This window comes from Ylistrum balloti, unplaced genomic scaffold (genome assembly GCF_031769215.1).
Source record: "Ylistrum balloti isolate Yb309-2 unplaced genomic scaffold, AGI_CSIRO_Ybal_v1 Utg370076, whole genome shotgun sequence".
NCBI classification, from domain to species: Eukaryota; Metazoa; Mollusca; class Bivalvia; order Pectinida; family Pectinidae; genus Ylistrum; species Ylistrum balloti.
The window spans coordinates 1,574,075-1,718,253 of record NW_026782115.1 but is presented as its reverse complement, the minus strand read 5'-3'; the positions used below and the strand labels follow the sequence as shown (position 1 = coordinate 1,718,253).

Here is a 144,179-nt window from a genome sequence, read left to right as displayed (position 1 = left end):
CCGATATTGATCTGACCAATTTTTTACAAGTAGTGATCATCGTCATGTAAGCACAAGTTATACCAGCCACATTCGACATTGAACATGTCTCAAACTGCCACAATGCCTTCACAACTTTGTCTGCAAACTTGTCTTTTAAATCTATTTATAGAAAACCTAGACAAACATATGCCACGTTTTTCCTATTTAAATCCATTAAACATATACATAATAAGGTCTAGTATTTCCAATGACTAAAAACACTTCTCTTTTTTAATCTACCGGTCTATTAAAACTCTAATATGTATTTCATATATTCTGAATAATCTACAAGACTGTGAATTATTACGTAATATCTACTTTGATCAGCTGAAATTACATTCTTACATAAATTAGGTTCTAGACAGATATATCTTATATACCAAAGTTAATTAACTTCTATGAAAAAACATTAAGAACTAAAAACAGGAGAAAAAAAATGGTATGAAGTGTCAGTGATGTTAGTTTGTATGATTTATATCTAAAAATACATCTACTGAAAAAAAAAAAAAAAAATCCATCAGGCTGAAATCAGATCTGTAAACTTGTAAACAAATACAATATTAAAGGTTTGTCACACAAAGTATTGTGAACCAGATAAAAATCAACAGAAGGCTAAGAACAGTTACTTTGTACTTGTGCCCCAGTTGATACCAATGTGTCCCACTCCATCCCCAATATCTCCCTTGCAGGTGATTACCAGTTTTGTTAAAAACGGGTGCTACCCTGACCCACGTAAACCTAATTACCAGTACTCCTCGAGAGGAAGATAATCTGCCCAGTAACAATACCTAACCTATTGGAGAAGCAGTTCAACTTGTTTACAAACAACACACCTGAATAGATATCAAAAGACTGAAACACTACTTACAGATTTCTGAGTGATCCGATTTCAAATTTTGAGACAAAAGCTAGTCCGATGTTGATCTGTGTATTAGTGTACAAGGTGTCCGTATCACATCCAACATAGTTATCCCGATGGTCCTGTGATCCAGTGTTATGGGTCGCCAATACTAAGTAGCTAAGGTTGACTCACGATGATAACAAAAATAACGTGACCTAGTATAAAGATCGAACCACTATATATAAACACATACTAGAAATCTACGTAGTATTTAACTTTATTGACGCATATATAATACCGTACAAAAATCTATCAACTCATTATGCGCATGATGTGATCTTTAAAAAACGGGCACATACAACCAGGTATAGCATGTATATTATCGTCCCACACTTGTATTAGTTAATATGGTGAAATATCTCCCATAATTCCAATAGACACTAATACCATTTACTATATTAAGGTTCAATAACTCTGGCCCATTCTTTGAATAAATATGTATCATTTTACACTTGTCTACCACGGTTTTATAATAGGGTCTTTGTACAATGACTGGAGTGATCAAATGTTATTATGATCGAATTAAGTACATGATAAAGTATCTTGATATCCTTTTTCACAAAGGTAATTTTGAACACCTGTACCTAACGAACATCTGGACTTATACATAATTTTATTAATATATGGCACAGATATGAAACCTTTGTTGATAACAGTTTTTTATAATTAGTCATCAATTCTTCAGTTCTACACCAAAATAAAATTACATGCATCATCATGCATGACACTTCAAAATAATGACTGCATTCAAAAAATAAAAATTACAATAACTCTGATCAGGATTACTGAGGCAGAAGATAAATAAGTGATTAGAAATAATTCAAATCTAATTATATATCTTATAGCTAAAATTCTTTGTTCAAATTATAAACAATTTTCTGTTTTCAATGAGTGCCTGAATGCACTCAAAGGATAACTTTAGCGAAATTATAGTTGTTGTAGATGTTTATCAATACAAAAAATTAACAACTAATTTTCACTCTGTCTTCGTTTTTTCTGTAATTTGACACCATCTATGATTTACTCTCTGATTCCTTTCTTAGTCAACCAGCAGATTTTGACCCTCTTCTTTGATAAGCACTATAGACCCATAAATTCGAAGGTTTCTTTTTTTTTTTTTTTTTAAAGCCCTTTCAAAATTGGACAAAAATGAAATAGTCATATTGATGGTAACCCTAGCCCTTTAAATGTTATATGATCTATAAACAAAAACTGCACTGTATTATAACATAATAAACAAGAACACATTAAAATATATGATCACATTATAAGTGACATCACATTTTACCTTCAGGTCAACATCAAATGCAGCATTGACATTAGAAATTCCATTTCTTTCTACAAAAGCAATGACATCAAATATGACGTCACTTTTTTTTTTAACTGCGATATCAACATCAGCGATGACATCACATTTTACAATGGTATCATCAACAGATATGACATCAAAATTTACTGTAGTGTCAACATAAAAAATTTAATCTCTTTTTACTAGAGCATTGATGTCATATATGACATGAGATTTTTACAGTCTTATCAACATCAGCGATGAGATGACATCACATTTTACTGTGGTATCAACAACAGATATGACATCACCATTGATTATGTTAAAATTCTGTATGATGAGGTAACAAAACTTCTACATCTGAATTACATTCCCTCAGCATGAGGTTTCTGAATGAAATTTATCTGAGGAAGGAAGGAGAATAATGTCACACAAGTACTTGTGTGTCACGGATCGCAAAAGTACTTGTGTGTCACGGATCGCACAAGTGCTTGTTTGTCACGGATCGCACAAGTGCTTGTGTGTCACGGATCGCACAAGTGCTTGTGTGTCACGGATCGCACAAGTGCTTGTGTGTCACGGATCGCACAAAAGCTTGTGTGCCATGGATCGCACATGTACTTGTATGTCATGGATCACACAAGCAGGAAAAGAAACAGAATACATTTAAGGTCACTGTAAACAAGTTATCAATATCTGCACTATATTACACATATTGTATAATTAGGTCAGTAAAACTATTTATATCATGGTATTACTAGTAATTAGGTCAGCATATCAGTGTCCATACTACTATAGAATTTTTGTCATTAAGAGTAATAAGGTCAGCAGAATTTTCACTTCCTTGACTGACCATTCCTTCACTGACCATCCTGTTTTTAATCTGGTGCAAATAACACAGGTCATACCAAGCCTTCTTTGGACTTATTCCAGACCAGAATACTCATGCAACACAACAAGATTGTATTAAGAAAAAGCACTCACTCTACATAAACATATATAAGATGAATGTAAAATTAAGATAAAGGTTACTGTATAGATGATCTTCAGTTCATATGATGTAAATTTGGATAATTCCACATTATGTGGCCAGAGTACAACAATGTTAGCAGATTTTGATCTTCACAGACTCTACCTTATATAACTGATGTAGTAATACTAGCAAGCAGAGAGGACTTGACAAAAAGTACAGGAACTCTGATCCTTGATTTACCACACCTAAAAACAGACAAGATTGGGATTTTGGTCCTCGAATTAGTTTAATAGACAGATGATACCAGACAGGACACAGACCAAGATCCTCGGTTTAGTTCACCAAGGCAATACTGGGACCCAGATCCTTGGTTTAATTCACCTAACAGGACAGGGGCCTGATCCCTTGTTTAATTCACCTGACAGGACAGGGACCTGATCCCTTGTTTAGGTCACCTGACAGGACAGGGACCTGATCCCTTGTTTAGGTCACCTGACAGGACAGGGGCCTGATCCCTTGTTTAGTTCACCCGGCAGGACAGGGGCCTGATCCTTGGTTTAGTTCACCTGACAGGACAGGGACCTGATCCCTTGTTTAGTTCATCTGACAGGACAGGGACCTGATCCTTTGTTTAGTTCACCTGACAGGACAGGGACCTGATCCCACGTTTAATTCACCTAACAGGACAGGGGCCTGATCCCGTTTTTAGTTACTCTGACAGGACAGGGGCCTGATCCCTTTTTTAGTTCACCTGACAGGACAGGGACCTGATCCCTTGTTTAGGTCACCTGACAGGACAAGGGCCTGATCCCTTGTTTAGTTCACCCGGCAGGACAGGGGCCTGATCCTTGGTTTAGTTCACCTGACAGGACAGGGACCTGATCCCTTGTTTAGTTCATCTGACAGGACAGGGGCCTGATCCCTTCTTTAGTTCACCAGACAGGACAGGGACCTGATCCCACGTTTAATTCACCTAACAGGACAGGGGCCTGATCCCGTTTTTAGTTCACCTGACAGGACAGGGGCCTGATCCCTTTTTTAGTTCACCTGACAGGACAGGGACCTGATCCCTTGCTTAGTTCACCTGACAGGACAGGGGCCTGATCCTTGGTTTAGTTCACCTGACAGGACAGGGGCCTGATCCCTTGTTTAGGTCACCTGACAGGACAGGGGCCTGATCCCTTGTTTAGTTCACCTGACAGGACAGGGGCCTGATCCTTGGTTTAGTTCACCTGACAGGACAGGGGCCTGATCCCTTGTTTAGTTCACCTGACAGGACAGGGACTCCTTGGTTAAATTGGTCACATTTGGTTTAGAGGTTAGATATGACTGGCACTAACCCATAGTTGATTCCCTCATTGTGTCCTAGTACAGGACATCAACCTCAATTATATCTACAATAACCTTATTAACTTGTTGACCAGATACACATTCTAAACTCTATACATATTTAATCACATGTGGAGATGACCATTACTGTATACCAAGGTTTAAAGAGAAACGTGACCTAGAGAGACAGCTGGCAGCAAAAGCCTTCTATGATGTATACAATTCCAGCATGATATCAGGCACAGATAAACTGACACTCCAATTAATACATTTTATGATTAAATAAATACTATCCAGTTTTATTATAGAACACTTACAATGACAGACAAAATCTCCAACAATAACAAAATCCCTTAATCAATGATAGATCATCAATTGAAATCCTACATACGTATGTAGATGTAAATTTTTGATAGATTTTTTCGCTATTATGATAAAAGGCAAAGTCATCAGTTTCCTGTGCAATTGATAGTAGAACGTCATTTCACCAGACCAGGGGAGTTGCTGAAGATCCAGCATGGTGCCAGTAGAAAGACATATAATGTTCACCTGAAGCAAACAAAGAACTTACCTGTAATCAATACACAGTACTTCCAAACGCTCCATAATGTATGTAAAAAGTAATTAAATCCAGGTAAAAATTATCAACTTCCAATTTATGTCTTTATAATTGGAGCACAAATACGTTGACGAGATAAACCTAGAATCATGTCCATGAAGTTCAATGTTTTGGTTTACCTTGGTCTAGGCTAGCTCAACACTGACAATGCAATACTCCAACCTGTATGTATATTTTGTGTGTATATATATATATACATATACACTGTTATTATTGCCTCTCTTTCATAGAGCTGATTGACTCCTTCCAAAGCTGGCAGACTGCCCACTAAGGTCACATGACTGATTCAATACACCCCAAGGAGCAGCCACCATTATGCCACTCTGTACAGCTGATGCTGTCATAGCAACCAGGTGTAAACAAACTGTTTATTTTATGCAAGACTACCTGAGCCGCCACAAGGTGATGTCAGCCGGTAGAAATGTAGGCCACAATAACTCACTTACGAGGTTAGACTGGGGTGGAGCAGAGGGCTGGGTCTCCTCTGCAATATATCATAATTTGGGATTTTTACATTCAAGGGGAATCCCCATTTTTCCCTTTCACACAAATCTGGGACATGTTTCATCTTGCACTTTAAGAAATCATTAAAAAAATATCATTGATTCAGTCTTTTCTTCTGTTGTCTAAAATAATAAGTTACAGCTTTTTTTTCAGCACATGTATCCTCACATTGATGTTTTTTTTTAAATAGTGGTCTACTGAGAAAAGCCGCTACACACATGGAATATGTACAAATTTTGCTAACCCTGTTTCTGTTTACAAATTTCTCCTATAGTTGATCTCACAATAACAAAAATAAACACATCCCAGGTAATGGTTATAATAAATACTCGGTATATGTGACAATAATGACAATTCATACCATTTTTACTACATGTACAGCTATAATATGTCTACCTTCAGTCATCAGCTCATTGATTTGCGATAGTCTGCGTGCAACGACCCGAGAACCTCTACGTCACTTTCTTTGTTAGTATAGGTGAGCATATATACCTAAATATGGCAAAATGCCAAACATTTCATTTGAAAAATTGGAGCGGTTTTATTTTTCCTTTTATTAGGGAACATCAAGCACATCATAAGACACGCTCCTCATCCTCAGAATCATAAGACAGGCTCCTCATCCTCAGAATCATAAGACACGCTCCTCATCCTCAGAATCATAAGACACGCTCCTCATCCTCAGAATCATAAGACAGGCTCCTCATCCTCAGAATCATAAGAGAATCATATGTCCATATTATCTCGTTGATGTGCTATTCATTCTAAGACATTAAATCCTGATACAGGGAAAGTCTGAACATAACAAATATCTATACTTGTTCTTCAAAATTTTTAATTTTTCTTGATAATTTATCTGTGACCTAACAATCCACAGATTTATAACTTTAATCCCTGACTATTCATCCATCATAAAAAGAGACCGTAAAGATCATTTTAATTTTATATCATATTATGTATTAAGTTCATATTTTGTGAAAAAGATAAAGGAACCGTAGTAGTAGCATATAATGGCTTGTCGCAAACAGGCAAAGGTCAAAACGGTGAACCCTTGATTACAAGACATGTTCACCTTTAAACATATACATTATGTATATTCATTAGCTAGATTACAGTCTGAAAATATCTATTTAAACAAGAATATTTCATTTTAATTTTCAAGATATGCCGCTTAATTTTTTAACAGGAAAAGAGCAGTATAGCTAAATCCTTCATTTTTCATTTCAAGTCATTTTGATCTGACAGTTTTAACAAATGAAATGGTTCTTTACTAGCTTCCTAAACTATGATGCTGACCACACAGCTATGAAAGTGATGCTGGAAGAACTGATGACAAAGACTAAATATTGCGTCACTGTTAGAGAAGCTCACAGGCATTTTAAGTTAGGTAAACTACCAGCAATCGATCTTTTAAAAAATAAGCTCTTAAGTTATATTAACTAAATGTTAATTCATGTCATTACAGTTTTTTATGAGATATAATCTTAACAAGAGCACAAAGTCAAGCAGACACTTGATAATAAAATCAATTTCAGGTCTGTTTTGTTTGTCAGAGTGACGCAATTGAATGTTTAAAAAATCTAGAGGAAATGTTTTGACAAGAAACCTTTTTCTGTTTCAACATGCATGATTTCAATGCAGCTATCCTTAAGAGATTTTCTGATACTTTTAAAATGTAATTTGAACAAGTGAAATAAATGCAAGTAAAGCTAATATGGCCTTGAAGTGTGTCTATAATACATACTAAATTTAAAAATACCTTGATCAAATATTGTCTGACAAAGCCTGGTCAGCACTATATAGACAGCTGATTATAGTCCTCACACCAGGCTTGTAGAAATTAGAACGGAAATTTGTAAAGGTGTTATTTAACCTGTCAATACAATACCATACTGGTTAACCATGTTCTCGCAAATAATCAGTACTTGACAAAAATAATCTGTTGAATTGAATCGGCTTTAATTTTAAAAAATTAAAACAAACTTACTGGAGAGGTAAACGATACATTTGCACTACTGATGTTTCACATTTAAAACAAACTTATTCAAGAGGGAGGAATTAATTTCTTGCTACCAGTTACTGCCAAGCAAAATGTGACAACTGAGACTTCATTTCAGAATGTTAGCTGTGTTTATTGCCCTGTGAACATCAGAGTGATTTTGAGGCGGGGTCTCCTTGTAGTAGCTGGTGGCTTTGTCACTGAACAACATATGGGATGCCTGTTACATGCCATCCAGAGCAATCAGGGGTAAAAGACACAACCCCGACAACACTGATCAGTCTATTTCCTTCCTGTGAAACACAATACCACTGGTAGCGTGTCAAACCATGAACCTCAAATCTTCATCTGAGATCACGCATGCCATCTCTCTAACAAACTCAGCTATCAAGGCCTCCTATTTCAGAATGAATGACATCCACTTAGCAAGATATATATAAATCAAGCAAACAAAAAATATTAAGATTACAAAAATCTCGTAGATTCATAATGATAACTCTGACCATAAACACTGGTAAAAAACTTTGTTTAGAAGAATGAAAAAGCAGAATAATTCTGCAATATCCCATAGGACCTCTAACACTTTGCGATATGTGAGAAATACCTGACACATCTGACAACTGAAAACTAAGGACAGATTAAACACTGAAAAAAGGTAAATTAAGGGCAATAACTCCGACAAATGGTAAACTGAAAGCAATAAGTTTGACAAATGGTAAACTAAGGCAATAAATCTGACAAATGGTAAACTAAGGACAATAACTCTGACAAATGGTAAACTAAAGGCAATAAGTCTGACAAATGGTAAACTAAAGACAATAACTCTGACAAATGGTAAACTAAAGACAATAACCCTGACAAATGGTAAACTAAAGACAATAAGTCTGACAAATGGTAAACTAAAGGCAATAAGTCTGACAAATGGTAAACTAAGGGCAATAACTCTGACAAATGGTAATGAATAAGTAGAAATAGATTGAAATAGTAGTATTTGATACTCATCTATCCGAATCATGACAACAATTTCACAACTGCAGGTGACAGATATTATATATAATCTGGACAATGCAAAAAGTGCAAACTGTAGTAAATGTCAAACTAAGAGGAATCTAAATACAAAATGTGACAGTGTTGTATACATAAAATAGACCATCTCTGTACTTTATAGTTCAGGGTATAAGACAAATTACAAAACTGAAAATTGCTGTGTGTAGTGCCAGTGGAGGACAATTTAAATCCTATTCTTATTACAGCAAAATCAACCCTAGCTCACAGGTCAATACCACAGCTCCAACCTAATAACACTGGTGTATTCTACCAAGCTAATCACAGAAATATAAAGTGATTATGCATGAAAACACGTTGCTATAGAAACATAAACAGCATTGTGTCAGGTTCAAAAGGATTCCACAGCTTACAAATTTTTTTAAAGAATACATAATTTGTTCCTAAATGATATCAGAGATGTGACATGTTGCGTCCTGCCTCGTTATCAGATACTCGGGTGGACAAATTGTGTGACGTTTGATTGGTTCTATTCATTAAGTACTTTCATGATGTATAAACACTAGTCACAGGAATCGATACTTGCGTCCTCAAAATCTTTGAACAGATGGACGACCTTGAGTGGAAATAATGTAACAAAGAAACCAAACAGTCGGGTTTAAAATCCACTATTTCAGGAATAGACACGCTCAAAATGTTGACCATTGTCACCTTCTCTCCATCAATCAGCCTGTAAAGTCATATCTTCTAAATGTTTGTCGAGTCAAGAGTAGCTAGCTCTTTATCATGTTTTCCTTATAGTGAGCAGTATTATTGACAAGATCTCCTGACCGAAATTTTACTGACAAGCTATTTGTTTAAAATGAGAGCCCAGAGAGATGTTTCGACTTGCTCTTCAAATACACAGGTTTAAGGCTACCTGAGGTAAAATATAGGCCAACAATATGCATGTGAACAAATGTAAAGTAATTTTCTTAAATCATGCTGAGAGCTGAAAAAGAACCAAACAAAGAAAAATGGTGAGAACAAATTTGTCTCAAAAAAAAAAGCAACATTTAAATCTCCTCAATTTCATAACAATCTAATCTTAATCATATTTAACTCAATTAACAAACAACTAAAAACAAAAATGTAAATAACACAATATAGGAAACTGATTCTCTCAATACCAATATTACATATGATAGTAAATTCCAAAAACTAACTCTTTATTTCACAACTGAAACACGAACTCATTTGCCCTCGATACAGAAAAGTGACATGCTGTCATGATCCTGTTTTTATTGCAATATAAGCAAGGAAGAATTGAACATCTGAAAGTGAATGGAAAACATGAAAACACATTTAAGTATAATACTTAAATATCTCTCTTACACCTTAATGAGAAAAATTGCCAGAAATAGCTCTATTTCAAAAGAAATAAGAGTTTCAGTGCTATAAACACCCTGTTGTGCACTTCATGACAGTTATCAGATCAGCCGTATGATATAACACATTTATTTAAGTATAGATTCCCATAAACTAAAACATTCCAGTGCTGAACTGACCCCTGAGGTATGATACTAATAAAAGAAGATAAAATTCCCTTCTCTGACCTAGGTGGAAATACCATGAAGTATATGCTGGAGTGCGGGTTGGTATTTCATGACATGATACATTGACAAACTGCCCAATATTGCATTCTATTAAATACCCACGTAGACTGTACGGTTGTATACGATACTAAATATATTTGTTATCTTATCAATGAATCCCCAGACAACTTATCTACAGGGAAGAAAGACATTCATTGATAAAATTTTTAGGGAAACACAAATCAGAATTATATTAACTTCCTATTGGCAGGGTATGTGCTCCTTAACTCAAAAGTATTCAGTTCCATTCAGCATTAGAAGACAAATATCCAACTTTCCTGTGCATACATGGTGTAAATTAGGCTATTTAAAATGTATCATAATCATACCTGTCACAATAAAACAACTCCTACAGACTCAACACATCGAGTACCTAGCCGTTACTGAGCAGCAAGGGCAACATTGACATTTATTGCCACGAAAAATCTATTTTCCAAATTACGAATTTCCCATCATATAAATTTTCATATATCTACCATTTCATAATCATAATTCTGTTTGTTTTCAAAATTTACTCTACAGTTCTAAATCCTATGGTTCCCAGATCTTCTCTGTTTTACTGAAACTGCAAGCAAAAAGATTTAATTTTTCTCTCTGTATTTCGTATTGACATTACATCAAAAAGATGAGGAAACCAGTTTTTTTAAAACTTATTAAACCCTCTCCAAACTTTTAACACCAAAAGCAAAGGTAGCATGTGATGAAAAAACTTTCTCTCTAAACAGAACCTTTATAATACTTCCAAACACTGCAGTGATTCTAACTGCACAGAACTTCAAGATGCAGTCAATTAAAAGTGCAACATGAATTCATTTTATTAACAGAATTTAAAGTCCCGCAAAGAGAAATTAAATTAATCGATATCTATCATTAGCCTGGAAACAAAGGACGTTCTACTTCAGATAAGTCAGTGATTACAATGATAAACCCGTGTACAGCATGGTAACACAAACCAATCAACATATCCAAGTATTTGTTCAGCTATGGTTGTTTGAGCAATGAAACTGATGGCACAAACATTCTCTCTAAAAATCAGCACCTGGGGACTTACATATTGACATAGATTTTGAAATACCGCATTTTCATATGTTGGTGTGTTTGAGCTACTGTTTACATACTGTCTAAACCACATCTGATCTTTTGTGTACTGATATTCCAAAGCGTTTAATGTTTCATCATCAGATAATTCATGTTAAATATATCAACACAGTATCAGGAAGGATTATTTCAGACAGAAGGAATGTCACCAACTAACTTAATATATAATTCTAATTGGCTGAAATATGTGATTTACTCTAAAACCAATCATCGTTTAAGCCTAAACAGAAATAAATAGTTAAATTATGTTTCAATTAGAGGACCTTATATCATAGTTTAAAGAAAAAAAAAAAAAAAAAAGTGAGACAGAGAGAACTCACTATTTTTCACAACTTTGTTTACAAACAAACTTTCAAACATCAACTTAAACTGACCATATAAAAATAGACTTTGAATAGTATCTCCTTCCTGGCAAATTTTCAATACACAAATGACAAGTCTGAGGAGAAATAGGTAGCATTTAGTATGTTGTGTATACATAAGTAACAATATATATTAGATTATTGACAACAGAGTGAACTTGGAAATACTCCAACTGTCCTGGCACATATTGCCAAACCATGACATAAGCTCTTCAAAATAAAACAAGGTTCACAAGTCAACTGAAATGACCGTTACAAAAACGGACAACGACAGAGAGAAAATAGTGGTCAATTCTTCTACAGGTCATTTTGGTTCTAATAATCCAAAAGTTGATTAAAGGTATTAAGAGTTTTTGCCAAACCATGACATAAGCTCATCAAAATAAAACGGGGTTCACAAGTCAACTGAAATGACCGTTACAAAAACGGACAATGACAGAGAGAAAATAGCGGTCAATTCTTCTACAGGTCATTTTGGTTCTAATAATCCAAAAGTTGATTAAAGAAATATATTGGTATCTAGTGTTCGCATTAGACACATCAGGTCATCTACTGGGGGGAAATATGTCATTCCTAAACATAAAACAGAAAATTTTAGAAATTCATTTCTATTTACTGGACCAACACCTTGGAATGGTTTACCAGACAATGTTAGGCAGTGCCAAAACCTGAAATGTTATAAATTTGAATGCAAAAAATATATGTCCAACTTTTAAACATAAAATTCCACTGTCTGGAAGTTATGGATCTTACCATTGTAACTGTATCTCATTGTATTTTATGTAACTCTGAATCCCTACCGTGTGTGTCACATATTTTATACACATTCATAACCCATCTTTTATGATAACTTATTTTATTTGAATGTTTTCTTAAACGTATGTTATTGTGATGTTTACATTTTACCGATTATAAATATTGTATATTTCTGATGTCAACCACTTGTAAGAAAAATACTGTGTCATCAACCATAAAAAAATCTTTTATAATTATCATTATTATTACTATTATTATCATTATTATTATTATTATTATTATTATTATAACACATTTTAAAACATTGACAACAACAAAAATGTATCGAGATAAATTAACAAATACAATTTTTTTATACCAGAGAAGGTAAAACAGTTTATAAACAAATTTTTCCAACAACATAGGTACATTTTCTTATATGTTTAATACCTTAAAAGGTAGGCTGGAAGAATTCATGGAGCAAGTCAAAATAAAATTTGAAAATGAATACCTGTAAAAAGGTTGGCAAACACTCTAGAACCTTCAGTATGGCCTCTTTGACAGGTCTAAAAATATCTATCCTCCAATAAGGTCTAAAAATATCTATCCTCCAATAAGTCTATGCCTGGTAAGAAACCTTATTTTATGTCCATTTCAAGTTAAAGATGCTAATAAATCCTGATTTCTTGTCCAGCAATAAGCCCATCCCCTACTTTATGTAAAAGTATTAGTGTAGAACCACTGGCTTAGTAACTCCCTAATACAACATTAAGTCCTAGACACCACTATTTGATAGGGTCTTTATACATCGTGTATATGACTTAACGTCTCTAGAAAGATTTCTCATGATTTTAAGGACCGGTATAAATTATGGTTTGGAGATCTTGGGGTCCTGTTTAAATTTGGAATCAATAAGGCAGGCACTTTTATGACGCTATGAACAAATTATATAAAAATCAAGTGCCTTTGGTGTGATGTTTTCAAAGCTTGGGGTACACTTTCAGAGTAATATATTATCTGTCCCAATTTGGTATAACAATAAAATAAAGATAGGAGGTAAAACAGTGTTTTATGAGAGTTGGTTTAAGAAGAATATAACTATTATAGCTAATTTAATCAAAGATACCAACAGATGTGTTTTCTATGGAAGGGAAGAATTTATTCGAAAATATCAAATAAATACAAATTTTTTACAATACCAGGGTCTCGTCTCTGCAGTCAAAAAATTTATTGCATCAGATACTATCTCTAACCCCTCTATAATCTATCCTTGCATACCAATCACCTTACGTATCTTTCTTCAAGACAAAAAAGGGGCAAAAAGGTTTTATAATACTCTAATTAAATGTAACTTGTTACCATCGGGTACCAAAAAATGGAATAGTATATTTGATAATATAGATAAACAAACTTGGGATAAGTACTATTTAATGACATTCCATGTAACAAAAAATACAAAGTTCCAGTGGTTCCAGTATAGGGTAATCCACCATGCATTAGCAACAAACTGCCTTCTTTTTAAAATTAGATTAGTTATCTCCCCTCTTTGTGTGTTGTGTAACTCCGAGCGCGAAACAATCATTCATCTGCTGTGGGAATGTCAGGAAGTACAAAGACTATTACAGAGTCTTGATATTTTGTTAGAAGCTCTATTTATCCCTTTCTCAGTAAACAAGCAAACTTTCATTTTTGGTCTCCTACATCAAAACTTCCTTCCGAGTAACAGAGTAGACAATGAGATTATAATTATTATTAAACAGTATATTTATAAAATGAGATGCTTACACCGTTCACTAAACTTGCATGCACTAATTAATACAATCAAAGATAATTATATGATACAAAAATATATAGCTAATGGTAAGAATGATAAAGTAAAACGTACATTTGAGTATTGAATGGAAAAAATGGGAAAAATTAATACAGTTTTGATCTACACACTTTGATCTATTACCAATCGCATTACTAGTTTTTCTTTTTTTCATTTTTTTTTTATAATTTTTTATAATTATATACATAACAGTCCTTGACCATACCGAGTAATGAGATATAAAGAAAGAAAAACATTAAAAGATTAAATTACTCTAACCTATTTTACCATCTCACCCAACAATCCACTTTACTATTTCTTCATTTTCTTCAATTTCTTTCTCTTTAAATTTCTTATCCCTAATAAAGTTCTATTTCATTTCTTCATTTCTGTATGTTGATGTCAATTTATGGTTGTGTGTGTGTTTATGCATGTGTGCATGGGTGCATTTCAAACAAAAGTTTACTGTGATATTTATGAATCATAAGGTTTCATAATGGTTATGAAAGTATGAATCTTGATTTGATGATGATGATGCATTATTTAGTATGTACAATAATCATGATAGTAATATTGATTGTGATATATATGTTGAAATGGATGATGAGGAAGATTATCATGTTTTTGAGGATGATGATGATGATGATGATGATGATGATGATGATGATGATGATGATGCATTATTTAGTGTGTAACATAACAATATTGATTGTGATATATGAGGATTATCATGTATGGTGATATAATAATAATAATAATGATCACATGCATTGTTGAATGTTGATGATGATGTTGATGATTCTTTTGAATGGAGTGTTCTTGTTTGACACGCAATGACTATATGTGCACCTGTGTTTGGATGTGTGAGAGGGTGTGAGTGTATTTGTCCTGTTCAACATGTAAAATCTTGAAAAATAAAAAAATTATAAAAAAAATCAAGTGCCTGACTTTACACTGACAACGAGTAAAGTACTTGCAAAATAATTCTCAAACATTTGAAAAAAACAATTTTCGTCATAAAATACTTACAACATATCTCCAAAAAATATGATTGGTCAATTTCATTTCAACAAATTTTATTACACAAAAGGATTAAACAAAAGTTATAGCCTATATTTTGTGTCTTCCTAGGATCCAGTTACGATTGGTTAATGCTAGGTTAGCCCTCTCAGCTGGTAACCAAGTCCATCTTTAGCTAAGTGGCCGAGAGATAACAAATCTTAAAATGATTTAAAAAATAGTATTTTTCAATTCTAGCTGTGCAGTAAAATTGACTGCCATCAATTCTGTTGTTACTGAGGTACACCAATAACTCTGGATTCTGTAATACTGATTTCCTCCCATCACAGGGCTATGTTTCTGCCACTGTTACAAAACAATACGCTGTAAAATGTTCAGTGTGTCATATATATGTATAATGGCTAGAAATTTTTTTTTTTTTTGCAACATTATTGAATGATGATGAAACTTTCTTTTTGCAAGATTCTGTTCAGTTAAAGAAATAACTTTTTCTGTGAGATTCATATCAGATGGAAAACTCTGATGTTGTCATAATGATACCAAATACAGTAAACCTCCTGTCAGTTTAAAAATTAGTAATACTTCTAACACATGATTTTTCAATAAAATCAATCATTTTCCGTCCAGTAATGGTTGGAACTACAGTAAAACACGTTTATAACGAACCTCTAGGGACCAAGAAATTTAGTTCATTATAAATATAGTTCGTTATACACATATAACGAATTTTGACAAACAGTCCGGCATAATTCATTATAGGAATGGTATGTAATGCATTGAATGCATATTCTGAAATATCTGACTGACATTCTATAAAACGATGCAGTTTTGTCAGACATTACTGTGCGTCCGCTACACTGGAGAGGGAGTCTTTATCAATGTCTATAGTTATGTCATCATCATCATCATTTTCCACGTCCCCTACATCATTGAGTACCGAATCAACTACGTCAGAATCAGACATTTCTGCTGAATTCATAATGTTAGCATCAACATTTACGTAGTCTGCCATTGTCACATTGTGCTCCGGTCCAGAATCACCATTTTCTCTTTCAGTTTAGTAATTAGATTCTGAAGAGGGATGTCATCGTCTTTGTCACCAGCAATTAAAGATAGGGGCAACTCATCGTCTTTGTCGAATCTTGTATTGTCTATTCTATATTGATATATTAATACAAACTTCCACTAATATACAAACAGAGATTTTTCGGGCTTACAGGATTTCTTAAAAGCAGTATCCAACATGACGAGAACAAAATGAAACCTGTGGCTATCTTTACAATAGATTAACAGGTAGGTGATTCAAAAGATAATCATATAAGGAATAAACATATTTGGTAGTATTCCTTACAGAGCAAATAATGTCTTTACCCATTGGACAAGTACATGCTAATTGCTAGCACATTTTTAAACTCTTTGTCATGACTTTGACTGATGCCGACTCTGATACTTAAGTTTATTTTCACAAGGGTAATATTATTGCTTCTAATTCCATCTGGTTCAACAATATTTAATTTTCTTTGGAAGGAACACAAAAGTATGACATTTTATGAGGGGTCTTATATCCCACCATTTTAAAGAATGAAATTGAATTATGAAAAGTTTACATGTTGAAACAAAAACAATACAGAAATTTAGAGTCTGTTGATTTTTTCAATAATGCATCAATTTGATTTAAGCTTTTGGTACAATTAGGAAAATTTCCACCATTCAAAAACATTGTCTTTACAGCGAATTAAAATACAGTGACATCTTGAAGAAGCATAATCTGTGATGGGCTGGCGTCCCATTAAAGTATATCCTAACACATTGAGATTTTTCCTACTCACTGTGATCAATACCAATTCCGTGTTAGTATGCTTGCTGATTAACAGGTAAACATGTCTATTAAGTGTGTACAGAAATGTCTCGGTGTCAGGGAAGAATATATCACAGATCGCCACTGAAGTACTATACCTACATGTGTCTGATAATTCACAATGGTATTGATTCTTAAATGGATAATTAAACAAACATAGACAGTTCAGGTGAACAAAGGTCATCCAGCTGCCAATGACTGACCGCACACAACATTTGGCTAGTACCTAAAAATATTGAACCTTAAATGGGAAAATTTAAAATTCAATGACCACTGGTCAATCCTGACTTTAGTACTGCCTGGCTTATTTTATAAGGTCATCGTCTGATCATTGATAGATTATTATGGATTTGAGTGTAATGGCCTACAAGCCAATGTGAGCAGTTTAAACCTACAGGGTAAATGACACCCCTTCAATTACCGATCACTTACATTATACATAGATACATATATACCAACTATAAAAAGCTACTTCTACTGTCACTGCTCCAGACTTTTAGATCAATAGATGCTATAAACATCAAGTTATTATCACTTAATATCACGCTTTTTATTTAAACATATTTAAACGTAAAAAAGGAATTAAAATTTCTGGACCATTAACCTAATATTGAAATATTCAGTACTTAATATTGACTCAATATAAAATGTTGTGTGCTATTGACTCAATATCAAAATATGTGCTGCTGGCACAATATTGAAATGTTCAATACTTAATATTGATCTGTGCTCATTGACTCAATATTTAAATGTTCTATATTATAATGAAATATTCGTACTACTGACTAATCAATGAAATATTCTGTGCTATTGACTCAATATCAAAATGTTGTGTGCTATTGACTCAATATCAAAATGTGTGGCTATTGACTCAATAATTAATTACTCTATTTATATGATACCACCTATTGACCCAATATCAAAATGTTCTGTATCTAGCACATTCTCTGCTACTTAAGTAATATGGGAACATTTTCTACTTCTGACCAAATATAAAAATTCAGTGATATAAACATGATATTACTACTGAAAATCAACTACACGTTTTGAACAAGAACACCAAATTGCTCCACAGTTTTAAACTTTGTATGCACAAGACAGCTCGACCAGCTAATGCATAACCCGTTCAGGTATCATCGATGTTCCACTTTAAGTTGTCAGTTTAGGTGCAGTTGGAGGTGTGTGTACCCTTAGAAGCCAAGAGGATAAGAGCATTGTTGACGACCCCCTACTGCTGGCTAAAAACTGTGTACACACAAAAAGCTCACGGTGGATCATAGACGCCAACTTAAATATGATATAATGTATATATAGACCTACAATGTATATAAATAACCCATACTTATACCTTTATACCTACATGTTAAATCAATTTCCTAATAAAAGGGCACCAGAGCTCCCATTGCCTTTGTCCTGTCGGTTTTATCAGCATCAGATAGGTTTCTCAACACAACAAAGCTTAAAGTTCGATTTAGGGTCACATAGGTCATCACCATGTATCAGGATATCAGAAATTTGAACTACATGTTCTTCAGCTCAAGTGGAAATTTCAAGTTCAACTTACCACCCGTTAAGGCCTGCCTATTGAATTTGACAGGATCGGTTAGTTTTCTGATGTTAAACATCCAGAATATTATCAAGTTACATTAGAAATTCTTTTGTGAAGGTATTGTAGTCTACAGCTTGTGAGAGTATTGGTTAACACAATATGCAAATATCCTACAAAACAAATAATGATATTGTGATAAAAAATATCCTGCTAATTAAATTTTCAGAGAATGATATTGGATTTAATTAAACTCTGCAAAAGTTGTTCATGCTTATCACAACGCTACAACTGATGGACTTAGATATTTTTTTCTCATAACTGAGAAATATCAAATATATATTACCATGCAGATGGTAGAATTCTATACAAAGACCAGGTACGTGAATTTATAGATATTTTTTCTTAAATTACAGATTTCAATGAAAGTTTATTGGATTTATCTCCCCCTGAATAGCCAGGGGGTCCCCTTGTAGTAGTTGGAGTCTATCTCACTGAACAACATACAAGAGGCCCATGATATATCATCAAAAGCAAATAGGGTTAAGTGTCTTGCCAAAGGACACGCCCACATCAGAAAAGACGGGTCTGTTTCTCAGTTTCCCGAGAATCACAAACCAGTGCATGTTTCTTCTCTTATAAACAGAATACATATATCTTGCATTTTTTTTCAAAGATATTGATCATGAGTGTACTATTTACAAGATTGTGAAGGGACACAGTATATATCCCTCAAAAAATAGACACTTCAATAATATGCAGAGAAAGAACAAAAAATTTCATGGCAACAGTGACTGGCAGTGGTCACTGTTTCTATAACTTGACCAGTACATAAAGTTTGACACACAAGATGACCGTCCTTGAATTACAAATTATATCCTACAATATGCAGATCTCTACAGTAAAATAACTCATCTTTGTAACATTTTTCAGTACATGGTCTTATATATATATATATTTACCAACATGACATAATCTGTTTCTTACATCATAAGTTAATGAACTTTAGAAATAAAAAAAATAAATAAAATGGACAACTCACCAAATGTAAGTAATTTTTTTGACTCCTTCTGAATGAAGGACAACTCTTCAATACTTCTCACAGCAGTTGGGTCAACTCATTAATATTTCTCACTACATAAGGGACAACTTAACAGTATTTTCTACAAGATGTGTGACAACTCCCGGGTCTCCTAAAAACATGTGACGGCAACTCATTTAAATCAGTAATGCAAAAAGACACTCTACATATACATATATTTTCATAGGCCACTGTTGATGTCATTAGGTATATGAAATACTCACATAAGAGCTGTCCTTCTTCACACCTTTAGACAATGGATATACTGAGAGGTCGCTACCAGACATTCCCCAGTGACTTATCTCCCTTAGATAGTCTCTTTTGCATTAAGTCAATGATGCAATAGTCTTGGTTAACTTGTCACATTAAGACATACTTAGACAATATATGACCTATTCCTGATCAGATCAGGTACTTAACAGTGGAGAAGATTTTACAGGTATTTAAATTTTTAACCTGTCCAGATCAGGCTTAAGCCTTAAACAAACAAATGATTACTGGTTTGACCTCCAGGTCATGGATAAAACCAATATACCCTTACAGTTATACCTACAATATGCCTTGACCTTTGAACTAGGTACATAAACACTTAATATTAAAAGTACAAAGAACCTCCTGATGCCTCTGAGAAGTATAGAATGCTCCTTAAAACATTGAAAAAGTATTTTTTTTAAATATCTAGATGAAACTTTATCATTGGAAATACAATATCATAGGTTTGTGACAAACATCTGGTTTAATTTTCAATTTAAAAGATTATTACTGGTATACCAAACATTAACATGTAGGCAATTTCTTATTTACACTGTTTATTCATACTGTCTTGTTACTTCATTCCATTGATGACACACTGCTGAACTGCTGCTCCAGAAGAACTTACACGCTGTTCAACACATCTCTTTTTTTTTTTTAGTATTTTCTGGTTTCTGCGATTATGTTCATTTATTGCATTTAGTAAAAGACAAATACTAATAAAAATTCAAAATTTTTCAATTTTGTATTTACTTTGCCATTAGTCTAACTATATAAAACTGAAATAGGGTAAACTACTGTGGTTCTATCTACACTGAAGGTTGATAAATTAGTGTGAGGTACATGGTAAATGGAGTGCTACTTAACTGTACATCCACACTATTGTCGGCTTCACGAGATGACCTACCCACAATAAATAAATTCAATGATGATTACATTGGGACAAATCCATTCTTCCAAAGATTATTTCACAGACACAATCATATATCTCCTTAGTTTTACTATCTTGTTTTTTATTTATTTAACAGTTATACTTAGTAGGTGAGACTGAATTTCCTGGAAATATTATATCTGGGAAAATACTTTGGCCGTTTGCCAGCAGGATGAAAATTTAGTTTGCTCAAACATATGTCATATTCATGTTTGGACAAATTCAAGGGGGTGAGGGGATGATAACTTCACACGGACATTCAGGAATTTTTTAATACCATTATGTAACCTATCTTATAAAATTTTATATTGTGTCATGATTAAACAAAACATTATGGCCATAGCCGAGGGTCTACATATTCTAGGAACAGCCATTCAACCACTAACAAATCTGTCTTTTACAGCCACATAATTGTTGCATGACTGGGAGACTTCACCTGCCTGAAAAAGGTTCTGTTGAGAAAACGGACATTTCAGAGCTACAATGGAAATCATTAAACGAAATAATACATTTCTCTGATCATTAACAGACGAGATAACAGAAAAAGACTCCTTTCATGTAAAACAAAACAAAAAAAAAACTGTAATAATCACATATATATCAAGGCATCCATCCCAATTACTGTTCACAATATTGATTTTCCATTACTGTTCAAAATCGCCATTTACTATGTAAATAATAAATATCTTGATTTTATTCTCTGAACATTTACTGGCTATCTAGAAAGATGATGAAATTTAAGGCTATATGCTACCTACAAGTGACATTTACCTCCATTTATTTCAACTTCACAAAAACTTCAAAATTATTATTTAATTCTTCAAATTCAATTTGATGGGTAAATTGATTCCAATTTTTAAATTAGTAACACACTGCTAAATATGAATCAGATAATACAAGGCATGGAATTTCAAGGGAGATAACTCAAACTCTGGACTACTCTGAAAAAGTGTATTATAACAAATATATCCCTAAGATGTTTTGAAGTTAAATAGGTATAGTGCTTAAAGTCATCTCACTTTTAAAAGATTTTTTAAAATATTTAAGAAAATGGAAGATAATTGTAAGAACAATAAGCACCTCACCATTAAATTCCCAACTAACACCCATCTCAATGAAATCCAAAATTTAACAACATCTAGTCCTGTCAATAACCATAATCATTTAATTTTTTATTTCTTTTATCATTTTAATTATTTGTAAAATATAAGTAGCTGATTTGCTGGGTATCAGTTTTAATCTGAGGCTGTGTCATAATCATTGTGAAATACAAAAATGTGAATTTTACCTCACACCATCATTGAAATGACTGTGACTGACTGAGACCAACGCAGCATCTGGCCACTCCTGTGTCTGATGACACAATACACTAATATCCAGAAATGGTTAGACACTTCCGTATTCCACACACAAACGAGCAGCCATTATACTTAAAAAAAAAAAACCTTCAGCAAAGGACAGATTAAATAGAAACTGTGTCGAGTTTCTTTTGATCCTGTCTTCAATCAAAGCACGTCATTTATTATTATTGCAGCTTTGGTAAATAAATAAAAAACCAAAGGGAAACCATTTCTGTGCGGAATTAAATAAAATATCTCTCTGCTCTTTAAGGCATTACAAATGGTTACATTCAAATGATGCTGTTTTCACTCCGTGTGAAGGATAATTGCAAACTTTCGATTACCGACACACATTTTTCTACCAATAGTATACTACCACTTTCTTGTCAGCAAAGGAGAAACGTATGAAGGTCTTTTAAGTCGAAATTCTTGCTATTAAAAGAGTATTTCAATCTGAAAAATTATCATTGGTAGCTTTGCTCTATAACACTCAATCCCTATCTGTTTTCATTTTATAAACAGCAGATATAGTCTTGTTAAGAAAAATAATCTCACAAAACAATTCCAAAAATTGAAAAAAATTGAAATCAAAGCCTCAAAGAATATTGTAATATGCATTTTGGTAATTTGGGTAATAGTTAAATTCAAATGCAGTATGTTTCAAATCCTCATGTTATATTACAAGTCAATCAAAATCTAATGAACACAATTAAGAGAATTATAACATACTTTGTGTATCTTTGATATCATGGAGAGTAACACCCTTCCAAATCCCCACAGGGCAATTCTGGCTACAAAATTTCATACCTACAGGGCAAGGTACAGATCTCAAACCCCACAGGGCAAGGTACAGATCCCAATCCCCACAGGGCAAGGTACAGATCCCAAACCCCACAGGGCAAAGCACAGATCCCAATCCCCACAAGGCAATTCTGGGTACAAAATTTCATACCCAGAAGGCAAGGTACAGATCCCAAACCCCACATGGCAAGGCACAGATCCCAATCCCCACAGGGCAAGTTACAGATCCCAATCCCCACAGGGCAAGGTACAGATCCCAATCCCCACAGGGCAAGGTACAGATCCCAATTCCCACAGGGCAAGGTACAGATCCCAAACCCCACAGGGCAAGGTACAGATCCCAACCTCCACACGACAAAGAATAGATCCCAATCCCCTCAAGACAAGGAAGAGGTCTAAATCCCCACAGGGCAAGGTACAGATCTCAATCCCCACAGGGCAAGGTACAGATCCCAACCTCCACAGGGCAAGGTACAGATCCCAATCCAAAGAGAGCAAGGTACAGATCCCAATACCCACAAGGGGTTAACAGATCCCAATTCTTACAAGGCCAGACACAGATAACAAACCCTGAAGTGCAAAGCACAAATCCCAATCCCTGTAGGTGGCCACACAAATCCTAATTTCTACAGAGCAAGATACATAGCTGCATTCCAGCAGAATGCAGCACTTATTTTCACCTCACAATCCAAGTATACTGAGCTACAGATTGATATTTTCATCACTTCGATTGATGCCACTTTCCTCCAAGATGGATGAGATTTATAAATACGATTAGAGTGCTGACTCATGACAATTATACCTCAATGTCAGCCGATATGATAGCTGTTGTCTCCATCTAGCGCTTGACAACAGGCAGATTAATCTGCAGGTGCCTACAGACAATAGTTTCCTGTGTAAGTTATATACAAATTTTACATGGAGGACACAAACCCAGGAGTGTAACTTGTCTGTGGATATTTACAATATCAATAACATTAGTGACAACTTTTATGACCGAACTCTCAATGATTAAGTATTCCTTTGAGACTGATGTTGATTATCTGAGTTACATTCACATCCATACCTTTGTAATGTACAATAAACTAGATGAGAAGTTGAATCCTGCTATATTCAATATAGTCTACTGTTTGTAAAGCTGCTGTTTGTCTGTCAGATGACTGATAAGTGCCCTCAAAAACATAGAACATAGTGCCCTCAAAAACATAGAACATAGTGCCCTCAAAAACATAGAACATAGTGCCCTCAAAAACATAGAACATAGTGCCCTCAAAAACATAGAGCATAGTGCCCTCAAAAACATAGAAATTAGTGCCCTCAAAAACATAGAAATTAGTGCCCTCAAAAACATAGAGCATAGTGCCCTCAAAAACATAGAGCATAGTGCCATCAAAAACATAGAACATAGTGCCCTCAAAAACATAGAGCATAGTGCCCTCAAAAACATAGAACATAGTGCCCTCAAAAACATAGAACATAGTGCCCTCAAAAACATAGAGCATAGTGCCCTCAAAAACATAGAGCAGTGATGAGATAAAAGTTTTAATCCATTCTGTCACCATAGTGATCCCATCTTTAAAGATGATTACCTTTTATAGCATGCATAATAATTCATAAAAAAATCCTTTCTAATAAATCAGCTTTTCGGATCAGATCTGATCACATAAAATGAACAAAGTGACGTTTTTAAATGCACATTTCATTTGGACATCGACAAATCAAACAGATTTTTGTGATGTCATGTGATCAGCCTTGCCATCTCATTTTTGTCTGTGCAAACTTGATCCACTTCTTTAAAACAATACAATATGTCATTGACTCAATCCTTCCACTGTTCCTATTCTGAAATCCTGCAAGATACAATTCACCTGAAGAACCTGTTCTATCCCTTTAGATCCAAAACGCTCGCCTACCCCTTCAACGTCAATAAGCCCACTCCATCATTCTCTTGCCGAAGAACATGCATGATCAATCCAGTCCAAGAGATTTTGAACCCATCACTTCTCCGCGCCAAAATCTTTCCCCATCCAATCACTGCCAAAGAACTTTCCACCCATTCCATGTCATATAGGTTCCTAAATCTCTTCATTGTGAAAGAAATGCTACATCCATTTCAGTTCCAAAGGACTTTTCCTGTTCCTTAATTCCGGAGACCTGGCTCTAACTCCCTTCAATACTCATGAACTTGTCAATACCAAAACTTGCCTATTCCTTCGATGACAAAGAACCTCTCCCATCCTGTCAGACCACAAAACCTTCCCAATCCTTTCATTCAAAAGAACTTTACCATCTCTTGATGGCTAATCTCATTCTTTCAATGCACAGAAACTTGTGCATACATTCGACAATAAAAAACTTGTACTATTCCTTTGGTGACTAAACCTTGTATATACTTTCAGTAACAGAGAGTTTGTCCAGTTAATACAGTACCATAGAATTTTGCCCGTCCAGGGCATCATGGCAGTGTGGAAAAAAAAAAAAAAAAAAATAAAAAAAAAATGGTGTTTTACTCAAACACTTTCAGTTGTTTTATTGAAAAAGTTGTATGGCATGTGATCACTTTCAAACCCGTAAGAGACTATTTATCATTGATGTACTTTAAGACAATGCTTTAAAAATTATCTTTACCTCGGGTGACATCCACATTGTAATCTATTAAGCCTTTTAGTGTAGGTTTCAGCACTGATTCATCCATATTTCTCACGATTGACAGTTTTGCATTATCTCAGAGCAAGCCGTGAACCTGTCACAGTTCACTCAGTGGTATTTTCTATTAATATGCAGATTTGTGAGTCGACAATCCATACTGATGACCGAACTTCTAGCCATTTTACATCCGATAGTGTAGATTTATGGATTATCTCCCTGGATACAGGGTGTGACTAATGCCAGGCATATACACAATGGGGAAAATGACATCATTTCGACACAAAATTTACTTTTGAAACATTCAAAAGATGTTTAATACTTTGGACTTTTAAGGCTCTAGAAGGAAATTCATTTACTTTCAAGACCCAAATTCAATTTCCAGTGCTTTTAAGACCCCTTTCCCTCCCTAAGTTCAAGGACTTATCATGGCTGCGTGAACCATGGTGATAGCAACTGATCAGGGTTCCAAAACCTGAACAGGACAAAAAACAATCAGCGGGTGGCACAGTGGTAACGCACTTGCCTTTCACCTAGCCGACCGGGGTTTGATTCCTGGAACGGACGTGAAAAGGTAAGGGGTCACCTGCCCAACCACGTGGGTTTTCCCCAGGCACTCCGATTTCCTCCCACAATAAGACCCCTCGCGCGCTTACATCCGGGCCAACAAGAGTGATTAGTATAAGTTGACATAACTTGTATTACAATTGTTGTAAAATAAATAAAGTTTATATTTTATTAACCATCAGCGAGTTTAAGCAAGAATGGAGAGTCTAGATGTCTTAGATAGGTAAAGACTGACCTCAGCAGAGTTAGTGAGTGGACAAACACTCGCCAGGTATTCCACAACCTCTACATGTTGTCCGGGTTTGAAGTGACGACCTTTGCCCTGACAGTAAATCCACTCAGCCTTCAGTCTGAAAACAATATGATCATATTACTTATTTTTTTCAAATTTTACTTTGATGATGATAAAACACTTCAAACAATACACTACAACATTCTAATACACTGTTGGAATTAGCGTGTATATACATTCTAATACACTGTTGGAATTAAATGTGTATATACATTCTAATACACTGTTGGAATTAAATGTGTATATACATTCTATTTTGCAATCTACTACAAAACCTAGAAACTAATAGAAGTGAATAACAAAATGCCTAATAACCACAAACCAGAACTGGAAAGTGTGAGATTTTCATGAAACTTGTTCCATACTTTGTGATATCAGAAACTTTCTCATACATCTGACGAGGAAATGTCACATACATGATATTTCGCACCAAGTGATGGTGGTCACATCCAAACATCTCCCGATGTATAACCTAACAGAACTGAAGAGTTCAGAAATGACAATAGATAACATATTTTATATGCATTTATTTCGGTATTTACATTCTCAAGATAACATTCTGTAACATTTTATTGTCAGCTTTGCCTCGATTGAGATTTTTCAACAGAATGTCTGCCCTTGACTAAAATAAATCATTCCCATCACCTACAGCTAACAGACTCAATCATCCTCTGAAAACTAACGCTCACTTTAATGTTTAGACAAACCAATGATAACAGAAATTCAAGATTCAAGTACCTGCCTTTCAAAAACAAATACATCAAAACTATCTGTACTGCTCACTGATGTATGCTGTTAAATGAAACAGAACTGTCTGGTGTGAGACGGGCCAAGGAGTTATGTTCTTAGTGCAGGGATACAACTATCTGCATAAGAAATTGATTTTTAGAAATAATGACAGCTGTGCTCTCTCTATTTCATGTAGTTCAATCAAGCTATGTGTTCAATATCTACAAGAAGTTTGCATGCAAAAAAGTGTAAAAAGGCTACATATCTATATGCCTATTGCATATATGTAATATATTCAAGGGAAAACTTTGAAGATGATTCTAGGCAAGATATCGAGTATAATGTTGAATAAGTAAGAATGTAGATTAATCCGTACAGAACAAACTGCAAAATTAACGATTTGTATCTGGTAAGTGATTTAGGAGTGATTGAAGGGAATTGTAAGAGAACTCTGTAATCAGTAAGTGAAATGGACTGATTGTGAGAGCTGGCTAGTCAATACTGAGTATGTCCCCGATTCACTGTCCCCACAGCCCTGATTCTCCTTGGCATGGAGTTCTTGGGTGAGTTTATTATCCTCATTGGGATGTTTGGTCCATTCTTCCAAATGGGCTGCTCTCAGTTGGGCCAGAGTAAGAGAGGGAGACCGGCATCGTTGAACCTGTTTATCCAGCTGGTCCCACAAGTGTTCTTTGAAATACCTCTTTGAAACACCTATGTGGAACACCCATGTGGAATAACTCTTTTTTGGACATAAAACAGGAAATCCCTAAAGCCTCAGATCTGACTCAAATTCTATACAGTTGGGTAGAATATCCATATCCCCTACACTGTCATATGATTGACTTAATACTTCCTACATTGATATTTGTAACACTTGCCTTTCTTTCTCCGTTATGAGGTATCCATCCAGTACCTTGAGGGAGTTTATCCAGTTGAGAATAAAAGGCCGGCTATCAAAGCCATTGGAAACGGTTAAGGAGGGAAATTAAACAGTATTCATCTCAACAAACAGTACTAATTTCAATTCCTGTCTATGTGGTACAATCAATTGTTTTTAAGTACATGTAAGTAACAAAATCTTCATTTGAACACGAGACTTAAAGATCAGATATTCTAACAAAACGATTAAGAGATGCTGTTGTTAAGGAAACACTGGAGGGATTTGGAAAGTTTGAATTATCAAAATTTAAAGAAAAAAAAACCTTATTTCAAATCGTACATGATATTTCATATTGGAATTCTTATGAAAAATAATATCATATATGTATATTTTTTCGTCCAGTAAGCCTAAGGGGGCTAAAAATTTTATGGATTCAAATGTAGAGTGGTGGGCTTATTACAGGACAATGATATTTTAAATATTTCTACTGAAACTAAAATAAATAGGAATGGGCTTATTACCAGACAGGCTTATTGTCAGATAAATAATCAACACAGAAAAGGATATGGAGTTGAGGCAGTCATCAATACACAGGGGTTGTTGGTCAGTGATAGCTGCTCCAGGTATGGCAAACAAGACAGATACATCACCTGTAAATACAAAATCTTACCTGTAATTATCAAAATAAAATATCACTTGTAGGTGTATAAATATTTATTAAAGACATTATCATAAGTAGCTACAAAACATATTTTAATTTCACATACATGAGACAGGAAAAACTCTATACTTGGCCAGTGCTAGACTTTTCTGTCTTGTGCAAATCTGATTGGTACCTTAAACATTCTGTAACAAAATCTCTTTTGCAGTAAAACCAACAATGAAATGTAACAAAATGTCAGCCCAAGACTCAGATAGTTGATCTCAAACATGCATGAATAATAGATTCTATTTCTCGTACATTATTTTGTCAGAATTAAACAAAACCTTCTCTAATATATTTACATTTTCAAATAATTCTTAAATTGAGTTCTCTTCTTTTGTGGTTCTATATCAGGAAAATAATTGAACATGGCGTTATTAAAATCGTGTTGTCACCTGGTCGCAAATATTGCATTAAAATACCAGACAAATCAGATGAGACAGAAGGTACTATGCCCTAGAGATTTCCATGTTTAAGTTGTAAGGAGAAAAATCAATTTCGAACACAGGTAACAGATTCTATCAATCTCATCTATATTTACAACTCATTTGCTTCAACACATGACATAAGCAGAAAAAAAAAAAAATCCCCTGAAAGCACAAGCTAAGGTTGATATCTGGTGTAAACAGAATTATTATCCTTTTTCAGCAAAAGTACATTACCTGGGTACTTTGAAATTCCTGTATTTTTTATTGTAATTTATCTGTTATCGTATTGAGTGTATGATATGGTATATTCCACCCAATGCTAATAAGCCTTAATTGGCTGGGTAACAAGCAATTTTACACACACTACCAAGATTACTGATGACAGAAGGTAGTTTGTATATTAGCAATTGTTTTGTATTCCAGAAACTCATAAAATGTGATTTTTCATATTGGAATTCTTATGAAAAGTAACATCATACATGTGCTCTCATATTTTCCCTCCAGTAAGCCTAAGGGGGTGAACACGTTTTTGGATTCAAATATTGAGTGGTGGGCTTATTACAGGACAATGATATTTTAGATATTTCTACTGATTGATAACCAGCCACAGACATGTCCTATACCCCACATGTTTCACATGATTGTAGCATTAATGTATAAACTTTTTACTTATGTAAATATATGACAGACATACTTGTCATATATATTTCTAAATATTTGCTCTTGAACTTATCCATATATTGTACAATTTTCCATTGTCATTTCTTATTTGTGTAGGGCCATTACATGAGTCACTCAGTATACTAGTATTTTATCAATGTTAAATACCTATGGAATGTTTTAAAGGATATACATTTTACAAGCCCAATAACAGTTCAGTATTTGTTCACATATTTGTGATAATATAAACAACTGACACAACAAGGTCACTACATGACTAACTGTACAGTTTTGATTACCTTAAAAAAATAATTTTCAATGACGTTCTTTATTTACATATTATGAGATTACTACAGTTGTAAATATGATCGCATGCAATATTAATGCCTTAAAATGATGCATTACTTAATACTTTCAAACCTGTCTTTTCAAACCATTTGTAATGTTATATATCATAGCAATGCTATGAAATGGTAAATATGAGATGTCACAATTACGTCATCAACACCAGGGTGGTATTTTACTGTTATCATCAGGTATCTGATGAACCCAAAATTATCATTTTTCGTGTTTCTAGGAAACGTAAAACCTTTAATTAAGTCTCAATGAAAAAGAAAAAACAAAAAAAAAAAAAAAAACCCAAAAAATCAGGTGAAGATGTAAAGACAGAATCTTGCATCTTTCTGAATCATCGTTTTGTAAACCAAAATATAATTTAAAATGAATTCAACTTGTATAATAAAAACTGACTTATCTATTGTCATTAATGTTTAGTTTGAACATAGTACATGTTCAGTTCAGACAGGTGACATTAGTGAAAATAGTCAAAATGACCTGCTTGTGGTCTGAATGTCAGTTTACATCTTCAACAAGACTTCTTTCCATTGAAAACCTAGGTTCTTCTTTTAATTACTATCCCTGAATCTCAGGATTTTGAAAAATTTCCATAACTTTTTTCTATCAAATTGCAACGATGATTTATAAATCATGTTTTTGATTTGATCACCAGACTTAATGGAGGGAAATGTAAACGAGTTCCAGCTCCATACTGATCGTATTCAATACAAATATATTCACTGCCAAGGACATGCCACCTAAAGTCGTTCATATCCGACGGTACTTGGTTCTTTTAACTCCGCAAAATAACATTTGCAAAGGAACATTTGTATCATGCAATTCCTAGACCGATAATTATTTAATCAAACAATTTCTGTTGCCATCAATTCTTAATTATTTATCAAGAAAAAATCCTGGCCGCACAATCTGATATATATGTCTATCGCGAAGCCTGACACAGCGGTCTCCAACTTCCGTTCTAAGTCCTCTTTATCAGATACTCAGTCAATGACTACCGAAGGCACTTTATTTTGTATTTACATATAAATAAGTACAATAGATGGAAATCTCTCCCCTGAGAAATAATTTCTAGGAAAGTGTCATTATCAAAAAGACTATGTGTCCTTAGTGTCATAATCAATCGCACGATACCGACCGTTTTTGTACTCTGTTTACAGGTGACACACATTCATGGCACCTGAGGCAACTAGGGAACTGAATGGTGCCTTGGGGTCAATGATACTGATTGTACAAAGAAACAATCCATAGAATGAATTGATAACACAGTTATGACATCTCCCTGTGTACTGTTAATCTAATTTGTCATTAGGACAGTTAAAAAAAAAATTAATTTCATGACTAATATTTTCAAAATCATAATACATGTATGTAACTTGAACTCAAATTGGAAGTTGAAATGCTTTTACGAACATTAAACCATCATGGCCAAATGGAACTTTAGATATTATATTTCTTACTGACATGACAGGCAACAGCAACAACACTTAGTGTAGAATCAATCAATTACAGTGTGTCTGTGTTACCTGGCAATGAATCAGCTGATAGCAGGCAATCAACCATGACAGCAAATTGATGAGAAATATGACAAATTCCAAACACATTCTTTTTGTATTTGTTTCAAATTTGTCAGAATATACCTCACAGAAATTGCTGGCTTTAAACATTTCCATTGAGCATGCAGAGGTCAATGAAACCATCCTAGATTTCAAATCACTGAAAATATCATAACTGGCCAGGACTTTAAAAATATATTTTCACCATTCTTTTAATCATATCTGCCCATTGAAACTGGAGAGGTGAACAATATTAATGCCCGTATTAAACCTATTTCAGCTGCTGCTACCAGCCAATGTCAGCAGATCTTCCTGAAATCTTTGCCAGGTATGCTCTGCTTCAAAAGGTTCAGACACTTTCATCAGTACTAGAGGAAGAGCTTTTACAATAAATGAAATTTTATTACCCCAACTAGACCAAATCTGACATTGTTTTAAGGACCACAAAAGTTATTTCAACATTTTTGCCACAGTCCAGGAATACAACATACAGAAATATAGAGGATATTTTTTCTGATTAACTTTGAATAATAGAGAGTACCACATTAAAAGCAAAATTGATGACAGAATCTTCAAATCACTTTTTGGACTATACCCTTCCCTTCCTATCACTGGCAATGTGATGGGACCTCCTGTATGCTGTTCAGTGAGGTACCCTGGATGTTCATGGGGCGATAACAAAAAAACAATAACATATCTGGTTCACTTGCTTTTATTGTAGATTAACACTAGTGAAAGTAAGGAGCATCACAATGAAATACTGTAACTAGAGTCCGAAATCGTCCACAATGTTATGTTGACAGATTAGATCGTAAACAAAATCTGGAATCTCCCACAGGACTTTATGGATGAATAGTATACAAAGCATCCTTTTTTATTGGTTTACTTTCAATTTATGCAATGAAATAAAAATCCCTGATATCAATGCAGAAATCAATCCTGAAATTTTTTCTGGACCCCTTGCCGAGATACGGCTTTGTCAGGCAATGCAGCAGTGTTTTTGTCACAGATAAAATATGATTTGTCTGCACAAAATTAATGGAGTGTATAGGTGTTTATGAGTCTGTCGAGAAAGTAACGACTGTTTTAATTGATCGTTTTTCACGTTTATCAGCCTGATATCAGAAACCATATAATTCGTGATTTTCTCCGAGTGGAGCTCATGTTCCTAAAGAGGTCACTTATGTCTATAGTCAGATGGAACTTCAGATTTTACCTGGCTTTTAAGTCCTATACGATCAATATTTAGTTTGCCTACAGAAATGTAATACTTGCAAATGTATTGATCTGACATTTACTGAAATTTTTTTTGCTGATTAAGCAGATCATAAAATTACACTACTAAAGCTATTTAAATATGTATATCACTGAAAATGTGCCAGAAACTAGGTCTTCCCAAGAATTTTGTTATGTTCAGCTTTTAATATGATCCCGGCCCAACTTGTATAAAACATCTCAACTTGAGATTTCCTCAAGTCAAGATTTTCCTCAGCTAATATCTCCTTGAAAATATCTTGTATGAAAATTCCTCAAGGAATTTCAGGACATCCTAGCCGATGACTTCCTCCTGTTCCTTGAGAAATTTTATACAAGCCGTTTTTGAGGAGATATCAGCTGAGGAAAATCTCGACTTGAGGAAATCTCAAGTTGAAATGTTTTATACAAGTGGGGCCTGGTCTCCCTCAAGTTTGATCACACTATTTCAACCAGTCAAATATCAGATGCCTTTCACGTCTTTGAATACACCAGTTTTAAAGTTGGATAATGATCTACTAATCAAAAGCCTCTGTTCAGCTGCTACAGACGCCATCTTGGAGGATGTCAAATATATTCTACTGTGCATTTCAGCACACCCACAGAAATATTTGTGCAAAGTTAAAAGAAAACATGTGAGAAACTCTAATTCTGTGCTTAGTAAGTGATCAACTGCCTGCAGACCAAAGGAAAGCACTTCCATTCAGCTTCTCCTCACAAGCAACCTGTACACCAAATATGGGCATGAATGGTCCAGAGACCAATATACTATATTGATAAAGATTCTCTGACCTTTGACCTACTTCACTGAAAAGTACTACTGTTTGTCACTTCCAAACAAGCCACATGTATATCAAATGTGGGCATGATCAACCATGAAAAAAGTTTTGCATTGAAACTTAATCGTAACTATAATTTTATTTTTAGCACCAGGTCACATGACCATTGAGTTGAAGTGCTATCACTTGCAATGGCTTCACGTAAACAATGCACATACCAAATACTGTGTTATTGTGTAACCTTTTACCAAAAAAGACTAAAAGTCAATGTCACCTTTCCCTTTCACAAAAGTATCATGTGTAAAGTATATAATCATTACAGACCTAGAGGAACAGAAACCAAACTTATAGTTTTATTGTAACAACTTTTGCAAAATATCAGGTGAGATTTTATTTTCCTTCTTGGTATAAATTGATATTTTCCAGGTAAAAATGTCATATTTAAGTGACTTTTGAGAATTAAAGAATTCACAAAATTTTCATTTAATGTTTTACAATACATCATTAATTAGATGTGATAAGCGCTTATCTATTTCTTATATATCCCGATTAAAATCAAATTATAAATTTTTATATTTTTGATGAAAAAAAAAATCATTGTATTTTGTTACTGCTCAAAAATCACCATAGTTTTTAGTTCAAAACCATTTAAGCTTAACATCTTTTGATGCTTGTGTGAAATTTTCAGCAGTTTCATACAAAACTGTGTAAACGTGTTACCCCTATAATAACTGAGCACACAGGAGTATGTACATTGTACTATTGGTGAAGACCTTATTTAGATGGTTGATATGATCTGACAAAGCAATTTTCAATGTATATGACTCTGTTCTAGTACAAGTGTGTGAATGTGTGTCAAAGGAAGGGAGATAATTCACTCAAATTATGATTAATTGCCTACTGCCTTATATTAAGATTGATGACACACTCACTTCATTGATGTCTCCAATTTCATTTTCGGCCAATGACAGAATGACTACAGACTTTGGGAAATGCTGCGGGACTGTTCTCAGTGATGTCAGGATGTTGCCATGGAGAAGAAGTGTCTGTAATATAAAAAACAACATCAATAATAGAACGCTGAGATCAGACTTTATCAGCAAATAAAATATCACAAATGTTAATAGAAGAATTTTAATGTTAGTGTACTTAACCAATAAAACAGTTGTATCATTGCATCAGGATTTTAAGTAAAACAATGTTGTCCATTAGTTATTCAGAAATCAAGTTTGAGCGTTCGGAATAAATCCTTGTAGCAACTTTATTTTGTTTTCCTCTTTCGTGATCGCAGTAAATATATGAACTTACTTGATCTGATACCATAAACAACAAAAGCTTTATAGTTCAAAATTACTTCAGAGGTCTGAGATGATTAATTTCTTAAGACTCAGAAATGAGTTTGGCTTGAGGGATACAATGAGTTGTTTGGCTATGGGAGCAAGGATGGAGAAAGAAGATATTCAGAGCAAAGGGAATAGGTGAGACTTAGAGGTTGACCAAGATGTATTTTTCAGAATTCTAATAGGGCTGGGGAGGGAGGAGATTGTAACAGCCTTACTAGATACTTCTCACGTATGTAACGTCAGACGCAGACGACACTTGGGTGTAGAAGGTGGAGAGGAGGGGTGATGGAAAATCCTAACATAGAAACCACTCACATATGTACTGTCAGACATAGGAGACATTAAGGTGTGTGTGAAGGGGGTGGGGTTGATGATATAACAACCTAACGTGGAGACACCTCAGGTGTATAATGTCAAACACCAAAGACATTGGGATGTGTGTGGAGGGAGTGGGGAGGGGAATGCAACAGCCATACCAGGAGACCCTTCAGGTACAAAATGCAAGTGAAAGAAGACATAAGAGTGTGTGTTGAGGGGGTGGGATGGAGAAATGTAACAGCTTTACTGTGTTGAAGGGGTGGGATGGAGAAATGTAACAGCTTTACTGTGTTGAAGGGGTGGGATGGAGAAATGTAACAGCTTTACTGTGTTGAGGGGGTGGGATGGAGAAATGTAACAGCTTTACTGTGTTGAAGGGGTGGGATGGAGAAATGTAACAGCTTTACTGTGTTAAGGGGGTGGGATGGATAAATGTAACAGCTTTACTGTGTGGAGGGGGTAGGATGAAGAAATGTAACAGCTTTACTGTGTGGAGGGAGTGGGATGGAGAAATGTAACAGCTTTACTGTGTGGAGGGGGTAGGATGAAGAAATGTAACAGCTTTACTGTGTGGAGGGAGTGGGATGGAGAAATGTAACAGCTTTACTGTAAGACTCCTCTGATGTGTTACATCATGAAACAAAAGATACCAAGGTGTGTGTGGAGGGGGTGGGATGGAGAAATGTAACAGCTTTACTGTGTGGAGGGGGTAGGATGGAGAAATGTAACAGCTTTACTGTGTGAAGGGGGTAGGATGGAGGATGTACAGCTTTTAACAGATACTTCCCAGGTGTGTTATGTCATGAAAGAATAGACGTCAGAATGTGTGTGGAGGGGTTGGGGTAGAGAATGTATTAGACTTACCCGAAGACTCCTCAGGTGTGTTATATCCGACAGTGATGATATACTGTTGTCAGACAGATCCAGGTGACCCAGAGTAATATTTGAGTTCAGGTTCTCAATCGCCTGTTAACACCACAAAAAAACACATACAAATCTTTACCAATACCAGACACGTTTTTTTAAATAACATCTTAATCTGAAAATAAACAATTCCTTGTAACACTTTCACTCCTCATTTCTGTAATAAGCTCACCTCCTGACTTTGAATCAGATATGTATTGGTTTTCTGATCATATCAAGAGAAATTCAGTACACGAGAGTAAAATTTGACCTGTGTTGGTGATAGTTGACTCTATTGGTATGTTGCATGATGCCAACATTTATCCTCAATCAAATCTCATCCTCAATTATGAAAATTTCATTGTAACTTCAGAAACATTGTATCTATAATTTGCTTGTGTCTGTTTAAATTTCTTCTGTTAAATGAATCTTCACAAATGAGACATTTGCAGCACAGATATAGTGATCTACAGTACTTGAGGGTAAGAACTATTTTGTTTCTACAGTATTTGAGGGTAAGGACTATTTTGTTTCCACAGTATTTGAGGGTAAGGACTATTTTGTTTCCACAGTATTTGAGGGTAAGAACTATTTTGTTTCTATAGTATTTGAGGGTAAGAACTATTTTGTTTCTACAGTATTTGAGGGTAAGAACTATTTTGTTTCTATAGTATTTGAGGGTAAGAACTATTTTGTTTCTACAGTATTTGAGGGTAAGAACTATTTTGTTTCTACAGTATTTGAGGGTAAGAACTATTTTGTTTCTACAGTATTTGAGGGTAAGAACTATTTTGTTTCTATAGTATTTGAGGGTAAGGACTATTTTGTTTCCACAGTATTTGAGGGTAAGAACTATTTTGTTTCTACAGTATGTGAGGGTAAGAACTATTTTGTTTCTACAGTATTTGAGGGTAAGAACTATTTTGTTTCCACAGTATTTGAGGGTAAGAACTATTTTGTTTCCACAGTATTTGAGGGTAAGAACTTTTTTGTTTCCACAGTATTTGAGGGTAAGAACTATTTTGTTTCTACAGTATGTGAGGTAAGAACTATTTTGTTTCTACAGTATGTGAGGGTAAGAACTATTTTGTTTCTACAGTATTTGAGGGTAAGGACTATTTTGTTTCCACAGTATTTGAGGGTAAGAACTATTTTGTTTCTACAGTATGTGAGGGTAAGGACTATTTTGTTTCCACAGTATTTGAGGGTAAGAACTATTTTGTTTCTTCAGTATTTGAGGGTAAGGACTATTTTGTTTCCACAGTATTTGAGGGTAAGGACTATTTTGTTTCCACAGTATTTGAGGGTAAGAACTATTTTGTTTCATAGTATTTGAGGGTTATTTTGTTTCTACAGTATTTGAGGGTAAGAACTTTTTTGTTTCCACAGTATTTGAGGGTAAGAACTATTTTGTTTCTACAGTATGTGAGGGTAAGAACCATTTTGTTTCCACAGTATTTGAGGGTAAGAACTATTTTGTTTCTACAGTATGTGAGGGTAAGAACTATTTTGTTTCTACAGTATGTGAGGGTAAGAACCATTTTGTTTCCACAGTATTTGTTTTTTTGTTTCAGTATTTGAGGGTAAGAACTATTTTGTTTTCACAGTATTTGAGGGTAACAACTATTTTGTTTCCACAGTATTTGAGGGTAAGGACTATTTAGTGTCAGCCTGGTAATTTCGCCTCACCTTGATGCTATTTCCTGACAAGTTTAACCATTCAAGCTGCACAAGTTCTTTCAGACCTGGAATAAAAAGACAAAACTTACATCAAATTTGCAATGCTATAGCAACATTAATGATGATTATGAACTGATAAGAAAAGAGGGGCCAAAGTCATGTACCTGCCTGCAGTGTACAAGAAATATTTCGCCATATTATAACTCTCACCTGTTTCATTCTCAAATCACCAAGGTAAAAAAAGGAGGTTTAAGGTTTAACATTCCATGTATATTTTATATGTAATTTAAATCTGTTGAAAATGAAATACATGAACATTTTTATGTACTTTAGTGTGAATTTGAATTGAGGCCAAACTTTATAATCCTGATGGAAGGTGAAAGAGCCTTCTATCCAGTTTAATATCACAATAAATCTGTTTACTTACCTTCGACTGCTACAATACTGTTGTTTGGTAGATTGAGAACAGTCAAGTTTGTAAGCTTCCCTACTCCAGTCATTCTCACCAGTCTGTTCCCAGACAGGGACAACTGTAAAGTTATCAAATAAATCGAAAGTCAGAAATTAATCTATCAAATATTATTATTCTACACAGACTGTACCTATGATTTATCTTAACTTTATCAATCACTCTTGTTAAACTGGATGGAAGTATTTATAGAGACGTACAAAAGAATGAGAAGATGATCACATAACATTACTTCTATAAGTAATAACCATATTTCAGCACTTTTTGTGTTAAAAAAGGTTTTTTCACAAAAATGTTTTGTTTCTGTCATTAATATAGCAATTATTGCGAATGTGTGAATACATCATTTTGTTTATTTGTTCAAAGCTGATTACACGCTAAAATATGATTATGCCAAAAGGAGTACATTAACAGCAACTTTTCATGTAAGATTGAAAGAGTGAAAGATAAATGTGTGTGTGTTATTCCTTTGTGCCGCCCATATCAATCTCATTTATCTACTCTACACAGAAAAGTCTATTCATTGGTTTTGAAAACATCAAATGTATACATGGATTTCTACTCTTTTTGTCAAAATTGTGCAACAAAAATACTAGGGTTGCATAACTATGGTATCAGTGCCATTACAGTTGTGTAAACAAATTCATCCTTTGCAAAAAATCTTTGTGACAAAATAAAAGACAGGTAAATATTTGAACTGATTTATAACACACCTGTTTGAGGTTGTGGCATCGTTCCAGATTTTCTATCTTAGATACATTGTTTTTGTCGCATATGATGGTGGCTGGATCTAGTCCTGGTGGCACCTCAATCTTGTGTAACCTTCGACCCGTCAGGTCAAGGACATCCGACTCAGCATCTGTGAAATAAAATGGCAGAGTTAACTGGTTGGTGACTGCAGCTAGTAAATATTTTATGCTGCCAACAAATAAACAAAAATGGACAGCAAACCAAAAGCTATAGGGTACACATATTTTTCATTTACACCTCTACCAATCAACACTTAAATCCTATTCCTACTATGAGGCCCCACAGAAAATGAACCTGGATCTTCAGTGTGATATTCCATTTGTCTCATGTGCAAAGTGACAGAGAACATACCAAACTCATTTTATTTCTCAATATTGGCACTAGTTAAATCAAGATGGCTGTCACTTAAAAAGATATTGTAAGGTTATTTCAGAATTTTTTTAAATAAAGAAAAATATTGAATTAATGATGATAATAATTTAAACCAATTTTTTGTTACATTTTTTTTTTTATTTTATTTTTTATTAACCAAATAGCAATTTAAGTTAAAGTGAATGATAATCCATGTACAGGCACCAAATTCAGAACATCAACGTTCTCCTGCAACATGACACAGTCTATAAGTATCCTGTCATATTTATATACCTCAAATGTCCCCAGTTATTTGGACATATTGACTGTTGGTTTATGAAAACTGACATATCAAGATCAAGAGTTTGTATATGTGAGCGTAATATACATGAATAATCCAGTGATGGGTTATAATCAGAAAATACGCCCGAGGCTGTTTATAAAAAGCAATGGAAAACGGTGTTATTTTAAATGATTTTTTTCTTTTTTTCTAAGTCTGCCAACTTAACACGAAACAACATGTTTTCGGTGACAGAAACCATGATACAATGTATCACTAATTCCCTATTCATTCTTCAATGATATGGAAAATTTTAGAAGGAGAAGAATTCTTTAAAAGCTTTTTAAAAACCAAGCCATTTATTCATTTTAAATGCGTTCAAGCATTGTATGATAGTCAAATATTTATTTTCTTGAAGTCTTATCCACAAAACTTAAATTTGTAAGAAGTCAGAAACGATATTTATCATATAATATATTAAACACAGAACAAAGTACACATGTACTGATATTTAATGCATTGTACAAAAAAAACGAAATATGACTGTGCTAATTGTCACTTCAGTATATGTTAAATATAAATCACTGATTCACTGATTCATCAATGCTCTAACTTACCAAAATGAGATAATGCGCTAAAATTGATGGCGGTAGACTAGTATGTTTACAGTATGTATATCTATTTGATGTCTATATAATGATTTTTTTTTTATTATTATCAAGAATGCTGAAGTACATATATATTGCTGTTTTGACTTTTACATCAGGAATATAATACATCGATATCACACAGATGGAACTGAAATTTATGTGTTACACTTTCAAACCAATTACAAATTTATCCTTATTAAAAATGAGAAGGAAGATTCCATATTACGATCTCTTCGGCTAAATTTGTATACTTAATCTATATATTCCGGTCTAACTGATTTGGTCTCACTGATAACCAAGCTGAGATTATGACACAACAGTACACAAATATTTCTGTTGTATATCTTCTTTACTCATAATATATATATATACAGTAGCCTGAGGGGGGTATTACTTATATTTACACAACAATGGTTGGACTGTTCCTGACAAACAATACCAACTTTATCCATTACACCAATTCTGAACCGTTTTGTTGTTTACTGATGGATAAGTAACATACCTGACCTACATAAGGACTGGTTCAGAATGGATTTTAAACCATCTCTCGATGTCTTTAGGCAACATGTTTGTTGAGAACATTGATTGACACATTCCTGTTAAAGTTATCCCTCCTCCAATTAGGGACCAATTAGAAACAAAATATGTCATCCGAAAATATTCATGTGGTAAATGGACAGGGAAATATAGCATTGAGGGACACAAGAATAATGAACATTGTGTATAGAGAGTCACAAGAATCATGAATACTGTGTATAGAGAGTCACAAGAATCATGAACATTGTGTATAGAGAGTCACAAGAATCATGAATACTGTGTATAGAGAGTCACAAGAATCATGAACATTGTGTATAGAGAGTCACAAGAATCATGAATACTGTGTATAGAGAGTCACAAGAATCATGAACATTGTGTATAGAGAGTCACAAGAATCCTGAATACTGTGTATAGAGAGTCACAAGAATCCTGAACACTGTGTATAGAGGGTCACAAGAATCCTGAATACTGTGTATAGAGAGTCACAAGAATAATGAACACTGTGTATAGAGGGTCACAAGAATAATGAACAGTGTGTATAGAGTCACAAGAATCATGAACACTGTGTATAGAGGGTCACAAGAATCCTGAACACTGTACAGCGTCACAAGAATCCTGAACACTGTACAGCGTCACAAGAATCCTGAACACTGTACAGCGTCATAAGAATAATGAACTCTGTGTATAGAGGGTCACAAGAATAATGAACACTGTGTATAGAGTCACAAGAATCATGAACACTGTATAGAGTCACAAGAATCATGAACACTGTATAGCGTCACAAGAATCCTGAACACTGTACAGCGTCACAAGAATAATGAACACTGTGTATAGAGGGTCACAAGAATAATGAACACTGTGTATAGAGGGTCACAAGAATAATGAACAGTGTGTATAGAGGGTCACAAGAATAATGAACACTGTGTATAGAGGGTCACAAGAATAATGAACACTGTGTATAGAGGGTCACAAGAATAATGAACAGTGTGTATAGAGGGTCACAAGAATCATGAGCACTGTGTGTAGCGTCACAAGAATTATGAACACTGTGTATAGACACGGGAGCTGCCCCTCGACACAGGTTCGCCTCCTAGAAACAGCAGTGCCCCCTAGACACAGCAGCAGCACCCTCTAGACAGAGGAGCGTCCCCTCAACTCAGCAGCGTCCCCTAGACACAGCAGCAACCCCTAGACACAGGAGCTTCCCCTCGACACAGCAGAACCCCGTACACACAGCAGCGTCCCCTTGACACAGATGAATCCCCTAGACACAGCAGCATCCTCTCGACACAGCAACATCCCTTAGACACAGCAGCGTCCCCTTGACACAGCAGAATCCCGTACACACAGCAGCGTCCCCTCGACACAGGAGCGTCCCCTCGACTCAGCAGTGTCACCCTAGACACAGCAGCACCCCTTGACAGAGGAGCGCCCTCAAGACACAGCAGCGTCCCCTCAACACAGCAACGTCCCCTTGACACAGATGAGTCCCCTTGACACAGATGAGTCCCCTAGACACAGCAGCATCCTCTCGACACAGCAACATCCCTTAGACACAGCAGCTTCCCCTTGACACAGCAGAATCTCGTACACACAGCAGCCTCCCCTTGACACAGGAGCGCCCCCTAGACACAGCAGTGTCCCCTAGACACAGCAGCAACCCCTGGACACAGGAGCTTCCCCTCGACACAGCAGAACCCCGTACACACAGCAGCATCCCCTCGACACAGCGTCCCCTAGACACAGCAGAACCCCGTAGACACAGCAGCGTCCCCTAAACACAACAGCGTTCCCTAAACACAGCAGCGTCCCCTTGACACAGCAGTGTCATCAGATTGTGTCATTAACAATAAAATACTCTTGAAGAAATGGTAACATCATTTTGACCATTCAGTTTTCTAGTGAATTCCTTTAGACCAAAAACAATAATCAGTATTTATTAGTGAAAGAATTAACGAACATATTATTTCAATAATACAGGTGAAATTGTCATTGTTTTATTTTTCAGAATTCACCATGTAGATCTCCTCCAAACACAATTTTGGACCTTCTAACACTGATGCATACAAATCCAGTATGATTTATCAGTGGTATATCTTACTGGTAAATAATTGTAAATAACATGTATGATAAAACGTTTGCTTTGGTTGGAAAGATTCGCTAAGTTGTATAGTGCATGATTCATGGGAATGTGATAATATTTTGAGAAAACAATTCATTTTTTTAAAAATTTCATCTGAAGGAGGACTATAAATAATCCAATGTATACACTTATTTTTATTGTCTATTAAAATGGAATAACAATGTAAAAATTACAGAGATGTGCTTTTTCATACTTACATTTTTTCTGTCTCATTATTTTAAAACAACTTGTATCCAAGCTGTCTCCAACAATTCACTCTTGTGTTGTTCTAGTAAATGATGCCAATTTATGTAAAAACACTCGATGAGAAACTCCAATTACATGAGGTAAGAATCAACATTGATCCCATCAACAAATAGATGAGAAGCCCATCACATTGATCTGTAAGTTATCTGATCCTAGAGGCAGACGATTCTCTCAAACCACAGCAACATCAAATTTCAAAGCACCATATAAACTGATTACTAGTCCTGTCTCTGTAATATACGATTTTTGTTCTTCAAATTAAAACCATTTCACTTGTTCATAGACATCACAGTGTCCTACTTCCTCTCTGATCAGCGGAACTATTTTACGGACGGAACTTCTGACACTTCATGGCCATCAGTGTACAGAGCGGTAGTAAATCCATACCCAAGAGTACTTCACCAGTCTTTTATACACATACAGGTATATATACATATGTATACACAGCGTCTCTTTTACAGATCATGAGTACCTATAGACCTATATGTAAGTATATATATATATGTGTATGTATCCAAAATGTTAACCCTTTTGTACTATTAAATTGACCTAAACAAGGAAACATTGAGTCTATTGTGATGTTCGAACATGCCACATCCTGAATAAAAATCAACGGGAGAGTACACGCCCTTTGTAGATAACAAGTTTGTGAAAACATCTTAATACACAAAAATATGTTAATACACAAACTGTTACCCATCAAGATGGGAAGAACTTACAACCAAACATCAGAATATCTATATTCTTAACACTATCCATCCATTTGAAATCATCATTTGTTGGCGTTTTTTTCTTTAAATGTTTTAGACAAGTATGATGCAAAGGTAGTTCAGGTTATTTCGTCTATTTACTTGTCTACCTGTAATTTTGTTACCTGTACAGTCAGGTGAACCAGTCTACCTGACCTCTGATCAATATTGTTTATTACAACTCTGTATGAGGACCCAATTAAGCAGACCTGGAGAACAATACACATTCTCTGCTCTAGGCCAGCTGAAAACAAGCTTGGCCATACGCCAACTTCAACCTTGAGGTATACCATTGTTAATGCATCCTTTTCTTCCATATAATTTCAAGGCTCTCACACCCCATTTTGGGACTGGGGCCCGGGGCCCTTAGAATTGGGAAAAATAGTGGCGTTTTCCTTAGAATTGGGAAAACTTGGGGTCTAAATTGGGAAAAAAAGATACTATTTTGCATTGGGAATGGGGCCGAATATCCGCACCAAATCTGGCAGATCGAGAGCCCTGAATTTATATGGGTAAATGAACCTGATATTTCAATTTCTGACTTATACTGTCAGAAAACTAAATGGCAGTAGACATAGATGGATTAGTTATCCAAATGTTTGATTGATGGCAACACTAATTCTTTGGCATATGTCATATATTTTTGACAGGACACAACTTTGATATCTTTATACAGATATTATGGAAGAACCACAATTGGTTTGACCAAGATTTACAAGGCAGGTGCTGTCGATGGTGGAGATGCTTACTCTTCTGGGACATCTGGTCTTATTCTCCTTGTACTTTTTCAGATTTCTACATGTAAATCTTTCTTTTCATCATATTTTGCCCTAATTTTATCTAATTTGAGTTTGGATTACGATAGTCCACATGTTGGTATTTTTTTTCTTTTTATGTCCTTAGGTGTGGTAATGCAGGTACTCCAATTTCCTCCTATAGTAATATTCCTTTTTGTTTCACAAATAATTGTTGGAAGTACATCAAAATCTCAAAATGCAAAAACAAAAACAAAACAAACAAAACACAAATTGTACACTGGACAGCTAGCCAGCTCCCTTCAGATTTTTTTGACAATTGTTTAAACTATCATTATTTTGGAAGATTAAATGGTTGAATGAGGACAAAATAAGGTTTTGCCATAGCATCTATATTTGGCCCATAATCCTGCAAGAAAGAAAATAAATAAATAAAAAAAAAGCTGCCTTGTGTTTGCTATTGAAGAAACATTTTGCTTTGATGGCTTTGAACTATAAACTTCCAATATTTCACAATATTTACAAAGCTAGTTATTCATTTGATCTAAAGTCACTCTTGTTTGCCGAGACTGAAATGCACCAGGAGTCTAAATATGAATACCCAGGAAAATCTCATGTGGTCAGTAAGGTGACCTCATAGCTTTTAACGTTGATCTATTATGATCATATTATACTGTAACAGAAGTCATCATTCATTTCAAATTATATAAAACACACTACAAGCAAAACTTATATGCCACATTGTCATAAAATAATACTAAGAATGTTTTCAATCGTTAACAGTGATTTACTTAATATTGATGAGAGCGTGATGTAAAAACTAATTACACTACCATGTAAACCTTTCAAATTTGTGTATTCATTTGCATTATCAATCCACGGACAAGTTTTTGTTAGCAATCACCTTCCAAATGTAACTGACTGGAAAATATTAATGGCTCAAATAAAAGTCAACAAGTGCTTTTATTTGCAGTTGCAGCACCATTGTGCATCCAGAGAACTTGTTTCTTTATTATCAATTCATATTGTCTCTGTAAATCTTCTCCTTAAATTGCCCTGAGCTCTGAATAATCCACTCTGTTGGGCAGGCAATATTTTACTGGAAAGATTAATTGTGAGTGTGGCACAAATGAGTAATGTGGGATTCATGAAAAGTCACATTCTCATTAAATTGTGCAACATAGCGAGAGCATGATTTCCAGTAACTATGTTAATTTCACATTTTAAAATCAGGGCTCTTGATCTGCCAGATTTGGGGCCGGTATTCGGCCCCATTCCCAATGCAAAATAGTATCTTTTTTTTCCCGATTTAGACCCCAAGTTTTCCCAATTCTAAGGAAAACGCGGCTATTTTTCCTAATTCTAAAGGCCCCGGGCCCCAGTCCCAAAATGGGGTGTGAGAGCCCTGAAAAGTATTAGTTACTAAAAAATATATATCATTACTCTGGCTTACTTGTTAAATAAATATATCCATGGCACACTAGTTTCTGACCCCTTAAGAACCACTTCATGCTAGCTTCACTATGTCAATGAATTGCCACCAAACAACATTAATCAATTCAAATATTCATATCATAAAATTCATTTTTAAAAAAACTGATCAGTGAAACACCAGTATTTTTCTAAAAAGTATCCACAGATCTGACCTCAAATTTGCTCACCTGAAAAGATTGACATGTGTATCTGACATGTAATTGCACTTTCATTTCTGATAACATCACTAAATCTCAGAGACATTTTAGATAGCTTAAAGTGACCCAGAAGTACACATGTATTACATAAAATAAAATCATCATGTGAACAGAAATGACATTCTGGTGACAGAAAAAAATTATATTAAATCATGGTGCGAAAATGGTGTATACCTGTGTTAATGTGTGCACCCTTTTCTGAATGGTAAGATTTTGGTGTTTTTCTCAAATAAACCATATTTCTCGGCAAACTTCTTTTTTTATAACACAAGCTATTTGAATAATGTAAATTTTTCATCTGTCAGTCTACAAATCGCCAGTTAACTAAAATCAGAAATGAGTCATCAAAAGTAATAATTAAAATAACACCACTTTTCCAAAATAAGACATGCATGTTTGAACTTTTTGCAAGAAGGCGTGGCCTATTTATTATTCATGATCGATTTTTATTCACTTTGCAGACGACAACAAAACACTAGCATACTAGTATGGATTGATTGGATATTTCATCATATCTTGGAGGATGCTTGATGTGAAAATATGTAACAAAAAAAATAATAAATAAACAAATTTGCCAACGAAATATTAACACAGAATATTTTATGATGAATAATTTAATAATTATTTGTTATTCTTTCTGGAAGCGTGACATGTAACAGCAACCAAAATTATCCTGGTGCGAGGTCACGCTTGTCAAAAGTACATGTGATATGCCTCGACAAAATGGCCGTTCCGAAATACATAACGGTCCGGAACCGATGTCCAGACGATATTATATCTACACAATCATCGTCAATCCTCTGTACACCTTGTTATTTGATAATGCATTCAGAATTGATTTGCATCTAAAAATTGAAATTCAAGTGACCTTTTCCGTTCAATGTCAGTGATAACTATTCATCTCACGTCAAATGACGCGGTTGATACTTCTATTTGCGGATATCTGCATTTAGTGATGCTACCGTCAAAACCCAGAATCTGCGTCAGCCATCAGTTTACATTAGCAACATCACACCACACGGCTGAAGTATTGCTTATCGTGACCAGTTCAAACTTAAATCAGCATTAAGGGCACTATTCTTCAATGTTGATCATGTATTATGTGCATATAGTATAAAAATTAGAAAGCAAAACCTTTTCTAAATAGTCTATACTGTTCCAAACTTACCCGACTCAGTCATGTTTGATTCCCGCTTCCTATTGAAGTCTTGTAACGAGATTCCTGATTGGTCGTTTCTTGAAGAATGCCAATCTCGCAGTAAATGATTTATTAAATTTGCGAAATCAATATTTTTAAACATCGAAACACCAGGCAATTATCTATCTAAAGTTTATTCTGATAACCACTGAATACTGATGATTGTTAATATTTTTGTCATATTAAATGTGATCTATGAACAAGCATTCTGTACTTTGCCAATAATCCCATTAAACTTGAACCTCTGGCTTTGAGCACTTTCCAGAGTAGAATGTATGGTGTTTAGCGTTAGTATTGTTTCAATTCTGTGATGAATAAGTCTTAAATAATTTAACAAACAAGAGAAAATATAATTATACTTCATTTCATATATTCTGAGGGATTGAAATTCTTGTAAATGGATATCGGATTATACTTTCACTACCCTGTGAGAAAACGACAACCCGTGTAATTTGGAAATGATGAAAGAAACACCACCAAGTTATGAAGGTAATTCCTGTCAAAATATTAGCAATCGGATATAACAGAATAAAAGAAATATATTTGTTGTTCAGAGTCATATATTCAGCCATTTTAACTATTCTCTCAATTCCAAGAGATTTTTTTTTTTGATAAATCAATCATTTTTGGTTACTTCCAAATATTGTCACCGCGAAATATTTCTGTTAAAAGTAATGTTCACAGAAATGAACGAAAGTTCAAAGAAAGTCTTGTCTTTCAGTGTTATTAATGAATTAACTTGCGTAAGTTTGGATTCATTTTTTTTTTTTTTTTGTTGAAATAATGCTAATGAAGTTCCACCATGGGCCAACTACGACATCCTGAAAATTATTCTTTTTTTCTTCAAACGCAATAGTTCCCCGGCTCAGCATTTTTTCAAATGCACTTGCATTGCATGCTTAATGCGTTTCCACACCTGCTTACGTCACGCCTCTTCTGGCTTTCAGTCTCTCCAGTATACTTTTCGGTTAATCTGTATTGTATTTTTTCCTGTATTGCTAATTTCTCGTACACAGTGGAACTGTGGAAGAACTGTAATCCTAACCACTGCACGCATATGGTCTTACCCATCTGTTACTGTCCAAAGTTAGATCAGTCAAATATTTAGGGAAAAAATTCTGCTGTTGCATCGGCTGCCATCACAGAAACCGTGATGATAGGAAGAAGACGGGGCTACATGTATAGATGCTACCAGGAACATATATGACATATGTCATATACGTTCCTGATGCTACCGAAAATCATATCATCTCCGACAAGTAAATAATACAGGTAAATTCGGGTTGGGGAAGCTGAGTTGTTACTATCTAGAGATGGAAAAGATAGCTGGGGAAGGGGACACATTTTCACTGAGTGGCTCTCTATTGTAACAGGGACGTATATGTCATATACGTCCCTGATTGTAAGTAGAATCTATGTGATGTGATTTCAAGAATATAGTTGTCATCTGTTCAGATAAACTTTTAAGAACATTTTTTGACCCCTTGTGGAAACAAAACACACAATCGAATTATATTATTGAGCATACTCTCTTAAAAATGCCCAAAGTGTACGATATACTTAATAAATCATTCCGCTGACGTTAGGGTGGTTTACAGGGAGATAATGGAATGGGTGTGTGCTACCTATATTTTGTTTCGTATGATAAAAATAAAATAACTTTTGATGATGAAATAAAATAAACAATAATAACAATTAACATTAATTTAGGGTATTTTAAATAAAGTATGTTAGTGAAATAGCATTCAGAATTGTTTGTACATTTTCTTATTTTTGAAATATTCACTGCGTATCTATTGTTGATCTTTCTCTTTCCGGTCGTCACCATGAAGTAATGGCAATTTCTGTTACCCCTTGTTTAAAATCGCTCTATTATTGCGACATCAATAATCTTAGGAAGAAATTAAGATGATTCACTTAATAAATGATAGTTACTCGTAGATAATATGTTTTAATTTTGCGTTTCAGGGTCGAACTTTGTGCGTTCAGCGGCTACAAAATCTACCCAGGCCATGGGAAAAGAATGGTCAAAATTGACGGGAGGGTAAGCATTTCCCGTTAAACTCCATTAGCAAGTAAAACCCGTCTTGTTTTGTGATCATATCGATGTTGTATTGATATTTATAGAACTGCATACAACGCCACGAATTAAAATCAGATGTGAGTTTTGGTTGAGATTGCCAAGTGCCTGAGGTCTGTCGATGTTGACGTTTAGTGTGTCTACTGATACACGTAAAGATCTACGCAACGAAAACTTATTTTGCAACAGTTAATTTGCACTTTGTGAAAACATTAACAAACAGATTATGATAAAAATGTGTTGTGCAGTAATGGCGAATCTGGCATATATACAGGGTTAAACATGGAGGGGTCTAACGTTCCCCGAACCCCTTAAGACTGAAAACTTTCTTCCCCATTACCACATTTTCGGAATGATGTGAGCCACCTTACCTTTGACATTGATGAAAACTTGTTGAAATTGTCACATTGTTCTAGGATCCCAGGATTTCACCATGTATTTGTTGAATATGTAAAAGTTTAGTAGTACATTAGACCGGTGTTATGCTACTGAATAACAGGCATCCGAGTGGATTTTTATTTTTATTTTTTTAAATAAATATGTATTCATAATTCACATGATAAACGTCCAATTATTGTTATAAAAAGCTGAACATGTGCTTGCTTAGATAATGAAAATGTATCGAGATTGAACTTACTTTATTGAAATCAAGCATTTTGCATGGCACATATAGAGCCTGGTACATGGACCCGTTCCCAATTGACGGAAAATGGAAAAATATCATATAGATATATGTATGAGAAAAAGAGTCTTTCATGGGAGAAACAAACTTATTGTGATAAAAATGTAGTAAAAAGAGGAAAGAAACTTGTGTTGCTGCCAGAATGATATTTTATATTGTACAGTCAAACTGATTTTATTCAGCTTCCATGCATTTCTGCTTTTTGGCTATTATTTCTGCCAGCTTCATCTTGTGGCTTTTTTTGAGACACCATATGGGTGGATGTGCTCAGATATGATTGTTTATTGCCAAAGAAAGCATTTTAAACAATGTTTTATTTTCTTTAATCAGTTTTGTGTAAACTTGTCATTTTAAAAACAAAAAAATGTTTTCAGGTCTTCAATTTTGTAAATGCAAAATGTGAACGCTCCCACTTGATGAAGAGGAACCCTCGTAAGATCAATTGGACAGTGTTATACAGAAGGAAACACAAGAAGGGCCAGACTGAGGAGGTGTCTAAGAAGAGAACCCGCCGTACCACAAAGTACCAGCGTGCCATCACAGGGGCAACCCTTACAGACATCATGGCAAAGAGGAACCAGAAGCCCGAAGTCCGCAAGGCCCAGAGGGAACAGGCCATCAGGTATGTTGTATGTTAGAAGTAATTCATATGTAGTCATTATAAAATATCAGGATTGAAGTTGTACGGAATGTTTTATTCTGTTTATGCTTCTGCAAATTGGAAGTGTTTTACTGTAGGTACAACAGAACTATCCCTGCTCTTTGGAAATTTTCAGTTTATTGGGTTACAAGCTGGTGTGCAAGCAAACAATATTTGGATATTTGCTGTGTATTGTGGATGGATTAGAGTACTTTTCTTGAAGTAAAAAACTAGATTCTTACCTCATTATGAAGAAAAAATATTCATTTTAGAGAAATCAATGGCCAAGTTTTGTATTTTTGGGTTGAAAATATGACGAAAATTTTGGAAGTGTTTGCCCAGTTTATTTTTTTAAAATGAAATTCATGGTCCAACAATGTGCACCAAAAATATTTGAAATCTATAAACAGGTTATTCTGGCAGGTTATCAAAAATTTTCACATGTCCAAAATGTATTTTACAGATTCACAAAATCTTAAATAAATACCACAGTTTTATGTGGATTCTCAATAATTATCAAAAAAGCAGTCAGGGATGCTCTTTTTCTGTTTCAAAGACCAGTTCTGAGATTCCTCCAGACAAACTCAGCATGTGCAACAAGATTGTCTGGACCATATTAATTAGCATAAAAGTTTATCTACAAAACAGTTAGTTATGCTGACCAGTAGACCTGTGTGTTCAGTGAATTTGTGCATTAAACTTGCCTGTTCAGAAGGGCAAAGGACATTGCAATATCAATTATATGTTATCGTTTGGTCCAAGCAGAATCAACAAAACTGAAATATTCTTTACATTCAGTACTGTAATGATCAGCAGATATAGACTTGGTTAGAACTCTCCTGTTGTTTGGACTTTAATCTTCTCTTGCACGTTTTGTAACGGCGTTTCGGATTTTTCTTGGTGTGAATTGTAATTAAGGTATTACTTTGTAACACCCTACATTCGTGATACTTCAGTTTAGAAAACATTGGTAAACGAAAAAAAGAAAAGCACTAAATATTATACACGTGACAGCGATATCACTAAATGACTATATGTGTTTACAATGCCATGAGCACAAAACTATATATAGACTGTCCATAGAATGCACTACAGGCTTGAATAGTCGATAAAGATAATTAAGAAGAAAGTGTTTAATTGCTAGCTAAAAGATGTTGTCTTCCATTGACTGAAAGTGAATGTTGTCTATGAAATTCTATGCTGCTTAAAAATAATTTCTAGCATTACCGCACATTCGGTCCATTACTACATAATTTACTGTATTGACTAAAATTTTGCTAAACATGTCTGGCGGTCCGAAGTTTGGCAAAATCTTTTTCAAGTAGTGAAATAACCCATCTTGCTTCCATCTCAGTCAAGTATTCTATATATATTTGCATTGGAAGAATTTTCTCAGTTTTTAAGGGGGTAGGGCAGTTTTTGAAACTGTTCTTTATTCATATATTTTTTTTACATACCGAGTTGAAGTACTGTAAGTTTATTTGTTTCTAAAGCATTTTCTTTTTCTCATGTACTACAGAGCTGCTAAAGAGAAGAACAAGGCAAAAGAGGCTGTCAAAAAGGCTACAAAGGTAACTTAGGTGACCGGGCAGTGCTTCTCCAGGTCACAACAATTTCTTACATATTCATGTTAGAGGAATGTAGTATAGCAAATCTTCTCACCAAGTTATCACAAAGGTAACCAAAGTGATACAAGAACAGGACTCGGAAGTCGCATGTAGATTTTATCTGCTCCATATCCTCCCGTATTTTCACCCAATTGTCATTTCATCAGCGAGGTAGCTGTTTTACTTAGATGAAAATAACAAGGATTATTGAAATGAGTTGTCCGTCTTGTCCAGTCATTGGGATATTGTGCACTACATGTGTAATACTTGCATGAATGATGCAACTAGTTAGGGTTTGACAGCATGAATGTTTAGATGCCGAATTTGTCCTACATTTTATTCTTCTGTCCCTGAAGTTGAAAATCAAGTTTAAATATGGTTATTACACAGAACTAAGCCACCATTACCAAATATTGTAAATCGTTGGAATAGGCTGCAATGTAATGTGAAGTGTCACACAATTCTGTTATCAATCTCGTCAATTTATCACTCGTGCATAAAAGATGTTGAAGTGATATTAACAGTCAATAGTTACAGATTAATACATTGATATTAATTCTTGTATAGATGCTTATGTTTATGGTAGCGGGGATGTCTGTCAATTCAAACCAGAATAATTTCCTGACCATAAATTGATTCCAGTCGTAAGTGTCTGAAGATAGCAATTATCATGTGCTGCCTCTTTATCATTACAGGCTGCGGCTCCCAAACAGACACAGAAGGCAAAAGCTGCAAGGAGCGCACCAGCAAGCAAGCCACGTGTTGGTGGAAAGCGATAGATTCCTCTGTATAAATTATTGTAATAAATCTGCCTTCTGGTGAGCTCATATGGTCATTTCTTGTGTTGTTCTACAGCTATTAGTACCTGGTATATGTTCTCTAGAATGACACTAAAGGATAGAAGGCAGGGCTCTCGATTTGGCAGATTTGGGGCTGAATATTCCCAATGCAAAATAGTATCTTTTTTTCCCAATTTAGACCCCGTTCTCCCAATTCTATGGAAAACATCATTATTTTTCCCAATTCTAAGGGCCCTGGGCCCCAGTCCCAAAATGGGGTGTGAGAGCCCTGGAAGGTACCAGGAAATTAAAACTCTGGTGTGCTAGATAGGAATGGTTATTACTAAATGGCAGTCAGGAGATGAAATACTCCTTGCCTTCAAGAAGATTAAATGACAAAGCAAATAATAGAATGCCCAAATATGTGGAATTTTTCAAAACAACTCCAAATAGTATGAGAATTTTCAGTGACAATTAAAGATGTTCAGCACATTGTTTTATACAGACCCCTGCCACCCCACCCCATTTTGAACTTAACGTTAATGAGTTGACATTGGATGTTTTTCAGGCTCTGATTTTGTCAGTTTACTTTAATAGGTTCATTTCCTGTTTTGACATTAACTTGGAACTTGGAAAAAATTGTTTACTTTTGGTTGCCAAATTCAAATTTCTTTTAAATTCAACTGGTGCTGACTTTTTGATTATGTAAACAAGAGACTCGCATCCCTACTTCGTAATATCAGACCACAAAGACTTGATTATCACTTTAACTTTCATACTATTTCTAGCTAAATCCCACTGAAAATCTATTTTCCAAGATGGCAGTTATGATCAGTAGTCATAATGTTGTGATCATGGGTCTGAAGTAACTTCTTAATCAGCTTCATTTATATAAGAGATGATTTCCTCAAGTGGTGTTTTGGACCAAATCTGACTGAAATCAAATGGAAAACTCGCAAGGTTATCCCTATATCAGACGATCGGACATAGCAAAAGGTTATTCCTGTATCAGATGATTGAACATTATGCAAGGTCATCCCTGTATCGTACTACTACACTAAACACAAGGTCATCCCTGTATCGTACTACTACACTAAACACAAGGTCATCCCTGTATCCTACTACTACACTAAACACAAGGTCATTCCTGTATCCTACTACTACACTAAACACAAGGTCATTCCTGTATCCTACTACTACACTAAACACAAGGTCATCCCTGTATCCTACTACTACACTAAACACAAGGTCATCCCTGTATCCTACTACTACACTAAACACAAGGTCATCCCTGTATCCTACTACTACACTAAACACAAGGTCATCCCTGTATCCTACTACTACACTAAACACAAGGTCATCCCTGTATCCTACTACTACACTAAACACAAGGTCATTCCTGTATCCTACTACTACACTAAACACAAGGTCATCCCTGTATCGTACTACTACACTAAACACAAGGTCATCCCTGTATCCTACTACTACACTAACACAAGGTCATTCCTGTATCCTACTACTACACTAAACACAAGGTCATCCCTGTATCCTACTACTACACTAAACACAAGGTCATCCCTGTATCCTACTACTACACTAAACACAAGGTCATCTCTGTATCCTACTACTACACTAAACACAAGGTCATCCCTGTATCGTACTACAACACTAAACACAAGGTCATCCCTGTATCCTACTACTACACTAAACACAAGGTCATCCCTGTATCACACTACAACACTAAACAAGGTCATTCCTGTATCCTACTACTACACTAAACACAAGGTCATCCCTGTATCCTACTACTACACTAAACACAAGGTCATTCCTGTATCCTACTACTACACTAAACACAAGGTCATCCCTGTATCGTACTACAACACTAAACACAAGGTCATCCCTGTATCGTACTACAACACTAAACACAAGGTCATCCCTGTATCGTACTACAACACTAAACACAAGGTCATCCCTGTATCGTACTACAACACTAAACACAAGGTCATCCCTGTATCCTACTACTACACTAAACACAAGGTCATCCCTGTATCCTACTACTACACTAAACACAAGGTCATCCCTGTATCGTACTACTACACTAAACAAGGTCATTCCTGTATCGCACTACAACACTAAACAAGGTCATTCCTGTATCGCACTACAACACTAAACAAGGTCATTCCTGTATCGTACTACTACACTAAACACAAGGTCATCCCTGTATCATACTACTACACTAAACACAAGGTCATTCCTGTATCGTACTACTACACTAAACACAAGGTCATTCCTGTATCACACTACTACACTAAACAAGGTCATTCCTGTATCACACTACAACACTAAACAAGGTCATTCCTGTATCATACTACCGAACATTACACAATATAATCTCAGAATGAGTCTACTGGACAGAAGGTCATCCCTGTATCAAATTACTGGGCACAAAGTCATACCTGTATTGGACACCCAGGTGCCACACAAGGTCATCCCTGTATTAGACACCCAGGTGCCACACAAAGTCATCCCTGTATTAGACACTCAGGTGCCACACAAGGTCATCCCTGTATTGGACACCAAGGTGCCACACAAGATCATCCTTGTATTATGGACATGAGTATCTACTGGACAGAATGAGACTACTGGACACGTGGTCATCCCTGTATTAGACTTCTGGACACATGGTCATCCCTCTATCTTACAACCAGACAACATATGAGATATTCCCTGTATTGGAATACTGGACACATGTTCATCCCTCTATCTTGCAACCAGACAACACACAAGGTAATCCCTGTATTAGAATACTGGACATCAAATAAGATTATAATGAAGTATCTTAGTATAACCCAGTTACTACTCTCTAGAAAGTAATGAAAGTAGTGAAAAAGAGCAGTTGTTGACAAAGAAGACAAACAATAGACTGTTCTTTATCATATTTAATAGGTTGATATGATGGTTATTCATTGGTGATACAATGATGAATTAATGCTTCAACAACTTGCTTAACTTAGTCACATTATCAACAGTGGGACACAGGGTATCTGATAAATAGCCTCCGGCCAATGAAAGAATACTCTGGAACACTCGCAGCACCTGTATAAGGGAGGCAACTCATTGATGTGCTAATGTATAACTTTACTCTTTGCATTATTTAGAACACTAGTAACCAGCACATTTTTTTTCAACTGCAAGATCAACTGACAGTTTTAAGGACATTCATGTATAAAAAGTGGTTTTTACATGGGATATTTTGTGATTTTAAAATCAGATTTTGAAATATCAGAAATAAGGGACAAAGATTTAGGATCATGGAAAAAAAGTGCTTCCTGTTTTCACTTTTGCAATAGCATTTGACAATCGATTGATAAAAAACATAACAAGTAGAGCTTTTCTCTCAAAATTTTTTTAGTTCCAGAATATAAAAGCAAATTAAACATTAAATTAACATTAAAAATTAAAAATTAAAGAAATCTAGAATTATTTTTCCTTCATGAATGATGACATTTTTTGTCAAACAATTATTAGGTACCAGATACTTGTGATACAGAGAAAATTTATTGGGCAATTCTTAGCTGATAATTTGCTATGTTTACATAAGTACAGCACTAACACTAACAACTATTACTATGATTACAGTTAAAATAAGTGATTTCCTAACTTTCTTCCTTGTCATCATTTCAATGTATTGGTTTGGGATTATTTTTGTACATATCATTTTATCTACATCACAATATATATTTATATATATATATATATATTTACCTAACTGCACATTATGACATCAGATATCAGATTCTTGTAGAACATTTTAATAATTGGAATTGCACAAAAATGTCAAGAAAAACATTTTTGTAAAATATATACTAAATATTTCCTATAATGTCTACCAACCAGTGCCATTTACTGAGCTATCACATGTAGACTTCAATAACCTGAGCTGAAATGTCTTCACAATCAAAAAGGAAACTTACAACTGTACATGTTGTAAGAGAGAATCTTTCCGAGTTTAGACTATTCCAGCTTGGATACCAAAAATGTTAACAATAACAAACTAATCATGGTTTTTATGACAGAATATTGGGCAACCAGTACCCCAAATTATGATGACCTTAACTAACTAATGTCTATGTTCTAGCGCATACACACTAAGGAATATGAGGCAACATTCGTCAAAGGGAGGTAATCCCTTTCAATTTACAAGTTGGGCCTATGGCAACACATACAATTCACTTCCCATATACACTGTAAATACATTGGCTGCACCAAGTTTTTACATTTTACATAACTTCAACATGTTACAAAACATTATATGTTTTCAACTTTCTTTTAGTGAGGGATAAAAAATATTGATGAAAGTGTTCTTGATTGAAAAAAAAAATACAGGGACAAAAAAATACACAAAATAAAAACATTAAATAGTCCCACAGCTGACTCAGTAACAATGTGAGATTTGAACACATTTTTGCTCTTGGGTTGTTGCTAGTTATCTAATATTTCTTTCATCCTGAGTTTTTCTAATTACATGTACACATAAAATATCAATATAAGCATTAATCTTATTTTCGGCATTTAACAAAAAAGAGAGACAAATTACATATGATTTAAAAAAAAAATGATTCAAACTGACAGAAATTAAGACTTTAAAATCACTTTATCCAGTTTAAATCTAAATCCATTTACAATTTCCAGACATGGGTATAATACATAGAAAGCAAAACTCAATGTAAGAAATTAGATACTGAACAACATCATTAAAACTAAAACAACTGCTTAAAGATTCAGAGTGTGATATGTACATTAAATAAATTATCAACTTACAACCTAACAATTGGAACATGAACTTTTCAAATGGATGAGAAAATGGAAAAATTGATAAAAAGTAAAATTCAGATATACACGTGAATGTGAGAATTTACACAGAAAAAGGACGGAAAGTGATTTCAGATTGTTCAAATGTATTAAACTATATGTAAATTGAATGTTAAAGTATTATTAAAATATGATTGAATTTCTATTTACCCAATTAATTTCACCAATTTAATGGGTGAATATTTTAACTGGACGGAAATTAGTTGTTTACGGCCTGATGACATCTGATATGATTTATCAATATTTAGGGGACGGCCATCAATGTTACGATCTGTGTTTATTCACTCCAACACTCAAAAGAAGGGACCAGTCACATAAAAATGAATGCACCGAGACTGGGATGATGATCTAATCCAAATAGACAGGAAAGCCTTCCTTTTTCATTCAGGATTACTACCAAATCTTACATATGATATGCAGCATACAATACCTAAGTATTTTTTTATTTATATATTCATTTACTTATCTGGATATAACTATCTCACTATCCCAGGCCCAGAATTCTCTCTGATCTCAACAGCCCTATTTTTATTTATATACATCTTGGGCGAAATCGTACATTGCAAAGAACATTTGAACTGTCAACGTAAAAAATAAAAAAATACATGATATTATAATGTCAATGAACTTACAACATAGAAAGTGTAGATATTTTCTTAAAAGTGAAAATTGATATATTCACCTTAGTGAAAAATGCACAGACACATTATATATCTATATTTGATGACTTCAGAATTCAGTACAATATCAATAAATGGAAAAATATATATAATCCTTATTGTCTTGGACACATAAAACAGAAATAACAAAGTTACCTTGCTGACAGATTAAAACAACAATTTTCGGAAATCAACATTCAGTAACAAAGTTAGATTTGTAGTCTATATGCATTCACACTTGGCACACACCTGGTAACAACAATATGTTTTATCATAGACTTAGGGAGGAAACAAATTACGTGTATATACAGCATTTGTCATCATTACTTTGGGTCAGAAGTATGTAAAAAAAAAATAAGATATTGATAGTTGTATATCCTGTAAATAGTAATATTTTGTTTATTTAATTTTCAAGCTTCTTCAAAACCCAAATTCCAATCAGTTATAACAGTTTTGATAGATATTAATATTTAAAATGAAATTTTTAGTTCAATACCTAGCTTTGCCTTGAAATTGATATTTTTTCTTTAAATAAGGATCTGCAATCCTATGTAATTATCTTATAAATAGTGGCATTACATTCAAAAACTAGAGTGAATGGTCACAACAATAATCCATATAAAAAAAAACAAAAAACAAAAAAAACCCCACTGACTTCAAGTAGCTACACAAAAAATAAGCAGACAATACATCATTAAATAGACTTTGAATATCAAACAACATAAAATATATTCTGCAAGATTCCTGTATAAAATTTATAAATACGCCAATGACTACGATGACAAAACTTAACAACACAAGGTTAAAAGATATAAATGATTCTCTGCTGCTAAAGTATGACTTCCTCAATGTCATCATCAAAGTTATTATCAACTGCGTTGACCACTGGCCGCGTCTGAAATGTGGTTGTTGTATGGCGTTGTCGCCTTGGCAACAACTTTGTAGAGTCTTTCGTTGTAGTAGTATCATCATCAAGCAGTGCACTCCCACCTCCGAACAGAGATAAAGAGTTTTCTCTTTTTGTTGTAGTTTGTTTTGGTTCGTCATCAAAAAGCGACAACTTTGCTGTGTTAGTTTTCTTTGAATCAAATTTTGAGCTACTGAAAATATCGTCATCATTGAAAGAATTACTGGTTTTTGTAGTTGTCTGATTGCCAAACAAGTCCGCCATGAGATCTTTCTTCTTCGTGTCCTTTGGTTTTGGTGGTTTTCCAAAATCATCATTGAAAACTACATCACCTCCAGATTTCTTGCCAGTTGTTTTCTTTGGTTCTCCCCGACGTCCAAATGATGGCTGGTAACCTCCAACATCATCCTCTTTATCTTTTTTCTTTTTCTGTTTCTCCAGATAAGGTATGGAAACATCCTCATGTGACCACTTTCCATGATGAAGGTTTTCCACTGGCTTTGTGAACTGGTAACTCTTTTTACTGGAAGAAGTAGATGCCACATCACTATCTGCCTTGTTTGTAAGGAAGAATGGATCGTGGCTTTTATCTCTCTCTGTTTTCTTGCCTTCATCAATGTCACGCAGCTTTGCCAATAATAAATCCTTTTTACGCCGTTCCTCGTCCATTTGTTTTTCTCTTTGTACACGTTCCCTCTCCTCCTCAGCTCGCCGTTCCTGTTCTTTTCTCTCTCGTTCTCTTCTTTGTCTTTCATCCTGTTCTCGCCTCAGTTCTTCAGCTTCACGTTTCATTTTCTCACGTTCTAATTTCAAATTCCATTCTTCAGCTTCACGTCTGTCCTTCTCCTCTCTATCGTGTCGTTCCCTTTCCTCCTGATCTCGACGTCGTCGTTCCCTTTCCTCTCGATCGTCCCTTTCCCTTTCCTCCTGTTCCAGACGAACACGTTCCATATGTTCCCATCGTTCCTTCCTTTCTGCTTCTTCCTCCTGTTCTTGCCGAAATTTGCGCTCCCGTTCACGGGCCTCTCGCTCTTCCTGTGCTTTCTGTTGTTGCTGAGAAAGAGAAACACAACATCTCATTCATATTGAAAAGTTATTATTGTTGGACTCTGCATCAAGATTTACATTATCTGATGTTTCAGCAAGGATGGCTATTATAATAGGAAGTTCTATTGAAATGCATGTTTGTTATATCATAAACATTATCACTTCTACCCGCCAAATTTTATGAAGTTACATATATATTGTTTTAATAAGAGAAAAAATGCAAGAAAATTTAAAGATTCCTTAACTAATGCCTGTATACAACAATTATCCCTGTAAAATATCAACACGATATTTGCATGAAGAGAAAGTTATCAGTTAAAAAAAATACAGAATTCGTCTTCATTTATTTACTAATATTTTTTTCTTTTTGTTTTTTTTTTTAGATGAAAACGAAAAGAAACTTACACTGCCAATAACAATTTTTTTTAGCAATATACGTATGTATATATGTATTAATATTTCTATCTATATATAAATTTAGTTAGAATTAGTGACTGCAACATTGTGAAGTTGAATTCTATATAAACCAAATCGTGATCATCACTCACAAAAATAAACACAGCTCTATTTCAGTTACTGGATCAAAAATCTTATACTTTGAAGATAAATCTTTACTTAAGAAGCATTCACATCCGTAAGAAACTGACAGTGACAATGTGACACACGACAGACCTCTAACAACAAGCTATTTACACACAGAATTCTTTAACACAGAAACATGGCTACTGTCAGAGAGTAGATTTCCAATATTCCTCAACTTTCAAGTACTATACATATCTGAGAGGATTACAATCATAAACATCTACAGGAAACGGAGAATTGAGAAAAGCAAGGACATTCACTCAAACAGAAAATTCTAATTTTTCACTTTTCTATTCATTCAACACTATATGCTTTACATGTAAAAAGGTACAACATTGTAGAGTTGAGAAACCCGGCAACACTGACAGGAGGAAACAGGACAAAATACAAAGTTTTCCAGTATAAATGACTCCGACTTGAAAAATGTGACTTTAATTTGTTTTTAACTTTTGAATAAGGAAAGAATGTCATTTTCCTTTAAAAAAAAAAAACCAGTCTGCTCTATTTTTGCACCGATGAACAATATACCTAACCCTAGAGCCCAACATCATCTCCCCAACCCACAAATTTCTACCATCTCATTGTTAGATTAATATCTCTGCAAGCTCCTGTGGATAAGATATGGATTATTAGTTGCATTAATAAATTAATCAAAGGTATACATGTGAATACATTTCAAATTCAAACGTACATGTTTATATTAATACAAATCTGGCACATCAGGCATTAAATAAGACAAAATCTGGTTATATACAGTAATACACAGCAGGATCACTCAGAGAACGCTGAAGAAAAACTATCATCTGTAGAAGAAAGGTTTGATTATAAACAATTAATCACGAGGTTCAATTTTCAAATGCATACAATGCCAATTCCTTCAGCAAAAAATTCTTTCTCTGGTTCTCAATAATAACAAAAAAAAAAAAAAAAAAACCAGGAAATGAAATCAAATTCATTATGATTATTGACAAGTTTGACAGCTGTATTGTCAAAATTTGTTACGGTATGAAAATGAGTCTGAACCTCAAAGAAAGAAATGTCAGGAAAATTTCTGGCATGTTTTAAAGGTATCTAATATTGTTACAAACACAAGTAGAATTCTTTAATCTTTTCCTTTTATAAGATTGAAGAAAACTCTTGCTGCAATCATAAAACACTACTTTTAAACTTCAAGCAAGCTGGGAAGTCAATGGGTAGAAAGGGTTAAGTTCACTTAAGGAATTTATCATTGAAAGTTTAAAAGTTTATATAACAAAAAAGTAATTAATACTTCCAAGATACCTGTCTTTAAAGAACTCTCGTGACATGAAGCAGATATGGTCCTAATACATCAGTGGTTTTGAGAATTTTTTTTTATTAAATATATTATGTATATACACAGTTTATTACATTGAACATCCCGTCCAGCTTGTCAAACAACATCTAAACAAAAGTGTAACAAAATTTTTCAGAGGTTTAGTTGTAACAGAATTCACTACAAAGTTTCGTTAACAATACCCGCCACACAAAAAGAGAACACCCCATCACCTGCAGGGTTTTGCCAGCAGTATAAGTTGGAGTGGAAGCAATAGTAGATTTTTTGCCGACAGAGTTGTATCTACTTTTACCACTAGGTGGCGATGCGTAAACACGGGTACTTCCCACGGGAGGCTTCTTGCTTACATTAGTTGTGTTTTCACTTGAGGTCTCCCACGGCCATTTTTTCCCTGTGGATGTGAAAGTGGATTTTTCATGTCGCGGGGATTTCTTTGATGATATCAGGTCCTGTTTGTGGTACGGCTTTGAGTACGAATCATCGGTATCCTCCTCAATTCTCTCCCATTCCTTGGACCCTGCGCTTGGTGCTCGATCAAAATCATCATTGTAATCTCTGGATGAAGGGGTCTTGTTGCCACTATAGCTATCATCTGCTCGCCACGACAACTTACTGGGTTTGTCATCTGCCTTGTTTTTCTTGTCATTGTATAGGAAAGGTCTTTGTCTATCTGACCCCCTGGGTTTCTCAGACTGAACCTGTCGACTTGACCGCCATGGTTTACTAGGATAATCGTCTCTTTTAGATGGTATAGGTTCTGTAGAAACTGGTTTCCGAGGTGATAAAGAGCCACCATGATATCCCGTAGAGGGTTTGGGCCTGGTTGCTTTCTTCTGTCAGTCAAAAATATCATTGGTCAATTATAAAAGAGAGAAAAAAAACTAAAAAATCGATAGAACTGGACAATTCACCAAGAACCACACCATTTCTAACCCTAGAATCACCAATATTAACTTCTCTCCATGTGCTTAATGCTCAGGGTTATAATATCATCCATACATATATCGTAATTTAAATTACTCTATAGAATAACAAATGATACTTTATGTATGCATTATGTGTGAGTAGAATTTATCTATTTATTTTTGTAAATATATTCAGAAATGATGACCAAACATTTTCACTAAGTTTCATATCCCTGAACATAATTCTTTATGTGTTTACCAAATTCCCATCAATTAATCAACTTCAACCAGGTAACAGTAAGTTCTACTGACAGAACTTCAAAAAGAATAATGATAGTATGGATGAGTAAGAGAAATACTGAAGACTACTATCGTTATGTTTAACAATTCCGTCAGTAGATCTATCTACAAGAATCATTGTTAGTAAAATTATTGCTTTCTGAAAAAGACATGTCAATTCTGTTATGATACTTTTTTTGATTACAAACTATCTGAAAAATGAAAATCAAGATTAAAATTCACTTTATGTCGATTTACAGCATTTGAAAAGAGAATGAGGATAATTTCTGATTTCGTAAATTGAGAGAATGAAATATATCTGATGATTATTGTATAGACCTGAAACTAATTTGGAGGTAACTTCCTGTAGTAAGAGTATAAGTCAACCTAATTAGCAGCTTTCTTACTATGTATCATTATCTGACTGGTGAGAGATACAGTATATCATTATCAATTTAAAACATGTTATAAACAAACCATCAATGTTATGTGACATAATTACATTATAACGGGGTTACAGAATGATACCATGTTTAAACAGAAGATGGTCAATGGCTGTAGCGATAACACTGTTGTTTTCTTTTTTCTCTCACTCTTGGAATATTTTGTTTCTTTTCTTGAAAAATTTTTTTTTTTTTTTTTTTTGAAGATGTTACACTTCCCTTCGTAAGATTGTTTAACGCTATTGCCAGTCATTGGGAAATAGAATCTTTTGCCAAACTTAGCAATGCCAGGCCAAGGAAATATAATCTTTGGGTTAATCTGTGTATCATCCTCAATGGAGGTTAATTTAATGACCTCCTTTGACACAGTGTTCCTCTCTTATCCATATAAAGTACAGATATTTTCTCTTGTCTGAAACAGGTATTAACCATCATATCTTGTCAATCCATTCACAAATCTGAAAATATCTCACTGTTACAACATGCATTTGCCTGATATTCTCGGACTATCCATTCAGCAACATACAAAGTGCTCCCAAGACATATAGTAACTAATTATTACACAATTGGTCCAGTGTTTCTTTCCATGGGTGTAATATACAAGGGGGAAAAACAATGCTGTTTTGACAGGGAGGTGAAATTTTATGATCTGTGGTGTAACTGATTAACAACAGTGGGATGTCGGACAAAAGCCAAGATATAGAAGACGATTGCGTGCCCGGCAGGTTATTGAGTACTCCAAGAAACACTGGACGATAGTTTCTCAAGGCATTATTATCATTATGGTGATCCTGCTAGTGACATGATCAAATTTACATGGAAATCGTTTTGAATTTTTGATAATCCCTGCCTCAGCAGCTTTGTCTTCATTTCCTATCGGATAGTGTCAATGGATTGTAGACAGGCAGGTATATAACCCTCGGTAAAACCTCTAGTCTACACAAGGTCTGATCCTATTTTCTGTTATCACTTTTCTTGTCAAGGAAATGTGTGGATTTTAAAACTTTCTTAGTACAACTGTTAAAAATTTGTTTCAGCATAAAAAGTTATTTTTAATCTTATCATCTTAGGGAGAAAAATCTGTATCTGACCTTGTGTAGCTTCAGTTTCATAAAACATTCAAATTTGTAACATAAAATTAATTTAATTTAAAATCTATAAATACAAACAGAAAAAACTGTATGATTGTATTTACTCACGAAATGAAATAAAATTAGATTTTGGATAAACATAGGTAAAACAGAATAGTGTTAGCAGCAACATGCTGGACAAAATACTTAATTTTTTTTTTTAGCGAAAATTCATACAAAGTGTTAATGTTTTCTAAAACAAGCATTAGCTCTTATAGATTACTTGATAATGGTGAAAAATTAATGATATTTGTATTCCTTGAAATATCCAAAACATCATGACTCATCATCAAATTATTGAAAAAGCATTCACTTTCAAACTACATAATAAATATACATAGTAACCTATTTGCTAGCATTTTTTGAGAAAAAAGTTTATATATACGACAATTATTTTTTTAAATCTGCAGACCAGCTGAAGTTTTTTCAGCTTCAACACTTGGGAACAACAAAACTGAATAATACAAGAATTTAAACATGTGGCAGGTTCGCCAACAATAAGTGTCAACAGCATGCTTGGCTATAAAGTTACATCAACATCCAATCTGAACGTTACATATTTGTGGGAACCAGCAAACATTAGTTGAGAAGGTACTGAGATGAACGATGACAGTACCTGAAAGGATGAGGAGTCATCTTCCTAGTAAGTCAAAAATATATTAGCCATCAGAATGAATAAATTATGTACAGACAATTGAAAATTACCATAGCAAAGAAATTCTTGAACATGGCAACTTTCATTATGAATTTTAAAAACAAACGCAAATAAAAATTTTCGAGTAATATTTCAGTTTCAAAAAAATAGTACTAAATCAGCTTATGGCTGATAAATGTTTTTTTGCAAAAGAGGAAAAATTGATAAAAATCATGATTTCTTTGTCAAACTATTATGTTAGTGTAAAGCAAACGGGCTCAGCAAAATTGTCCATGGTAAACTGATTGCTGGTTTCCATAGTAACAATCAACGACAGGTAATACCTTCTCGTAATCCTTGCTTTCCTGAGAAAACTGTAGTCTTGGAATTGGTGATGTACTCTAAGTGGTTCAAATTTCAACAAACAACATTACTATTTCATGGATTTTTAATTCAATTTGTAGATTCTCCTTAACTTTATTAATGATGCTAGGCCACACTTTTGCATAATAATAAATTTATTCAAAGAATCAACTGGAAGTAATGAAAGTATTGGCAACACCAGTGTACTCATTAGTGAGTCTGTATTTCAATCAATATTGAAAGTACTTGAAATATTGGTTAGTGTAGAGATACATATATGATAATAGAATTTGTATGATATTTAGTCAGCATAAAGGATGAATTCTTTTAAAACTACAAGCCTGGAATCTAAATATATAAATATAAGTCAAGAAAATCTGTACAGATAGCATGGGCCAATGTTATTCTTTTTTAATCAAAATAGAATGTAGAAAGAAAATGAAAACTAATGAAGCAATATTCCTTAAAAAGTGACCTCGTTTTGCAGGCAGACAACGCTTAAAACTTGAAGGAATATGTTAGTTGTTCGTGAAATGCATGCCCGGGATCACAATAAAGAAAATGAAAGCCAGAGGATTCACTAGCATGTGGCATCTCCTATGCTTTCATTTGAGATAGAGGACCACAGCAGCCAGCATTTAAGACTGGTACACACAGTTAATTGGTCAAAAAAATATATAAATATCACAACCATGCCCTTAACCAAATTTTATTTTTATACGATAATTTTAGCTGGGAGACATTAAACATTATTGAAAACCAAGGAGTTTTTTGGGTGAATATGGAATTCCAGATACCAGTTTATGGTAACTAATAAGGATTGGTAAGTTTTAGATAGCGACTATTAACCTATTGATAAAGACCCTAACTAAATGTCAACCTGGTAAAAAAAAATTCCTCTAAACCTCCACCTATATACATCTTGGCACTATACACACCTCTCGCTGCTTTCTCTCTTCTTCTTTGCGTCTCTCCTCATATAATTTGACCTTTTCCCTAGGGTTAAGGTCATGGACAGATGGTGGGCGTCGCCGTCGTGGTGAGCTTGGACTCTGCTGTCTCATGGGTGTTCCACTGTATGAGTTGGGCATCATACGGCTGCCTGGTTTCGACATTCGATTAGCGTAAATGTTTTTCATCTCTAATTCCTTCATTTTTTCCTGAAATTTTGATTGTTTAGTATAAATTACACCAGGATGATAATGAAATAGAAAATCAATGAAAACAATCTCATCTGAATCCTGTTGAAATAGTGAAACTAAGACAGTTTTTAAAAGATATTTTGAAATGATCAAGAGATCTACAGTTATACCTATGTTCCTTTTATAAGCTGAGCTCATCATACAAACAGGAATAATATACTATCATCATAAGAGCACTAATGAAAGTGGTCAGTGGTATTATGCACTGATTTGAACTTTGACCTTCTGTGTTGATATATGTGTATTTGACCTAGAGTTGGAGATTATGTTTCTGTAAGTGTCATGTTAAAGAGACAAGACAAATGTTACTGATCTTAGACCTTGTCTTGGGATCTCAACATGAGGCAACAAATTTAGTGTCCATGCTCAGGAATTTTGTATCGTGGAATTTAATATTCGAACAAAAACCAAACTCTAATGAGGACAGGTGCCAAGAGGGACACAGGAGGAAAACAAAGAATGTAAAGACAGAGTGCTAAGAACTATGTTATCTAGTCATTATATAACTGAATTTTCTTTCCATGCCATTGCAAATTTTTGACCTTTGATCTCCTGTTTTAACTTTGACCTTTGGATACTAACCTTGAGGGTTATAATACACAAATAATTTGCAATATCAATTATCATTACAGAAATCTTGAGGCAATCATAGTCTATGGTCTGGTCAGTTTTTAAATACCTTTAGTTGCCTTTCCAATCTTTCATTTTCTTCTCTAAGAATATCCATCTGTTTCTTTGTGTCTCGAGTCCTTGCCATCTCAATGCCAATTTCATGACGGTGGTTTTTTGATAAATTGTTGACGTGTCTTTCTAAATCCTGAAGAATAAAAAATTAAATGAATAAAATACAAAAATTAAAGAGTCATCTCTGATTTATTTGAACGAAGAAAATTGCCATTTCAGTTCCAGATACACCTCAGCCTGTAAGTCAAATGATTCGGTGTATCAGGATATTTTATGGGATATTTTCATAAAGTGATTCAAAGATATTTACATTCTAGATCTCCCAAACAGTAGACAAAGCATGCTAAAAGAATGTGACTCTAGTGAAGAACCAGAATGAAGCTCTTTAATGGTACATGTAGGTCAAAATGAAGAGGCTAAAGAGAATTGCTTCCCTTCCCATATGTTGCACTTAATAATTGAAGCAGGAAATATTTCATTTGATTCACTGAAGCAAAACAAGTTTTGGAGCATATATACATATATTTCATATATTTTACCCTAATTTATCCTTTCTCAACCCCCCCCCCACCCCCCCCCAACCAAAATATTGAAAAAAGTTTTGAAAATATTGTACTTGGAATGATTAAACACAAAACAGGAAACAAATCCTTGACCCGAACAACGGCACAGCACTTCGCGACCCAAACAATGGCCAGGGCACAGCATGTCGTGACCCAAACAATGGCACGGCGAGTCGTGACCCAAACAACGGCACACGCATCATGACCCAAACAACGGCACAGCGTGTTGTGACCCAAACAACGCCACAGCGTGTCATGACCCAAACAACGGCACAGCGTGTCGGTTTTCAATTGTTCATTTAAAAAAAGGCATGAAACAAAGCAGAAAATCTCAGATGTTAAACACAAATATGTAAAAGATAAATAATCTACAGTGGTAGGTCAGTCAGAGGATGCAGTGGTAACTCACTGATCTTTTACCAAGTCCTTTACGGTTTGGTTTCCCAAACAGAAGTGTAAAGCTACGGGGTCACTTTCCTGGCCATGTAGGTATTCTCTAGGTACTTTCTCCTTCAGTAAGCCCCCTCCCACAATCCCCCTCCCACAATCCCATCGAAGTCATCAACACCGAATCCCATAAAACTGTTTTCAAGTTTTTGTCTTTTTTTTTCAGTAACATCTTGCCAGTTAATTCAACCTATTCCTTTTCCATCTGTACATCTATACATAGTGTTATTTATATAAACATTTTTGTCATGGACCATCACACTTCACTGCACAAGTACTGACATTGTAACAGTACACAAAGCTTCCTGACAGCATCCTACCCACATTTTTGTATCATCTATACTAAAATGTTAGGAGACTTTCTCAGAATATTCATAATGATCCTGCTGAATCATACCTGTCCCAGTAAGAGAGTTGAGTTAGGTTGTCAATACATGAATGAGAGAGACGGCATAATTATTGGGTCAAGAAAAAGATTCATTTGTCCACTAAATCCCTGACTGGTCAGTGGGACGACTGGTCAGCGGGATGACTGGATCAGTGAAAGTGTTCATCATTACGACTATAAAGTATATATATTTGAGTGGTGATCTTATTTTCCATGCCAAAAGCACATAGTGCTAAAACATGATTGCTTCTGCGTGTTGTTGATAAAACAATTACATGTAATAATTCATCAAAAAGTAATATTGTGCTAAAATTTTGTTACACCAAATTTAGACTGTTTGCAGTAAGTACTTTCACTTTCCCTTTCTTACATGCCAGTGATTACTTCCAACAAATTCTGATTCAGTTCTACTTGAAATGAATATTTCATATATTGCTAATACCATTAATGTATATATGATGACATTCAATATTGCCACTTCTGTACATTACTTTATTGACCAACACCATCTTCTTCTTCAACATTCTACCCCATCAGCTCCGTATCTTACATATAGACAGCTGGTATGACCTACACCTATTTATCAGGACAGATCTCTGCCGACATTAATTTATGTATAACATACAGAGCATTATAGGTGTCTATAGATTTTCCTGACTGGGAACATCTCAGATCCCAAGAGGATGGCTGTTTGTTACAACAACATTAATAAACCCGGGTAACCAACAGATTATATCTGTATATTGGGATTGCCTACCATAAACTACCTTTCTATTAAGTATTAGATGAATGTTACACCGAGAATTCCTTTGTTAATTGGCATTAAATTTATGACACCTGACTTGAAAGAGAATGTGCAATACGTTAGAAAGAAGTTCATACATTTTTTTAATCTTATAATTTTCTGCTGATTATATTAGATGATGTTCTGAGCAATTTTCAACATGACCATAAAATTATCCATCACCCAAATAATAATCACTCCTAAATATGGCTTGTGTTACCTTCTTTACTTTTCTGACAAATAAACAATTACTTATCTTCAATTAGAAATTAAGATATTTTTTGAAAAATTCTTTAGGATAAAAAAAAAGAATTACTTGATTTGTTGATGGCGATGCCAAAAACGAGGTCCATTTCTGAACCGATGGAAAGATTTCAACCTTGGCTCACGTTTGGTGTTTCATTAAGACAAGACAAAAACTAAAGGAACATTACAAGATATTATAAAACAATAATAAAAAAAGTTCTTACAATAATTACACAATCAGAAAGAGAAACAAGAGGCCAAAGGGCCTTAACATTCACCTGAGTTCTATAAAAGCATTTGTTTTTTTATTGCTGAAACATGTAATTAAGAATGACTTTAACTACACTCTACATGCAAATGTAAAATGTGCATAACACCAAAACATCAACTCAAGTTATTAATTCTAACCAAGTTTGAGCTATTTCAAATTATGTCAGTAATTTTCCTAGATAGTCTGCAGTAACTGTTATCCCTTCCTATGTAGAGAAATGTGAGACCTTGGGTCTTGGAATAGATAAGCACCCCAAGATCCTTCAATCATTAAGTATTCTATTCTACCATATCTATGTCTTGAGACGACTTTTGAAATTTTAGTCAATTTTTCCCCTTTCGGCAATCCTCATGTTCCTGGACGTGAGCCAGGTTCAATGTGTTTATAGCTGACCTAAAAACAGAAAAACTACGAAGAAATATTCAGGAAATATAGAAAGAGAACAGAATATCTCATTACCTTGATTTTTACTTCTTTTTCTTCCAGGTCAATCTCTACTTTCTTCACTTTGTTTTGAAGTTCATCCCTTTCCAATAAATCATTTTCATCTACTAATCTTTTATATTTTTTCATTTTATTTTTCACTTTTTCAAGTTCGTCCTCAGCATCTCGAAGGTATCTGTCTGTTCTATCGTATTTCTCTTTTGTTTTCTTTAATTGTTCTCGCATTGTTCGTGTCTCATTGTTGTGTCTTTGCATAATCTGAGGCAAATCACTCTCTCGATCCTCGAATCTGTTCAACGCCTTTTCCTGTCGATACTGTGTCTTCTTCAACAATTTATTTTCCTCTTTTAAGTCTTCAATCTGTTTAACAAGGTCCTCCATATTATTTCTAAGTTCATTAATTCGGAGTTTGCGTGCAGACAAAACTCGCTGTATGACAGGGTCAACCCTTGGTGTGGCCTGACTGGTTGACCGCTGTTTGCCACGCCCCTTCCCTCGGCCTTTACCACGACTGTCATCTTTCCTTGGGGCTGTCAAAGAAATAAAGTCATTAGTTATCAAGACCTTGAAATACTCCATGTGTTAAAGGTACTGATGTAAAAATAAAACTTTAATTAAAGGATAACATAATCATCGAAACCTGATATCAAGCAATGTGTAAAAGCTGATATGTTGTTTGTAAGGGTTAGACTTTTCATTCCTACCAAAAGTAGGATTTTGGTATAGATAAACAGTTGAAGAAAACAGAGTTGTTATCTCACCCTACCCCCAGGTATCTGTAGCACTATTTAACAGATTTTGACATCAAAAAGTTTCTTAGCAATACAGTGCTTGCAAAGTTTAAAGATTTTGCTTGAAAGCTTCATCACAATGTACTTCAATATTATTGTAATTTTCTTGTTTTAGGCAGTGCCTCCTAGTAGTAACTATATATCAATGGTGGCTCTCACACTGAACACCATGCAAGAGGCCGGTCACATGCAATCAAAAGCATTTCGGGTAATGTGTCTTGCCCTAGGCCAGTAGCAAAAGACAGTACCTGATTTCAGCTTCTAAAGAAACACAAACTGCTTCGAAAGTGATCAAACCGCACACCTCAGATTTTCAACTGTAGTTGCTTAGTATGATGCTTTAATGATGAGCTGTCACAGCCGCCCCAAATAAGACAAGACTTACATTATACCCATAATACTACAACCAAGCTGTATACAGTGACAAGAGATTCAATAATGTTTCTTAATATCTAAATATATCTTTCTTTTCGTTATTTGTTTCTTTCTTTCTATTGCGTTGCTGATTCAACAAAATTAACATTTACAGAAGAAAATAAATCAATTCTGATTTTCTGTTTTTTTTTTCCTTCCATTAACAATGATTAAATTATCAGCTACACTGTATATCTTTTCAGCAATGATCCAATCAATAACAACTGACTATCAGCCAGTAGTTTCTCCAGCAAATTCTCAGCCACATTAATACTGATATAAAACAATCCTTATTGAATTGGATTCAGTCTTATTGGTTTTACATTCCTATATATATATATATATTTTACATTCCTATATATATATATACAATATCAATTAAGAATAGAACTTGTGAAATCCAGTACTGATTACAACCAACTTGGATCATGTGTGACTTCCTACTTTTATTGCGTGTACTGAGATTTTGTTGTAAAATCTAGAAAAATTCTTATTTAAAACCTTCATGATAGACATTTATCAATCACAAAGGTCAAATAAATATTCAATGAAAGAGGGCAATGTGCTTAATTTGGGTCCAATTAAGTTTCACAACTGGTTAAGACAAATTTGACCCTACATTAAACATTACATGACCTTGAACTTTCACCCCGGAGCATGCAAAAATGATATCATAAATGTGCAATTATAAATATAAACTGAGTATGGAAGTAAATCTTTGTGACCTTGAATTTTGATCTCGAACATGTAAGTAATTACATGGAATTATGGGATCAAAGGAAATCCCAAAATGCCTGTACTGAGGCCATCTTTTCCAATCCAAAAATATTTTACCCTACTAAAAATAAAATTTAACTAATGAGGACAATATTTGAAACAGATTTTAAAGGACTAAACAAACATTTTACACTGAAACTCGGGAAGTAGAAATGGTGGTTATAATTTTTCTTTGTATTCGCAAACTAAAATATATTTGCATAACGAACACAGAAGAGAAACTTATAAGCAATCTTTCTAAGAAATATCTGGATAGCACTTTTTCAGGTATATGATGACAAATTAATCACGATGCTCGGGTCATGAAGATCTTCATATCTGTCAGCTAATAGGATGTTGTACAACATTGAATCATAGAAGAATCTGTGTCTAGGATTTAACAAGTATTCAGTGAAAGCTATAGTTCACAAGAAGAAAAGCTGGACTTCAAATAAGTCATGCATGTCAATTTTAAAATTCTGTCATGCTGATGACAGGTGAAGCTACCAGTAACTCTTTGGAGTTTCCCTTCATAGCATATGGATTATTATTGGCAAACATCTCAAGCTAACCTATGTAGAACGTATTTGTGTCTTTACTAACCCTCTTCAGGTAAACTGATACACAGGTGTATCAATCTTGTGTTATGTTTCCCTATTTATTAACCAATAGATCTAGTCAACTTCTTTACATTCTGATAGTCTACTAGAACCCTAGTATTCCTTACACAACAGTACACTTAGTTTATCACTCTCTAATTAGATATAAATGATGATGAAGCATTTCCATCACTAGTAGAATACTTCAATGATAGATGATAAACAAGGGTTGTTGTATGTTAATAGAACTTACAAATCAAACCATGAAATATCTAGTAGGAAAATCTATATACAGACACTAAACAGCTTTATGTCATGCCAGAAAAATCCATACATTTTCTGTAACTGATTAAAAATGACATTTTCAGCAGCTCATATCTTCAACTTAACCATGTTTATGTTCAAAATACCAAATTAATAATGGATTTTTTTTTAGATAGTTCACAACCGTGTTTCTAAAACTATTGTTACACTTATGTTGATCTCTCCAATACTACAGTGCAACTTGTTTTACTTTGCCTGTCACTATAGTGACACTTGTGTTGGTCTCCTGGACACTAAAAAGACACTTGTGTTGGTCTCCCTGTCACTTTAGTGACACTTGTGTTGGTCTCCCTGACACTATAGAGACACTTGTGTTGGTCTCCCTGTCACTATAGTGACACTTGTGTTGGTCTCCCTGTCCTTGTAGTGACACTTGTGTTGGTCTCCTGGACACTAAAGAGACACTTGTGTTGATCTCCTGGACATTAAAGAGACACTTGTTTTGGTCTCCCTGACACTATAGTGACACTTGTGTTGGTCTCCCTGTCCATGTATTGACAAATGTGTTGGTCTCCTGGACACTAAAGAGACACTTGTGTTGGTCTCCCTGTCACTATAGTGACACTTGTGTTGGCCTCACAGACACTAAAGAGACACTTGTGTTGGTCTCCTGGACACTAAAGAGACACTTGTTTTGGTCTCCCTGACACTATAGTGACACTTGTGTTGGTCTCCCTGTCCATGTATTGACAAATGTGTTGGTATCCTAGACACTATAGAGACATTTGTGTTGGTCTCCCTGTCACTATAGAGACACTTGTGTTGGTCTCCCGGACACTATAGAGACACTTGTGTTGGTCTCCCTGTTACTATAGTGACACTTGTGTTGGTCTCCCTGTCACTATAGTGACACTTGTGTTGGTCTCCCTGTCCTTGTAGTGACAAATGTGTTGGTCTCCTGGACAATAAAGAGACACTTGTGTTGGTCTCCCTGTCACTATAGTGACATTGGTGTTGGTCTCCCTGGCACTATAGTGACACTTGTGTTGGTCTCCCTGTCACTTTAGAGACACTTGTGTTGGTCTCCCTGTCACTATAGAGATACTTGTGTTGGTCTCCGGGACACTATAGAGACACTTGTGTTGGTCTCCCTGTCACTATAGAGATACTTTTGTTGGTCTCCGGGACACTATAGAGACATTTGTGTTGGTCTCTCCAACACTATAGTGACACTTGTGGTGGTCTCTCCAACACTATAGTACATTTTGTCTTGATTTCCCTGACACTACTGACACATGTGTTGGTCTCCCTGACAATATAGTGACACCTTTGTTTGTCTCCATAGCTACACGTTGGTCTAACACTGTAGTGACACCAGTGTTGGCCTCTGAGTCTGTCTCAATTGCACAATATTGACAATTATGTTAAAATTGTCGTTATTTTACAGACAGATTGACAGAAATATACATGTCATCCTAAATTCCTTCGCAAGAAATGTTCTTTAAAATTCATCCTATTCAAAATTGCTGTACGTTTTTTGTATTCATCTGAATATTACTCTAAATAAAACAAGTTTTTTTATCACTACAGATTAAAGACATGCAACAGAAAGTTTTACCAATCATGTAAACTCCCTCAATCAATGAAAAGTTAAAAACTTTTTTAAAAATGCACAATGTTTCTGGTACATAGCAGCAATACATTTATACATATTTATAATGGTAAGCCAAATTTAATGAAAATCACAACTTCAACCACTGGTATACATAAGTTCATAGAAAGAAAACAGTATGTTTTCCTCTTTGTGGTGATACACATTTCTGAAAAGTTTCCAAGACTAAAATAAAACTGAACTATACTGTGTATAAGTATCGACAGGATTTGGATGACCTTTAAAGTTGAATGTGTTTAGCTTGTTAAAACTCCACAGGGCTCACTGTTTGATACAAAATCTGAAATGTAGGCTGTGGTTTGTATACAAGCTCAATACAAATGATGGCTTGTCAGACACTGGCTTAAAACCTATGAGATACCCTTCCGTTAAAAAGATCAATGTCACCTGTATGAAAAAGGATTATACATACACAAGACGATGTGGTTCAACAAAAAGGGTTTGTTCTCATGTCCTACACACAGTTATAAGAATACAGGACACAGATAATACATTTAAGGCACATTTAAAAGTCCTTATGTTCATAAAGGTTGATTAATCTTATAAAAGTTTGGTCCTGATCATTCTAGTGGTCACCTTAAAAGGAATTACAAACATGTGTCCAATATAGCTGTTTATCTCTGTTGTAATTCAGCACACCTTCCAATGTTTACCAGGCAGCAATATACCTAGATATACCCGCTTCATTCACCTATTTGTAAATCAACATGAAGTATGTTTTCTTTGTAATTTCAGATAAGTAAGTGTCCAAGAAACATTTAAATCATATTCAGTAATGTAAAACTCAGCATCTAAACCTTTCTACAATTATCTTTGACCTTAGAAAGATTACCTACAAGAAACTGTTTTTTTCTCTAAATGTTTGTTGCCCTGTTGGTAGAGCATACTTGCTATCCCCAATGCATGATCATTTATATGTGATTAAATTTGGAATATTTTCCTTAATTATTTTATTTTTTAACTCTGATTGCCTCACTTGGCATTTAAACCTCTGTTTTGGCTTTAGTGTTGAGTGTTTCCGAATAGAGGAAGGTTTGGGTTCTGTTACCAAACAACTCCTGATATCTATAGAACTGGTACATTTAGTCTGCAGCTTTGTGGTTGATTTTCAGCTAAAAGATGAGTTAGTGGTAAGGACTGGTTAGCAAGTGGTCAGTATAACATGCCCACAGGATGTGCCATGCTACCATATCTAGGCTATAACTTTCCAGTTTATGGACGCTGTAAAGCACCCTGAAGTGGTCCAATAACTTTATGTATGATATGGACATACAGGCTCTAAGCCTGCGTCCATTATTAATCCTATTAAATATCATCATTGAATGCTGTCTTCATGTGACCTTCTAAGTTCATGTCACTAACTAGTACATACCTGTTATTTATGAACATGTAGGTGCAGTTACCCTTAAAACTGTTCAAGAAGAAAATGCAAATCTTTATTAGACTTCAATTATTGCTATTCTTAGGATACCATTCAGAATCTCCTCATCATCCAGAATATTGTTTACTATATCAGTCCATCCTCCAACAGCACATCATGTCTAACTAAAGGCCAATGTGTCTCCCAGAACTTTTCAGTGTTCAGCAGTAAATGGTTACGATCATGCTTTAGCTATTACGACCATATTGTATTGTGAAGCTATTTTAGTACACAGTAGTAGCTACAACCATGCAATAATGAACACCAGACACAGCTAAAACAGTACATAGTGTGTATTAAGTATCTCTTGATAATTACCTATTTAAGTCTATTGCTTTAAATATTTGATGTGTGTAGTTGCCATACAGGGCTGAGACCAGCAAATAGAGCTGTTTTTTGTTTTTTAAATGATAATTCACCTGTTTACATATCTAATGAGGCAATCTATGAAAATTAATTTTCTGATCCTGAAATCAACGTTACCTTAACCCATTATTTTATTTTTTGGAATCTAATTAAGTTTAAAAGCTTTTTTGTTTAAAGCAAGAAATACCTTGGTTGACAGAAATAACCAAAAAGCTCTTTGATCAACAATTTTTAGGTGAGTGGCAGTCTCAATTTTTTTTTTTTATGTATAATTCTGCGCTTGGAAATTATGAGGTAAAATGACTCTATATATATGTATGCAAATTACAATTGTTCAGTGTTGTTGTTAACATAATTTACCAGTTATGATTTGAATACATACATTGTATTAATAGTTTAATTAACATACATGTAATACATCAGGCAATATGTATGTCTATTGAATCCAAACGCCTTCATATCAAATGTAAATACACATTTCAACTTCATCACAAGTATGATATTTATTATCAGAAATGTTAATGAATGGGATTTAACTGTTCAAGGTGTTACCTGTAATGTAATTTTCTTTCAGTGATTATACCGTACTACACATGCAATCAACACAGCAAAAAGTATACCCATTTCTCTTGTAATATAATGCCATATACATGTACACATAGTGGGTTTCATTCAAACTTTTACATGCAAGTAAAAAAGCATGCTGGATTATTCCAAAAAATAAAGCTTAATAATACATGTAGCTTGTAATGGATATAGGCCAATGTAAACCCTACCATCCAATAACTGGCAAAAATTCTGTAATTTGTTTGGTGTAAAACACAAAAGCAATGGTAAAAATCAATGATATGTAAGCGTAGTAATAAGTAACAGTACATTTTTTATTGGTCGTACACAGGAACATGGACCAAGATTGGTCAAATCTGAGTAAGTCTGCCTTAGCACAACAGTACAAAGTTTATTGCTCAAAAACACCATACCATGTGATTGAATATTTAGATCTGTCTCTAGTCTGTGTGATTAAAACTTAAGTAATATCAGTGCAAGTGACAGATTTGGACTTCATAGCACCATAACAACATCCCCATAGTTCTAGTCCAATCATACCTACAGATGCAACCAAAGGTCAATCTAATTAAAATTAGACCTGTCATTTCATTCTTCTACGATACAATACAATACAAATATTGGTTAACTCTCATTGGTGTTCGTATTTCAAACGAAAGGTCACTCTGAGATGACCTGAGACAGCCGGTTGCTAGATCTTGTAGTGTAAAATACAGGAATCATATCACAAGTCTAATTTTGATTAGATTGAACTGAAGGTAGGCTAAACTTTCTATCTAAATTGCAAGGAGAAATATTTTGTTTATATTTCTTATCTTAAAATAAAACCTGTTCTATATCATCAACGATTACAGTATACTATGTACCTCCTGGTCTCAAGTTCACACCTATCATCCTATATCAAATGATTTTAAAACATATGTAACTATATGAATTGTTTTAGTCAGTGTTATTATATTTATACAAAGAAGTTTTAGGATAAAAAAAAATACCTTTAAAGTGAAAAACAATATAAAATGAGAAGACAACCACCATTCAATTCAAAAGTTTAAGCAGAAATTCCGAGGAGTGCTGAATAAGAAAATTTATAAAGTAGGTAGAAAAGAAGTTCAAACCGAAATCATTATTAATGTACAGCATTGATTGTTTAGTATAAGTCCCTCCCCAGCTAGATACCTAGGAAACTATTTCAGATCAAATTTGTGCTTTTCCTTGTTTCTTTGAATGCTACAATTAACAAAGTCTGAATAAAAACCAACATATGATAGATTGTGTCAGATTTAATAGTAAACCATTAGACTACTCTACAGTTTTAAACAGTGATGGCCTATTCTTGATTGTGTTAAATATTAGTACCTTACATAGATGACAATGTAAAATGATGCAGATTCAAGCATATGCACATGCTTTAATTTGTTCCAACCTTCACAGTTAGAAACATATCCCATATAAATTACAATTAACAATGTACACATACCCAGGTAAGTCATTACATTTGAAGCAAGTGATTTGGAAAACAGCACAACCCCCTAATATACTTACAAGCTTTTTTCCCTAAATAAACTTCTTCTGAAAATTTCAATTGCAACAAAAATTCAGGAAAAAGACAAAACCAAAAAGACATTCAAAATTGAAAAAGGTATGAAACAAAAATAAATATAAATAAGCATATGTAAGCGTCACTACATAGTAACAATTTCTATGCAATAAGATTAAATTCAAGATGTGAAAACTAACAAAATTAAACTGCCAATACATTACATATATATATGGTATATATAACTTAACAAAGGAGAAAAAGTCGAGACCAGTCAGGTTTATCCAAAAGCAAGAACAACTGAGTATATGTAATATCTTATCTAAAACAATACCTGTTGTCTTTCGATTGCGAGTCAAAGACTGAGTGCGTCTAGTTGGTTTTTCGTCTTCACTGATAAATGAATCATCACTGTAATCATAGTCATCGTCATCCTCTGTCGCCCGATAACTCATCTTTTCGATAATACACAAATTTCACTTTGACTTGTAATTTTTGTTCACAATTTGAGTAACACCTTTCACATATCCTGTATTGAAAGTATCTGAAAAGGATAAAAGTTTAAAATGTAAACATTGCAATTGTTTTATTAAATGATACATTTATAGATTTCAATAGCATTTAAAAAGTTAGCAATGTCAAACATACTTTTTTTTAAAAAGCCACAGATGATAACTGCAAATAGAATTTTGCTATGACACAAATGTACCACAAAAATTTGGAAGGAGCCTTAAACAAGTAGAACTTGAAAGTTTTATATAGATTAGTGATAAGTAATTGACATAGTAAATTGATGTCAAAGTAAATGTGAATTAACAGAAATTTTACATTATAAAGTGAAAAAAAAATCCAAAAGACAAATTAAGTAAAATTTTTCTAAACAAATCATCCTATAACCTCAGGTACACTTTAAATAGAGGACCTTTTCAAATATGATAATTTGACAAATTACTCCTGAAATGTGACAACTGAATATCTGATGGGTGTACATAAACCAGTGGATTTAAATGCTAACCAATGAAATTCCATCACTTTCAACATTTTCAATGCATACTACATAAGTTAAACAATACACACTACAGTGCAGATTCACAAGAAAACAGTGTTTCTTAATGAAGAAATCACATATATTACATGAGATTCATACTGAATATCTGTACTACATAAGTTTCTGTCACCAACATGTGTCCTCACTAAAATTCTAAAACAAGTGAATCACAAGTAAAACATAACTGCAGTGATCGTGTGTCATACTGCCATAGGTTACAAACAAATAACTTCTATTTTCTGTTTACTTATAAAGTACAGTACATGTAATTTGTGAGTATGCCCAAGGATGGAACAAACATGCATGCTCCTATTTCACATTCTTAATCTTAATTACACAGCAACCCCACTGCTCAAATGACAAAAGGAATATATATTTTAAGTTATCTTTAATGGCTGTATTGTCCTTGCTGAAAAAATTAACATACATGTCTTGTATGATTGTCATTTGTAAAGTAAAACATGCAATCAGATTTGTAAACCTCTGAGAAAAAATGTTATTCAATTCAGTGTTTAACTGATATTTAATCCACAGTTTGTACATGAATGAGTTTCCGTATACATACCCAAAGTTTCTAAGTTGTCAAAACTTCATCACTGAACATATCGTATATCCATCTATTGACGTTTACGTCCATGCTTTATGGAAATATGTACCCGGTGAAGATTTGTTTACCTGCCCAGCAACAAGAGAACGGATGTGTAAGAAAGTATGACGTAGCCAAAAGGTGAGCAATTTGAGAGTAACCGGAAATAGCAATTTCATGTGTAGAACGTAATTGTTTCATGTGTAGAACTGAAAATCCGGAAGGGGAAAATACAACCAGCTAGCATCCATTTAAAATCTGCAGCATCCTCAACTTAATTTTGCATCTGTGCAAATTTGCACATTCGTTGATTTTATTGTGATTGTAATTTGCATCCATTTCATTGCAAGATGGTGCTACGAGTGTTCTACACATCAACACCGACCACTAAAGCGGTAAGGAATATTTGTTTACATTATTTGACAGTTCTAGAATGCCACACCCACTTCTGTCAGATGAGGTACATTAATTCGAATTTCTTGGATTAATATTTTTTTTGTATGCACTTATGTTGAAGAGTGTTGTCTCAAATGAATGCATATTGGCCTTTAGCAGAAATAAATGCTGACATATCATGAAACATGATACCTGTGTACATCATGTCAACTTTCATTTTGTTTTCACGATATTGACCATCATTTCTTTGCCATTACACGTAACGAATGGATCTGTGTAGCCTTTTTTCATAACTTCGTTATAAAACTCTCATTACCCGATCTAAGATTTAACTTTACAGTATTACTATGGTAAAGTGTTTTGACACCGTTTTAGTTGGTATTGATCTATTACGGAAAATAATGGATGCAGGCTGTACGCCTCTAAATCCATATCCATGAAATATATATATATTACTATATATATTACATTTTTATACATAATCTCTCATATATAATATATTTTTGACAGTTGTGTGTGACTTGTGAGTGATTGTCAGGTTACAATATTAAGGATAATTTCCTTGTTTTTATTTGTAAAGACAGCAATATTACACCCAAATCTTTTCCAAATATACCCAAATAAAGGCAAATCATAACCAAATATACCCAAATCTTAACCAAATATACCATTTTCTCACCAAAATATACAAAAATCTTGCACAATTACCACCAATATTAACAATTTAATCTACTGGTTATCATTTTTCAGGTCAATAACGGTTCTCAATTGCGATTTTCTCTCTTGAAAAGTGAAATACTAAGCTTATCCTAATCGACCGACCATTTTTCTGGACAATTTAATGTTCATTACCATAGATACTTCATTCCCTACGCGATTCTTAATTATGCCGCAATTATGATATTTCATGATTTATTTAGTATATAGTCAAAACGGCCTCACTTCAATAACGGCCCTAGTTGAAACAGCCATACATATATATAGTGTAATGTTCTGTTAGTACTGTGGTGATAGTATCGCATTAAGATGTTAATGATTAAAACAGATTTTGATAATTTAAAACATTGTATATCATCAATAAAATGCTGATATCTAAAAAAAATATACTAACAATTTTAAAGAATGATGTGTGGTGTTTGTCTTCAATTAATCCTTTACTATTCTCAGTAATGAGAAGCAACTGGGAAAATAAATATTTCAAAATCTTACAGCAAGATAATGCTAGTATTTTTACATTTTTATTTAAACATACATTGTAACCTAATCAAACTTATTCCCAAAATTTCTTTATCACCAAAGCAAAAGATTTTCAGAAATTTGTCATGTGAAATGTCCCTTACCATTGTATTGTTAATACTAAACCAGTTGTCACTCAGTTAAACTCAAGTTTAACACGCGATTTGGTACACGCTCGCTGCTGTGTGTAGTACACATTACGACGCTTAAACATCTTGTTCCATCGCCGATGTCCAGTTATGGTTTTACATGGGGACCTATTGCCATCATGATTTGTCCGTCGTCGTGCGTCGTTAACTTTCCACATATTCGACTTCATTTCAAGAACCACTCAATGGATTTTGACCAAACTTGGCACAAAGCATCCCCATGGGAAGCTGCTTCAAGTTTGCGAAGAAAAAGGGCGTTGCCCCAATATGGGCCCCAGGAGGGGGGGAAAAAGGGAAACTTATACGAATGTTCTACACTAGGTCCTGGCAAGTGTTTTAACTTTTTGGGGCGATTCAAAATCCAAGATGGCCACTCTGGCCTCTGTTTGGCTAAGACATTATGGACTTCCTCTCAAGAACCATTGGGTGGGTCATGTTCAAACTTGGTACAGATGATTTACGCATGGTTCTGCACAAATGTTGTTACATTTTTGCAACATTTTAAAATCCCTAGATTATTGACATATATTCCTCAGGTGACCGTTAAGGCCCCATGGGCCTCTTGTTTAACTTAGACCTGACCTCCACGCAGGTTGATGAAACCTTACCTTCATCAAGGAATAAACAAGTCAGAATCGTACAAGGCGTCATCCAATCGCCACCAACTGATAACAAGGAAGGTTGCATGTTTTATTGTAATGTGATTAACCCGGCTATTGTTGAGTGGGGTCTGCCACAGCATCCCCCTTTGGTAACAGGTAATGCTGTCAACATGGTAGTTGCTGCTAGAGAAGTTGGTTGTAAACCCCACCTGCCATGTTTTGCCCATACCTTAAACATAGCTGTCCAAAAGAGTCGTAAGATCAGTGCAGTTGCTAGGTTGTTAGCAAGGGTTCGCAGAGTAGTTTTCTTTTTCCATAGGAGTACAGCTGCTGCTGCTTTGTTGAAAGAAAAAGCAAAACTTTTCGGTGTACGCGAGGTCAAACTAATCATTGACGTGTGTGCTAGTTGGAATTCAGCGGTGGATATGCTTGAAAGGTTCCAAGAACTACAGCCTGCAGTCTATGCTGTCCTCATCAGCAAAGATCTAAAAACCAAAGACACTGATGTGTCAACATTGAGTGAAGATGATGTAAAGATTGCTGAACAAATAACAGCATTACTCATACCCATACGAACAATATCTGTGGCTCTTTGTAAGGAAACAGCACCTACATTGTCAATCATCTTGCGTGTCCAAAGAAAGCTTGAAAAGAAGCTTATACCAAACCACTTGGACCTACCAATGATCAAACAGATGAAATCTGCCATTGCTGAGGATCTGAAACCCAGGTATATATAAATAATCATAGTCATAATATTTCCAATGTTTAATCCAGTCAATAGAAAAATAATGTTAAATACATGAATGCAGTTTATAATTTAGCTCAGACAGTTTCAAACTATGTTCTAAGTAATGATAAAGATGTTTCAAGTACATGTATTACTTCATTTCAGGTCTAGTGATCCTGACTTTAAGGATTTCTTGGAAGACACCACTCTGATTGATCCTAGATTTAAAGCTTCTCTCCTCCCAGAAGAAAACGTTATTTCGGTCAAAGCCAGGATGTTTTCGGCAGCAGCATCCCTGTGTCAAATGATGGTCAAACAGGAGCCACTACTTTAGAAACCCAGCAATCTCATTTGGAGCATTGTAAGTGTTTTAAGAAACTTTTACATGGAAAGACAGTTTAAATGTGTATAAAACAACATATTTGACCCAAGGTGTATTAAAAGTATTGCATAAAAATGAAAATGCAGACTACATTGTTTATAAATATTTTGTGTCCTTTGATTCTAAAACCTCTGATGTTACTCGTCTCAAGTGTTTCAATTATTTTGGACATGGCTATGGAACCTAATCATAATGACGTCTTTACCTCGTCAACTTTTTTGAGATTTGTTTATTTCATGTTGATTGTTGATGGAAATTGGAAACAGTGTCCTTCTGTAACATATTTATTACCTATTTCATCAACAGTTGACGAAGACATAAAACCAACTGGAGGTTTAGCTAGTATCCTGGGTGATGTGGTGATTGTCAAAACAGAGCCAGCATCCAAATCTATTTTCCAAATAATCCAAGAGGAACTAAACACCTATCTTCTGAGTGATCCTCTTCCAGTTAATGGAGATCCCTTGCTCTGGTGGAAGGAGGGTGCCTGGAAACACCCTCACCTTTCTGTCCTGGCAAAACAGTTGCTGTGTATCCCTGCTACCAGTGTCTCTTCGGAAAGAGTTTTCAGCAAAGTTTGGGATATTGTTTCAGCCCAAAGGGCCTCTCTGGGCTGTGACAAAGTTGACATGCTTATGTTCTTAACTTCACATGTTGAAACTTTCCAGATCTGGTGTTTAATTTAATCACAGCACCGTCACCTCGTCAGGTGCACTTTTTTATAAGTGAGATCAGCGTCTTTCACTCTTAAATTTAATCATTCTAATTTTACATTATAGCATATAAATTTGAATAGATAAATAAAAAAATAAAATGGAGCTTAAGAAAGCAGGGTCCGCGTTCCCAAGCCTTGGGTGCACGCATTGTGTAGCTAATGCTTCCAAAATACACATTTTTATTTATATGCGCATTATTTTTAAAAATAAAAATGAAATAATTATTTACACGTATTTGCATTTTCATATAGATAATATATTGTGTTTGGTTTATTTTATATGAACGTATCTTATTGATACAAAAATTGTTTTCACGTGATGTATTTAAATTTTTGATATGAATTTTATTTTTTTTAACTTTATTGTTTATATATCAAACGTTCTTTTGTAATTATATTTATATAATAATTATTTCCGCATGATTTGATTTCAATATACAAATGTAAGTTGTTTATTTTTTAATATTAAAACATTGGATTTTTTATTGTTCTCGTTGTGTTCTTTTTATCCTTGACACAATCAACTTTCACAATCTTTTTGGGGAACATTGAGAATATGCCTTGCATACTTTTTCTGAGAATTCAGAATTTTGAGAAAGTTTCGTGCAAATGGAACCAGGATTCTGCTTTAGAAAAAAATGTATGTAAATTGATACAGTAAATAATTAAACACAGAATAGGATTTGCGTTTGTCATTTGATTAAAACGAAAGATGCATATAACCAATATAATTTCATGTTATATATCAACAATTTATATACCGTAATTCTATAGCAAAGTGTAGAAGTGTATTTCACGGTTTATAACGGAGCGTCCGTTTCTGCATGTTCCCGCTTCATTTTTGTCCGTTTTTGCCCGTTAGCCTATATGGTATTACAGAATTTATATGAATTGCCTTAGTAAATGGAAGCTGAAATTAGACAAAGATAATCCATTTGATCATGTGTATATCGTTTATTAGTAATAAAATATAATACCAGGAACTTATATAACAGATATACAGAGCCCGTTACGGTCCGTTCCTGTAAATCGTCGGGCCGTTTTCTTTCCCGTGATGACAATCGTAACTGAGATAAGTGGACGGTATTCGGTAGATTTGATATTTGATGTAGATTTGGGTATGTTTGGGTAAGAATTGGTTTTATTTGGGTATATTTGGGTGTATTTGGGTAAATCGTCGTGCCCATATTTTAAGTATAATATACTGCATAGATCAAATGTTTACAGGTCACTAAAATCAGGATATAATTATACATGCAGCTACACTAGGTTGGTTGTCAGTATATTTGTTCATGACTTATCATTTAAGAGGGCCATGTGGCAGATTAATAGACTTGTACTTGCTACTTTCTGAAAACTAATTACTATTTTATCTGATAATGGAATTTCTTTGGCTTTCCTTTATTGTGCATTTGGCAAGACCGAGATTCTAACAGATTTTGAAATTTAAGACAAAAACAATATTCAGACATTTGCAATGAAGAGTCTAAGAAGGACATGGTTATTGTTTCAACTGTATCCATTCTTTGACGAATTAAAGTAGAACAAATTATCATTCCTTAGGAATGGCATACTGTTCATTGTAACTCAATCTTCATCAAAGATTCAATTCTGAAATACAAGCGAAATTGTTTAGTATCTGATGCATGGAGAGGAAAAATGGACTTTCTTGGATGTTTGATTCAATACTTGCCTTTGAAGTGGATTATGGCCTCCTTATTGGTCTATATTCAATAGTGAAAGTGACATGTAATAGTTATAAAAAAATATATTTTACATGTGTACACAAATGCATAATACACATATTTATGAAAAGGACAAACCCTGTGGCCATGTTTTTCTGAAGGAGATTTCCTGTTGGAGACTAGATATATGTCGTTTGCAAGTATACAGATGTGGTTGTCAAAGTAGTGAGTCATACTCTAGTTGGATGATTTTGCTTTGCTTGTTTAAAAGTTTAGTCTTTGACATGAAAGATTGATATTTCCTAATGCACCTTAAGGCAAATTATTGTAGAGTTTTCTTTAATCTATTTGCACATTGCGACCTTTAAATTTTTCAGAGATTTTTAACTTTCTGAGTACTGTATTTGACAGCACCACCCACATTTATGAGAGTTTATTAAACTACCATTCTGTATGGAATTTTAATGCTTGGGCTGGGAAGTTGGGAATGTATATAAGGTTGTGCAATCTGGATTGTGGTCCATATTTAGGCCAAAATCCTTATCATCTTTGATAGGTGTCTTATTGTTGCGAAGGGGTTGAAACAAATGTCATCGATGGAGATGCTATAGTCTTAAGTTTGTTGAATCATTGAAATTTTATTTTATTATTTTTTTTTTTTTTCCAGCTTAAAGCCAAACAAGAATACATCCAGCGGACACTGACAAGTTTAAAATTTGACTTCGATTTGATTGACATCAGTGCACAAGAAAATGAGGAAGATCGGAAATTTATGCGGGCAAATGCACAGTCGAACAAAAGTGGCGCTGTTCCCCTTCCCCCTCAGATATTTAATGACGATATCTATTGTGGGGTAAGTCTTGTATATTTACATATGATATTATTCATTTTCAAGGAATGTCAGATTTTCCGTAGTTATTATTTTTTTTCCAACTCAAAAAGATGGCAAAGTCAAAGGAAAAAAAAAACAAATATCCTGTATATTGTATGTGTGTTATCTACATATGGTGTGATGTAAAATTGCTGAAAGTCTTTATTAGGAGTATTATCTAGATAAAAATGTATACCAAACTTTTGGTTGTCTGCTTACAGGATTTTGAAGCTTTTGAAGCAGCAATAGAAGGAGAAGGTGTAGCAGCCATGCTGAAGATGGAAACTCAAGTGTCACAAAAAGAAATTAACCTCTCAGTAAGTGTGACCTCTTCAGGCATTTGGACGATTGTTGTAGACTTGTATTATTGTACAATACTAATTTCATCAATTACAGGAGACTTTTTAACATGACATTGAAATAGGTATATTTCTTTCAGCTTTTATTTCATAAAATGAACGCCTGTTTCGTTTGCGAACAGTCTTCACAAATTCTTGTTTGCCTGATTGTATACATGAATTGTCGAACGAATCACCTGTATGTTGTTTATTAATTTGTGATTTCTGTTTACTTGTCTGAGGATTTGGTGTATCAACCTTCTTAAGTTTTATGATGTATTGCAAGTTGTGCTGCAGAAGTAGAAGAAAGCAAAAAATGAAAAATGACTTATTCTTTTTCAGGCCGTTCAGTTGATTGCGCAATTGCATTGAACTATTTGACACCATATCTGTGTTCTTGTGATATAGATATATGGCACTTTCTTTTATTGGATGTGTATGCTGATAGTAACATTTTGATATATAACATACTGGTATGTTTTATGCCACGTTGTTTTTGACATGATTTGCAATCGTCATGCATATTTCATCAAAATGATGTAATTTAGAAAATACTACTGGTTCTATTTGTAGAACAATTTTCATTATAACAAACATGACTTGGCGATCACTGTTTGTAATTTTGGTAACAAGTTACTGTGATGTTTTGAATTCATTGGCGCTACTATTTGCTGAAGCATTTATATAACACAGATGTTTCCTTCCTTTCTGTTTGAATTAATTGAATTCTGTCCATGTTACATATTAGGACGACGAAGAGGAAAAGAAAGACGAGGTAAAAGCATGGACATGGTGTTATTCCAACATGGGTTGTCATGAAGTTTTCCAATATCAGAGATTTGAAACCAATTGTTTAAATTTGTTACATCCTTCCTGGATCTAAGATCCGCACTATAATTCACCTTTTACACTTGAAATTTTAACTCACGTTGATTTCATTTGGGTATTTTTCGATAATGTGTATTGTTTTAAACACAATTTATGCCGACAAATGATGTCATAAAATTTGATGTAAGCAGCCATGTGTGACTAGATATGGATGACAGCTTAAATGTACAGTGTTAATTTCTAACATTGAAGCATACCTATAGTCATTAATTACTTATACTGAATGACGTGGTGAAGCTACAGTTACTAATACATGTATATCCTATACTTTAAAAAGTGTAAATTGTATATTTATGTTAACTGTCATAGGTCTCGGACTTATCTAGATCAGCACCAGTTATTGTTAGTCTGTCCGAATGCATGATAAGTACTGCTATGTTAACTGACATTTAAGTCCAGAAGTCCAATCGTTCATAACATTATTTCATTTGACAGTATTCAAATTGTAGGTAGTAGGGAGTTTAGATAGAACACCGAGGTCTAAAGTGAGCCAATAACTGTAGATCTATTACTTTTAAAGTACAAGAAACATTTCTAAATGAATGAATTCCAGATCGTAAGGTGTCTGCATGTTTATGGCCTCATGTGTTTATTCTTTGTTTGGACCAGATGAAAAGGGTTTGATAAATAAAGTGGAAAATGGGGATACTGTGTCACCCTTCATGACATAGTTTATCAGATGTTGTTTGATACTAGGTAGGATATATGACATAGTTTATCAGATGACATAGTTTATCAGATGTTGTTTGATACTAGGTAGTGTATATGACAGTTTATCAGACATTGTTTGATACTAGGTAGGATATATGACATAGTTTATCAGATGTTGTTTGATACTAGGTAGTGTATATGACAGTTTATCAGACATTGTTTGATACTAGGTAGGATATATGACATAGTTTATCAGATGTTGTTTGATACTAGGTAGGATATATGACATAGTTTATCAGATGTTGTTTGATACTAGGTAGGGTATATGACATAGTTTATCAGATGTTGTTTGATACTAGGTAGGATATATGACATAGTTTATCAGATGTTGTTTGATACTAGGTAGGATATATGACATAGTTTATCAGATGTTGTTTGATACTAGATAGGGTATACGACAGTTTATCAGATGTTGTTTGATACTAGGTAGGGTATATGACATAGTTTATCAGATGTTGTTTGATACTAGGTAGGATATATGACTTAGTTTATCAGATGTTGTTTGATACTAGGTAGGATATATGACATAGTTTATCAGATGTTATTTGACACTAGGTAGGATATATGACATAGTTTATCAGATGTTGTTTGATACTAGGTAGGATATATGACATAGTTTATCAGATGTTATTGGACACTAGGTAGGATATATGACATAGTTTATCAGATGTTGTTTGATACTAGGTAGGATATATGACATAGTTTATCAGATGTTGTTTGATACTAGGTAGGATATATGACATAGTTTATCAGATGTTGTTTGATACTAGGTAGGATATATGACATAGTTTATCAGATGTTATTGGACACTAGGTAGGATATATGACATAGTTTATCAGATGTTGTTTGATACTAGGTAGGATATATGACATAGTTTATCAGATGTTATTGGACACTAGGTAGGATATATGACATAGTTTATCAGATGTTGTTTGATACTAGGTAGGATATATGACATAGTTTATCAGATGTTGTTTGACACTAGGTAGGATATATGACATAGTTTATCAGATGTTGTTTGATACTTGGTAGTGTATATGACAGTTTATCAGATGTTGTTTGATACTAGGTAGGATATATGACATAGTTTATCAGATGTTGTTTGTTACTAGGTAGGGTATATGACATAGTTTATCAGATGTTGTTTGATACTAGGTAGGATATATGACATAGTTTATCAGATGTTGTTTGTTACTAGGTAGGGTATATGACATAGTTTATCAGATGTTGTTTGTTACTAGGTAGGGTATATGACATAGTTTATCAGATGTTGTTTGTTACTAGGTAGGGTATATGACATAGCTTATCAGATGTTGTTTGTTACTAGGTAGGGTATATGACATAGTTTATCAGATGTTGTTTGATACTAGGTAGGATATATGACATAGTTTATCAGATGTTGTTTGTTACTAGGTAGGATATATGACATAGTTTATCAGACGTTGTTTGATACTAGGTAGGATATATGACGTAGTTTATCAGATGTTTGATACTAGGTATGATATACGACATAGTTTATCAGATGTTATTTGATACTAGGTAGGGTATATGACTAGTACATTATATACACCAAATTGTGCACCTTGGTGTTGATGGGCTCTGACGTTTGTAATATGTAGATAAGATGTTCAAGAATTTTGTCTGACTACATGGTAATATTTGAAAATACTCATGGTAACGATAGGCGATGACAGCAATCTGTTTTAAGATCAAGGCTTTCTGGCTGTAAAAAATGTTCTCGACAAAGTGTACTTATCACGTAAAATAAAACTTAGAACATCTGACTTTATAGATAATGACGCTACAAACATATGACATCAATAGCTTTATAAACATCCAAATCACCTATAGATTAATTGTTTGTTTACCCGAGACCTCAGTTGCTGGGCAGGTTGAGTACTAACATTATTGATTCTGAAATGATATTTAGTTATTTTATTGGTACATAAGATTTACTGGTATATTTCAGCAAATATATTTAGGACGTGATTAATGATATTGAAGGGGATATATTTATACTGTCGTTTCAGTTCAATTGGATTTTTCTAATATGATTACTTAAAATTTTAAAATGCATGTGCATTTGAATTATATATTGTCGGAGGAATTTTGGGTTTGGACTTAGGGTTTTTATAGAAGAGGATTATATCAATGACAAATTCCAGTTAAAATGTGAAAGTATATCATGAATACAACTTTGATGATTGGCATTATAAAGTTGAAGATGGAAAGTTGTACTTTTAACAGAAACCATTGATATATTTTAATTCTCCACAATATGGGTAACAACAGTAATGTGAAGCACTAGTAGACTGATGCAATGTATACACTGAAGCTGATGTCAGAAAGGGAAACAATGCTCTCTGGCCACCGTTGTCCTCTGAACATCATTACTTCAAAGGCCATATTTCCTTTTTCAGTAAAACTTAATTCAATGGAAATTGGAAACAGATGGATAATATTAACAAATATTGTATAAACTGAATCAGATACAGGATTTAATAAGTTGTCTGACAGGACATTAAGTTTAGGTGAGAAAAAAATGTTGCTTTTTATGATTCATGTATGTGTGTTTGGTGTGCTTGAAATTTAAGGAAAGACTTGTTTTTTTTTTCTATGGAGAGGCAATTGATCCACAGAGTAACTGGCTAGCATAATCTTTATACTGATACATCACCATATGTAAGCATTGGCTCTATCGGCCACAAGTTTACCAGGGACGTATGATACAGTATTATATCTACATTGTACATCCCTGGGTTTACCAATATTTGGAAAGGTTACACGCCAGTCACTAGCACCACATGTATCATCCCCAGACTCCAATATACATGAACTATTGTAACTAAAACCCAATGCATGTGCAGACACCATATAAGTATAGAATGTATCATACCACAAATTATTTTCTATCATCTTATGTGAATTTAACAGTTCTGTTTCTGCTTTATATGAAAGAATTTTAAGCTGACAATTAAGTATGTTACTGCTGCCCTTGTCTTGTAAAAATATGAACCACTGTGTTTCAGGAAGATGGATGGAGGGGAAAGTAAACTTGAATTTGGTCATTATCTTACATAATTACTTATGTGTTTCCTGCTGATCCCTGTCTAAGAGAGTGTAGTAATTGTGTCACAGTAGGGGTACAGTGGATGTCTGGCAGTGGTAGTATCAAGTATAAGGCTAACTTGAGTAAATGTTTGTTACTAATGAGGGTCACTATGGGGGATCTAGGATAAATACAATATGTGAATATTTGTTTCTAATGAGAGTCCCAGTGGAGTATCAAGTATAAGGCTAAATAAGATATCAAATATAAGGCCGGGCTGGTGTAAATGTTAGTTCCTAACGACCCCTGTCATAGTGGTACACTGAAGGTCAGGTAGTAGCTAGCATCAAGAATAAGGCCAGACTTGTGTAGATGTTAGTGCCTAATGAGTTACAGCTGTAACATTGTGAGGTGAAGTATAAGGCCAGTAGATATTAGTGTTTGTTTTACATGCATTCTTCCTTACATAAACACTTTCTAAGAGTACATAAAACTTAAATGAATATGATAATTTCATAGAATGGTCTTGGATAACTGTCATATGTAAATTATTTCTTATGACTCTCAGTATTATTGTAAACCATCACTTTTTAACACAGAAATAATTATATTTAGCCTTGAGTGTATGAGCTAGTTATAGATCAGTACAACACATGCTAATTTCTCCCACACGCTAACCACCCACAACTGGTAACCCACATTCATACCTACACACATTGTCTAAGACCCATCTTCTCTCCAGCTATTTCTGTACAATATTACTTTCTGTAATGAACATAAACACAAGTCTGCCACCTCTCTAGATCTAGCCATACAGTTGTAAAACAGATAGGACTTACATGTACTAAGTGCAAATGTGCATGTGTACAGACACTTGACAGTGGTTATACAGTACAGGATATCATCAATTAGTTAAGATTGTTCAGTGTTGTGCTGCTATACTAATAGAACAGATACCAAAAACAACCATGGGCAAAAGTCCAATCATTTTGTTTATCTCTTTAATATTTGTTTACATTTGATGTTGTACTTCCCATGTTAAGCCGGTATTTGACATGTACTTTTCTCTTGGTAATTTTTAGCCACTACTTTTCAGTTAATTTAATTATGAAATGTTGTTTGATATATGTAAAACCTGAAACATGGAGAACTTACTCAGTAGTCATCATAAACAGCATAATGGTGAATGGATTGCTAGTTTACAAAGACAAATCTGGCATATAAAACAAAAACATCAGAAACGACAAGCTGTGTAAATACCTTAAGGTTCATTAAAGTTAAAATAATGATTTCTCAATGAACAATTGTATAACAAATTATCAATACTGATAACTGATATACACACAGCCACAAGATAAGCTGTTACTGTAAGACATTAGTTACACAATATATTTGTTAAAACTTAAAAGTAGGTAGAGCACAGTATGCAATGTACCAAATCAACCAAGTTCAGGCGTATAGTTCATAGTAGGCCTGAGCTGTTTTATCAGTTTGTAAGTAGGAAGGTAAACAAACATTGTGCTGTTATAGGAAAAAACACCCTTAATAGAGGATGTTGCTAAACAGGATGAGGAGGCAGAGAAAACTGAGGATGGAGAAAAAACTGAACAAGCAAAAAAAACTGAAGAAGAAGATGGTGAGAAACCATCAGAGCCCTCTGAGGAAAGTTCAGAGGTCAAAGAAGAAGACAGTTCAGAGGTCAAGGCAGAAGACAGTGCAGAGGCAAAGGATGAGGCTGTTACTGAGGAGACAACTGATGAGGCCAAACCAGCTGAGGAGGAGGTGACATAGTGTGGCTAGATGGCAGCATGGCGTGAAATATCTAAATTCTTCCTCCTTATAACTTTGGGTCAATGCAGAAACTACCTGCATTGTGCATGGAGTGATCTCCCCTTGACCTCCACCTGATGATTTGTAGAGATATCTGACCCAGTGTTCTGATCGTGATTATAATTCAGACCTTCTCTAGTGTGCAGTTGATAACAACAAGCATCATGGTTGTCATCATTATTTTTTTTTTTTTTTACCACAAATATTCTAATGATCACAAATCTAATTAGCATGAACACAGGCCATATGAACCATTTTAGATTGAACATTTGAGTTAGTATTCTAATGCCAGTACTTTCTTTCAGGTTTGATATTCAATCAGTTACAGTGCATGACATTTTGCTGAATGTATATTCTTAAAGTGCTTTAGTGTCTGGGGTAGGGGGATCTGATAACTCTGAGAAAGTGATCTTTTATTTGAAACACGTGTCAGTATTTTTCCCGTGTAGTGTGGATGATATTTGATATAACAAACCAATAGATTTCATGGGGTACAATGAACATCTGTTGTCATTGTTGTAGATCTATAGAAAAATTCAAATTGTACACAGCAGATTTCACATCACTTTCTCCTCAACCATCTGTAGGAGTAGCTAGTGTTTACAGTCGTGTGACTGTAGGAACTGTAAAGACATTTACAAGCACTACATAATCCATAAGTTAACTCACAGATAGGGAAGTTTGTTAACATAGTTTGGGCTGTGTAAATTTAAACAGAAATATAATAATGAATGTAATAGACATCAATGTGTTTACCATCTATCTGGAGGGTCAGGATGATTATGTTATGTCGTGTGTGACATATAACAATCTTGTGTGTTTATGTATGGAATTTTAACAAGTGAATTAGAGCAGAAAATATTGAGGTAGTTATAATACCTCACAGTTAATGTAGCCCATCTTTAGTTTACAGTGAGAGATTACTGGCAAAGTTTGGTTTTTCACTGTAGATGATGGGTTATTGAAGTACATAATGAATGCTTTGGGTTGTGAAGAGTATGACTTTAATTTGAACACTAAATATTTTGAGTCAATTGTGTTTTGCACGATTTATTTTTGTGCATTTGTACTGCAGGTTATGTATATTTACAGTGTACTAATGTAGTACATTAGCTGAATTTTGTCTGCAGTAGAGGTTTTTTTTACTGATAGAGCTGTGTAAGGTAATACTTGCAATACATAACCTGACCCAGGAAAAGAAGTGTGAACACTGCTCGCTGGCATGTCTTTTTATTTTTGAAGCATTCTATAGAAAAACAATTTCCTGTAGGTAGATCCTGTACATACACCTTTTATGTTTTAAGTTAAACTGTTTGTTCCTTGGGAGATGTGTTTTAGAATTTGGCGTCAAATTAAAGATTTAATCGGAATTGAAGGATTAAAAATTTAAAGATTTACAAATCCTGATATCATTATATAATGATGTTTACTACCACTGACATGCTTGTTTGATGAACTACAAATGATATTGTCCACTGAAAGGTTGAAAGGTTGTAATAGTGAATACAAAACCTGTTGAATTAATACAAATGTTCAGCAATGTCCGACATATTCTGGAATGTGTTTGGTTATGTCAGCGTACAGACTTATTTCATTAAATCATATATATGTAGATATCTATTCAAGGAGAGATTTTTTACTAATTTTTAAGATAGTCAGCAAATAGCTGGGTTTACTATAGTCAACTTGTCTGAGAGCTGGTACAGCGAATAGCTGGGTATACTATAGTCAACTTGTCTGAGAGCTGGTACAGCGAATAGCTGGGTATACTATAGTCAACTTGTCTGAGAGCTGGTACAGCGAATAGCTGGGTATACTATAGTCAACTTGTCTGAGAGCTGGTACAGCGAATAGCTGGGTATACTATAGTCAACTTGTCTGAGAGCTGGTACAGCGAATAGCTGGGTATACTATAGTCAACTTGTCTGAGAGCTGGTACGGCAAATAGCTGGGTATACGAAAGTCAACTTGTCTGAGAGCTGGTACAGCAAATAGCTGGGTATACTATAGTCAACTTGTCCGAGAGCTGGTACGGCAAATAGCTGGGTATACTATAGTCAACTTGTCTGAGAGCTGGTACAATCCTGTTTCCCAGTCGTCCTTTTGAATGCATGCTACATCTGTCCATGGCTCTGGCCACCTTACTCTTTTTACAGTTGACCGATCATTCGGGTGAAATTAAGTTTATAACAGGAATCAGAGGTATACTTAAAACGTTTAAACATCAGGGTATAATGTAACATATCATCATTATTGCTTTTGAAAATTCAGGTTAAAGGTGATGAAGATAAAAAAGATGAGTCTACTGAAGATAAAGAAAAAACAGATGAGAATGTTGATGAAAAAGAAACTAAGGATGAAACAATAAAAGAAAACGGTAATTGTGAGGAAGAGTCTGATGACAAATCCACTGAACCAGTTATTGAACAAGACACTGATAAAGGTGTGGATAGATTAGAGGATAAAGTAGATGAAAAAGGAGATGTAGAAACATCAGATGAGACGGATAAAATTGAAGAGGATGTGGTAATTGATCAAAAGGAGGATGATGATAGCACAGCTAAGCCTGACGAGGTATTTACATGTGCCTGCTATATGTATGGCGTATTGCTCAAGTTAAAAACTAACTGCCGCTGGGTGACAGTAAGGTAGCTAGATTTGGCTAGTGTAGACTAACAACAATGGCTCGTATTTTCAACGTTTTATAAGTAATGATTTATTCGTTGTGAGTTGGTCTTCTAATGCTTTCTTTGTGATGTGTAGCTTGCTTTATGTCCTTTCAAAATATCGTGACAGCTTCTGGCCATCAACCTGTCAAAATATCTGATAAAAAAAAGACATCTAGTGTGATGGGAGGATGTTTATGTATTAAAGTTTTTGGTTTTATATGTCTTAAATCGTACTCTTAACATCTGACTGTTTGAAAATAATAGAACTTTTATTTAAGAAATAGATACACTATGTGATTGTTCCCGTGTCCATGCCAAGTTTTGCCCTGCATGGGGGATTGTTTTGTGATGTACCCTATGTCCTCCCTTATGAATATTTTATACATATTTCTATACTTTTTTTGTCAATCTAGGAACCAGAGGAAAAAGTAAGTTTTCAAAGCTGGCCAGTTATAGCCTTTCTTTAGTGTATACCTTCCATAACTTAACTAATATGGATTTGTAGTGCACATCAGAAACAATAGTGTTTGCTGCTCTGTTGATTAATCATAGATATCATACACCCATATTTTATAAGTTAGCTCTTCAACTTCTTTCATTTATCTCAATTCTACTTACTTCTGGAAGAACCCAGAGAATATCATTTATCTCTACTGTGTATTTCATTTCTACTTACTTATTATAACATCACAATTTCTCTATAGATTGTTAGATAGTTGGGGAGTTTGAGCTGAACCAAGTCAACCGAGGTTTCAGATCCAAATTAAAAAATGTGCACACCATATATAGTGATTAATCTTCTTCTACTTAATCTGCCTTCAGTATATAAGATCCTATGGATACTGAGGTTTCAGATCCAAATTGAAAAATTTGCACAATTCATGTAGTGATAAATCATCTGTATCTTCCTTTGAAATCATACAAATTTTATACTAACCTATCTTGCATATGTTATACACTAGTAAAAATGGACAGTAATTTGGTTTGTTTTATCCTGAAAGTAGAATTATGCCCTAAAGCCAAGGGTGCTGACTTATTTTTGTTAGGTATCTGCCTTAGGCTCCTCAAAATATGTGAAGAAATTATTTGTTTGGTTACAAAATGTTTGTTTTTTATTTGATTGCTTTGCTTAAGTTCTGATCATTTCAAAAAGCATAGCTTTAAAGCAACGTGCTTAAAGCAAAGAATTGATTTTCAAGCTGTGCTATTTATTTAGCTTATTTTGCCAATGTTTCTTGTCACAGTATATACTTGTTTTTGATTTTCAGTTAACAAGTTTTGTTTAAATTTTCATAAAATATAGATTTTTTTTCTTAACAATTACTGCATCAAATGGATGATAATCCAATTCCTTTGACAATTTTGATTGCTATGTTTCACATGATACAGATGAAATAGTGAAATTGACAGACTTTCTTTAAGACTGAAAGATTCCTTTGCAGTGGTACTTGAGTAATAGAAGTATAACATTTTTTATTACTACACTGGAATACTATTATACAGAAGTAATATCTTTATGAAATATAAGGTGAAAGAGGCAACCCCAGAACCTGCCAAGGAACCAACGCCTCCACCAAAGGAACCAACACCTCCACCAAAGGAACCAACGCCCCCACCAAAGGAACCAACACCTCCTCCGAAGGAACCAACGCCCCCACCGAAGGAACCAACTCCTCCGCCTAAGGAGCCTACACCTCCACCTAAGGAGCCTACACCTCCACCAAAGGAACCAACTCCTCCACCTAAAGAGCCTACACCTCCTCCAAAACAACCTTCCCCAGAACCTGTGCTTGACTGGGAACCAGAAGACAATTCCTTGGAGGCAAGAAGGAAGAGGCGTGCTGCAGAGAGGGCCGCAAAAGCTGCTGCAGCTGGGGACACTGTGGAAGAAGATGCTGGGGAAAGGAGGAGACGACGCAGAGAGGAGCGAGAAGCAGAAGAAACCAGTGGTGAGACAGCAGCTGAGAGACGCAGGAGACGGAGGAGAGGCTATGATGACTAGACAACGAAAGGTATATAGAACCTGCATCCAGTCAGTTTTGCTATGGAGTTCTGCATCCAATGAGTGCCAACATTTGTTTACACTAATTCTCTAATGGTCAGCATGTATCCTAAAGCATGGACAAGTTTGATGTTGGTTCCTATCATCATATGACCTGTATGTATGTGGATACAGTGTTGAAATACAATTGTGATCAGCAAGTTTAACTGCAATCTTGTCTTTGATTTACTAGTCAGTTATCTATGTGCCTGTTTTAAAGTCATTGTGGAATATGATACAGAATGAAACAGCATTGACGGTAGTTGACCAATATCTTAGACAGTAGCCACATTACTAATTAGCAAGTAATAAGGGTCCTGTAAGATGTTTACTCTGTTGAACAAAATCTGGATACAACTACCACAACCACCCCCAACCCTCTAACCCATCAAATGTTTATGTTCTTTCAAAACTGCTACTAACTCCAGTTCACAAGGGCCTTAGTTAAACATAATAATTCAATTTTGCAATGCTGCAAAAGGGTCTGGCAAAAAGTTGTATATACAGGTATTGCAAATTAAAGTCTGTTGAAATATTCTGAATTTTCACTGAGTATATACAGCACAGTTGAAGGGAGGCAGTTACCGTGTATGTTTGTTTTTTTTTTAATTTATAGGGAAGCTAGAGGAAACAATAAATGCTACTTTATGATAAATGGAATGTGGAATAGATAATGTGGAATAGATAAATGGAATGTGGAATAGATAAATGGAATGTGGAATAGATAATGTGGAATAGATAAATGGAATGTGGAATAGATAAATGGAATATGGAACAGATAATGTGGAATAGATAAATGGAATGTGGAATAGATGAATGGAATATGGAACAGATGTGTATTATGCATCTTTTCAGCGATTTTTTTTGGATCTTTCATCAAATCTGCCCTCTTTCTAGTGACATGTAACTTAGAGAAGTTTGTAGATATTGACAGTGATATGTCCTTATATAACCTAACACTGGTTTGAATTGGTGTGATCAGTGCTATTGTAATCAATTATGTATGTGTGCTCACTACTAACTGTTCAAAATCACAACTGCATTGAAAACTAATTATTACGATGTTTAGAAAAATGGGTTTGATATGCTGTTGAACAGAGAGGCATTTTCAGACACATTAAGGTATTTGTGAATGTGATAATTATGCAAATAAAACATTCAGATGACATTGATGTTGCCTTGTGTTCCTGGTTTATGATCAAGTGTTTAACAGTGTTAATTGTCAGTCTTGTAACTAAACTTCAAAAGTTTATTGGTTTCAGACTTTAGCGGGGATCTGTGAACACCTTTACTACTTGTTTCTGTAGACCATGTATGTTTAACAACATGTTGTAATCTTCTATTCCTTTTACAGCTGTGGAGAAATTTATGAAACCCAACTTCAGATGTTTTGCTTAATGTTTAAGTTCTTTGAGAAATTAATCTGGTTTTGCTGAAAATGACCCGTTTTGACCTTGGGGTGTGAATTTGACCTTGGGGTGTGAATTTCACTGCATTTCCCCTGTTGAGTTCAGGATTTTTTATATGGATGGAATTTGTATACTAATACTGTTGATTCTTTTTCAGGATTAAGATAAACAACATGTGCTTGTTTTAGCTGTGTGTAAGCTTACACTGGATTAACGTCTGGTTGATTTTTAGGTTCAGCTGCTGTTTATAAGCAATTACAACACATATCTTGTGTCCTTCGTGGACTTTAAAGCTAGAAATTTAGATTGAGCTTTCCATATTGACGTGTTCATTTCTGGTAGACACATGCTTAAACCAAAATGTTTGTGCATCTTTTATTCTGCTCTTGTTATTTACAAATTTGTCTTGATTACTAGAAACTGAAGTTTCACATCTTTTCTTCTATGTTGTTTTTAGAAAGCAAAATAACAGTTTAAATATTGTAAACTTTTGGTTTTATAATTAGTTTTGTTCATGTAAGTACAGTAAAATTATAGAACTCAACATCCTATTATTATTTTCAATACAAACTTTTTAAAACCGATCACAATCGTACTTGCGATACAATTTACCTTTTGATATATTATTTATTGTGATATTTTCAGAGTTATTGCCCTTTTTGTTTTATATATATTGACACTTACAGGGGAGTGGAACGCACTAAACATTTTTATGGCCTTGATCACAGATATATTTTTAACCTATATAGTCATACAACATGCCTGGTATATACATCCTAAAGGCTATGGGTGCACATAAATCATTTGATTTTCCTTGTGTATCGGATCATAATATCAAGTTCATTTGTTTTACAAATCTGAACGTATTTTTAATTGTGGGAAAATTTAAACAATAAGATGTTACATTATTACTGTGATTGCGTAACGATTCTTTTGGTAAGTATTATAATTAATTACCAAATAGAAATGAGGTCAGATTAGTACATACCACTAACGAGAGAATTACTATAGGGTCATATCCTGTTCAGAAATGTGCTTATAACAATGTGTGTTGTTATGTTTTACAGACCAAACCCTGTGAAGAACAGCAGCAAGTTCAGGACTAGATATGTTGGTAAGTAACCATAGCAACAGGAGAATAAGTTTTCCAAATAATGATAGATCCATGTAAAATGGCCAATATACTTGAACTCGTCTGACTTTCTACGGAAAACAGAACATGGTATGTAGTTAAAGCACATAGACTTCCTGTACAAGGTGACAGGACTTGAGCAGGGTAGTATAAATATATATCACAGTTAAATTATCACACGCTTAGTTTGACTTCTAAGGTCCTTGATTGCTACTACTAACACTTTGTTACTACTTTACAAATAAAAAGTGCATTATCTATTTTACATGGCCTTGAGACTGCAAATATTCTCTCAGTGAACTCACTTCTCTTATTAAGAAACATCAATATCTTATTGGTGTAGCGCAGCACTTTTTTCTTAATGAACAGTTTCGGGTGTATACTTTGGTGAATATTGGTAATAGTTATATAGTGTTAATGCTAATCTTTAATACATCTGTCATTATCATTCATATCAGTAGCAATCATGTATTCATCTTATTGAGTTAGAGCTCTGATTAAAATTTGAATTTTATGAAACTGACTGTTCTGTTGGAAATTTCTGAAATCTGTACATGTATTCCATTTTGACAAGTTTGTTGTGTAACTTTGTATACCGTCTGTACTATTACAGACTCTGTAGATAGTCTCAAAGATCATTTTTACCTGTAGCAGATGTAGTTCGAGTGAAATATCTTCTAATCTCTTTTTATAATCAGGATTTCTCTTCATTTTGTCCTATAAATTAGTCCCAGCAGAATCATTCTTTTCTTAAATAAGTCTATCTTCTCGCTAAACTGACCATATTTGGTAGCAGGTGTTCCAGGTAATATAGCCTTCACTTTTATCTGTTGTAGCTGTAAATATAACACAACCACTCTGTATGATTGTTCTAATTAGGATGTCTTACCTTTACAGATGTGTATGGCCAACAGATTCCTCTGCCTTTCCACATCTGCATATTAAGCAATCCTGACCAGAGATGGACACCTAGGTTCTGTAGACTTTGGAAATTGTAACATACAGGCTTCAAGTGAAGACACATACAATAATGTAGACTGGCTGCACCAAGTAGAGAAGTACCGTGAACTGTAAAGAAACTGAAGATAAACTGCTTGCAAAAATGTGTTAGATCCGTGTAGTCATTGCTTCTCAGAGCTGGAACCAGTCCTATATAATGACAATTTTGCGGAAAAAATTTGGCGCAATTTTTAAACCTCTTTCTGTTTATCATATTGTACTCCATCTATATGATGTTCTTTTCAAATGAATATGATTATAGATATATAGGGATTGTTCTGAGGCCATATTACACCAAGCTAACTGTGTTCATCGTTTCGAGAGTTTAGAGTTCATAGGATTTTTTTTTTTTTTTTTCGCATTCTCTGCCAAGTTGTTACAATGTTGCACAAGTATTGAGAGCTGATAAATGTACTTTTTGACGTAACCAGTCTTTTTACCACTAGATATATATATATTTGCATACAATATACAACAAGTGATGATAAATATGTCTTCATGTATTTCCTTTGTTTGAAATTATGTATACAATATGCTGTAAGTGTTTAATTAATGTAAAGGAGATAAGCCATATTTGAATGCACATGGATTGTTTATTTTGCCACCAAAAGATTTCTGGTAAGGTTGGTATATGAGTTCGCACATGATTGTTTCAGAAAAAAGGAAACTTAGGAACATGTTATGTTAAGTGTTATGTTAGATATTCATCTTTTTGCTCAAACAATATCAGCTTTCTTTCTTGGCGCAATCATCAGACTGAATTATTTTGCCAAAGGGTATGGTAAATTTTATTATTATCTCCCATAAAGATAACCATGCAAATGAAGCTTGCATATCCAGGTGCTCTCAATTAAAAGTCATTAATTATTTAGAGGTATTTAAAACGTTCAGTCATTTTATTTGTAGCTTTGATTACTATGATATATTGAAATAAAAAGACACAGGAGTATGTGCACAAGACAGATCCATTTTTCTGGCCATCACATAAAACCACCATCCCAATTAATTGAATTTATACCTTGCTTGTCTCCCTTGAAAAGAATTCTCCCATTATGCATAGATACAAGTAATTTTCATTTTGCAATATTTGATTGGTATTTTTTTTAATTGTTTGTTATGTTTCTCCTCGTTTTATTTGTATACCGCTGTCTAATATTAGTACATAATATGATATGTACATGTGTACTGCTATGTATGATGACCTGAACCTATTTATTTTTGACATGACTTTGTTTACATTGTATAACCCTAGGTTTGTTAATGCTCTTCATTCCATGTATTATTTCAATGATGTAAAATATTTCAGGTGTGAGATATTCAGTAAGTTACCAGCAATTGTATAAATAATAATTATGAAAGTGTGATAAATTTTTTTTTTCATTTATACAGCTTTTCGGTTATGCATGTCTAGTGTTCTGTAGTGCTTTGGCCATATCCAGCAATGTTTTCATATACCTTTAAGTATTTTTTGTAGTGTAACATGTTAGACATGTTAGTAGACAATTTATTACCATTCAATTTAAGTAAGAAAGTAATCCTACAGAAAGATTTTTACAAAGTAGATTAATGCTTGCCAGATCCCTTATACTAAAGTGTATAATTTTTTTTTATGAAATATATAATTAATATGTGTAGGATTTTGTTGTTAGCTTAAACAATAACATGTCATGGATAGCAATTTTCGTCTTGAAATGCAATGGACAGTTGATGAACAAGAATTCAGGTAATAGTTCAATATATACTAGTCATATGTGGTGTTTATTTTTGGCTGTCGTGTATCAGTTCCTCCGATCATGTACCCCCAGTATTATCATTCTACCATAGCAAGTACTCCCATTTAAACTATATCCACTGATCACAGGTACAAAATTCTATAGAAATATCGTAACCTAGATTTGCATATCATGAACTGCTGCAACAGAAACAGAAATCAAATTCATGAAGACATATCTATTTTACTCTGCAATCAAGAGTTAGCGTTGCATAAACCAAAAAGTAAGTGATATGTCAAAAGTTATTTCCCTTTTCCAAACCTTTGATGTTGGCGAAGGATTGTTGTCGTCCTGACCAACATCTTGAGTGCCAGGTCAAGGGGAACAAATATGGTAGGACAGAAACCATATCAATATAGGAGATCTGCTTCGTAAAAGGTAGTAATTGTCACAATTTCGATTTCTTTTGTTTTAATTGTACATGATACATGTGTTGTCTATTGTAAGTTGAGGTAAAACGTGCAATATTCCTCTTACTCATCTACTTTCTGTTTTGTATCACAGCCTCCCAGTGACCATTTAAAACTTAAATCAGCTGTTAGCACCCGAGCACCTTTTCTTTTTAGTGCTGAAAGCAGTTTAATCAGCTGGGCCAAACTCAACTGAATGATACAGTTGGGATTTACTGAAACACTTCTTGGTACCTGGTACAGTTCCACCGAGCTTTATCCTTGATAATATCACACGTCTTTCCATAAATAAAGAAAATATTAGGTCAGCAGCTGAAATTTTCTCTTCAAATCGGTGCCCTGCTTGTATTTGCCATAAATGAAGATCTCTTGGCATGATTTGTGTAATGAAATGAACAGAGTATATCTGAAGATGATCTGTGATTTATTTTGTAGTTTACAATTCGTAGTATAGCCCACCCAATCCAAAATACCTGAATCTTTATTAAAGTATTTTGGATGAATTCCCCACTCAGTACGAACAGGATTGTACACATTGGTTTACCTTGGGTTATAACTCATATACATCAGGTGCTTTTTCTCTTTTATGATGAATTCGGAATAAGTACTTTGTATGATTTTTTTCCCCCATAAGTATGATTTTATGAATGTTCAGAAGAAAGCCAATTACCCAGTAGATATTCAGAATCATGTCTTATCTTCCATATCGAACATAAGTATGTGTACTTCAGGAAGTATCGGTGAAACCCGGTTTGATATTTGGTTTGATATTACACCATGTACATATAGACTGAACCATTGATATAAGATTATTTTTTTAGCTTTTGTGACCATTTACATTTAATTTTAAGGTTCAACAAATGCATGTATCTATATTGCCAGGTTTCACTGTGAAATTTTTTTTATCAATTTCAGAACTTTCGAAATTTTGAAAGCAATATGTGGCTTTTGATAATTCTTTTCGTTAGTGCTATTTTCAAATGGAAGAGTTTATATTTTTTTTTTTGAGAACTTGCAAAGTTTTGTTATTTACAAAATTAAAGTTTACTGAAGCACTGGGCGTCAAGGCTGTGTGAGAACAGAAAAATGTTTGCCGGAAGCATCAAGACAATCTGTCACTAGTACAACATTCCAGGCAGGGATGTATCAGAATTGTTAACCACAAAACGTCTTCACTAATTTATTGATATTAAAATTTTGAGTGTAGACATCGTAAATAGTCCCGGACCATCTTATCAAGGTGGATAAAACACGCTGTCTCGGTTGTTTTTTTACCCTTCCAGCCAAAGTACTTAGTACCCTGGGATTTTACATAGAATGTTTGTCACCAGTCTGGGACAAAAAATGCCCTAACTTTGCCCAAAAGTAAAACCTGTTCTGTTTCTTTATGTACTCACTGCTTAAATTACTTTCAGTATGTAGGAATTGAAAAGTTATCATTACTTCCATGTACTCTTTGCTTATACCTCTTAAGTTATATCAAAATTAAAACCATATATGCTTTCATTGTATCCTCTTGCTTACATTCTTTAATAGAAATAGGTATTTTCCTATTAACCTGGCCATCATTACATTTCTTGTCTGTGAAATATGATATTGGTATCGGACTTCAGGGTTAAAGGATTAGAATATTGTAAATGCTGTCTCTTTGTCTGCTTGCTTTGGTTTTCAACCCTTTGGTATAAAAGCACTGTCTGCAAGTAGTGAATGAGTGACAGGCACAGCAGGTCATTGGTTCGGATATAAATATAGGTAAATTTGAACGTTTTACCATTTGAATCTTCAGGAAGGTTTTATTGACATCTGTTTGATTGTATGGTATTACAACCTGGATGATATTAATCAACAGCAAAAAGATCAATGTAAAGAGGTGACTATTGTATTTGTCATGTAAACGTAAGAGCTAGCTTTCCATCCTGTTGAGGTCTGATTCCAAGGTACTTGTAATTGAAATAAAAATTTTCAATTCTTAAGATGTATTTATCCGAAACCTTGACTTGGGAGATTTTTTTTAAGTTCCTTCAGTCACAATGACAAATCATTTATTCTTATAATTTTATCTAATTGAAACATGCCAACCAGTGTGTATTGTATTAATTAAAATATGTACCAAATATTCTAGTTGTTTTTGTTTTCTTTCTGATGGTATTATCCCTATGAAGTTTAGATGCTACATGATACTTAAATAACCTACAGAATAGACATATCACATGTCTCTTTTACCTGTAATGTAATTGTTCTAAAACTTCAAATCCTTATCATCGTGATTAATCTATCATTTTGAATGAATGATGGTAAATAAAAGAAAAAGATCTGGATGTGGCCATGACTCGGTCCTAAAGGAATACTACAAAGGAATTTCAGAAAATTCTTCAAAATGTAACCCAAAAATAGATAACCGGTAAATAAGTACCGATTTTGAAGTCTTTAATTAACAGGACCTGCAATGTGTTCGACTGCGGTTAACCGGGGTTTGAATTTCAATTCTGTTGCCTAGACTTTGATCAAGTGACTTCTCATGATCAACTTTGCTTTATGTTGAAAGAAATTAAAGAGAAAATGAAGTGTTGATTATGAACACATACACATCACCTGTAGTCAATGTTTCTAGACTAGACAACAGCTGTACTGGATGGTTCTAGAATAGACAACAGCTGTAGTCAATGGTTCTAGAGTAGACAACAGCTGTAGTCAATGGTTCTAGACTAGACAACAGCTGTAGTTAATGGTTCTAGAGTAGACAACAGCTGTAGTTAATGGTTCTAGAGTAGACAACAGCTGTAGTTAATGGTTCTAGACTAGACCAACAGCTGAAGTCAATGGTTCTAGAGTAGACAACAGCTGTAGCCAATGGTTCTAGAGTAGACAACAGCTGTAGTTAATGGTTCTAGAGTAGACAACCACTGTAGTCAATGGTTCTAGAGTAGACAACAGCTGTAGTTAATGGTTCTAGACTAGACCAACAGCTGAAGTCAATGGTTCTAGAGTAGACAACAGCTGTAGCCAATGGTTCTAGAGTAGACAACAGCTGTAGTCAATGGTTCTAGAGTAGACAACAGCTGTAGTCAATGGTTCTAGAGTAGAAAACAGCTGTAGTCAATGGTTCTAAGAGTTGACACACAGCTGTAGTCAATGGTTCAAGAGTTGACACACAGCTGTAGTCAATGGTTCTAGAGTAGAAAACAGCTGTAGTCAATAGTTCTAGAGTAGAAAACAGCTGTAGTCAATGGTTCTAGGGTAGACAACAGCTGTAGTCAATGGTTCAAGAGTTGATACACAGCTGTAGTCAATGGTTCTAGAGTAGAAAACAGCTGTAGTCAGTGGTTCTAGATAAGACGACAGCTGTAGTCAATGGTTCAAGGGTTGATAACAGCTGTAGTCGATGGTTCTAGGGTAGACAACAGCTGTAGTCAATGGTTCTAGAGTGTAGTCAATGGTTCTAGAGTAGACAACAGCTGTAGTCAATGGTTCTAGATAAGACAACAGCTGTAGTCAATGGTTCTAGAGTAGACAACAGCTGTAGTCAATGTTTCAAGGGTTGATAACAGCTGTAGTCGATGGTTCTAGGGTAGACAACCACTGTAGTCAATGGTTCTAGATTAGACAACAGCTGTAGTCAATGGTTCTAGGGTAGACAACAGCTGTAGTCAATGGTTCTAGAGTAGACAACAGCTGTAGTCAATGGTTCTAGATAAGACAACAGCTGTAGTCAATGGTTCTAGAGTAGACGACAGCTGTAGTCAATGGTTCAAGGGTTGATAACAGCTGTAGTCGATGGTTCTAGATAAGACAACAGCTGTAGTCAATGGTTCTAGAGTAGACGACAGCTGTAGTCAATGGTTCAAGGGTTGATAACAGCTGTAGTCGATGGTTCTAGGGTAGACAACAGCTGTAGTCAATGGTTCTAGGGTAGACAACCACTGTAGTCAATGGTTCTAGAGTAGACAACAGCTGTAGTCAATGGTTCTAGAATAGACAACAGCTGTAGTCAATGGTTCTAGAGTAGACAACCACTGTAGTCAATGGTTCTAGAGTAGACAACAGCTGTAGTCAATGGTTTCAAGGGTTGATAACAACCACTGTAGTCAATGGTTCTAGAGTAGACAACAGCTGTAGTCAATAGTTCTAGGGTAGACAACCACTGTAGTCAATGGTTGTAGATTTGACAACAGCTGTAGTCAATAGTTCTAGGGTAGACAACCACTGTAGTCAATGGTTGTAGATTAGACAACAGCTGTAGTCAATAGTTCTAGGGTAGACAACCACTGTAGTCAATGGTTGTAGATTAGACAACAGCTGTAGTATGTTTAAGACAATAATTTATTATTCATTTGAAGACATAAAACAAAGTAAGAACTAATTCTTAATTGCTTTTAAATGATTTTTTTATTATAAACAAAAATATTTGTAAGTTGACAGAAATATAACATTTACATTTGTAATAACAATATTTCAGATTTTTTACTCTATCATAATGTACATTAAAATAAATTTCATTGATAATACTTGTACCAGGCTATCAATATCCTGTACATTATTACCTATTTAATTTTCCCATACCTAAATAGATCGACCTGATAAATCGTTTGAACAACATATCGCATAAGATTTGTGATGAAGGTATCAAAATGGCATTTTCTCATCCTGGAAATTTAACTGAAATTAATGAACAGAAAAAATACTCTTCTCACAGATAAATGCCCATTACTTTGGGAAAACTGAACATATTCACACGCAAAAGGCCCAATGGGCATATCTATTCAGCTTACACAGAAGACGCGTACATTTCTGAAAACTTAAAAACCTATCCCTCAAAATGCTATATAAAAAATACCTTGACCCAGGAAGTATTGCTTGTTGAAAAGAAGAAATTTTAAGTTTTTAACACATCTGACCTTGGTAGCCCTTCATTAGAAGATGAAACCTGTGCAATTTAAGTTATTAAGAAGAATTTTTGGAAGATCTTTGACATTTAACTCCTGTGACCTTGACCATGCAACTTGAGCAATATAACAACCCTATGCCTTTTAGTTATTGAGAATTTTTTTGAAAATTTGAACACATTTGACTCCTGTTACATTGAGAGTTGATCAAGGTCAATCATTTGAGCACACTTGGTAGCCCTTCACTGTGGTATGCTAGAGAACCAATATCAGTACCCTGGGCCTTTTGGTTACTGAGAAGAAGTTGTTTGACCTCTGTGACCTTGAAAAAGGGTCAAGGTAGTTTATTTTAACAAAATTGGTAGCACTTTATCTTAGCATGCTACAGGTGCATATCAGCACCATGAGCCTTTTGGTTATTGAAAGGAAGTAATTGGAAGATGCCAACATATTTTACCCTTATGTTGTACGATGATCAAGTCAATCATAAAAACAAAACAAACTTGGTATCCCTTCGGGCAGTACTTTTTTTATTTGTACTCCCAAGTAATCAGCAAGGCATATGCTTCACTGTATTAAAATAAATGCAGCTTCTTGAATCAAGGTAGCCAAATGTATCTATATTCTCTAGCAGTTTTGTTTTTCAATGAGTTTCTATTTCAAACATCTATCAACAGTAGTATGTGATGGACTTTCCTTCATTTGAAATTCAGATTATTTACCAAGTCATTTTTCAATTTAATATATTGAGAATTCAAAATTTCTCACACCTCACAGAGAAATGTGAAAATGTTGGTTTAAACATGATATAATAAACTTAATGAATCATCTTTCATAAGACTTTCCCTAACCAGGTTCAGGATCATATAACACTACTTATATATATATATATATCACTGTAATGGAAAAGACATTCACATTTTCCAGTCAGGGATATCACATGTTCTCTCTCGTCATTAAATACAAATGCACATTCCCTCCTCGATCCCCTCCCCCAAAATAGACACAGTTACTATTCTTGTCCTGAGTTGTATATCGTATGATTGAACTTCTTACCAACATTTGAGAAAATTATGCTTTACCTCAGTCAATAGTGTGGTGGATATGTAAACTTAGGGTTCCATGTTTGATTTCTGGTGGAAGTAACGAAGTACGCTGAATGACGTCCAGTCAATAACTGTGACCTTTTCTGTGGCTTTGTTTGATGAATGAGGGCAAAGACTAACATGCTTTCATGCTATCTGGACTTACAATCCAAGGCAGATACTCATTTCTTGTCATCCCGTGACATAAGTACTGTATGTTATTAATATACAGGGCTCTCGATCTGCCAGATTTGGGGCCAATATTCCCAATGCAAAATAGTATCTTTTTTTCCCAATTTAGACCCCAAGTTTCCCCAATTCTAAGGAAAACGCCGCTATTTTCCAAATTCTAAGGGCCCCGGGCCCCAGTCCCAAAATGGGATGCGAGAGCCCTGATATGTGAATTATTTTGAATGTGTGAATTCATTATTGTACTTACCTGTCTAAAATTGATATTGCGATGAAATTTGATTGCGCCCAAATAAGCACGTTTACAGTATCACAGACACTTGAAAAAATGTTATGCCGTCTCTTCATATTAATACATAAAGTAATGATCTATGATTCCAAAAGTCTACAGGTGAACATGTTTCATATATAAAGTCAGCGAAATACATCTAGTTGCAATAAACAAAGATCACAGTCACTTCCAAAAACCGTCACAATAAATTTGAGTGGTACATCATATATAAACCTTTTAATCAACTTTTGAGGAAATTTCACTTAAGCTCAGCGTTTGAAAAAGTTATGTCCCTGCAATGTTTGCTGCCTTGTGCATATAAAGTAATCTTCCTGGTTTCTCTCTCAGGATAAAACACTATCAGCTGCCTTTTCATGTCCAATGAAATTCATTTGTTGTTTGGTTCCTAGCAACACGACACTGATCTTGATTCTGTCCACTCTAAGACAAAGTTCAAAAAGTCCTGTTTTTCGGGGATATAATTCTGTCTCTTCTTGAGTCCTGTTTCTCCTTATTGGATCAAACAGAGTAATGCCCATTTTCACTTCACAACACTATCCTAGAACTCTCCATTTCTAGGAATACCCAGAGAATCATCCCTCCTTTCCAGGTGAGACTGATCTGATGTAGTTATCTCCCCTTTTTTTATAACGGGTAAAATTCTATCACTTCTGGCTCTTATACATTAATTCACGTACTCTATATTTAATTTGCTGTCCCCAAGAGAATTATTCGAAGAGGTAATTTTATTACTCTGATGGGATAAGAATCACTATTTTGATGGCTTTTTCCGTTTGAAATATGAAGGAGCTGCCTCATAGAGCCAGTCTGGGTCAACAACACTAAGGTCTCTGTAAGAAACCGAAAATAAAGAAGAATTACGATCACAAAACATCGGTATGTACCTCTCTTACAAAATAAAACCTAAGTGAGTAGGAGCGAATTGGTACACACATCTCCCTAATCTTTATAAAGATTACACTTTAAATCTGTTGGGAGATTCATGAGATAACATGTAGACAAAATTATTATTTCAAAAATGGCAAACTGAGACAATTGACTTTTAACCTTATCTGATGACAAACAAAATATCATCAGGAATAGATTATGACTGCATGATGTTGTGGTGTTAACATAAACTACATCTGTTCACGATATATCTTGTAAAAAGCTTGTTTCCTAAGTGATCACGGGTACCTTTGATATTTGATATTTACCCTATGACTACTAAAATTAAATCAGATGAAGAATGTGCCAGTTATTTCGTCTATAATTCCATACAAACAAGAGTTCAGATTACAAAGGACGTGCTTATCTAGTAATATAGGTATAACACTGTGGACCCTAGTTGAAGGTATATTGGTGTACATAGGCCTCCATACAATACAGTAACATACAATACAGTAACGTTTAGCTCAGACTTACCTCATATAACACTTGGATGTTTTGACGAGCTCATTATAAATAACACATGCAGGTTTACATCTAAACAATGCTGATGATGGATGGATATGAACTGGCTCTCGTGTCGTTAACTTTAAGAGTAAAGTAAGAAGTATCGGTACACGCAGGAATACAAAACGTATTTCTAAGTCAGGAAAATATGGACTTTGAAGGAATATGTTATACACAAGCTTTGTTATCAGGTTATGTTTTTTTTAATTTTCATTTTGAATTCACACTGTAGCACACAAAACAATCAATTCACAGTATCAGCCACAGAAGTGAACTACAGAATCTTATCCAATTGGCATCTTGTATAAATGCCTTCTGTCATTTAGGTCTCTAACTCAAGTTGTCCATGACACTGACAAATAAAATTACATTTTCTACCAGTATATTGCATATATGTAACAAATGTCATAAATCAATCAAAATTTCAAAAAGCTGGAGAATAACTTACCGAAATATAGACATCACCTTCTTTTTGTAGCTCTGCTGCATTCATAAAGAGGCCTGCTGCCAAACATTTCCTGTAACCAATGACAACAAAGATAATATCTTCTGTAACCAATCAGAGCAAAGATGACATCTGCAACCAACAAAATGGTTTTTACCTGATTACACTGGTGTCTAGATCACACGATTTCACCACCATGGTCTGACTATCACAAATCTTTACCTGATTATACTGGTGTCCAGACCACACGATTTCACCACCATGGTCTGACTATCACAAATCTTTACCTGATTATACTGGTGTCCAGACCACACGATTTCAACACTATGGTCTGACTATCACAAATCTTTACCTGATTATACTGGTGTCCACACCACATGATTTCACCACCATGGTCTGACTATCACAAATCTGTCGTAATTGCTTGCGTATATCCATTGCCTTTGACATATTTCGGCCATTGATGAAGTTTTCTCGACACCATTCCTGTCAAAAGTAAAAAAGGTTGTTGAATACCACAGAAACACACACAACACCATCCATGAAAGCTATCGAGATTTAACTTAACACATTAACTGGGGTTGCATTAAATTTCATCTGCTCTTACAATTTAGTTATCAGGGACCCTTCTCAAAGTTATAGTAATATATACTCAGCAAATGAAAAACAAGTGAGCGAAAAAATTACATTAATCCTAAAGAAAATATACGATGACTTACAGTTTCAGTGAATTATCATAACAAGCAAAAACCAAAAAGGTCAAAACAATGAAAAGTTCCTTAGTTTCATAAACAAAAACAGTTAAACAACAGAAAAGTTGCTATGTCACTTTCATGTGAACCCAAATTACCTCCCCTTAGTGATGACCATTACCCTTACCTTATTGCCTTTGACTCCTTTATAAGCCTTGTAGATGTTAAGGAGTGTGATGTGGTCGCCATCACTCGACACAAACTTCTGACGGACGGCTAATGCCTCCTCTCTCTACAACCAATCCAGAGGTGCATAATTTAATGACACAATCATCTTAAGTTCATTCTCTCTCTTTTACCAAGGATAATTTAGATGTCAAGTAGATAAAAACAAAATATATCCAAATATATCCAGGTCATTGAACTTGAAATAGCTTTAAAGCAACCTGAAGCAAACTTGAGACATTCTAACCATCACTAAGGAAAATATTTTGGGTACAAAACCTTGAGTCTGAGAATAAGAAAGGTTTTGTGAAAACGAGCCCTGATGTTTGAAAATGTTTTTCATCAACAACAATTATTATTAAGAAAAAGAAATTTTTGATTCAGCTAATCTTGAGATTATGGTCAACAGTATGAAGAAGATTAAATCATCATTTCATTGGAAAAATACTGATAGCAGTGTAATTACTTTTTAACTTTACTCCATTTTCAGAAAATATAATGAACCCAGATACATAACAAAACCCATTTGAAACAAGCCATCCTTTTCTGTTTAATCTACAGCACTGTTGTATTGCCAAGCACAAACTTGTTTCTGTATAATATTTACTAGCTTAAATGACTCATATCTGACTAAATGAACTGATTTCCACAGATTCGTTCATTTTTTGTGTTATTTTCTTTGAGACTATAAAATGTATAAACCAAGGGAGATAACCAGCTGAATTATACTTACTTTACTCTGAGGCGTAAACAGGACAGAATCAACAGACAGCATTGACACAATTGTAAGGATTTCTTCTCTGAAAATATGAATACCAACTGTATTAGAATAATTTTGTATCAAAAGTTTTAAGAACATTTATAATGTTAGAATTTGATTGGACAACATTTTGATGATGCAATAGATGTATATATCTGTGATGTGAATGTTATTTTCAAGTTTATATATCATGCTCCTAAAAGTTTAAAAAAAAAAACAATTAACGAAAAAATCATAACAATGACAAGGAAATTAAAAAAAAAATTGAGTTTTTCTTAAACAATGCCACTTTCCAATAGACAGGAAAACATTAATTTTACATACAGACAATGAAGCTCCAGGGCTATGAGGAGTGTCTTGGACAACTTTGGGTCCAGAGGAAAAGCTGCCATCTTCTTCCCAATAGTGGTCAACTTTTAAACAAAAGAAAAGGGGGCTTCATATGATAAGTGGTCATGGATCTTCCTAATACACTGTACAAGTGCTAATCAACATCTGTATAAACAAAGTGTCTACACTGATACTATTTCTTTTAAGGTGTTATGGTATCTATTAACTTTTAGCATATTGCATATTTTTATTCAATGTAACACTTTGGGTAAAATTTTGGTTTCCTGACTGTTTACTATTTCATTTCATTTGAATATCTTGAATACAAAATTGATATTAGAGTTTTGTCTTGCTTTTCAAATCTAGCATCATGTGTTCTTATATGTAAGCACTAAAATCTATATCCATTCATGTATGAAAAATAAATCTTTCCACTTTCTGATCTTGCCAATAGAATATCATTTGAAGACATACTCTAATGCTTAACGATCTGTACTAAACATCAGCTACAGTAAAGATGTCTGTTACAGAAGAGTTACAAGTTATAAGATTAAATCTATAGGGCCATGTGTTCAGTACAGTAAAGCTGCACTAGGATTTCCAATTTAGAAACTCCATAGGACTGTACCTTGATGGTATCTTCCTTAATGACAGCTCCCAGGGTGTGGAGCTGGTGAACTGCACCTATGAGGAACTGCAACGAAAAAGACATTCAAACATGAAATGAATTAACGATATTCTATCAGCTGCCCCTAATCTTAGTTGATCAATTTCGGTTTTAAATGCAAGGGTGATAGAGTAGGTCTTGTTTTCACTAGACAGCAGGTAATAGCAGAGTATTACACAGGAATATAGTACCATCTCTTACAGATAATCACAGTATGTTAATCTCTATATATAATTCATCATTACATGTTGTGTTAATAGTAAATTACCAAATCATGTACAGATATCTGGTCACATTACAGTCTAAAGGTGTATAAATACACTGCCAGTATAAGGTGGGCCAGGATATCTGGTCACATTACAGTCTAAAGGTGTATAAATACACTGCCAGTATAAGGTGGGCCAGGATATCTGGTCACATTACAGTCTAAAGGTGTATAAATACACTGCCAGTATAAGGTGGGTCAGGATATCTGGTCACATTACAGACTAAAGGTGTATAAATACACTGCCAGTATAAGGTGGGTCAGGATATCTGGTCACATTACAGTCTAAAGGTGTATAAATACACTGCCAGTATAAGGTGGGTCAGGATATCTGGTCACATTACTGTCTAAAGGTGTATAAATCTAGTGCCAGTATCAGGTGGGCCAGGATATCTGGTCACATTACAGTCTAAAGGTGTATAAATACACTGCCAGTATAAGGTGGGCCAGGATATCTGGTCACATTACAGTCTAAAGGTGTATAAATACACTGCCAGTATAAGGTGGGTCAGGATATCTGGTCACATTACAAACTAAAGGTGTATAAATACACTGCCAGTATAAGGTGGGTCAGGATATCTGGTCACATTACAGACTAAAGGTGTATAAATACACTGCCAGTATAAGGTGGGTCAGGATATCTGGTCACATTACAGTCTAAAGGTGTATAAATACACTGCCAGTATAAGGTGGGTCAGGATATCTGGTCACATTACAGACTAAAGGTGTATAAATACACTGCCAGTATAAGGTGGGCCAGGATATCTGGTCAAATTACAGCCTGTAGGTGTACCAGTGAAAGAACAGTCTAGAATTAAATTTGTTAAATTTTCAGGTTATCAAAGTCTCTTACTTCAGTGCTGGGTTTATCCATGAAGTCAAAATTAATGATATCGGTGATCCCCATGGCCAGCAGTTGTAGAGCCACACTGGATAAGTTACACCTGTAAAGACACATTACTCATGATACACACATACAGATAAAGTACAGCTGTGTACAGGTATTATCCAGTTTACAGCTGTGTACAGATATTATCAGTTTACAGCTGTGTACAGGTATTATCCAGTTTACAGCTGTGTACAGGTATTATCAGTTTACAGCTGTGTACAGGTATTATCAGTTTACAGCTGTGTACAGGTATTATCAGTTTACAGCTGTGTACAGGTATTATCAGTTTACAGCTGTGTACAGGTATTATCAGTTTACAGCTGTGTACAGGTATTATCAGTTTACAGCTGTGTACAGGTATTATCAGTTTACAGCTGTGTACAGGTATTATCAGTTTACAGCTGTGTACAGGTATTATCAGTTTACAGTTCAACTCCTTAAATGATACATATCATTATGACTAAATATGCTTTAATGAAAGCTGGAAACATACTGACCTCTGTATGATTGGCTGTAACTAAATACCCCTCTATGGAAGCTATACTGACCTCTGTATTTCTGGAATGGTGTTATCTGGAAAGTCTTGGAACTCCTCTTCTGTGTAAAGTCGGTAACATGTCCCAGCAGCCTCACGACCGGCCCTTCCCGACCTCTGTAAGGCCTGAGCTTTCGACAACTTTACCACTTTCAGCAAATCCAGTCCACTACGTGGGGTGAAGATTCTGTGAAACAAAAATAAATGCCAGGTAATTATCTCCCTTACTGCCAATCTCTCTCTCTCTCTCTCCCTCTTTCTCTCTCTCTCTCTCTTTTTCTCTCTCTTGCTCTCTCTCCCCACCCCCTCCTCTATCTCTCTCTCTTCCCTCTATTTCTGTCTCTCTATCTCTCTTTCCCCCTCTCTCTTATACATTACCTTTCATGCCAATCTTGAAACAACTTCCCATCATACCTCACTACAAACTTTCTTACCTTTCCATACCAGGCCCCTGCAGAGTTTTAATGAATTTAATGATACAAACTTCTTTTTCATAATTGTGATAGATAATAATTCAGCCTACATTAAAATAAGATATTTTTGTGGGACTCAATTTTGGTGGTTATCCAGATTAAATCTACTTACCGTATTCGATCCACTAAGCGCCCAGGGTGCTTAAAAAAAATTGCAATTAAGGGGGGACGCTTATAGGGACATGGGCGCTTATTGGGTTCATGGACATAAGAATTCACTGATTATCCACAAAATGAACAAAAAATAAAAATCATCACAAAAATCAAAATGATTTTACAATAAATATAAATTCATTCCATGTTAAACACATCACTAAGTATCTATGCGATGGTGTAAGTTAAGTTTTATGAACTGGTTGTATAAAATTTTCTAACAGGAGGAAGGCATGTAGGAATTTTCATACAAGATATTTTCAAGAACATTAGCAGGGTTGTGAACTCACAGCAGGGTTGTGAACTCACTTGGCTTTGACCACTCCAGTATCAATGACAAAGCTGATACCGTGTATTGTGATAGATGTCTCTGCTATATTGGTGGCAACAATGACCTTCCGCGTGCCCTGGATAAAAATACAATCACAAAAATGTCATATAAGTGAATTTTGTATATCAATTGGTTCCTGATTAAAAAAACAACACTATTTAAACATTTATTTATTTTTCTCAAAATTTTTTCAACTTGTCAAACTGCTTGACACTGACAAAAGTAAAACTGTGGTTACTTTGCGCTTTATCACGTCAAATATATTACATAAATACAGCGTGACTGATGTTTATCATCTTTAATCACAAAGACACTGAAGTTTAATGGACAAATCTAGATTTACTAGTACTTCAGGAGTGTAACGGTAATGTAAATTTAAAGGAATAGTTGAAGCCATTTCTTACTTTTGGAGCTGGGTTAAATGCTCGAAGTTGAAGATGTGATGGCAGAGCCGCATAAAGGGGCCATACAACCATTGGGGGGGTGTCCCCAACCATGCCTCTAGCTATTTCCTGTATAGAGCGCACCACAGAGTCAATCTCTTCCTGGCCAGTCAGGAAAATCAGTACATGTTGGCTGTAAAATGATCAATCAACCATGACAGAAATGATATCCTTCCTCTCCACAATGGTAAAACATAAAAAGTAGAACCAATGATACAAGTAATTTTTAAACCATTACATTAAGTCTTCAGTCTGAAGAAGCCCACTGTTCGGGCGAAACCGGTAGACATTTCACACTAATAAAAAATCAACTTATCCCGAACCTGTTGCGATTGACTTATGTCTTCAACTAGATTTTATGGAAACTTCAAAGTCTAAGGTCGTAAACTTACTCTGCAGGTTCCTCCCTGTGGATCTGAAATAGGGCCACAACAGCTGCAAACACATAGTCGGACTGTGACTGTCGACTGTAGTACACCTGTAACAAACACACACAAAATGCTTTGGTGTCTATGTGAAAGAAACTAGATCCTGCATACCTGTGCTGGTATCTACATAAATTATGAGCCCTACCTATCTGTAATGAGGCTTACATTATGGTGCTTGAGCATACAGGGCTCTCAAACCCCATTTTGTGACTGGGGCCTGAGGCCCTTAGAATTGGGAAAAATAGTGATGTTTTCCTTAGAATTGGGAAAACTTGGGGTCTAAATTGGGAAAAAAAGATACTATTTTGCATTGGGAATGGGGCCGAATATCGGCCCCAAATCTGGCAGATCGAGAGCCCTGGCATACTTATCTATATAGGAGCAGACATTCCTAAACTTAAGCCTACAAGCCTGTACTAGGACCTGCAACCCTGTACTGGAGCCTACATACCTATACTAAGGCCTACATACCTTTACTAGGACCCGTAACCCTGTACTGGAGCCTACGTACCTATACTAAGGCCTACATACCTGTACTAGGACCTGCAACCCTGTACTGGACCCTACCTACCTATACTAAGGCCTACATACCTGTACTTAGATTTTCCTATCTGTACAAGGGCCTACATGGGGTACATACCTGTTCTGTAGATCACATACTTGTTTTTGACCTATATACCTGGACTTGGGTCTAGATAGATGCATGTTCTGTAGACTACATTCTTGTTTTGGACTTACATACCTGAACTGGGAACTGCCGTCCCTCCAGGTACAACACCGGGGCTTTATTGAAGAATTGTGAGAAATGATCCACGTCCATGGTGGCAGACATTATTATAATCTGAGGAGAAAAATTATCATAAAGTTAATACAGTTAAGATTATACAAGTAGAGTGAATTATAGACAAATACATGTAGTTAACTTTTATTTATAGACTAAATGTACAATCAAAATATATATCATGACAGCAATAATGGCTTATCAATAAGATAAATTACTTTTCCTCATATGAAACATCCTGTAATTAATCCTGAAATTGCTGTTCTTGTTGTCTATTGTCAAAATCTTCCACTTTCCTGATAATTAGCCTACTGGACATGATAAAAGTCTGTTGGACATAGTGAAATCCCACTTACCTTTAGTGGGAGAAGATTTCTCAGTTTCCTCCTCTTTTGTGCCTGTTTGACTACACCAAACAAGACATCAGTATGTATGGTCCTCTCGTGGGCCTCATCCAAGATCACAAAGGAGTACCTACATTGGTAATTCATAATGAGAATATAGAGTTTTTTCCTTTCTATGGTTAGAAAACCCTGTATGTGTAACCAGAATTTACCTGTATTATGATTTGTTTTTTATACAATACAGTGAAAAAATTATCTGTTTGAAACTTTAAATATTTGTCTTTTTCTTTAAAATATGTACAGGAATGAAGGGCATTTCAAAGAAATCCACTCTGTAATGAAGTAATATCCTACTAGCCTTTTCAATAATGGATCCAAGATGGCCTCTCGTAGCAGCATTCCATCTGTCATATACTTGATTCTAGTCTTTTCACTTGTCATATCTTCAAATCGCACACAATGACCAACCTAGTGTGAAAAAAGTAGAGATATAGCCATGCTCTAGTACAGAGGAAAGCTGAAAGTTCACTTAAACTTTACAGAGTGTTGAATTTATATCAATCAGTGTAGCTGAAAGTTCACTTAAACTTTACAGAGTGTTGAATTTATATCAATCAGTCTAGCTGAAAGTTCACTTAAACTTTACAGAGTGTTGAATTTATATCAATCAGTCAAGCTGAAAGTTCACTTAAACTTTACAGAGAGTTGAATTTATATCAATCAGTCAAGCTGAACGTTCACTTAAACTTTACAGAGTGTTGAATCTATATCAATCAGTCTAAAGCAAAATTCAACATATATTTGTTTTTGTTAGTAAGTATTATTTACTTTACAACAACTGCCAAAAAAGTTCTACCCATTTATATATCAATTATTTTTATTGGACAGAATGGAAATATTTATGAGAGGTCTTACTGTGGGAGGAATCCAAAGTACATGGGAAAAACACACACTACTCAATATTACACAGAAACACACTTTCCTGTCTTCTACATTGTCTTTAACTGTATAATATTTACATTTTCATTTCACTCCACCTCAGTGAAACTAGTTAACCCTGGTTGGTTCACTTCTTGATGAAAAAAGTGAGTCACATGCTTTCATTATAGGCAAAGACGTATAATGTAGCATTGCATACAAGTCTACTGCACATGTATTCAATTGTTGCTTTACATGCCAATGAAAAATACCAAAATGAATATGATGAAGATATTACAAAAACACCATATGATGTGACAAAATGGTGACATTCTCGAAAGCAACATCATCCTACTTGAAAATGTTCTCATCGTTTGTAGGCACTTTACCAGATTTCATGTGAGATTCTCTGTCTATCTGATCTTGTCAAAGCTACATACATGTATGTTATTATTTATGATGTAATTGCCAGTCCTTAGTGAGATAACATCGAACACTGAGTCTGACCCAACCTGATGTGTGCCTTTCAGCTTTTAGCCTCATCTTGAATCCCTTGTTGTGACAGCCGATGTCCAATCTACATCTATTATCAATGATTTCAAAACCCTAACCCTGTAACCTTTCATGTCAACATTCTCGCCATTTTGTGAAAGACTATAGGCTAGTCTGTGTAAAATTATTTTAATTTTTTTTTTCAATTCCAAAATGGTACATCCGGCAACTTCCTTTTTAAAATGGTTAGTGCAAACATAAGAATTGATTGTCTATTTTGTTGCTTGCATAGACTGATGAAGGAAAGCGAATTTTGTGCAAATGGCGTGGGAACTGCTCTGCAACGATTTGCACAAGGTGAATGAATGTATGTGGAATACGCAAGTCAAAGAGAGATCACCATAGTTACCACAGTCTACATTTTACAAGACGTCCTTATGCCCTGTGCTCTTCTCCAAAAATAATCAATATGATATTTTAAAAACACTTACCACATGTCCTGGTTCACTACCCCTTTCTTGAGCAACTCTCTGGGCCACTGTTATGGCAGCTACCCTTCTTGGCTGTGGAAATATTTAAACGTCAATCTCAAATATGGTGCATTGAATTCAAAGGAAAACCTTTACTCCCAAAGGAGAAATATAAGCACAAATATCCCTGATGTATATAAAACATACAAGTACTGGTGATGGTCAAAGTTTTTATTTCGTAAGCGTGATCACTTTCAAGCTATAAAGAATAGTTGCTGATTACCATGTATAATGACTGTTATGATAGACACAAGGCAGAATGTGAGAACACTTCAATGATATCATAAAGGTCGACTTGTTCTATGTCACATAACACAGTGTACAGCTAGTTAGTTTACAAGGTGGTGTAATTGGATGTAGAGCATAAAAACACAATATGTATAAAACATGATCTGTATAAACCACAATATGTATAAAAACACAATACCACAATAAAAATTATGCTCCAAAATACTGCTCATCAGCAGAAGTCATCTTCTTAAGTAACAATACTTTACCTGAGTTATAGCTATGATCAGGTTCTTGTGTAGTCGTTCTTCAAAAATGTACTGTAAATGACAGAAAAATGTCATCACAGACAATACAGATCTATGAATCACTTTGTTTTTCTATATTGCCAATAACAAATTTCATAGAAAAAGAAGGGCCCAAGAAGCATAAACATGTTTTAGACTAAAATAACTTTCAAATACTCTAAATAAATGTAATAACTTTTATTCTATTTTTGTCAGGTGTCAAATATATTTCATATTATTTGTCTATGATGAGAACTAATTCTTTTTCTAAGTAACACAGAAATCAAAGTTATTTCCCTTGTTTCAAATACTCTATGTTAATAAAGCTACAATTTTGTATTCCTCTTCTAACAGCTGAGAAATATAACGTCAATGAAATTGATATTGGTCTATGGCAAGATAAGACACTTCTTCCAACTGAAAGAGAAATCCGAGTGATCTCCCCTATTGCCATGGTCTCAAATCTCCCTGTTGAACTTCAGTTGTCTCCCCATTGTCATGCTACAGACCTATTTGTTGAAGCTGTGTCTCAACATAACAATGCAAAAAAAAAAGGGGTGAAATTTGAGTTGTTTTCAATTTTTGTGTCATTAAACCTAATAATTAAAAATGAGTTGTCTCTCTATTATCATGTCGTCAAATCTATCCATAAAAACAGAGTTATCTCCCCATTGTTATGAAATCGAACCTACCTGAGGAAGCTGGGTGGTCTTGCCACTTCCTGTCTCACCAATCACAATTGCAGTGTCAAGTCGATTTAATTCCTGTATCAGCTTTCGTTTAGCTGAAAATATTGGTAAATTCTTTCTTTCTTCTTGCAGTTTTTGGAACAAAGGGACCCCATTCTTCATTCCTAAAAGAAGATAGTCAAGAAAATCTGAGCGCATACCAGAACAAGACTATCAATACATCAAATACCTTCACTAGTATTGAGTTAAATTCACATGTCTGAAAAAAATGTACATTAATTGGTAACAGCAAGTTACTGGGTAATACAGCTTTTAATTCATGTTTTCAAAGGCAGCTTTCTCTCAAATGAACTGTTTGCAGAAACTAGAATATGTATGTTAAATATTAATGAAGATTATTCATCCATTATAAGCTTGATAGACAGACTACAACTGGAGTGCTACATTTTGGCCTCAAAAATAAAAAAAAAAAAAAGTTCTACATTATAAAAAGATGTCTGCAGAATTTAACAATCAGCGAATATCTCTCGATACAGATCTACACCATATATACCAGTGTGTTAGTGACGTTAAATGGACTATGTAATTTTCTAATAAAACCATTACAAGCACATTAACTGCAGTATGCTGTTCCCAAGCCTATTAGCCTGCTAACATTGTGGCTGCCTAATGGTTATCTCCCCACCACTGGTCAGTCCTATAGCCAGGTCAGCTTAAAAGCCTACTTCAGAAGCATTTCACTATTGTTATCAGCATCTAGATTCAATTTTTCTTTTAAGGGTATCATTTACCGTGACACTGCCCCAAGTTAAAAGTCTCGTTTGATATCTGACGACCAGTTCACTGTTTACAACATGTATATATCACTGTTAAGTACCAACTACAAATCATTAACTTTTGGGAAACAGATATTTAAGTTCTAAATTTATTGCTTTCCCTCTGGGAGTCATTCAAATTTTGAAAACCAAATCTGTCTGTTAATTAGCCAATGGGTTCCAACATTTGCAAATGTTGATCAAGGTTAACCCAGATATTCCTACAGAAATCACCAATAAATTGGTGACTGAGGTTTCAGATAAGTCACTTGTTTAATGATATGAGCTTCATTAACTGATACATGTGGTAAAACCCTTGTTCCAGATTGTATGTTTTCCAGCTTTTAACTTTTATGATGTGCAATCAAGCAAAGACTTCAAACTTATCCAGTATATGGTGATCATAAGATACAACATATATATTGTAGGTCAAATCCATTTCCAAAAAAAACAAAATGCAAATCAGAAATCATTCATGATATATCATAAACTAACATATGATGTAAAATATTGTAAGCTGAATAGAAACAAAATTTACACATTCTTTTCTTAGACTTCAGAAAGATGATCGTTAAAATAAATATAACTCAATACTCATATTCATGAAGTTGTTATTTTTTATTTTTATTTTTTATTTTTTTCTTAAATCAAAATTTAGGATTATATTACTGACCAATAATTATTTTTAAACCCCCCTGCGCTCCCCCCCCCCTCCCTTGAAGAAATCAGGATTTTACCGGTTCTTGGTTATAACAATATTCACTTGATTCCTCTATTGTAACCATAACATTGAAAAATAACATGTAACAAGTGCAGATAAAAATAGAAATGCTTTTATTGGTTCTGTGAAGCTAATCAAAGCGAACTTAAAAAAAAAAAGAATTAAACACTTAATTGAAAGCGAAATGATTGAGAACTGTTTAAATCGTCATTACAGCCCCAGGTATAACCAGACTGACCGAGGGTCAAACTCTTGAATGGCAATGATCACAGAAGAGGTAAAGTGACCCCCTCAATCCAGCTTCAAATTGACCCTCAGCAGACCTTCCTTTACAACGGATGAATGTGCAGTTTGCTCAAAATAGTTTAAGTTTATTTTTTTTTGTTCCTGAGGTCATGATTTTAAAAAGCTACGTAGATATTCTTTACATGTCTGTATCAATATCAAATCTAATGATGCTTTGCACTGCTGAAAATAAATTCAGACATTGAAGAAAGTTTATTTAATACAAAATCAAAGCTAACAAATCTTTAAGGAGTCAGACATGGATATCACTGATATGTCATCAATGAAACAGATTCCGAAATAATTGGACAAAAATCTGACAATAACACTCTTACAGACTACTCAACAGCCTTCACGGCTTGACCAGTGGGCAAGAGGTTAGGGGTCAGTGGACACAGGCCATAGGGTCAGACATGGGTCACTTTTATTTGTTTATCCTTAGATACTGCAATTTAATTTCATTTCAGATGACCAGATTTAGTGGCGATCAACCTGTAGTATCACATTCCAGCTGAATAGGGGGCGGGTCTGGATGTTGCTTTCACTTTCTATGCCTTTAGTATTGGGCGTTTCTTCCTTGTCAGAATCCTCCTCCTTCTACTTTGGTGTCTTGAAATGTTTTGCTTCCTTATTTTGTTTGTTAATGGACCATCTACACACTACATCTAGCCTAATCACATCTTGATCCTCATTATGTTTGTTATAATGGACCTACAACACACTACATCCAGACTAATGACCTATCATTTCTTTACTGATCTTCAAGGCTAAATAACACATAGTTAACCTTCAACTAAATATAACAGTTAAAAGTTCAAGGATAGTAGGCTAGTATATAGATTAATCTTAGAGACAAAAACGTTCTCCAAGTCAAGCTGACATTGTAACTATGGAAAAATGTTAACATCTAGGAAAACTGATTATACAACATATCAAACAAATCTCTCTATCAACCAGAAACCTATTTTCATCAAAATAAAAATGATATTAGATGTAGTAAACTTCAAATGTTGTTTTTTGTAGTTCTATATTGGACAATATCGCATTCAAAGCCAGTGAAACAAAATAAGAAAGGCATTCATGTCTAGTAAACATAATAAATATGATTACACTTTTCAGGGCTCTCGATCTGCCAAATTTGGGGCCAAATTCCCAATGCAAAAAAATATCTTTTTTTCAGAATTTAGACCCTATTCTAAGGAAAACACCATTATTTTTCCCAATTCTAAGGGCCTCGGGCCCCAGTCCCAAAATGGGGTGTGAGAGCCCTGCTATTTGCAATTCTCGTATGTTGTTATATATTACATATGTTATCACTGCACCAGTTTATCAACATACTATTCTACAAATACCTCAGCTAAAATTATTCTATGTTTGCAGTATATTCAAAATCTAATTTACCTCCTCCGGGAGAGAATTTCATCTTTTTGGCTGGAGGTCTGCTGTCAACTGGCATTTTGCAAGAGTTACCCTGAAACCAAGCAGAAATCATGGCATGAATCTGCAGGTACTGCAGAGCCGAACAATATACACCTGTACTATGCCAAAGAAATAGCCATGATTTAATATATCAAATTTTTTACAAATATTCAAAATTGAAATGGGAATATTAGATCCAAATGCTATGAAGGAAAAGAGTTCTACTGTGTTCTGATGATAAATTAAAGCATACCAAGTTCTGAAGTGATGAGTTAAAGACTGAAGTTCTAATGAGATTAAAATATTTCAAATATTGTTGAATCAAGATGCTGTTTATAAAAACACAATCTCGTGACAATTCAAAGAAAAAGAACAAAAATTTAAACAAGTAATGAAGAAAATGTCGATAAGGTTGTTTCATTTAATGACTAGCATCAGCAACAAAAATTGATTACGGTAATGTCCGGCAGATATCCAGTAAACTTTCGAATGAACCAATGAAAACGAAGTACAGCAAGGGCAGCAACATGCTGAAGAGCATTGAAATGCTTCATAAAAAGGAGATATCAAAGGCAAGAGTTAAATGGAGTTAAGTTAATCTAACATTCAGGGAAAAAAACTTCACAGTATATTTATAATCCTACACAGTTTGAAAGAAGTTTTTATTTGAAAAATTATAGAGGAAATCTATTGGCCAAGATTTAGATTATGAAAGTGGAAATAACTATACCAAATATTGTCAAATCAAACTTGAATTGGGTCAACTGAATTTTGTGTCATTAGATTGGGCTTAGCAACTTAGAAAGAAATCAGCTGAAGATTAACATGACGAAAACAACAAGGGGCAATAACTCACCCAGATATAGTGAAATAAAACTGCCATTCAGGACAGCACAACTTAACATCAAGGTGATCAAGCCAAAAAAATTATTAAAAGTTTGATAGAAAGCAGCTGAAAATTGAGAGAGAGATCTGGACAAGATTAATATTTTGGAAACAACAAGGGTCAGTAGCTCTTCTAAATATAGTCCAATCTAACTGCCATTTAGTAAAACACAACTTCACGTTATGATGATCAAGCCTACCAAGCAGAACCTGGTAACCTGCCAACAATGCCATGTACATGTAAATCAAAGTCAAGTCCAATTTATTCTCAACATGAGAAATAAGAAAGTGACAATGACACTACAAGGCTTCAGTATCAAACACATATCTAAACTGTTCAACAGAATATTTCCTGATGAAATCATGATAGCAACCATAAAATTTCCTCATAACCTTCATCAACCTGTATCTCTTTAAGGACAAGGCCCTGTGTCATATTTTTTTTTCATCTCAAAGCCAAGATAAATCAATATCACAGATAACATGATACTGGAAACAAACCTTTCAGTAACCTTAGACTAGGGAAAAGGCTGGGAGTTTTATAACCAAGAAATGAAATATTTGAAATTATCATGCATATCTTATAAAGAAAAACAGTAAATTATATAAAAGGGGCAATACAAACCGCTGTAGCTTGTACATAGTTTTTAGATAGAGTCTATGTCACTCTGTGGTATGCTTCATTGGCTCAGCCGTGATTAGCAAACCAAAGACCTCAGCTTCAACCTTTTATTTGAGTGCTCAGCACAATGTCTCTACTCTTTCTTTTACACAAGTTATACCCGGTAATTATTAAGCAATAACTAATGCAGTAAGTGGCTTATGAAGATGTTAAAATTGACTATTTACCTACCTGTGATTTTATTTTGCTGTCTATTTCATGGTCATGGATAGAAAGTCAGAGCCCTTCAAATTCAGTGAAGTACCAAAAATGATGAGGACTTTCAGAAAGTCTAGACTGCTTAAAAATTTGTTTTTTATAACCGAAAGAGGTGCAAATGTCAATAAATAAACTGAAATCCAAACTTTTATTTTTTTTTATGGAGATCATTAAGTTGTAAAGTACAAAAAAGTCTTTCAAAATCAACTTTCTGATGAATGATCATGTTCCCAATCTCATTAAACATGCATAAGTATATGCACAATACGGGCAAATTTACCTATAAAGTCAGATTTACTGGTGCTCCTTTAGCTGTAAGAATTATCAGAATGTAAGAAATCAAGTATACAGTGCCAGAAATGAGATTGCAATAATATATTGTTCAGTTTTAAAGCAAAGCAATGTTACAGAAGAAAAACATTTTCCTTAAAAAATACATGATTCATGGATGCTGCTGGTAAACTATGACATAAATTGATAAGTAAGCTACTTTTAAGACAAAACTCTGTACCAGTAGCTTCATTCAGATCTAGGATGAGAGGTCCCAGGACTTCATCCATCTGAGAAAAATTCTGCTAGAAGTAAAAGGCAGGGTGAATAGGTGCTCTGCACTTAACCTGTATCTAAATGTTAAATGTTGATGTTAATCAAAAATACTATGACAACATTTTCACTTTCCTGAACTTGTTTTACTTACTTTTAATTATTACTTGAAATAAAGATGATTTTAAAGAAATGAAATTTGCTGGAATCAAAATAATTCTTTCAAGTTCTCAGCATATAACACCCCAACCAATATCTTGACGTCACCACACATATACAAGCACACACACATCAACACCACATTAAAAGGTGCCTGAGCAAAGCTCTATACTGGTTACATATGTAAGACCATGCTCATTCACCTCTAGGAAGGAGGTGAAAGGTATGGAACATAGTACTCCTATAACAAAAGAGGTCACAGGTCAGCCGTTTTATCATCTGACATTATTGTGCGACATGGCATCTGTCATAAGTTTCTCACCATGTAAAACCTCTAACATTGTTGGAGTAGGAACATAGGTGCTCTGCACTTTACCCTAAGCTTATGTTAATGAAAAATACAATGACAGCTTTTTTCTCGCTAAATTTGTTTGACTTAATTTTTATTTTTACCAAACATAAGATGATTTTTTCAGAAACGAACTTGGAATGAATTATAATACATTCAAGTACCAGACACATAACACTAGCAAATACCACGATACATAATCAAACACAACACCGTAAATGTCACAATAAATGCGAAATTGATCTACGGTGGTAGCGCACCAAATTTTCTTTATTCCTTGGAGCAATACCCAATTTATTGACGTTATTCTCCATACTTTCAACCGAGAATGTCACAGTGACATGTAAGCTTCGCTCTTTCCAGGCACTGTCTTACATATATTAATGTCAACCGAGAATTTCAGTCTGGCATGTAAGCTGTGTTCTTTTCAAGGAGCTGTCTGATTCATTAACATGTAATTGCAGGAAGTAACAATATTAAGAACATTATAACAGATTAAAATAACTGCTTCAAATAACTCACCTGGAGTACGATATACTTCCTTTTTCAATTTCTTGAACGAATGTTTCTTGAATAATCCAGATGTGATCTATTGATTAAATATCACCAAAGGAAGAAATGCGTAAAAACGTTGTATAAAAGTACACACGTTATTTTTCATGGAGGCTGCCATCTTTCTTTTCGGATGTCTTTTGACTTTCTACTCATATGTACAACGATTCAAGATGTACCCCGAAAGACTTGAACTTGCGAACTCTCGCAACATCCGGTCATTGACTTCCCGTGAAAATGGCGGAATCAGGGTGAAAAGTTCATTCAGGTACAAGTGAAATGCTATTTATCTTGAGTTGCTATCGGTCATACACTGAGATCACTAAGACCGGAGATACTGACCAAACGGTGTGTGACGGAGAGTATGTTGTGAAACGTCATGATCACAAGTATTTCCATCCTCTAACACCAACGGTTTACTTTCTAAATTGTGTCCATTCGGATTCGTGGAGTTATACTTGAAATAAGTTGTCAAAATATTGGCACGAGACCAATTTAAACTATCTTATACATGTTCAGTTTATATGTAGATTTAACATTTGTTTATAATATGTGATATAATTACCAGTGGTGTGTCATAGATATGAGGATACACGAGATGTTGTAAAGGAGTTTGACCACCAATCATGTTTATAAGATGAGTTGAGAACCATATTGACAGACTTTGTGATGTATCGGTGTTACACGCCAGCCATGCCAGCATAGGATTGCTGATCGTTATCAGGTAAATATTAGTGATTTTGAAAAGGGTGCATCTCGGCGCAAATAGCAACACATTGTAGGGCCATTTTAAAAGAGGAAGACATCTTATAAAGGCAAATTACACCCAAAAAACGAAATTCATATTTTAATTTATTTCTTATAATATCCTAAGCACAATATTTCATTTTTGATCGAAAAATCTGAAATATCAACAATGTTCGAATTATTTGACCATTTTTAATTTTTTTTGCATTGGAGGGCTGCTATCTGAAACTTATGCCAAATGCAAAGTAAATAGTTCTATGTAATAAGACTTGTCTTGAAATGTTTGACATTTATTAACTTTTAGAAAATTTGAATATTTAGATCACAAGGACAGTATTGTGAATGTCTAAAAATACCACCACCAGCAGCAACATGTTTACTATCAGTAAAGATGCTTTCATTTACATTTTTAAGTAGATTTATGATATTTCAATCCATTAGAAGATAGATTTTCAAATGACCCATCAAAGTGGTTGTTACTACAGTTCAGCTTGCAAGAAGGATCAGAAAACAGATAAGCTGACTGTTAAGTAGAGAGAAATGTACTGTTAGTCTAGCCACTTGCTTCAATCCAGAAAATTCATACAATATTTACAAAAATTACATGTACATTTCGCATGTATTCATTTCAGTTACGTACCATTTGCAAACAATATATAAAGAATTGTATAATTTGTACTTAATTGGAGAATCCTACCAATAATACATACTGCAACTTTGCTTCATCTATCATTACTTTTCATTTTTGAGTATCACCTCTGTTCATCCAGGGGTTATTGTTCTCTCTGACCATTAAGAAGATATGAACTGGTGTGCTTTTAAAGGCAGGACAGCCACATATCATTAGACCCTTGTGTATGTTTTTGAATTCACAAAAATCAGTGTTAACACATGAGTTGGAAGGGAAATGATCTGTTTCTCATGTTTTATATGTAGATAACAGCATGTAGTCTGGAATGGATGTTGATGATGTCACATATTCCTGTTTTTTAGAGCCTGTGTTAGATAATGCATGACTGTGCAATATTATTTTGTAAAACCTCTGATCAGTTAAGATTTGTTCTGTCTTGTTTTAGTTTAAATCCTTTATATTTCTATTCATGTTTAACTGATATGAAGCAGGTCATTTAAACCTTTCAAGAGATCATAGATTTAAGAATTGGTAGGTAGATAATGTAAAACAATAGGAAATTGATTTATTAAGAAAATAAAACCCAATTTATCAATGCTAAGATTGTAAAGACAACTGCTAGAAGTCAGAAATGACTCAGTGATCTCAGAAATGCAGAGATAATGTATAATTCCTTTTGTTAAATTGGTCATTTTTAGGTAATTTACAACTGACAGCTTTTATTGGCTTTTAATCTGTAATATTCAATAAGTACAAATTACAAATAGTAGTATATTCAAAGCTTCTGAAATATGTGTATTGTTTTTTAAAAGTAGTTTTTAAAAAGTCTTGATTTTTCATTGTAAGAATTCATTACATATCTATTAACTGTTGTTAATGCATGGAACCAATCATCGTTGATTTGATTACATTTATGAAACTGAAACCAATGTTTTTCACCAATGCTTTTTTATGCATTTTCATTTACATTCGAGTTACAAACATATTTCTGTCTGTCACTAAGCCCGGAAGATAATTCATAACTTGCTTGTCAGGAAGTTGACATTAACTGCATTTTATTTATTTTCAACTTTCAATATCAAGGACAACACTGTAGATTGAAAGCCTAGATATTGGTTATCTCTTGTGAAATTGCATTGGTTTCAAGTTTTTACTGCACTGAAATGTATGGATGAGCATATCAACAGACACCGCTGGATAGATTTTATAGATATAGGATAGTCATATCCTTGAATTCAAAATTAACAATCATATCTAATGTTGTTTTCATGTTTTGCATTATCTTCGGATCTTTTTTATGATACTTTCATGTACCTTATTGATAATGCAAGTTACATACATGTATTTACTTACAAGTATGTCCAAATGTTTTGTCTGAAATTATAGAACATGGGCACTATACAAGACTACCGGGTCCACATCTTATATTTAGTGATGTGGCAGTGCAAACATAATACATATCATTGTTGCCATTTATTGACAGTAAACAGTTTTATTTTGGCCTATGAAATGCTAGAAATTGGTAAAATAAGATTAGTTTGTCACGGACTTAAAAATCTGTTACAATTCAGTGATGGCACAGTAGTATCAATCCTGGGTTGAAGAGGCCAACCACGCTGCACTGTACAGCATGCATTGTACTGTTTTGCAGTTGGCTATTTGGTCATTGTTTACCTGGATTTTATTGTGCTCCACTCTTATTTAGAGAACAAAAGTTGTCCCCTAGTTCACTTGTCGATGTGTAAATGCCCTCTGTATTGCAGTACCTCTGACCCCTGATACCATATCCCCACTGTCAATAGACACAAAAGGATGATTCCTGAGCATTTATTGCCGCTGTGACGATGATTTAGCACAGGTATTTAATGCATGTTTTAGTAGGATGCACACAGTGTCACTGTTCATTTATAGAGTAGCTACAGGGAGTTGCAGCAGGCTAATAATGACACACTGGGTGGATCAGAGGAATCTGAAATACATTAGACCAGTCAAATGAATACAAAAGGAAGAATTAATTTTGAAACTTGTTGAATGTAACCTTGTAACATAGACGCTCAGTTACAAGTTATACACATTCATATATTTTTGTAACTATGAGTAATATAATGCCATTACATTTGTCCGCAACAGAAACTAAATGGGGCCATAGTTTCATGTTATGTCCTTCAACCCTTCTGTCCATCCTCCTGTGATCTTATCTGGTCTTTATCTCCTTCACTGCTTTTTCTGGAGCTTCATACTTTAGTTATGGGTTCACTTTGGTGAGACAATGTGTCATGTACCAAAATAAGGTCACTCTGATTTAAATTTTTATCTTTGACCTACTTTTATGTACAACAAAGAAAATTTGTCTGGTCTCTGTCTGCTATGATACTTGCCACTGAAAATTCTTACTTAAGGGTATGGGTTCACTTTGGTGAGGTGTTTTGTCATACAGTATCAGAAGTACCAGCTGTAAGTCACTATGACCTACATTTTGACCCTTGACTGACATCAAAGAAAACAATTGTCAGAGATCTTAAAGTGTATCTCCTAAACTTTTAGAACTGGAGCTTCATGCTTGGCAAGGATTTTTGGGACTCAAATATTTGAGTTATGGACTCATGCTTTTCCTGTTGGACTCGCTCAAATTTTCAGAACCACTATATCTCTTTGTGACTGGGCCCATCAAAATTTTGGAAATAGTGCTCTTGACTAACCAGAAAAAAATTCTTCAAAATTTACTGCTTGGGATATGGGTTCACCGTGGTGTGTTCATGGGGAATTTGTATATTGCCGTATTGTATTACAAAAAAGAAACACAATTTACACTGAAGAAGGAAGAAAATCTATTACTGACAAGTTAACGTTGGGTATATCATGGTGGAAGTATGTAGACATGGGGGTATGTTACCATGGCAATATGAAATAAGATTTGAAATTGATTTGAAAAATTTTCAATAAAATTTCATCTCAATCCCAACACATTTCAGAAGCTTAAAGACAGAACTTTTCAACGGTACAGTGTATACTAGCAAAGAAACAAAACACAAAAATGCAGTCATGTTAAATTTATATGTACACACATTCAGACACACATATAATATATATGTATAAAAAAAGGTAATTTTCTTATTGTCCAGTTTAAATTTCTTTAAAAAACTGCACAAATGACAAAGTCTTTGTTAAGTATTCATCTTCAGATGTTCAACAATAAATACATAGGCACATAATAACTAGGACAATGCATTTTGACGTCCTAGATTTTGTGATGTCACAGTATACAAATGGAAGTAAATCTTATGCAAGATTATTTAGCTTAAGTTTAAACAATTTGTTAAACTATTTATCTTTCTCTTTTCTCTCTAAAACAGTGTCTGTATACATTTTATGAAAAGAAATTATTTTGAAGTTCTTTTGCCCACGTACATCAAGATATTCACTTAGTTTGATTTTCCAATGTTCAGGTGAATGTATGTGTTATTTATGTACTCGCACTCTACGTCTTAATTGATTTCCAGTTTCTCCTATATAGTATTCATTACAACCAGGGCATGCAGTTACATGTAGTACATATAGTACATATTGTGTATCATATGTCATTGACGTTCCATTAAACTCTAACGATTTGCATTCTGCTATAAATTCACATGTGCCACATCTGGAGTCTTTATATTTGCTGACTTCAAAGTTCTCATCTGTTTATAATTTTAATTTACATAATATTCATTTAAAACTTTTCTGTTGTCTTTTATTGTTGGTGAATTGTTATTACTCTAAACCCGTTTCATTTTCTGGTCGTTACTCGATATTTTATTATGGTTGTTAACTGTCATTCAAGTTCCGTGGATTATGAACTGTTACCAGTGGTATTGTTCTGTCTCCATATATATATCTGTATTACAGGGCTCTCGATCTGCCAGATTTATCGGCCGAATTCCCAATGCAATATAGTGTCTTTTTTCCCAATTTAGACCCCAAGTTTTCCCAATTCTAAGGAAAACGTCACTATTTTGCCCAATTCTAAGGGCCCCAAGCCCCAGTCCCAAAATGGGGTGTGAGAGACCTGTATTAGTATTCGTAATGACCATTTACAGGAACTTTTGTACTTACTTATGTCATACTTGTATTTTGCCATTATGTTGTATAACATTGTCTTTCAAATTAACATCATGACAGTGTGGTATAGTACAGTATATATATAGTACACCTATATATACCATTGTGTTGTTCCGATATCAGTATCAGGGCAATGCTAAATGGTACCTTCACTTTTAACTGGACTGTAGTCCAATAACTTTGGCATATCCTGAAAGGCTTCAACAAACTTTGGTTTCCATGTTGGCGTTACCATACCTCACAAATTATACACAGGTGCTATACATACATGATGCATGATATATAGTTACATAAGGAAATACATAACTGGGTAGGACTATTGATCTATGTAAAATTAGGTCACAGATTAGGATCAATGACAACCACCTTGATATAGGTTGGCTTTGTTCTTTACAGAATGTATGAGTGAAGTGGAAGGATGAAGAATTTTACGTCCTTCCTGTGCCAGCGCGAGCTCGGTCTCACAAAGAAACGCTGGGAACAGACAAAACAGGCAGAGGAATGTCTGGAGAAACATGCCTGTACTCCAGAGGTCAATCAGGTGAAGTATCAGGATTTTAATGATATGGACCACAACATAGGCCACAGTTTTTAGTGCAAAATTTTAAAATTGATCTGTAATAATAATCACACCAGATTGATTAATTTCAATTTTTAATGTTTGCATTGTATGAATTGGATACAGATGAAAATCAGGATGTTATGGATTTAATATGTTTTAACAACTTAAATGGAGTTAGCCCCCTTGCTTATAGTAAGAGAGTTAGTCTGTTAACTAATTAGATATACTTGGATGTCCATAGTCTCTCCTTAAGTTTTACTTTAATTACAGCAGAGGGTATTCAAGACGTCATACCTGGTTTGATACCTGGACATACATTTTATTATTCAAAGTCAATAACTTTTTAAAATTGATGACTGAAAAAAAAAATTCCCAACAAAAATAAAAAAAAACCTACTGAAAAATTTCATTTTGATTTTGTGTCTTGTCATAATTAGAGCTCATGTGTTATTTAAAAAAATAGTTTTGTTTTTTAATGTGCCCTGTTAAATTCCAGAATATAAAGTGAATGTATTATTGTGTAATGGATAATGATCTATATATTTTTTCAGCCTTGTGCACTATCTGGGCAAGTCCGTGCAACATTCTTAATGGATTTCAGTCCTGATGGGTGAGTACCAATAGCTAAAGCTTGTACAGTATTTATACAACAAACTTAAATCTGATTGGAAATATGAAAACATATTCAGTTTTTTAATAAAAAAAAACCAATCTCTTAATACATGAATGTTAAAAGAAAAAAAATGTGTTATAAGAAAGTGTGCATTACCTGTATACTTGCAAAACCAAGACCAATTTTTTTCAGTTTTCATTAAAGTTAGTAATATGTCTGTCCTGTTTTATTTCTTCATGCAGATGTTTTATTTAAGCTTTTTCTTTATGTCTATCCAATTTAGAACGACACTATCAAGTGCATATACATCTGTGTTGAATACATTTGGTTGGAAGCTTTGATTTCCAATTTGATACATTTGGTAATTACGCTATCAATGTTATCAGTCTGAAACACTGTCTATAGGCTGTGTAAAAAGCATTAAACCAAATTACTGTACATTTATTATTAACACCCTCAGGCTAAAACAACCCTTATTGATGGGCAGGTTTTTGCAGCTGAAATATTTATTGTACCTAACCACCTGTACAAGAGATTTCAGGATGCAAAATTTTGCAATTTTGGACATGCACACACAGCACTCTAGTATCAGGATGAAGCATGTGTTGGTCGTTACTATCAACATGCTACATATTATACATGTATTGTGCCAAGACATGCTGGTCACTAGTGCATTATGGCTGACCTTGATAGGTGTGTATATAGATAGAGATGTAAATAAGGCTATGTCAGACTGACCATTAGGTGACCCTATCTGTGTAAGACATGACAGTAGTGTCATGTGTTATAAATCAGGACCTGTTTTACTGACGAAAGATTTGTTGGCTTTCTGATTTAGGTTTTTACACAATATGTACATTACACCACAAACATTTGTCATTGTAAAACAAATTCGGTGTAGAAGTGAGAAGGGGCTACAAAGCAATTTACAACAATACAGTGCATGGTTTTCTGATGCATTGTGTACACATGTTTTCACTTCTTTCTTTACTTGTTCAAAATTGATGAGCGTAGTAGCAAATACTCTGAAATTAAAAAAATGGTACATGTACATGCATTCAATGTACAAAAAGGCAAAACTAATGACATGTGAAAAGATTAGTACATGCGAACACTATTATTGATGAAAAAACAGGGTATGCTTACGGTGCAAATATGTCCCGTTTCTCTTCCCAAGGGGAACATATTCATATGATAAGGAAAAGTCAAATACCACAATAATGGGTAACACCTAGGCTGAGGGATGCTACACAATTGATCTTAAAGTACAGTGCAACATATACTGGCCATGTAAAATGATGTAAAATTGTGAAACAAAATTGTCAGACAGAACACTTAAGTAGCCATTCTTTTGTCAGTGATATTCCTTGTAAAACTTTCGGTCTTTCACAGGATCTAAAGTTAAGGCTCCATCTGTGATAAATTTTTTGTTGTGCATCTTGTTTCATATCTTTATATAGTTGAAATATATTGTGTGTACATAATAAGTAACTTTCAGTGCTTATCTAAGATCAACTAGAAAGCATTTGTTAGGAAACCTGAAACACATATTTGATTTTTTTCGCCCTATGAATGACTAATAATAATAAGTCATTATAATAATGAGCTAAGACCTCCCTGTGCATGCTATGTTGGCTTAGACTAGACAAATGTCCCTACAATGTACAACAATATCTCATTATATACTTGAAATACAAATCTTACACAAGTGTTTTCCTACAAATCTTCTTATAATTCACATGATTTGTCTTCATTTCGATCATGCAATAATTTTCTAAGAGGAATGAAGAAAATCAGGGAGAATTGAGATATCTGGTTTCAGTAGGATTGAGAACAGAAATGATGTTTTCGTTTCTGGACAAGTTTGTTGGTGGCTAGCTTACAGTTTATAGATTTGTGACCGAGCTAACCAGAGTAGGAATTAAGGTCAAGTCCCCTTTACATTATATGGAATCAGGTATAAGAAAACTGGGTCATGAACTAATCAAAGGTTTGTACCGCAAACACCCGTACTTGGTGCTCAAATATAGATGTATTAGATATATAAGGTTTACAATTTGTGATTGATTAAGATTCTTATATGATGGAGATGTTAATATTTGACAAATTTTATTTTATCATGTTTACCCCGAAATAACTCCAGGGAACAACATATCAAAAGTTGACGTACTTTAAAATTACAAGATAATGATATGTTGTATGTTGAAGATTTTTATGAACCGTTTTAAACATTGGTGGGCTTATTGACAGACGTTTAAGATTGACTTTGTATGTTGATTACAGATACACAGTAGCAAGTGATTTTAATGATCTATTCTTACAGAAATAATCGATTTATCATATTCAGAAATAATCGATTTATCATATTCAGAAATAATCGGTTTATCATATTCAAATTTTGCAAAGGAATCAAGCAGTATCAAGTGATACAGTGTCATCCTCTTGTGAGTATTATATGCAAAAACTTTTGACGTCTTGGTGATAATCTCCCTATTAAATACACTATAAGCAGACTCGCTTTAGTTAGAACTAGTAACAATTCTCTTGATACTCCACAGATTTACCATTGAGAGTAGTGATACCTTATAGCTTATGTTGTCTCACTGTAGATATTTAGCTACATTAAAGGTCAAGGACAAGATATGTCTGGGCAGATAGGTCATTCCATTGCATAATCATTTCCTTGTCTATATTTGATGGACATATGGTCAAGCTGTCCCTGCTGTAATGTGTCTGGCCTCAGGTCAAGACTGACCAGTGCTTCTGCTTATTGTAATGTTGTGTAATGGTCAGTGTGTATGTGCTGGTCATCCTCTGTAAAGTATATACAGACCATACATTGACACCAATTAACAGATCTTCCAAAGATATACTCTGTGTGTGGTGAGATTCAAATGATAGAATCTGACATGTCTTGAGGTCATATTTGTTTAACTGTTTTTCTTCCATTGTAAAATTTACAATATTTTATAAGATACACTGTATGCAGGGTTCAATGTTTACAAATATACCGCAGTAAAATATCTAATCCAACCAGAGCCCTGACTTATTAGCGAAATGAGGGTGTTTAATGACGGTACAGTTATATAATGTCAGTCTCATCCTTTCTAAGTAGTTTTGCCGGAATCTCAAAATCTTCTTATCTATTTAGCAGTGAAAAGACCCTTTATACTATTGGAACAATACTGATATTTCAAGTTGAGACTGGTGCTTGTCTCTGGAATATTGGCGCTATTAAAGATTCATTCTGATAGTTATGATGTTTCAGATACATTGCAGCTCTGATTCTCTTAAGTTTCACAGAAATGGGATAAATGCAGCAGGATATTTTGTAACATAACTTAGGAGCTGCTTGCCAGTCTGTTAAAAGTGCTTGATTCTGATAGCATGTCATGATAAACATAGCTATCAATTTTTGTTGAATTTCATACCATGTATTGGAACAATTATATCCTTGGTATATTAATTTTGGACCCCCTTAAGAATTGCATCTCACTAGCATGCTACATCGATAAATTGCAACGAAACAAATACATAAATGAATTGAAATGTGTTCATACTATTAGCTTTATTAAAAACACTGACAGGTGAAATACCAATATTTTCACTTTAAAAAATCTACAGATAGATCGCAAATTGCTCATCTGAAATGAGCCACATGTGCATCTGAAATATGACTGCACTTCCATTTCTGATGACATCACTAAATCACAAGAGATGCTTAAATCACAGAGATGCTGGTTAGCTTACAGTGACCCAGATATACACATGTATCACATAAATTGGACAATTGAACAGGAATGACATTTTGCTGGAAAAGGGAAACCAAAATAAAATCATAGCGTGGAAATGGTGAATAATTGTGTTATATATGTGTGCACAGGGCTCTCGATCTGCCAGATTTGGGGCCAAATTCCCAATGCAAAATAATATCTTTTTTTCCCAATTTAGACCTGAAGTTTTCCCAGTTCTAAGGAAAACACCATTATTTTTCCTGATTCTAAGGCCCCTGGGCCCTGGGCCCTGGGCCCCGGGCCCCAGTCCCAAAATGGGGTGTGAGAGCCCTGGTGCACAGTTAAACAGTTAAAATGTTTTTATTGTTAAGTCCTGTGTTCTCAAAGGATGTATACTACTCAGTAAGCTCCTTGTTTTACAAAACGAACTATCAAAATAAAGGTTTTTTCATTTATAAGTCTACAATTCACTATTAATTCAAATCAGAAATTATTTTTTCCTATATAAGATGTAGGTTTTTTCATTTATAAGTCTACAATTCACTATTAATTCAAATCAGAAATTATTTTTTCCTATATAAGATGTACCTGTTTGGACTTCCTTCGCCCCCAAAAAAAGGCGTGGTATTTTATTCGTAATTGATTTTCGTTCATGCGGCAGACGGCAAAATTCTGGCATTCAATTTATATAAATTAGCTTACAGTAATACAGACTTAACATACTACAGAATGAAAAGTCACTTTGTCCTCATGTGCACAAGATACATTATGGCAGTACATTTCTGAAATGAGATGCATCGAGACATGAATCCGGTCCAATGACTTCAACCCCATTATACAGAAATGCAGCTTGTAAAATACCATTGTCTGAATCACAGTGGGGGGAGTCTAAATTAGAGTGGTCAGCCAAGGTCCATGGTGGGTCATTTTAGGCCATGAACTGTAGCTGAACCTGCAGACAGCCATGGTAAGGTGAGGGGGGCTGATGACACTTTGACCAGTTGTGATCAGAAGTTAATTTGAGCTCTGAATCAATATAAAGGTATTGAGTTGGTCAGCTGGTCATTCTTAACCAGTTTCACCTATGATCATGTGTTTCGGGCCAGTCAGGAGTGGCCAGGAGTTGGGCAGGAGCTTTAAACTGCTGTATTGAAGTCTTATTCATGGCCTCCATTAAATTAATTAGCTTCCCACTAATGAATGGACACAGGTTTTACAGGAAGTGGCCTCACATTAATTTGTTGTAACCTGTCATTCTGATTGATGGAGCAGCTTCTATGGTAGTTAGTGGCGCTGTATACATTAGCACTTATTCAGTGTGCATTTTCTCTAAATATGAAGAAAATTATCGATATAGTCCCAAAACTTTAAAACTCTAGTTATACAGATATTTTCGATAAATTTATATAATTAAATAATCAAAAAAAATAAGACAGAATGTATCAAATGATTGACGGTCTTTTTGAGTGCTATTAATTATGCTTACATGATTTTCCAGCATTCAAGATACATATGTAATTTTTTGCTCATGGAGTGGTTTGTGGGAAGGGGTGGTGTGTTGGAAGGGGTGGGGTGAAAGGTCACCTCTACAATCAATTAGAGTTGTTGGAAATCAATTTTATATAATACAGAAAATAGAAGTATTAATGAATTTGTCATGCATTAATAAAGTTAATATCCATTACCTTTATGTATCATAAAATAGTTCCTTTTGTAAGTCTGTGATTCCTATCCAACCTCATTCAGTAAATGTTAGAAAGTGTTTAACAATAGTTATGTAATACCTTTCATTGTACACTAATTTGATCACTGTCTCCAAGCCATTGAACACTTTATACTATGTAAAGAACAAGAGCTGGACTTGTCCTTCTTTCCTCTTCCTCCCAGACTGGCCCCTGTCTCTAGAACATCAAATATACCATAGAAAAGAAAGTGAAAATTTGACCATTTTCAAATGAAGGGAAGAAAACTAGCATGTAGTGGACTAATACAGCTAGATAAGGGCTGGTAGCTTGTCTACCACCCTATCAACAAGTTCTGGTATGGGTTAATAGCCCTTCCACTTCCCTATCAACCTTATTCCCTAGTTCTAATATTAATATTGTTAAATACCAAGTCCACTTCCCTATCCATCCTATCCTGCAGTTTTATCAGGGACAGGTACCCAGTCCACTTCCCTATCTTTCCTATCTTGCAGTTTTAACAGGGACAGGTACCCAGTCCACTTCCCTATCTTTCCTATCTTGCAGTTTTATCAGGGACAGGTACCCAGTCCACTTCCCTATCTTTCCTATCTTGCAGTTTTAACAGGGACAGGTACCCAGTCCACTTCCCTATCCATCCTATCCTGCAGTTTTAACAGGGACAGGTACCCAGTCCACTTCCCTATC

General features: G+C 34.5%; 5 protein-coding genes across 6 annotated transcripts in view; 2 read left to right on the top strand and 3 right to left on the bottom strand.

Annotated features, from left to right (window-relative positions):
• Positions 1-48,004, bottom strand: part of LOC132549692 (uncharacterized) — a 70,855-nt gene extending 22,851 nt beyond the window's left edge. Inside the window, exons 1-9 of the mRNA XM_060213643.1 lie at positions 47,992-48,004; positions 39,385-39,530; positions 38,630-38,732; positions 38,212-38,267; positions 36,484-36,585; positions 34,891-35,004; positions 28,792-28,874; positions 28,223-28,306; positions 26,556-26,670 (exon numbers count right to left, since the gene is read on the bottom strand). Of these exons, the coding sequence (XP_060069626.1) occupies positions 26,556-26,670; positions 28,223-28,306; positions 28,792-28,874; positions 34,891-35,004; positions 36,484-36,585; positions 38,212-38,267; positions 38,630-38,732; positions 39,385-39,530; positions 47,992-48,004 (816 nt within the window). The remainder of the gene's footprint in view (positions 1-26,555; positions 26,671-28,222; positions 28,307-28,791; positions 28,875-34,890; positions 35,005-36,483; positions 36,586-38,211; positions 38,268-38,629; positions 38,733-39,384; positions 39,531-47,991) is intronic.
• Positions 48,005-49,832: 1,828 nt separating this feature from the next.
• Positions 49,833-53,857, top strand: LOC132549700 (large ribosomal subunit protein eL24-like). The gene is made up of 5 exons (XM_060213653.1): positions 49,833-49,852; positions 49,990-50,065; positions 51,158-51,405; positions 52,943-52,994; positions 53,726-53,857. The coding sequence occupies exons 1-5, from the start codon at positions 49,848-49,850 to the stop codon at positions 53,807-53,809; spliced, it is 465 nt and encodes a 154-aa protein (XP_060069636.1). The 5' UTR covers positions 49,833-49,847; the 3' UTR covers positions 53,810-53,857.
• Positions 53,858-59,929: 6,072 nt separating this feature from the next.
• Positions 59,930-82,041, bottom strand: LOC132549736 (trichohyalin-like). 2 transcript variants are annotated; one of them, XM_060213691.1, is made up of 9 exons: positions 81,974-82,041; positions 80,695-80,904; positions 80,366-80,392; positions 71,990-72,504; positions 68,827-68,964; positions 67,884-68,105; positions 66,927-66,983; positions 63,404-64,024; positions 59,930-61,300 (listed from the first exon to the last, which is right to left on the bottom strand). In XM_060213691.1, the coding sequence occupies exons 2-9, from the start codon at positions 80,813-80,815 to the stop codon at positions 60,170-60,172; spliced, it is 2,832 nt and encodes a 943-aa protein (XP_060069674.1). In that variant the 5' UTR covers positions 80,816-80,904; positions 81,974-82,041; the 3' UTR covers positions 59,930-60,169. The 2 variants fall into 2 exon arrangements, with proteins under 2 accessions (XP_060069674.1, XP_060069675.1); XM_060213692.1 differs by lacking the exons at positions 63,404-64,024; positions 66,927-66,983.
• A 165-nt stretch (positions 82,042-82,206) lies between these two features.
• On the top strand, positions 82,207-108,124 carry LOC132549701 (cell surface glycoprotein 1-like). Its single transcript, XM_060213654.1, has 10 exons — positions 82,207-82,389; positions 88,557-88,742; positions 88,982-89,077; positions 89,847-89,873; positions 95,277-95,528; positions 97,848-98,150; positions 98,659-98,673; positions 99,774-100,257; positions 102,763-102,809; positions 103,725-108,124. The coding sequence occupies exons 1-8, from the start codon at positions 82,345-82,347 to the stop codon at positions 100,245-100,247; spliced, it is 1,398 nt and encodes a 465-aa protein (XP_060069637.1). The 5' UTR covers positions 82,207-82,344; the 3' UTR covers positions 100,248-100,257; positions 102,763-102,809; positions 103,725-108,124.
• Positions 108,125-110,448: 2,324 nt separating this feature from the next.
• LOC132549714 (ATP-dependent RNA helicase DHX33-like) lies at positions 110,449-131,456 on the bottom strand. Its single transcript, XM_060213669.1, has 21 exons — positions 131,375-131,456; positions 128,019-128,088; positions 124,800-124,960; positions 124,090-124,140; positions 123,554-123,625; positions 122,011-122,120; positions 121,665-121,782; positions 121,270-121,368; positions 120,492-120,577; positions 120,061-120,232; positions 119,635-119,732; positions 118,713-118,886; positions 118,129-118,219; positions 116,972-117,037; positions 116,338-116,426; positions 115,987-116,053; positions 115,216-115,320; positions 114,689-114,822; positions 114,340-114,409; positions 113,862-113,971; positions 110,449-113,287 (listed from the first exon to the last, which is right to left on the bottom strand). The coding sequence occupies exons 2-21, from the start codon at positions 128,071-128,073 to the stop codon at positions 113,209-113,211; spliced, it is 2,007 nt and encodes a 668-aa protein (XP_060069652.1). The 5' UTR covers positions 128,074-128,088; positions 131,375-131,456; the 3' UTR covers positions 110,449-113,208.
• Positions 131,457-144,179: the final 12,723 nt, after the last annotated feature.

Coding starts and splice junctions, on each gene's coding strand:
- LOC132549736 (XM_060213691.1), bottom strand. CDS start 80,815: ATGAGTTATCGGGCGACAGAGGATGACGATGACTATGATTACAGTGAT. Junction 68,106..68,826: donor GATTGGAAAGGCAACTAAAG/GTATTTAAAAAC, acceptor TCAAAATTTCAG/GAAAAAATGAAGGAATTAGA. Junction 64,025..66,926: donor AAAGCAAGGATTACGAGAAG/GTATTACCTGTC, acceptor TTTGACTGACAG/AAGAAAGCAACCAGGCCCAA.
- LOC132549701 (XM_060213654.1), top strand. CDS start 82,345: ATGGTGCTACGAGTGTTCTACACATCAACACCGACCACTAAAGCG. Junction 82,390..88,556: donor CAACACCGACCACTAAAGCG/GTAAGGAATATT, acceptor TTTTTTTTCCAG/CTTAAAGCCAAACAAGAATA. Junction 95,529..97,847: donor CCAAACCAGCTGAGGAGGAG/GTGACATAGTGT, acceptor TTGAAAATTCAG/GTTAAAGGTGATGAAGATAA.
- LOC132549700 (XM_060213653.1), top strand. Junction 51,406..52,942: donor CAGAGGGAACAGGCCATCAG/GTATGTTGTATG, acceptor CATGTACTACAG/AGCTGCTAAAGAGAAGAACA. Junction 52,995..53,725: donor CTGTCAAAAAGGCTACAAAG/GTAACTTAGGTG, acceptor TTATCATTACAG/GCTGCGGCTCCCAAACAGAC.
- LOC132549714 (XM_060213669.1), bottom strand. CDS start 128,073: ATGCCAGTTGACAGCAGACCTCCAGCCAAAAAGATGAAATTCTCTCCC. Junction 124,141..124,799: donor AGACCACCCAGCTTCCTCAG/GTAGGTTCGATT, acceptor TGTCATTTACAG/TACATTTTTGAAGAACGACT. Junction 123,626..124,089: donor TGATCATAGCTATAACTCAG/GTAAAGTATTGT, acceptor ATATTTCCACAG/CCAAGAAGGGTAGCTGCCAT.